A 144,179-nucleotide genomic window follows, 5' to 3' on the forward strand; every position below is an offset into this window, starting at 1 on the left:
TACTCCTATCCATCTCGGAAGCTCCTGCTGTTGAAAAACAAGTTGGACGTGTATTGGACCTGTTCAACCTCCTGTGTGTATATGTGTGTGGGTTGGAACACTCCCGATGGTAACAATGGTGTTGTCTTCAGCAGTAACAGGTGATGTGGTGTCAATGCTTTCAGATCATTTGGCTCTGGTGATTGGTCGGCTGTTGAAGACGGCTTCAACTTCACAAAGCACTGTGTGAAAACGTTCTTTTGTACTATCAACGTTGACTTGAAGAATTTTTGTACAGCCATTCCCATGGTCATCCATGATGGGAACGTGTAGGTGGATTAAACCTCAATTTTATTCCTTTTTGAAACATATCACTGATTTGCACTTGACTCCACTGTTGAATTGCAGTTCTTAGCTCACACTTTGCTCCAAGAAAAGTTTATTCCATTGTCAGACCGAATTTCCTTGACATGTTCTCTCCTGGCAACAAAGTGCCTAAGTGTAAAAAAGTCTCTGTCCAGGGATGATGCAACATCAATATGTATTGCCCTAATGGCAAGGCAGGTAAAAATTACACCTTACCTCTTCACCATAGTCCTATACTCTTAACTTCAAAAGGTCCGAAGCAATCTCCCCTCACACGAGTGAAGGGTGGGTCATCCGGAACAATTCTTTCATGGGGCATGTTTGCCATCTGCTGGCAGGGTATTCATACAGACAACACATTTGGACATCGCCCTTCTCATGGCTGTACTTGCACCAGTTATCTACTTCTCCCTCAGCTTAGACAGCATATAGTTAGGACACCCATGTCCCACTTCCTGATGTATGTGTCTAAACTGCTATAACAGCTAAGTCCCCTCCTATGCCCATATGACCTAAACACTGTGAACCACAGTGACAACAAAATTAACAATATAGCTCCTACATGGGCTACATATTTTTTTATGTGATTTGTTGTCTCATGAGGCCAAGTTTCAACTAGCATCTGGCACAATAGGGTTTGCATCAGTGAACTTTTACCAGTGTATTTTAATACGTTACAATCCAAGGCTTTGTTTTAAAAGTTTCTAAATATCTAAAACATACCAATAAAGCCATTTGTTTCTCAGTTTATGAAGAATTGTGGTAATATTATTGGTAACTGAATGATATAGGTAGGTTTAAGCAATAAGTGGCAAATGTTAGTTAAGGGAAATTTATGCAGGCATAATTTCAGTAGGCTTCAGTGAGCATTATATTTTATGTGTTTAATCTATTACAGACAAATTATTTGTTTTAAAAGACTAAAAGCTGGAGGTCTAAAACCTGCCAAAAAGTATTCCTTGACCCATGAAGAAATAACATTAAAGGAGCATGAGGCTCCTTTTAAGAAATGAGACTCTCTAGCGCCACCCTTCACCACGACGGCCGGCGGGGTACTGCAGCCAACAGTGAAGCCGGTGTGAGTACCAGATTGTATCGGGCTGAAATATTTTCCCCGGAAGTGTGCATTTTTTCCCCGCGATGGTATTTTTTTGCCATGTTAAGCTAGGAAGGTAGTTTTTCACCATGTCTTCACATTCAAAACGTCTTTTTTGGCAATTGCGGATTAATCAGTGAGCGCTTAGTTGACGTTACATTTTTTTAATTATATTTATATAATGTATTATGACTATTTTGCTTAGACATTTACAGATTCAACAATGAGAACATATAGAGACATACACTTCTGTAAAGTCAGAAGCAGCAGATCATAGTGGAGGTAAAAGGGAGAAGAAACATATACAAGGAATTATCAGAATTATCAGTGATCTTACTGACATAGGCTAAAAAAAATATATAATAACTAAAAAAAAGGGCAGGTGGGAAAAAAAAGCACCGACACCGGCACGGGAGAACGGGGAGAACGTGCATGCAGCGTCATGTGACGTCACATCCGCAGGACAGCGCGGGAAATTCGGGCCCGAATTGCAGCACATTTTGCAGCACACAGTCTGTTCAAGGCAACGGAGAGATACACTAGAGGGCTCATTCTTTTGGGTTTGGAACGCTTCATCTGACATTATTACTAGAAAACTTAAAACGTATACAAATTTTTTTCATAAATCCTGCCTCAATCCTGCCTCAAGCTCCTTTAATAGAATAAATAGAAAGAAAAATAGAAAGAAAATGATAGTGATGATAAAGGACAGATTAGAGGCAGCTACTTTAGATAACTCGGTTACAAACAATAAATGTATTTTTGTCTGATGTGTGCTTGAGAAAGCTTTTAAGCTTCAGCCTATACTCAACCTCCCATCTGCTCGTCTGCTGTAGGGTCCCCCAACTGGAGTGGGACAGGATAAAGCTCAATTTTGTCTGAGGAAGTTATGCTGGGTAGTTGCACCAAACAAACATGTCCACAAGAGGGCGCCCACAACACGTGTCTCAACTTGTCTCAACTGCTGCTGTAGTTTCAGCCCCCTTCAGGTAAGTTTGGGCCTCAAAGTAGTTTCATATTAATATATGCCTATGTGATTCCCTGATATTGTACAGAAATAACGATTGTCATAGTTTCTGCTGTCAGGAAAGAATGACAGCTATTTCAATGTCAACTTGGAGTTGCACTACCATCAGATATCCTTTTTTTATTCATGTATTTTTGCAAAACATGGGTTCTTGCCTAAAGTTTTGACTCTATGGACATTGATAAACCAAGTCAGATATTTCACAAAATCCATTGCATTTTACAGTTGGAATAATTGGTAGGAGCACAGATTCTTAGTATGCGAGAATACGAAGCAGTGTTTCTTGTGATTACTTTACTTTACATCAGCTCTACAGCCGGAAATACACCCACTCCACTTGTAGCTGCTCATTGCTGTCCTAAGTCAAATTATCCGCGTGTACGTCACACAGCTAAACAGGGCACAGCAGTGGTAATTGGTCTGTCTGCCCCAGAGTGGCTGAAAGCAGCTGCATCATCTATCCACTCTATTACTCCTAATGTATGTTACTGATTGAACCAGCAATGAGTGCTGGATAAATGTCAGGGGTGGATAAAGTTACCCCCCTGTCGCTTTTCAGACAAGTTTCTTCCTCCCCATCCTCCTCCACCTCACCCAGTCTTTTCCCCTTTCCCCTTCTTCACGTGGGCCTTGCTTCCTGCGTCCAGCCATGGCCATGTGAAGTCCATCTAGCAGTTCATTAATGGCTAAGATTAATGCTGGTGCACACGCTGCTCATAAAAACAGCACTCGCCCTCTCTTCACCTTTCTCCTTACCCTCTCCCTCCGGCTCTTTAACCACCCCCTGCCTCCCATGTCACCTTTTCTGCTCCCTCGGGCCTCTCTGGGCCCTCTCACTTTCCAGGCAGAGCGGCACACACTGGGGTTGTGACTAAGCGTCTCACATGGTGGCTTCTGTGTCACTCTGCTTTTCCCCAGTGTGCCGTTATAACCTCTGGTTTTCTTCTACTCATAGATGCCATACTTGCCTACATTCATGAGGTTATAAAGGTTCTCAAGTGTATTTTTCTTGAACTTTAATAGCACACTGTCATATCACCAATACCTCCAGACATTACAGATATAGGCCTATCGGTAATAACATGATTAATAATAAATTATGTTTTTGGGTGATGTCTCAGTTGAAAGTGTGGAGAAACTTTGGGTGTAGTCAAAGTCCCATTGCTAATGGTGATACAAATTAGTTAGAATATTAATGATTACATATCTAATAGGGCTGGGCGATATGGACCAAAAGTCATATCTCTATATTTTCTAGCTGAATGGCGATACTCGATATATATCGATATTTTTTCTGTGCCATAATTGGGGTTTTCCCCCAAAGCATTATAGCATAGCATCTCTGTTAGCTTCATTTTTTTCTGAGGCAAACCCTTAAAAAAACAGTCAGTTTTAATACAAAGCCTCGTGCCAAATGTCACACAGGTTCCTTTAACAGAGGTCTGCACAATATCAAAATGTATAAAACAAATGAAATAAAAATAAACTGCCTGCATATATAGAATAAAAATGCTTCTTGAATAAAATAAAACAAATATCCCTTTCCTGCATAACAATTAAGTTAAAATATACTTTGTAATTAATACAATGTAGACAGTAAGAGGCAGACTTTTCCACTGAGGTTGACAGTTGTGCAAATAACAAAACATTTGTGCAAATCTCAAATAAAGCATTCAAGTCAATTTGTCACAAAATAAGCTATATCAAAATCATTACATTTTTTTTTTTTTTTTTTTTTAATAATCGATATAAACGATATTGTCTCGTACCATATCACGTTTGAAAATATATCGATATATATTAAAATCTCGATATACGCCCAGCCCTAATATCTAACATTGTGAGAAACCAATAAAATCCCAGTCAAATCAATGTGTGGAGTCAGTGGCAGATGTAGGGTTTTTCATAGGGGTCATCACGGGGCGACATTTCCCACAGGGAAGACAAGTATTTGTCCAACATCTTTATACACAATCCAGAGTGGATCACTGATGCCATTTGGGACAGTTAAGTATACCATACCATACCTTCTGGCCAAGACTTATTCTGGCACTGAGCTTTCCCAAAGGCCAGGAGATCTCCTTCTAGCACTCATTTAGCCAAGTTGCTGCCACCACAGAGAAACTGGAGTCATTGGAGTTCCACCAGTCCTCGTTCCAGCTCCAGTATTACTTGCTTTCAAGGTTTCAGTTGCTACATCAGAAAAAAGGATGGGTGGACGGCTTTGATCGGAATGAAAGTAAGGCAGCTCTAGTTAGCACCACAGCTCAGCATGAGGACAAGCGCTGAGGCCAGCAAAGTTGAGGGCTCTGGTGGTGTTTGTTTCTGCTCTGGCAGTGCTTCAAATGTTGGTTGGATGGTTAGATTCGATCAGAATGAATGTGAGCTAACACGAGTCGGCATCATGGGTTGAGCTAAGGCAAGCTGAAATAGCTAATATTTGGTAACCAAGCTACAGTGGGCATGCTCCGGGAACGCCACCAGGCATTTTGGGTCCACCCATTTGCCCATTTTTCGATTACCAGCAGTTGTTCACAGTCATTTCCTCCCAACATGGTGCCACCCAAGATTTGGTATCGGTCTAGACCAGGGGTCGGCAACTCAAAATGTTGAAAGAGCCATATTGGACCAAAAACACAAAAAACAAATATGCCTGGAGCCGCAAAAAATGAAAAGTCTTGTATAAGCCTTAGATTAAAGGCAACACATGCTGCATGTTTCTATATTAGTTATAACTGGGGGAAGATTTTTTTTTCATTATGCACTTCGAGAAAAAGTCAAAATGTTGAGGAAATAGTCAAAATTTCGTGAAAAAAGTCGAAATGTTGAGAAAAAGGTCGAAATGTTGAGAAAAAAGTTTAAAAGTCGAGAAAAAAGTCAAAATTTCTAGAAAATTGTCAAAATGTAGAGATTAATGTTGAAGTACAATCTCGAGAAAAAAGCCGAAATGTTGAGAAAAAAGTCAAAATTTCGAGAAAAAAGTCAAAATGTCGAGATTAAAAAGGAAAGGAAGAAAAAAAGATTAAAAAAAATGAAAAAAGAAAAAAAAGAGAAAAAAAGGAAAAAAAGAAGAAAAAAAGGGAAAAAAGAAGAAAAAAAATGGAAAAAAAAAAATTCAAACATTTTTGAAAAATCTCCAGGAGCCACCGGGGCGGCGCTAAACAGCCGCATGCGGCACTAGAGCCGCGGGTTGCCGACCCCCGGTCTAGACCCAAATGGAGGAGACTGGAAAGCAGGAGTCACAAACAACAGGATTTAATTAACATGAACTCATACTGCTGTGTCTATGAATAAACTGTCTTGAGAGTGAGATAACTAAGCAAGCACACCTCATGAAACAGAAAAGAACAATCTAAATCTTTAGATGTCTTTTCTGCCCATTTTATCAAGGATATATCCATTCGTAGATCTTTTGACAGCAAAGCATCACAGGATGCCTTTCACATTGACAATGAAAGGAATGGTGGAGGAGAAAACTCACAATTGTGAATTAGAACTTCTTCTTCTGCAAGTACCATTGTTGCTGTAAATATAAATGCAGATTTATTGAAGATGTTTTCACTTGAAAATGTTATTTTTCTCACTTCGAATGTGTCCTAAGAGACTATTTTAAACTGTCCTCAGATGTTGTTGGAAAAGTGTGGGTCTGCCTGCTGAGCTGTGACGTAATCTTATTCACTGCTGCTTCAGCAGCAGGAAGACCGGGCTGCATCCTCCAGTTCCCTGAAGTACACTCTCCCGAGCCCAGTTTGCCAAGCACGAACTACCAAATTTACAAGTCCAAGCGTGGCTTTTTCAGAGATAACTCAGAACTCAGAACTTAAATCTTCATAAAGACTCCACAAGAAAACCAAGAAAATCTGTCAGGGCCTAACCTTGACAGATTTTCAATGGGAACTTTCTCAAAAGGTCTGATGTTACTATGTGTGAATCCAGACCTGGAATGCTATTTACTGTAAATAAGGGCAAAGAATCAATTCATCTTTTGAAACTTCATTGATTAAATTTGCTGTAAAAAATAACGTCAAGTAAATCAAATCAAACACTTAAAAGAAACACCAACAACAAGATTCATTTATTCATTTTTAAGAAATTCCTTTTGAAGTAAGTTTTTTTCATTTCAGATGGCAAATTCCAACAGTGCTCTCATCGTGCCTTCAAACATATTTGTCTACGTGCCCTCCTTGCCTTGTGATTGCAACCGATTTGCTAAAACTCATCTGGTGTCTTCACACTTCACGTTGGCTTATGTCGTCTTGTGAAGTCATTTTTAGAAACAGAGTTTGTCAAATCGTATTTTGAGCTGCCACATTCTGTAATGCTAATTCATATGACTCACTTAATGTTGGCTTCTACCGCAACTTACAGCTGGTGTTAGTTTATACGATGAACAGCAGAAGTCTCAAAAGTCATGCTGATGGTGTATTATGAAGGGAGAAAAAGTACACCAGACAGAATTTTCTAGGCGCTTCGTGACATCAGCTAAACATGAATTAAAACATCGACTTGAATCAACACGCCGACTTCTGTCAGATGCAGAGATTGACATTTCCGTCATCTTTCATTAATCTTTGCCAAAGGTCACAAAATCTGCTCATGAATCCATAATTCAACAGGTTACCACTCAGTCCAGAAGCAGAAAGTTAGTCGGTCTGCCTGTAGGAGAAAGGATTTATATCTTTCCTTTTAAAATACTAAAGTCTAACTTCAAAAAGTCTCTCTTCCTCTGTTTCCCTGTATGTGTGTGGGTTTGTGGGTATATGTGGGTGTGCGTGTGTGAGTTGCTTTCCCCCATCTGCCCCATCCTAGTAGTGGATACAAGGAGTGTCATACATCACACCAGGTGTCTCGAGGTAGTTTTTATTTGAACAATTTACACCAAGATTAGTAATAAACAAGTATCTCTTGGGGAATCCTCCCTATGAGGGCCAAAACGATCTCCAGATTTTAAGCAATGACACGAGACTTGGGAGATGACACCTGTGGTGGTAAATAAGACGCTGGGAAGGGTGGATAGTGATGTAAGAAGGTGAATGATTTATTGCTGTACCACTGGTCGAATTGACATGAGTAGAGGGTTTGAGGGATTTTGTTGGATACAGAGGCGTGGTCCCCAGATCCTTCAAAAGTATATAAAAGGGATGATTTGATGCAAGGTTTTAGGGTTGCCCATTCGAATGGTTAATTCTCCTGTGTTGGTACTTATTGTAATTTGCAATAAAGACCTCCACAGTATTTGAACGGAACACCAGGACGGATCCGACTCTTGACTTATTTTCTTCAGTCCAATTGGAAACGGTAAATACTTATAGAAATTAAATGTATGTATAGGGGGACCAGGATTTTCCACTACATACCTTATGTGCGGGCTCAAAACTGAGCTATTCCACCTCATGTTTGCAGCAGCTGTGATTCAAAACAAACTCTCTGACTGCATAACATGTTTGTTGTCCTTGAAACTAATCATTTCCCCGTTCGCTTCTGGAGTAGCAGTTCCACTCATCTTCATGCAGACATAAGAGCTCTGAACAAAATAAATATAAATATTTCACATTTAATCGGAAAATGCTTTTAATGGGTTTCTGCATGCATGTGTTTGTTACTGTGAGAGCCGGCCTTTGTTTTCCTATTTATGTTTTTGGCTCTGTTTTTTATTTTTTGTTCCGGTATTCCCTTCAAGTGGACAATTTATTTTGACCTTCAACAATCATCTCATTTGTGTCGTGAATGGATTCACTGATTCACTGGCGCAACAGCAATTTGTTTATCTATCCGCTTCTCTCTCTGTCCTTATATATATATATATATATTTATATATATGCTTGCCAGGCAAAACATAAGGTGCCTTATACACAGTGAAGACTTTCATATTTGTTGTAATCCTCGTCCCAGAAACACAAATTTGCGTACTGCCACCATTCTGAGTCTGCAAACTGTCCGTTTAAAGATTCTTTACTGCCCAAGACCACTAGTTTCCATGGCAACAAATGACTGAAGTGTATCTGTGGCCTGTGCGGCGCCTTGAGCTGTCAGAAACAGATACATGAAATGAAACTGTGGAGGGGAAAGCTTGGATTCTCACTTCCAGGTTTGAACACTATGTGACAGCTCTGAAACTTTGGATCACTTTGTACCTGGAAGTTCATCAGTCATGATAAACAAACACCTCCATGCATAAAGTGTGCCCTAACCACCCTTACCTTTGATTACTCTCACAGGAAAAATTATTTTATCTGACAGTGCTTAATATTTGCAACTTTCTTTCGTCCTTTTTTTGATTTTTGCAGCATAATATGTGAAAATGTGACCATTGAGCTTCTAGACATCAAGGCATCAACAGCAATAAAATATTCCACAGTTAAATCAATTTGACTACCATATGTTGAAGTCGTTTCCTCACAGAGCCAGGCAGAGCAGGCAGTGGTGAATGGGAATAAATAGAAACTGAAGGGAAGACTGAATGCTGTATAAATATTTAAAGACTCAAAAGGTCAGATGGGTCTTTAGAATTAATTACTTCACTGAGGGTAAATATGAATGTTAGGACTGACTTCGTGAGCAGAGGCACCACGCTGGAGTCCATGCAGTATTAATGACTGAAAGCAAAAGAGCCTCAGATTTTAAAGTGGAGCACGTTCACTGGGGCAGAGATGCAAGTCTTCGGAGTTACGTTGCTTTCAGGTGGAAGGTCATTCACAGTGATTTCCAACTTGCAAGTGGCATTGCATTTGTTAGAGCATGACGGTGCAGACAAAAAAGAAATGAATAGCTCACCAGAGTGATGACGCCTAACTGCAGGCACCAGTCACGTGTAAAAAGAAAGCACACGCTCTTGCAGTTTTTGAAGTTTTATAGAACCAGAATATATGAACCAGTGAAATATCATCTGATCCTTACCCGAGGGCTGCTGCACGAAACAGAGATAAGAGATCAAATCAGGATATGTCAGTTATACTCAAGTCAACTGCATAAAATCAAGGGCAGATAAGTTACCATGGAGATTGATTCTGCACAGCTAGTCTGGTTGGGCTTATGATAAAGCTCTTATTCTCAGACGTACAGAGCACCAGCAGGGAAACAAATGAATGAAATGAAAAGTAATTCAAGTATTAAACTACATTGAAGGTCGTGTAATAATGGCAGACTTTTTTATGTAAAGGTTAAAGGACGCTAACGGTGCACTGAAGTTGGGTTTCTGAAGCAAAAATGATCAGAGCACAGCATTTCCACATTTTCAGAAGCACTTCAAACAATATATATATATATATATATTTGTCCTTTGAGGTGAATTTAATATATTTTCTATGAATGAAGTTCATCATATCAAATGAAAATTCTTGTATGGGAAAACCTTTGATTTGATTTAATAAAGCTTCTTTATTGCTTTAACAAAAGTAGCTAGTATCCAAATCCCATTTATTCTTCTTGGTTTAAAATATTTTTCAATTAAATGTCAATTTTTCAATGACATTTTTCAATTAAATGACTGTTATCATTTAAAATTAAATTTAATTTACTTTATTGACCAGTAGATTTCATAGCAACAAAGACTATTTTCAGTTAAAATAACCAATATTTTCAACCAAAAGGGAATACAGGATGAATACATAGTTTTCTGATGTTCTTGTTGGATGTTTTGTTGCTGATAAAGAGACAGTCATAAACTATGGAAATGGTGGATCATTTCTGCAGACTACTTCAATATTTAATGCAACACCGATATTTCATTATTAATTTAATAAAAAACAAGCTGAAATACAGAAGCAGTGTGTAACAAACTAAATACATTGCAGCTACTTTCATACAAGTTATGAGGAGAAGCATCAGTCAGGTGGACCTCAACAAATACAAAGGGCTCATCATCAGCGAATGTAACATTTACAAAAGTACAGGTTTTAGCAGTTTGATGATATGGAACATTCAGGTATGCGTGTGAACACAATGTCAAGAAGAAAATACATGAGCAATGATGTGTTGCTGCTCATCAATCTGCTACAAGGGCTTTAAAGGAGCATGAGGCAGGATTGAGGCAGGATTTATGAAAAAAATTAGTATACGTTTTAAGTTTTTTAGTAATAATGTCAGATGAAGCGTTCCAAACCAAAAACAATGATCCCTCTAGTGTATCTCTCCGTTGCCTTGAACAGGCTGTGTGCTGCAAAATGTGCTGCAATTGTACCCGGAATTTCCCGCGCTGTCCTGCGGATGTGACGTCACATGACGCTGCATGCAGGTTCTCCCCGTTCTCCCGTGCCGGCTTCACTGTTGGCTGCAGTACCCCCAACGGCCGTCGTGGTGAAGGGTGGCGCTAGAGAGTCTCATTTCTTAAAAGGAGCCTCATGCTCCTTTAAGGATATTTCCTTAAAATATGAAGTACATTTCAAACTAGATGAATAAATAAAGAAAATAAGAGAGAGACTCTATAAGTCTCAGTTATCTTTAAAAAAAAGTCAGCGATCATGACAATACAATTAGAAAGAGAGCAAACCTGGGGTTTCCTGGGAAGCACTTCTTTAAAAAAAACACGCCAGCTTAGTCTAAATCACTTCACCACGCTAGTCCAGACTGGCATTTGTCAGCAAGAATAATAACAACAAAAAGGGATTCTAAGAAATTTTACACAACCTTTTGAGCTCCCCAGTGAATAACTCTTACCGTGGTAATTCCCCGACTTTAAGCAAGCTGAAGTTTTTACTTCTTACTTTCATCAACAACTCATTTTCATCAACCACTTACTTTCCCACTGAAATTAAAGTTAATTAGCAAGTGCCTGCAGACAGTGCTGCCATGTAGCTAACACAAAACATTCCTATGAAGCACTGGAATGTTGCAGATGTTTATGTTTAGGGTTTAAAAAAAAAAAAAAGGAAGGCTTGTATAATTAGGGGTGAAAATAGCCGTGAACTGCATTCTGGTAAAGTATTCTCAGAGAGAACACCATTCCCATAAGAGAAGAAAGCAGACACTTATTAGAGAAAAAATATATGCAGTAATTAACTAAACCATGCCTGTTTGCTTCTCCTAATGTACAGTTGAGGCTTTTTTCTCTCCAAAATGATTAATCCCAACTGTAAATGGGTTTAGGTACGAACAGCAAACACTTTTGACAGGAATTTAAAAAAAGAGCAAGAAAAAGTATTTCTTGCTCATGAGAAAGTGTATATACAGCAGCATTAATGAAAACCTGACATATATAAGACATGCAGTGTTAATTAGACAAATGTATGAATAAGTAATGAGTGAGAGAGAAATTAGTTACACTCTAGTTTTGCTCTGAAATTCAATAAGCTTGAAAAACTGAAAAATTGCAGTTAAACCACCTTAAAGTATACGATTATCAACCAGCATGGCAAATTTACAATTCAAAGAAATCATTTAATGACAGAAGAAAAACAAAAAAGAGTGAAAATCTACTGAGCTCTGAAGTGCAAAGCAGAGCATGACATAAGACTTAAAAAAAAAAAAAATAATTTTATCTTTCTACTGAAAACACTTTTGATCCATTGTTGAACTTGTGCAAAGTCTTTCAAAACTGGCACTTCAAATGCTTTTTTTTAATATAATTGTAGTGGTGTAGGTGGTGGAATAAGATGGGTGGTTGAACGCTGAATATTGGGAATGGACAGCAGAGCTTTAAGCCTCGGAAAAAAGGAGGGAAAAGTCATTTCTGTAAATAATGGATATTGACAATGGTGGGAAGGAAAATAGTGGCGACGATAACGAGGCAGGCAAACATGGACTGTACATGTGACAGCAGCACAAAGGAAGCAATTTTTCGCCATTTGACAGCGTGTACATCTCTTTCCACAGTACACGGAAGCACACACATGTCCATCCCACACATCACACACTCTTCACTACACTCACACCTTCCACGCTCGCGCCCACGCATATGCACATACTACTTCACACAGTATGATTATGAAAAAGGGAAAAAAAAGCATCTCCTCACCACACACACACACACACACACACACACACACACACACGCACACACACACACACACACACACACACACACACACACACACACACACACACACACACACACAGTTACTCAGCTACCTACCCATGCCCTTGAGGCTCAGCTTGCATCACTCATGCTCTGTGAGCTGCTAAAAAAACAAAAGGTCCCTCCGTCTCTGAACATTACTCAATGCTCGTGCAGAAAGGATGTGTTACATGTCCTGGGCTTCTCTATTCAGGATTTCTGCCAGCAGGAAGGACATGCATGCCTTTTTTTGGCACCTGGATTACATGTAACCCAGACAGTAGACAGCCACCTACTGAGGACACATTGACTATTTTCTTGACAGGAGATAAAACGGTTCTGAAGCTATTTTTTAAAATAGATAAAAACCACATAACGCTTCCAACAAATTGACTCTAAAAGTAAAAGTCAGAACTAAGCACAGGTTTGTAATTTCTTGAGACTGTCCCAAATAGATGTTTGCAATGATATTTAAGGGAAAAGGGCGGTCAGATGTCCACTCTCTTACTGAGAGAGGGGGTGTGTGGATGCAAAATCCCAACAGTATTCTGAATTTCAAGTATGTTTTGATATTCATGAAGGACATTGTTAATATTCATCCAAATAAAGCCGGAGACCCTCCTGTTGTTTCCACCAAGCCCTAATTAAGACCACAAAAGCTTCATCACAATGTGTTTGTGTGTGTGAGCGTGCATGATCGAAACGGGCACGCTTCAAAATGAGATGACACCAGTCACGACCCCTTTTATACATTCATTTTGCGTCACAAAGCGCCTGCACACTCGTCCCACATTTGTCTGGGAGTCCTATGGGGACCTGTGAGCTTGTTTCTTAAGCGCTACCAAGCTGCTCAAGGGTTAGATGCATCGCCTTTGCTCCTCAGGCAGACTATTGTTCATGAGAGGAAAGGATAATTGTGTTTGTTTCAAGAATATCATAGTTTCCAAATTTTTATTAGAAAAAATGGAAAGCACAATGTTTCCAAAAACCCAAAAAACAAAGTAAAAGAAAAGAAAAAAAAAAGAATACATCAACACTCAGACTTTTGTTTCCTTTTTTCTGGTTGTATGATGTGTGAGGAGGAGGAGGAGGAGGAGGAGGAGGAGGAGGAGGAGGAGGAGGAGGAGGAGGAGGAGGAGGAGGAGGAGGAGGAGGAGGAGGATGAAGATGAGTCTCCCTCAAGGGACAGTGATGTCATATGGCTTTGAGTATCGTGTTTCACTGTACATATGGTTCAGGTCAGCAGCATACTGACAACATATAGACAGAGCTGAGAAAAGTAGCAGGGGAATAAAGGCAAAAACTGATCATTATCATCAACAAAAAGATCATTATTACAATCAGGAAAAATATATATTTAAAGGAGCTTGAAAAATATATATTTAAAGGAGCTTGAGGCCGGATTGTGGCATGATTTATGAAAAAAATCCGTATACATTTTAAGTTTTCTAGTAATAATGTCAGATGAAGCGTTCCAAACCCAAAAGAGTGAGCCCTCTAGTGTATCTCTCCTTTGCCTTGAACAGGCTGTGTGCTGCAAAATGTGCTGCAATTCGGTCCCGAATTTCCCGCGCTGGGCTGCGAATGTGACGTCACATGACGTTGCATGAGCGTTCTCCCGTGTCTCCTGTGCCGGCTTCACTGTTGGCTGCAGTACCCCCAACGGCCGTCGTGGTGAAGGGTGGCGCTAGAGAGTCTCATTTCTTAAAAGGAGCCTCATGCTCCTTTAAGGATTATCTTGAACATTAGTATTTTATTAAATCCCATCTATGACTCATTATTGGCTACTTTTGTTCATAGTCCTTGTTCTGTAGCTTTCCACTGACTGCTTGATGAGCTTCCTCAGACGTTTCAAACAGTTTCACAATCACAACATCAAGTCTGATTGCTGCATAGTAGGGTCTTATTTTTGCTTTAAGCTGTCTATTCCGGATATTTATGCCATATTCTTTCATTGATAAAAATGTAGGTCTTGCTTCAAATCTACGTGTCTGGGCCCCCTTATTCATGTCTCTGATTCATCTTCCTCAGCTTCACATACACAGAATATATGTCATCATTTCCCCGTCATTCTTTCCCTTATCGTGTCCTTTTCACACTCTCCTGGCTCTTTCCAGGCTCTTTCCCTCTACTCCTCTGTGTTTTGCTCTTCGCCTTTTGTCTCGTCAGACACAGACGGAAGAGCTATTTTTAAGAAAGTGGTGCTTCCTCATGTGATGAGGCACTGCAGCCCAGAAGAGCTGGTTATACGGGGGCCCGCTTGGTGATGGGCTGTTAATTATCCTCTGCCCTATTCTCTGGGTCGTCGTTCACTTGGGAGTTTCTGCTTTTAATTTGATGTGGCAACATCTGACAAACACAATTTAGAAATAAAGATGGAGATAATCTGAGTGTGTAAGGGGACGTATGTCTGATCAGATTCATTGAGTTTGTCCAAAATTAGCCCTTTTATTGCCCCTCTAGAATTGTGAGGAGAAAAACAAACTTGGAAGAGGTTACCTTCGGGGATTCAGGGAACAGGCTTTTGGCAGAAAACCTTTCAATTTCATGATTTCTAATGTGAAGGGTTTTTTTTCTAACTCAGATAATCATATTTTCTTTTATCTAACAAAGTACTTGTAGTGTGTAGGCCTTACAAAGTAGGCTGCCAATGCCAGGCAGCTTCACCTTTATATCTTCTTTCAAAGCAAAAAGAGCATGAACTCTCACAATTGTCCAACTGTCAAACTACAAACCAAAAGACAAAAGCTTTTAGACTCAAAGTTTCCAAAATCCAAGTGAAAATAGCACAAGACAAAGCCTTAAAAATAATAAGACTCAGAATATAAATGAATAGCCCGTTTGTTAGCAAAAAGACAAAGCTGTCTTTAAAATACATGTCAACTTCATGTTTCAGCTCTGGTAGCACTCATTTCAGATGCCTTCGGTTAGCAATCCAGCAACTGAACTTGGAAAGGCCAAGAAGCAAAAAATTGTTAAGCTGGAGACCCAGCTGCTGCAAGAGGTAGAACTGATGAGCTAGAGACGGTGCAGATGGTGTCCTCAGGTCGGCCATGCCCGGCAGCCTTCAAACGGGAGCAAAGATAACTCAGGCTGCTTTGCTTCGCCTCCAAATCCTTTCAGGCTTAACCCAAAACCAGTTCCAAAGGTCTTCTAGTATAGTTAACAGCATAACAAGCCATATTATCATTACAATGCTAATGACCATGCTCTGTTTGGTCTTTAGTCACAGCTCAGAGGTCAAGGCCATGCCAAGTAGCTGGAGTGATGACAGCTAACCACTGACTATTGCCAACTGTCAATCAAAAGACCATGCCCTTAATTATACATAGATTTGTTGGTTTAGTGGTGAGAAGTGGTATTGCTACAAAAATCTTGAAAATAAACATAATGACTCAGTGGCACTTAAGAGGATGCTCCAAGGGTCGATACACAGTTCCTCCTACACTATTATGCAGTGGTAATAAACAGACGTTAGTTTAAATATTGACATATATAGGGTCACGTAAACAGACGCAGATCGAGTAAGATGGAAACGGCTGATTGGCTGTGACGAACACTGAAGGGAACAGCTAAAAGGAAAAGAAGAAGAATGCAGAGTTGAAATGAAATTCAAGTTTGCTCTCATTGGCCAGCTGATTCTGCCACTTTTATACATTTTATTTAGTGCAAAATGAACGTGTGTGCCACTGAATGCAGAATTTGTGCAAGTAATGGTGTGTAAGTGTCCAAATATAGTCAACCGAAAACCATAGAACTCTAAATTTGGATTTACTGTACGTGAACCTTTAAATGCAAAGGTTTTAGGGCTTTAAATACTAGATTTTTATTGCTGCTCATTAGTACATTTTAGTATGTTATGTTGTAAACATTTGTTAAATGTATATGTACACAAAGTGAGCTGGAAAGTATTAACCAACAGACAAAACACAATAATTTACATGAATTTTGGGAAAAGCGCTAAGGAGTTTAAAATTTCATTTCATTTTATACAGCTGCAGTTTGGAAGTTCCACTAATCCTAACACTCGCCCATAATAAAATAAATACAATTTGTGCAATTTGATGTCATTTACTTCGATGCTGACCCACGATCAGCTCACGTTGTATCTTCAGCAGACCTGCTGTTCTCAGAGTTTTATTTGAATGAACTAGTTATGATTTTAAACTTTCCCTTTTTCACTGCTCTGAGAAAAATATTTTAATATCATGATTCTTTTCAATTATTTCCTGAAAAATTGGAAATTGTGCAACAATTTGAAACAGAAAAGTGCACAACCCTGTCAAGAATGTTACTGTAGTTGTGTCAGCAGCTATGGCCCGAAGAGAGATTTGCATGCTGACTAACAGAAGGTGCTAGCAGCGCACAATATGTCACCGTCTCTTGTTTGGCTGATTGCAATGTGCTACTGCTGTCAACCCTTTAGCAAGCCAACACACACACACACACACACTTACACGTGCAAGCGTGCATATGTTCTCATTCACACGTACAGCTGTATGGAAATAGGACCCGGTTGTGACTGAAAACTAAATCAGAATGCACGATTTTAACATTGACTCATTGGGCCTAAGACCTTTTTTTATCTAACAAGATCAAATCATCACTGACATGTTTAAGAATGTGGCAAAAGTTCCAATACTGCAACTTCTTTCAATTTTTGGTGTAGATGTCACAAGGTAAATAATAGAATAAGCTCAAATGCACTCTTAAAGGGAAAGTTTCATTTTTTACAACCTGGACCTTATTTCTGGCATTTTTTATGGTCGTATACTCACCCAGAAAAGTTTGGTGTCATTTGGAGTCCTTCGGAAGATATTAGGAGTTTTGTGCGAGCCGCTTATCCATATAATGTTAGCGAATGGGGCACAGCGGGACACAGACGATGCAGCGTCTAAATAACACATTATTGCCGCGAAACTCGTTCATTTCTTTTATGAATCACTAAATGTGCTTCTGGGCATATTCCAGGACCTGTTGCCTACATCCGGGGCTGTGTTTGTAACAAATAAATCAGTTTGTAAACAAGACCTCTGAACTCATGACGTCATCTCTGTGCGCGCATCCCGGACAGACAAAACGGTACAAAACGGTACAAAACGGTAAGGACGTCCATCATATTCAAGGTCGTTGTCCACAACCTCAGAATTTGACAAATATTCAGACATGTTTCAAATAACTATCAGTAAACTAACAGTAGCGAACTCCAGCTGTACACAGAGCTGTGTCTGGGATGCGCGCACAGAGATGACGTCGTGAGTTCAGAGGTCTTGTTTACAAACTGATTTATTTGTTACACACACAGCCCCGGATGTAGACAACAGGTCCTGGAAGATGCCCAGAAGTAGATCTAGTGATTCATAAAATAAATGAACGAGTTTCGCGGCAATCATGTGTTATTTAGACGCTGCATCGTCTGTGTCCCGCTGTGCCCCGATTCGCTAACATTATATGGAGAAGCGGCTCGCACAAAACTCCTAATATCTTCCGAAGGACTCCAAATGACACCAAACTTTTCTGGGTGAGTATACGACCATAAAAAATGCCAGAAATAAGGTCCAGGTTGTAAAAAACGAAACTTTCCCTTTAAGTCAAGAAAATTGTCTCTGGGCGCTCTACTACAACATAACAACAAACACAGAAAAATTCCAAAACAAACATTTTTACATACACAAAATATGAGAGAGGAAATGGATGTAACTATCAACAAAATCGAATTGCAGCCATTTATTCAAGAGGACAGATAAATATTAGCATAACCCACAGGACACACTCTAAGTTGATGTTTGAACTGTCCATTGATCGAGCGAGACTAATATGTAAAAGGGAGAACTCCCCTGGGTCTTCTTGCTGACAGGGAAATGATTTAGAGAGCAGGTGGAGCTCTTGGGATTCGTCGGAAGTCAAAGGCATACTTGGATTCTTACTTGTGTTGGACTTAAAACGATTGAAATCGAACTTGTGAGCATTTCCTGTACACGCATATTTACTGTAATGCAGTTCATAAACTATATTTAGTAATATTTGTTCTTGTAGTGTTTTTTTTTTGACAGTTGGGACAGGCTCTAGTCTCTGAGCGGATGGATGGGTGGATGGATGGATAATTGTTATTAAACATCCTTCTACTTCTTCCCACTCCAAGGCGCTGACAAAGGGTTACGGCGCAGCCGTCATCTCACAGCTGTTAATTATCAGAGCTCCTCACTCACAGACTGCAGCCAGGCGGAAGTTGAGAAGAGTTTTATTTGATGTTATTGCATGTTTGTTTGACTGCACCACAGTATATAACTGGACCTGTCTCATGGGAAATGATGTATTTATTAGCTTATCTTCTTTAATTGTGTTAGCTTTTGAAACAGAGCATTTATTTTTCCGTTGTGCAGCTTAATGAGCTGCCTCAAACTATGTGTCCACAAGACCCAATTAAATTAAACATGAGGACCATCATTCTTTTCTCCCCTTGTTTCTGTGTTTGGTGTTGTTTTTCCACCTCCTGAGTGGAAGGATGTGGAGAGGTACATGGTCAGATTCATTCTCTGCTGCCACTTAATTGTAGGTCTGATATTTCAGACTGTTCTTTAAGTCTGTTGGGAAATTAAATGAATTCTTCATCTGTCTGAGGTGAGGATGCACATCACAGGAACCCAGGTTAGGGATTGTGAACAAATTCTTCATCTGGAGGAAAATTAGGTATTTTGGCAAGGGCTTGGCCGGATCTTTTTTTTCCAAATGCGATTACTTGATCAATGATTGAGTTTCTCTTTTCAGTTTAATGCTAAGATCATATAGTGGGCCGATTAACAATGTCTGTTTGCTTTTAAGGAATTTTAGATTTTAAAAAAATATGGCAGACATTCAAATTACATTCAAAGTACTTCAGTACTTTAGTACTTGCAGTAGTCATGATATCCATCTCTTCAAAGTTTCATTATACAGGGTTATTGCTGTGTGCAGGAGGGATGTGTTGCAGCAGATCTGAAGAAACCTCTGAATGAAGACTGTTGCTGAATCACTTTGTTGTGAAAACGATGCTCAGGGTTATCCATGATCCTCATTTTATGAAGTATCCTCCTTTTGCACAATTACCTCCAGAGGCTCGAGAACAGAGCGGGCCATATCATTTTGTTCAGTTTTTTTTAAGTCACTGGCTCGGATGCTGCTCCCTCAACAGATGACTCTAGATGTGACCGAACTCTCCACGACAGATTTACAGAATATATACAATATTTTTCTGCAGACACTGAATGACCTAAATTTCCTCACAAAGTAACATCTGCTCTGTTCTTTCTAATAAATGGCATCAATGTTGCATGTCCAGTCCAGTCTGCTGTCCAGGTGAGGACCAAAGCATTTTATTCTCCTCCACCACCTCCCATGATGGAAAATCTATCTGACCTATTCCAGGTTCTCCACAAAATCCACAATCACCTCCTTGTTCACATTCAAGATGAGGTGATTCAACATGTTAGTCTGAGTAGCAGATGGATTGACAACTATCAAGGGTGTACCACTATACCCCCACTAGCCACCTCACCTTCATGTTGCCCAGTGACAACTAGGATGGGGTCCAGTCCCCTCCGTGTGATAAACAAGCATAGGAAAATACCGTAGAGGTATCTTTATTTTGATGGTCCTCTTGTGGCACTTTTAATGATTTGAATTTAAATCAGTGTTACCCAGTACTGGAGTTGAGGGGGGATGAGGGGGGATGGCATCCCCCCTGAAATAAAAACGGTCCAAATCCTCCCCCCTGTAAAACTGTCATTCCCCCTTTCCATCCCTTATGTCATTTCATCAATGAATGTGGTTTTACTGCTATTTCAACATTTAGAGTCATCACCAGAAAAATAACTTATTTGACAATTTTCACCTGTTTCAAGTAAATTTTCACTTGAAATAAGTAGAAAAATCTGCCAGTGGGACAAGATTTATCTTCTCATTACAAGCAAAAAAAATCTTGTTCCACTGGCAGATTTTTCTACTTATTTTAAGTGAAAATCTACTTGAAACAAGTGAAAATTGTTGTTTTTTCCAGTGATGAGTCTTGTTTTAAGTGTAATGAGATTTTTTTCACTAAAATGAGACATTTTAACTAAGACAAATATTCTTGTTAAGATTTTGAGCTTTTGTTGTGATCCATTTTACTCAGAATCATATTGATAAGTTCAGAAAAGTGTTTTTATTGTTGTGTTTTGATGTATTTGATGTAAGCCCAGTGGATATTTAAAGCTTACAGAAGGCTGCATTTAACTGCTGCTATGTCATTCCTGCAGTATTTCTGCAGGTGTTTTGGTCAGTGCTATTATTTGTAATATATTATATTATTTGTAATCAGCACAAATTATCTGTCCCCATATGATAAAATCCACCATCCCCCCTGATTTATTTTTACAACTCGAGTACTGGTGTTACCAGAAATGATTGGAAATGTATCATAGAAGTATTCATCACAAGAAAAGCATAATAACCACAAGAATAGTCGAATACTTTGCTGAAAATGACCTCCAAAGCAGTTTTGGTTTTACAGTGGGAAGCCAGACTCTTTAAACTTTAGTAATATGACGTGTTTCAGCTTTACACCCACACATTTGTCCACTACAGTAGCGCAGAAGCAGCTGCTGGTTCCTATACTGCAGTGCTGCAACACACAAATACACAGAGTTGTGGCTTCAAGCACAGTTTTCTTAAAATCCGGCACTTCTTTGAAGCTTTCGTCTTGTTGCTCTGACCTCCGTCACCTTTTCTTTTACCCTCAGAGATTTTCAACAAATGTACATTTTCTCCCCCATAGTTGCCACTTTCACCAGATGTTGAAATCGCCTATTAGAAAAGAGCGTGTCTTTAGGTTGCCATAGCAACAGGGTGAGTCATTCTGCTGCAGTCACTTAAGTCACCCTTACACTGACAGTATGTTTCCTCGCTTCCCTTTTTCGATCTCACTGACTGTCCACCTGCCTTGTCGCCCTGCAAACACACACACACACACACACACACACACACACACACACACACACACACACACACACACACACACACACACACACACACACACACACACACACACACACACACACACACACAGTTGGACGTTGTTCCAGCTGTATGTCAAGGCAGAAAGGAAATGGCTCAAATATGCCTATTCGTTTTCCCACAGTTATGAAAGAAATGAAACATAAAGAAAAGACCATTTGTGATCTAGAGAGGGTTTAGTATGTGTGCACGTGTGCTTTGTGCGAGGAACGGAGCAGACTGATGATAAGGGCGAGCAGAATGTTGTTGCTCTCGCTTTGATTACTTATTTATGGCTCAAGCTAATCAGTAAACCCACAGCTGAGAAGCACACTGTGAAGGAGATGGGAGGTGTGAAAGGAAATGAAGGAAGCTAGAGGCCCCCAACACTCATTTTCTTCCAAAAATACTTGTTGGGCGCTGATTAAATGAGCTGACTTTTCATCTGTTTTCCTTTCTTGCCATTGTGAGATGTTGTTCCCTATGTGCCAAAAGCATGACTTTGCAGGGTTGCAGCTGCATTTACACTGCTACCTCTGGCTTAAAAATGAATAACAAAATGCCTCGTTGTCAATGAATCGTTACAGAGCTCAGATGAAGCTGTTGGAGAAACCAAAAACAGCTTTCATGGTCAGGGCTGAGGTGTTGCACGTGGACTGCCTTGCTTCATGCTTTGCACGAGTGGTCACAAGCCTGAACAACTCCCTCACGTAACCATAATTCACATTATTGTATAAAATATTGATTTTCTTGATAAAAACAGAACAAAGCCTGCTTACCTCAAAAGCAGTTTTTTTTTTAAAGAAATATGTATGCACTCCGTTCAAAAATACCATAATTAATATGTTAATATGCAAATAATTATGAAAAAAATGAATTATTTAATGCCTGAACTTCAAATGACAGTGTGTTGCAAATTTCTTTTTCCATTTCAACAAAGCACAGCAGCAAAAGTAAAAGTCTAGAAAAAGATGAGCTAGACGTTATGACTCAACCTTCACTTACTACAGGTATTTTGTACTTCTTATCTGACAACAAAACAAAAAAAAAAGACCTAAATGACAGAAACTACAGGACCAGGGGGCTTTCAAAAGCAAAATGCTTTTTATTTTTCTAACACATATTTTCAGTATCGATTGAAAAAATCAACAGAATAGTGAAAACTTTAGCATCACTGGGATCAAGAGTTACACTTTTTACAACATGGCTCTTTTTTTACAGCCTGGCACTTCAAATAGAAAATACAGCTAATGTAAACACACTATACAAGACAAAAACGACAGGTACATTAATCAGGGACAGAGCTGGAGCTGATTAAGCTGTTCGCCTGGAGAGCACTAATTGTATCAATAACTGAATTATCAATATGCAGTTTCTCACTGAGGAACTGCGTATGCACGAATACGAACCCTGAGATACCCACAGTTATGTTTACTCAGTAGCTTAAAGAAACAATGTTTTACATTTTCAGTCATGAAATGTCTTCAGGGACTTTCCCACCGTTGGGATTTGCACAAGCCCATCTCTGCCTTTAATTGGCTCCCATCCGCAACCTTCCTCTGCTCTTGGTTCAGACAAGTGATCCCTTTGGACTGTTGAAAATGTTCATCCATCATTTTTCGCTGGTTGTTTCAGCTAACTGCCCTGTCATCTTTGTTTAAGCGCTTCACCTTGCCAAATACACTAGGATGAACACTGCTTTCTGGCCCCTTAGTTGAACACACAATTCTGTGATGATGCTGCACCGACGACCCGTCTGTATAATAGCACAAAGAGAAAGGGAACCTGCTGCCGTCAGTACCTAATAGTATTAGGTACTGAAGGCTAATACTGCAAACTGAACTGAGGCAGTACCATTATTGGTGAAAAAATGAGCTGAAACTCATTATTAAGTGCTGAAAAGGAAAGGAAATATGTTATTTTGGATTAAAGTTCTTAACTGCAAGTAGCTGAATCCCTACTGTTTGCACATAACGTCAGAGGAGTCAAGTAACAAAGTACAAATACTTTGTTACCTTACTTAAGTAGAAATTTTGGTTATCTATACTTCACTGGAGTAATTATTTTTCAGACGACTTTTTACTTTTGCTCCTTACATTTTCACGCAATTATCTGTACTTTTTGCTCCTTACATTTAAAAAACAGCCTCGTTACTCTATTTCATTTCGGCCTTTAAAATAAAAACTATCCAGTTAAATTGCTCCATCCGGATAGAGTGAATTTGGTTGTTTCAGATGTTCTTGTCCAGTTTTGTTCTTACATCCGTTCCCTCAGATTCCTGCAACTAAACTTGGATGTACATTCCAATAAAGGTTAGGATAAATGATAACATGCCTCTGAAGTTTGACTTTTTGCACCATTACAATACTTATAGGCAATTAGTCATCATATCTCCTGCTCTCTGAAACACATGTTAATGCTCAATAGTACACATATATGGTTCTTTAATATACTTGCATTATACTAAGATGCATTCATTTTCAATGGCTTTTTTCCTTAATGGCTTTTTTCCCCCTTACATTACTTTTACTTTTATACTTTAAGTAGTTTTGAAACCAGTACTTTTATACTTTTACTTGAGTAAAAAACTCGAGTTGATACTTCAACTTCTACAGGAGTATTTTTAAACTCTAGTATCTATACTTCTACCTGAGTAATGAACGTGAATACTTTTGACACCTCTGCATAACGTACAACAAAATATTGATTAAAGTCCCTTCTTGATCCACCTGTTTGCGCTTGCTTGAGTGTTTCCTATCAGACCTGCAGTTACCTGACCACAAGCAGAAAGCGAAGTTTAAAAAGTCAAGTGCTTCTTAATTTCCTGTCGGCCAGTTCCTTATCCCCTCTCAGTCCCTTGTGCCGTGGATGACCTGGACACGTATTGATATTTCAATGATGAGGATAATTTGAGACATAAGTCTCCAGTCACGTCCCTGAGGTAGTGTTGATATTTTGAATTAGATAGCTCAAGATGTAGTGAGTCACTCTCGTCTTTAATTTACCTCAGCGCTGACCTGCTCCTCACCCCGGCTCGGCTCGAGGATTGACAAGATCAGCATTGTCACGGAGGTGCACCCCTCCAGCGCCTGTCTCTTTATACAAATGTTGACATACTAGTGTATAAATATTCCTTCCGTCGTCCCCTGCTATTTTGCATAGAGATGTAAATGAAAGCCTTAACAGTCTGGTAGTCTGAGTGGGATCTTTCACCAAGCTTTGACACAAATCACTGCAGCTGAATTGAAGAGATTCTGCAGGCTGGTTGATGGATAAAATGGAATCATGATGTCTGCGTGTGTGTGGGAGTATTGTCTTTCAACCCATAATGAAGCAAAGCCACTGTAACAAAAACGCCTAAAAGCTTCAGCCTGAATGTCACAGCACAAATAGGTTGTGGAGAGTTTTGCTGTGCCCCCAGAGAGGTGGTGGGGAGGTGGGAGTGTGTAAACACTGAGGGGCTAAGATGACGCAGCTGAGAAAAAGGAAAAAGGGAGGGATGCATGGTACAGAATCCCAACAAGGAGAGGAGGAAGAGGAACAGGAGGAGAATGGGGAGGAGGTGAAGAAGCGGGAGCGTAGGCAGACAGCGTGGGAAGGAGATGCTGCATAATCAGCTTTCTAGGGCTTTCTCCTGCGCCTCTCTCCTCTTTACGTTTTATTTTTTGACAACTACATACTTATCTCTGCCAGCCTGTCTGTGTCTGCTTTACTCTCTCTCTCCTCTTCCCATCTACAGTACCATTTTTCTTAAAATTCTTTCTTGACTTGAGGTCTTTAATATCATTCTCTGAATAAATTATCTAACAGCATAAGTTTTGGTGTGTTTGATAAGCCTCTTTGTCCCTGTAAAAGTAATAGAAAAGAATCTCTTGCTGCCTGAAACCATCCCTGCTGGTGGCGGCAGGCGTACGCCTCATGTCAAACAGGAGTGACATCTTTCGTTGCAAATCTATTAATTTCCTTAAATTAAATGGGAATGCAAAAAAGAAACAAAAAAACACAACAAATTATCTGTGTATCTTCACCCTGTGTGATCCACAATCACAAATCCTATTTAGCTTTACCGCTTATCAAATGTGCCGTAAAGGTCCTGCTCAGTCAACATTATTTCACACTTATCTGCTTTTGGCATCACATTTATTTAGCTTCACAAAATAGGTGAGAAACAGAGGAGCCGTCAAAATCGTGAGCAGCCCGGCGATGAGTCATCGGCACCTCTCACGCGCTCCAGCAGCTCCTGGTGCTGCTCCTCTAAAAGGCAATGTGGAGCTGGAGGGAGGCGGGGGGGGAATGTGTGGGTGGAGGGGGAGCACACGAGGAGGAGGAGGTGGGGGCAGCGGGGATGGAGTGAGGAGGAGGGAGAGACGGGGTTTTCCGACCAGAAGCATCCCCTGAATACTGAACAACTGCACGACAGTTGAAGCAGAGCAGACGGGGAGGAGGGGGAGAGGTGGGAGAGATTGCGGATGCAGTCGATCACAGCGTGAAAGGTAGATTTTAAATGTGCACATGGGTGGTTGCGTGAAGAAGGGGAACAATAACGCCTACGCCATTAGCATCACTTTTTAAAGTTCTCGATGGCTTGAGTTTGATTATGAATGGTGAACCCGGAATGAATAAGATTGGTTACTATGCAAGGTGATGTAAATGCACCATTCATTAAAAAAACCTGGCAGTTGAGGGGATTTCGTAGACTAGTGGTACAGCTGGTCCACCTAAAAGAGTTCAGCCCAATCAGGAAGGTAGCTGGGTTGCAGATTGCCAGAGCTTGGTGAGCCCAGACTAGGAGCCTCCAGGACAAGGTAGCGGCTCCTGCTGCTCGGCAAAGCTTTGTTCACACCCTTCCAGGCTAACCCAAAGCTAGTCACAAAGGTTAGTACAATTAAAGCCGAGGACACACCAACCCGACGTCGCCCGTTGTCGGCCGACTGCTGTGTCGCCTCGCGTCGCCCGTGTCGGGCTGGCTCGGGTTCAAAAAGAAGCACTTGGACACACCGCAAAGACGACACCCAGCGGCCAACTAGCACGTACGTTCTGCGCATGCGTGAGAGGTAATTCCCCTCCATACCAGCAGGCAGCGGTAGTCTGTATTCACTCAAAAACAAGGGAAAACCAGAAGCTCTGGGAAGCCGTAAACAAAACAAATAGGCTTCATATTCACACCACATTTCCACACCACTCTCGCTACCACAATGCGTAAGAATAAAGAATCGGCACTGGCGTTGTCAGCCCTCGGCCTTCAGCTTGTGGAAGAAGAAAAGAGGAGGCGGAGGCGAAAAATAAGAAGAAAGCGCACCACATGGGTGAAATCATGGATAAAACAGCGACAGGCTCAAGGAGCTTCTCGTGCACTGATTCGCTACCTGAACAGCCAATCACAGAGTGAGCTGTTTGACCGACGATTCAACATGTCGAATCGGCTGAAAAGCTGCCGACGGGCGGCCGACCTGTGGCGACGTGCGGGACACACCGGGGAAACTATACCGACAGACGCACCGACGCTCATCGACGGCCCGATGGCCGACAGTCGGCTTGGTGTGTCAGGGCCTTAAGAGAACAGCAAGCCACATTATCTTTAAAAAAGGGAGGATCTTGCTCCATGAGTTCTTCATTGACAGCTCAGAGTCAAGTTCACCTAGAAGGCTAAGTAGCTAAAGTAACAACTAGTATCTTGATGTGATAGGGAGGGCAAGTTTATTTGTATAGCACATTTCATGTACAAGACAATTGAAAGTGCTTTACATAAAAAAAAAAACATTAGAATAACATTAAAGCATTATAAAGTTAAAGCATTTAAAAGCAGAATAAAAAAAATATCAAAGCAAACAGACACGAGTTACAAAAGTGAATAAAACAGATAAAATTCAATAAATACATAGACTACAATGTAAATGTCACTCAAAAAACATACCTCTATTTGTGTGTACATTTGTGGCTTTATATGAGGTAAAAAGAGATAAAGCCTCAAAATCACCCCAATGGAGACCAGAGTTGTTTTTTGTACCAATCAGTTTGTTAGTTTTTTTGTTCTGTTGTAAAGTTGAACATTTAACAAGGGCATTGATGGACAATAACGCCTGAATTATACTTCTGCACAAAAGCTATGTAGGACGTAGGCTACGCGCACCACTCTCCAAATACTTCAACACAGACAGCAACAAACACGATTGGTAGATTTGTTCTTTTTTGTTTTCTAATGTCATGCTGCTATTATTCTTTGTCTTTTTCAAGTTGAGTAGAAGGCTAGTTTGCTGCAGGACTGATGCTCAAAGATGCACAGTTGTCTTATTGACACTGAAGACTTGACAGAGGGCCCTGCGGTAGACTGGTGAACTGTCCGGGGTGTAACCCCTGCCTCTCGCCTGTAATGAGCTGGGATAGACTCCAGCAGACCCCCCTGACCCTGCAAAGGATAAAGTGGGTGTAGATAATGGATGGATGGGTGGACCAGAGCCAGAGCCAGTGTATGTAAACAACCTGAATGCATTTGCCACACCCACCGTAGCTGGCTGACTGATGAGATGTTGCGCTCAATTTCTGACTTACACATTTGAAAAGGGAGTGCTGCAGGAAAGGGTAAGCATGATGCAAAATAATGAAAGAAACATAGTGGAGAGGCAGCCTGAGACAACAGCTGTCGCTCTCTTTCAGATTCCTCAAATCTTCACAGCCACCCTGCTCTTTCACGAATTCAGTTCGGTTGTTGCAATCTCTCTATCCTGCAGTCTATCAGTAAAAAGAAAATACAAATAAAAATATGAATGCATACAATCAGTTCATTCATACTTGTACTTTGTATGGTCTGTTTTTTTTGTTTTGTTTTTACAGTTTTCTTTATTTCTGATTTAAATTCATGGTAATTCATTGATGAAAAAAAAATGGTTTTAAGATTTTGATCAGGAGTTTATTGGCCCATAGATGAAGGTATAATTATATATATGTATACATATATTTCTTGCCTACATAAACTGCAGTCATCAGCTTGTTCTCCTCCCCTGCAGTCTCCTCCATTTCAGCCAGCAATGCTTCATTTACTTTGACTCTGATATATGGATTTAACTGGTGGGTTGGCTGTATCCCAGATTATGATTGGGCAATTTGTGTCTTATTCTGTGACAAGCCTAACCCAGTACAGGAAGAGGCTTTCTTTTAATCTCTTTCAGCTCATTTCAATCACTTCCAGTCCTTCACAGTTCAGTTGAAGTCGGACCTGACACCTACAAGTTTCTGTTGAGCTTTAGCTCCAGCAATTCATGTATTAGTCATTGAAATATTTAAAATTTAAAATTTTTGTTCCTCACACTTTAAAAGAGAGAATAGAAGATTCTGTTATGTTGCTTGGTCATGTCAGTGTTGGTTTATTGTTGGTAGTATATTGATCCTTACTACCTCAGCAACTAAATGATGTAAAGCTATGAAATTGTTACACTTTGTGAATTCAAATGAAATAGCTCAACAGCTACTAAAATATATTGGACTGTAGTTGGTTTTAGTATTAGGTAAATTCAAAGTCAGACAGATGTCAACATCGGCCCTTTTTCATCATGCCATTATTTTTCTAACAAAAATTAACAGAAGAAGAAAAGAAATCATGTTGCAACACAGAGGAACCCCATTATTTAACAGTCTTCATCAATTTCTCACATTGTTTTGGAGAATTTAGTCCCATTGATCATCACAACATTGCATTGGTTTATTGAGTTTTCAAGCATTCGCTTATGCATAAGTCTCTTAAATCTCAACACAAACGTTATATTTTCCTAAAAAGAGACCTGAGACGACCTATGACAATCAGAGAAGTGTTATTGTGTTTTTACCTAAAAAAGAAAAATGAAGATGTGGCAGTAACTTTTTCCCAGACTATATGTTTGCTGGTTGATTCATGATATTAAAAATCATGTTCAAAATACTTTCTCAAACTGGGATTTTCAGGGTGGAGGTAGTCAGCCTAACAAACTGTTCATGGCCAAAACAACAGCTTTGAACTTTTATGTTATCATTATGTATCAAACCTTATGTTTTTATGCTCAACTGTATATTTGTTTTAATGAACGGAAAAAAAAAACTTTTTTAAAAGGGTTTAATCAAATTCTGGTATTTGGTTTACCTAGAACATTTTGATCAACATCAGTTGTGCAAAAAATGAATGTTAATTGCTCACTGTTAACAATCTAATGTGCTAAATTATTGTGATGACTCGTCTGCTGCGCTATGATTATTAGAAAAACAAGCATCCAACGCCATAATGAATCATAATAAACATCTCTATTTATAAAAAGTACCATCTAAAAGGTTTTATTAGGATGTTGGAACTTCCAACTGAACAATCCAACCGGGAGTGCTGGGTGTGGAGGCTGCGGTTCTCATGCAGCCAGGTTCAAGTCTGGGCCTGTGGCCATTGCTGTGCGTCCTCTACTTGCTTCCCTCATATCCTGTCTACCTACTGTTAATAAAGGTTACTAGAGCCAATACAATCTTTGAAAAAAAAAGGAACTCATAAAATTTCAGTGCCCTGTTCAGATTTCTTGCAGAAGAGGGACACGCCAGGGAAGAAGCAGAGGAGCAGAGCTGAGAAACTAACACTGAAACTAGATGATTGGACAGAGGAGAGGAGTTTTTACAGGTGATGTTTGCTTTTACTCGAGGTTGTGCTATTTCTTTCCCACAAAACACCTTACAACCCTTACAATAGCAGGAAAAATGTTATTGACATTAGAAAAAGCAAACAAAAAAATTATTATAATAAAAAAACCCAGCCTAATTGATCGTTTTTAAACCGTAAACCCTCCAATGTTAGATGTTGGCCAGAGGAATAAATTGGAGTATGTGAAGAGAGAGGCAGATTTGACAAGTTTCCTTCATAGATCATGCTTTTAATTTATCTACAGTACGATTAATTTGGGGAGCTTGATAAGGACAGTTGATGAATGAATATGAGCCCAAGCAATATGGAAAAATAAAATGAGATTTAAACTAGTGAACACCATACCTTGACTAAGAATCATTTTCCTTGAAATAAAACACACTACACCCAGGTCTTCTTTCATTTTATTCACAGATTGTAAAACAAGCCTAAAATAACACTTTTTTTCAAATGATTTGGTCCCTCAAGTCTCAATAGATTTGGATCAACAAAAGCAAAGTTGCTAAGAAAGCTCTTTTTTAAATTTTAAATTTAAAATTTTTTCTTGGAGAAATAAAGCAGCTTACTAACAAGCAAGGAATACATAAATACGTCCACTTTTTAAGAGTTAAATCTCACAAAATCTCATCACTGATATCATTCAAGCATTAAAGTATATTCCATAAAATACCAAAATAAGGTCATACCAATTATTTTGTCTTCTGTCTTCAACAAATGAGCATTAATTATCGCTTTGTACCATACAGCTGAGATAAGATGATGATTTTGTACTACAATGTTAACTCTCATGCAGACTTACACATGGCTATGCATCAATGAACTTGACAGGCTACTGCTTCGTATACAAAAACCATATGCCACAGTGTCCCTACTTTTCAAGCATCTGTCTAAATCTAATGAAAAACATTAGTTTAGTCTAGTTCTCACGACATTGTGCTTTTTATACACAGCAAAGTCTAATATTTGTACAGATGCACTGATTCTTATTCAATCAGTATGGCCATTTTCTTTGTGGCTGTTGCACTGTTGTCTCATAGGGGCTCAGTCTGGAGATGTTTTGCCTTTTGATTTATTGAATATGCAGTCGTCTACCCCTTTCATCTGGACTGTGAGCATGTGTTGAATCATTTTCCTCGTCCAGAAGGCACTGCTGCCAACATAAAATAGAAAGGGTTACTGGTATTCTATTTCCCCTCCTGCTGAATTGCACCCTCATGCATCATTTGCTGGTACAAAATTTTTCGGGACATAATGGTTCAGTGGCCAATGTGAATGAAAGAAGAGAGCAATAAAAACACAAGGCTCTCTGCTCGTTATTTGCATTACACCTCTTTTCATCTCAGTCATGTGTGGAACGCAACTTCCACCTACTTAGCTACCAGGAGAGACTCCTTTCATGCACAGGAGAAAGATCTAATCTGGGCAGAAAAGGAAAGGAGCATCATAATCATCCACCCAAACAAAGAGAGGAGGGTTTTTATTTTGTTGCCCACTTCACATCAGTCTCTTAAATAAACTTGGGTCAGAGATGTAAAGAACAAGGAAAAGGAGGTGAGAGATGCAATAATGACTTTCCTTTCCCACTTATGATTATTATTCAACACCATTTTCTGCAGTGGTCCCCTGCACAAGGGAGACAAAGATCCCTAAGGCGAAGATGAGAGAGAAACCACATTACAATCAACTAAGAGTGCTGAGGATGTAAAATCAGACTGTTAACATATTGTAAAAGCTCCTCTCTTCACCCACGAGACATAATCTGAAGATGTGAATTTATCTGAATGAGCAGCCCCAGTTTTTACAAATAAATGAGGGAACTATGAGAATGTCAGGGTTGGAAGCATGAGAAAATATGACTCTTATGAATTAAATACACAGGAAATGCCCCTCAGTTGCCTTGACCGTCGCTGTAAACCTGTGCACAAAACAGTGTCTGCTTTTCTTGTTAAGATAGGCACATCATGTCCATGATGCTTAAAGTGCTAAGAGCTTATTGAGTTGTACAATATTTATATCTGTGACTAGTTGAGAGTCATCATGCCAGACTACTCAGGTCCGTCTAGTTTGACAGTTGTCTGTGAGTGCAGCATCAGTCCCACTCTACCATGCCACGCTGTCAGTTTTCATTGTCACTTTAGCAAAGCAGATATACAAAAATATATAACTGCCCATTAATCAGACAAATAAGAAGTAAACAAGAAATTTGTCACAAAAGTGAGAAGCTATTTCAGTCCAAAATACAGCTGATCACAACTAGTTACACACTTGAAATCAAAACTATTTCAAATTTTAAAATTCTGGAAAAACTTCCCTGCCATTTGATCAGACTTTTCTTCATTTTATTGGGTCCTAACCAGGAGACTGGGAATCACTCTAGACCACATGTGTCTACTCAAGGCCCGCGGGCAGAATCCGGACCGCCATAATTATTTATGTGGCCCTCTAGAGATTAAAAGTCATAATTGCCTAAACAAAGCAGCCGCTATCCGTCATGCAGCAACCTTAAGTACCGTCACAGCCGGCCCTTTGAGCTCATTCGAGATCTTGATGTGGTCTGAAATGAAAATGAGTTTCACATCCCTTTCTATAGACAGTATGAGCCTTCTCATGTAGTTTCTATAAGTTCTGGTCAAGTTCCTTGAAGTTAACACACACTGAATTGATTTCTTTTTTTTGCCTCATATAGTTTTCACAGATTTATTGGGGCTTTAATTAATTCGTTTGTTCGTAAATTCCCTATAACAATTTATCATCAAATAATGTGCAACTGCAGCACTGCTAGCTCACTTTCGTCTCCAGTTCGGTAGCTTTCCACTTGTTGACTAGCACCTGGTTTCACAGTGGATCATTGAGAACAGAGGCCGTACCGCCCTCACCTTCACTTATTCATACCAGAGACTGGAAGGACAGCAATGGATACAGAAACAGAAAACAGACACAGAATCAGATCATGATAAAGATCATATTAAAACCTTATATGTATATATATATATATATATATAAAAGGTTTTAATAAACCTTTATATATATATATATAAAGGTTTTAATAAACCTTTATGTATATATATATATATATATATATATATATATATATATATATATATATATATATATATATATGTATGTATACATAAAGGTTTATTAAAACCTTTATATATATATATATATATATATATATATATATATATATATATATATATATATATATATATATATATATATATATGTATGTATACATAAAGGTTTATTAAAACCTTTATATATATATATATATATATATATATATATATATATATATATATATATATACACAGTATATATATATATATATATATATATATATATATATATATATATATATATATATATATATATACTATTTCATTATTTCATTTCATTTCTATCCTTTTCAAATTTTGATTTACATATTTGTTCATCAGCAAACTTAAAAATGAAACATAAAACACCTTTGTAATAATAACACTGGCGGATTTCTCATGAATCCGTTTCCAAACGGATAAAGTGGTTTGTACGTCTAACGCAGCACAAAAGGGGGTGTTTTTCAGGTTAAAATCTCAGTTTCAAGTTCACCTGAAGGAATAAGTATAAGTTACTTTTACAAACTGTCATCTAGCTATGGCAGTCTCTCATCTGTACTATCAGCAAATATTCTTTTGCAGCAACTGTGTATAACCTCATGGCACACTTCAACAATAATGAAACTACTCACAGAGCTACAGTGGACATCATTGTCCAGCAGTAGCCGAGGCAACAGGACTCAAGAAAGTCTCAAAAAAGACTCGGGCAAGAGAAAAAAGTGAGTGACCGAGCGGGAGATGGTGAATCTTGGGCAGTGTCTTAGAGGCAACTTCCCCTCCAGGTCTATAAGGGACATATTGAGCTAATACTGTCATTATTTCCTTTGTGCTGTTTTAATTATTGAATGATTTAAAGCAGATCTTTGCAGTGTCTTCATGGGTCTAGAGCTCATCATTCAAGCTATACACATAAAGAATTGAAGACAAATCAAACAGAAATGTCCAGAAATGAGCCTGACAAGGTGGAGGAATGACGCCCTGCTACACTGGGCTGTGGTCTGGAGAGGCATGTGTGGCTGTCATTGTCACACACTCTGTGGCTGTGTCCTTGGTCCTGCGAAGGCTTGTGTAAAGCCTCTCATTCAGATTAGAAGTCAGTTTGTCTGTGAGCTCTGCTGTGATAGTTTGTGGTCCGTAGCCCGAGGAATCAGGTGGCTGGGGGAGCGAGCGCTCGTCCAGGGGGTCGGGAGGATGCACGTACCGTTTACCGTCCTCCTGAGAGTCAGCATGCCCAATCAGCCCTCCATCTTTTCCAGAGATGGAGGGATGAAGTGGTGGAGGAGAGTGAGATGTGTGGACTCCAGAGTCTGTGAAGGCGACGCCCTGCTTCTTGTTCTTTCCTACATTCCGCATTGTCGTTGACTCTACCTTTGGAGTTTCGGGAGTGCTGCCTGTTCCGTCGCTGGTCTCCTCGTCAGGAGCACTGACGATGCGGGGCAGTGTACTGTGGTAGCTTGTGTCGAGGGGGTAATTGACGCTGTCCCCCCTCCGGAGTGGGGTTCGCTGTCTTTCGAAGGAGGATTGGAAGTGTCTGACACCAGGGTCGCTCCACTGTTTGTGGCGCTGCCACTGCTTGCGTAGGTGGATTCGGGAGCGGTGCTTTCTCGGGGACTCCTGCTGGTCAAACTGAGGGTCATGACGGAGAAACTCGTGGAAGAGAGCGTCCGTCTTCTCGTCTATGCTGTAGTCGCGATGGTGCAAAGTTAGTGGCTGTGGCAAAGGTTGCACAGGTTGCACAGCCTCTCGAGGTGTGAGCATCTGGCCGTATGGCAACCAGCTCAATGAACCAGCACCTGTTTCAATGGAAACTACTTTAGTGGCACCCAGTAATGACTCATCTTCAGGTTCCTCCTCAAAGAGATGAGACTCAAAACTTTCCCCGATCGTGCCCGTTCGCCCTGCATTGGTAAAATGGTGCCTTTTCTCGTGAGCTGTTCTTTCCTTTGGGCTGCCAGTAATACTACTGCTCCCAAACAGTCGCAAGTCTTCTGGACCCCGAGACGGAACCTCTATTGACGCATAGCCACTGTCCATCTGTAACAACTTACGAGTCCCTGATTCTCCATCACTACCCCCTGATTCTGTGCTTCCTTCTTTCCTCTTTCTTGACTCCTGTGCCAACTTTTCCTCCATATACACAAAGAACTCTTTGTCATCCTCTCCAGCCTCTGCTTCATCCCCTAAATCCTGAGATGGATAGCTAGGAAGCCCTCCTCTTTCTGTGTCCGTGCGGCCGCCCAGCGAGCACACACTGTCAGCATCACTGCAGACTGAGTTCCTGTCGTTGTTGCTGCTCTGGTCAGAGGCTGCATACTGTTCAAGTGTTGCACGTAGTGTCCAAATGTCTCGGTAAAGTGACTGGGGATCCTGGGGTTGGAGGGCGTCCGGGAGGTTGCCACTCTCCCTCTTTACCACGGAGAGTACTTCTTCTTGGGGATCAGGGGACAGGCCAATCACCCCTGGTCCACCATGGCTGTAGCTGGGCTCTACCATCACCTCTACCTCTACCCTGCAGTGTACACACAGGGAGAGAGTTGAGACAAAAATAAAATAAAAAATAAAACAAGTTTTAAAAAAATGGGAGAAATAAATAAACATGCAACACAACTGTCCATCTCAGAGCATTCACCTACATAACACAGAGTGTTTACAGTGCACTGAATGGTTTTTATGACTTGCGATGGTTGCTGCTGTAAGCTCTTGTAAAGCTGAAGCCATTCGAGCTTGGAAAATTTGCGGAAAATCCATGCATGGAACATGAGTAAATGAGCATGAGTCTAATCAAATTTATTTGCTCATCACAGCTTCCTGGATATTTATATCGTATTACACAAATCAGGGAACAGCGATAAGAAATACTGGGATTTTTATGTGATATTGAAAACACAGAGGATGATTGGTTCTGTTTGCTGTCTACACTAATGTTGTGAAAAATTTGCATTGCTATAGTTTTGAATTCAAAATAACGACGGTGAACTTTTGAAAACATCTTGACATTTTCAGACCATGTCAGCAATGGAATGGTGTCTTATGCCAGATATAAACCCTGAGTCCCTCTTCTCCCCTCCACTCTGGGAAAAATAAATAAAAAAGCACTCTGGGAATCCCCCTGCATCCTGCTTCAAACATGAAATTGGTCTTGAAAGACCTCTTTTTTAGTGGGATGTCTCTATATAAAGCTCAAACTGTGGTGATAGAATGTTTCAGCAGTTACTCAACATGGATCCAGATATACTATGGCTTTGTGCCTGGCCCCAACTCTGCTTTGGCTTTAAAACAATTACTGTTAAATTTTTCAAGAGGGCAGAACGTTAAATTAGCGACTGACATGCATGGACAATGGATTTTTTTCATTTGGCTCTGTTGCATATGAATTTATAGGAGTTTCACTGACAGAGTGCAGAATGGTGTCCTGGGACTATATAAATGAACTGTGCAGATTTATTCATAAAGGCTTTCACTTACATTTTTCATGTATGTCTCAACACAAGGCAGTTGGGCATCTAATTTAATTATTTGAAATGTTAAAAAGCATATATTAGCTGACAACCAATCTTATCTTAAATGTGAGGACAGTTGACTAAAGTTATGCATCACCTTCTATCTTCTGAACAAAAAAAATATGTGTTTGTTGGTTTTGTTCAAATGGAAACATTGTAACATGTCAGTATTGTCCAGGGCTACAGGGGAAAATAATGTTACTAAATGGTGAGGATCCAATGATACACCAGCAAGTTGAAATTCACAACAACATTTAATTCTCTGGAAATATAGCCGTCTACAGTACTTTAAGAGGGCGGCAGGTGGTCGTGGTAGCTAGGTGTTGAATCCAAAAGATTTTCCTTATTATTTTTTTTTTTGCTATATGTCAGACTTTAATGCCTGCTCCTGGTTAACTGCTCTGCTCATGTTTGAAATTACATGGTTGTGGCTGTGTTTACAAATCACCGCAGTTTCAGGATATCACCCTCAGTTACTTGTGGATACTCACCTTGGTACTGTTTCCGATATGCAAACAACTACTAAGTTTGCCAACTTGCCAAATCTGGACAATTTTTAATTTCAATTTTCTTAAGACAATGAAGACTAATAGTAAAACATTGACACACAAAAAACAAAAAATGTGTGGTCTAGTTAAAAATAATCTTCAATGACATTTTGACAGTTCATCGTGACAAATACATGTATTGCTTTTTTATCCCTGCTTGTCTGTCCTGAGGAATCAGCCTCTGAGAGTTCAGCAAGTGAGAGCGTATTGGAACATGAACTAGCTTCCTGTAAATCATTAACATAGCCCATCTACCTGCAGTAAAGAAATGAGTGCAAGGCAGCAAAGCAGTGGACAGGATGAATGGCAAGGGAATTAAAGATACCTGCCGAGGGAAGTGGGTGGCGGGGACGGAGACGAGAGGAGGTGGGTAGTTGGCTGGCTTGAACGGTAGGGAACATCCTGGGTGCGGGCGATATACTGAATGAGGTCAATGTGGTGGGCATCATTGTCGTCCTGCTCCATGCTCTCACTGGCGGCTCTCTGGCGCTGGAACTGCCTCCTCTTTGGAGATCCTGGATCAACCAAACATGAAGAAAGAAGCATGAGTCCTACAAGTTGTGTGACAGCAGGAGTGAAGTTACACTTAATTCAGAGAAAAGCTTCAATCAACTGTTGGGATTTCTGCAGGGGATTTTTTTTTCTTTCTTCTTTTTTTTTCTGCTTCTTTGGCACATCTAGGGGAGAGCGAGGAAGAGTGTGTGTGTATGTCGTGTGGAAGGGAGCGGCAGGGAGGATTCACTCAGGGGCTCAAATTGATTTGGAACGACCAAACTTTGCGTCACTGAGCCATCTGTTTAGAGCCCTTGTGTGTGTAAATCCAGCTCAGTGAAAAGGCAGCTCGCAGTTGGTTGCCGGAGCTCACTGATAAACCATTGTCTGTTTACCAAAAAAGAATATTGACAAAAATATGTGACACACGAAAAACTGGGAAAAATACAAATCTAAAAATACTAATAGTATAATCACATTTTCCTGGAGCAGCTGTCGCAGAACTGGAAAGGACTGTTGAACTCTAGCACTACATTTGCACCGATCTTTTTTCTAAAATAGATATTCAACATAAACACACCTTATCAGTACTCGAGTTGTAAAAAACAATCAGGGGGGATGGTGGATTTTATCATATGGGGACAGATAATTTGTGATGATTACAAATAATATAATATATTACAAATAATAGCAGTGACCAAAACACCTGCAGAAATACTGCAGGAATGACATAGCAGCAGTTAAATGCAGCCTTCTGTAAGCTTTAAATATCCACTGGGCTTACATCAAATACATCAAAACACAACAATAAAAAACACTTTTCTGAACTTATCAATATGACTCTGTCCTTCACAGGATAAGTAAAGTGGATCACTGCAAAAACTCAAAATCTTAACAAGAATATTTGTCTTATTTCTAGTTAAAATGTCTAATTTTAGTAAAAAAAATCTCATTACACTTAAAAAAGACTCATCACTGGAAAAAACTAAAATGTTTTCACCTGTTTCAAGTAGATTTTCACTTGAAATAAGTAGAAAAATCTGCCAGTGGAAAAATATTTATTTGCTTGTAATGAGAAGATAAATCTTGTCCCACTGGCAGATTTTCCTACTTATTTCAAGTGAAAATTTACTTGAAACAGGTGAAAATGGTTAAATAAGTTATTTTTCTGGTGATGACTCTAAATGTTGAAATAGCAGTAAAACCACATTCATTGATGAAATGACATAAGGGATGGAAAGAGGGGATGGCAGTTTTACAGGGGGGATGATTTTGACCGTTTTTATTTCAGGGGGGGATGCCATCCCCCCTCATCCCCCCTCAACTCCAGTACTGCACCTTATAACATAAAGGATCCGTTACCTCTTGTGTCCAGACTGGAGGCTCTCTGGCTGCTGTCCAGCTTCCATTTCTTTATCTTCAAGTAAGGACTGGCCCCCTCCAGGCTAGCATGCCGCCGTAGTTTTGTGAGGAACTGCAGGACGGGCCTCGGGCTCCCCGCGCTGCCGCCAGGAGAGGAGCCGTTACCCACCAAGTCCCCTTTGCCAACACTGACACTGCTGCCTCTGCCTCGGGGCCCCACTGCCATCATCTCAATCTGAGGAGAGAAAGAAAAATGTGGTCAGACAGAAAACCTGCCAAGAGCTGTAGTCTGTGTATAATCCTCTCTGACAGTGAGGTTCTATACAGGCTTCCATGTTTACCAATCAGCCTTCATTCTTTTTGATCAGGCTGCGTGACCCTCTAATTTCCATGGGGATGACTCACTGCTTGACTGGGTGGTAGGTGTAAAAACTGTGCGACTTAAAGGGGACCTATTATGAAAAACACGTTTTTTCTTGCTTTAACATATATAAAGTGGTCTCCCCTCAGCCTGCCAACTCAGAGAAGGAGGAAAGCAACCAAATTCTGCAGTGTCTGTACAGCCGCCCGGATGAGCTGTCCAGTGTGATGTGGCTTCTACGAGCCGTTCAGTTTCTGCTCCTGTCATTACGTAACCAAAATGCAATTTGCATCGGTTGTTCTCCGATGCGTGAAACCACGGCCACAACTAACTCCACCGGCCGGAGCTTCCACCATTTTTTCGTAGCGGTGTATCGCGTCATTCAGGCAGCCAATCAGCACAGAACCTCATTATCATAGCCCCGCCCACTCAGAATCCCGCATAGATAATGAGGTTAGAGAATGAGATAATGAAGACATGGCTCAGAGGCTGAATTTCTAATTTATTTAGCAAAAACAATCAAAAGCTTGTTTTTAAGACATTCAAGGTCTGTTTAAAATAGATATTAGATGCCATAATAGGTCCCCTTTAAGAAAAATGCACCACTCTACACATAATCAATGATTACACCATGTTAACCTATATTCCTAAATCTTTTGCCTGGTTTTTGAAAATAAGAACTCTATGTTTGGGTTATGTATTTACGGTTTTAATTGTGCATGTTTTGAAATACATTATATTACAACTTAGTCAGAAGTGACGTACAGAGATGGAGCTTGGCTCTTTGGTGCCAAGACCCACATTGCTCTCACAGAAGCTGGTGTCCACCACAGAGTTGAGAGCATCTCCAGGGAGGGCTCCGCTGGGATTTACACTCAAGCTTGTCAAGGCTGTTTGTGGAAGAGGACACAGCATTGGCTAAAGGGAAACACACACACACACACACACACACACACACACACACACACACACACACACACACACACACACACACACACACGCACACACATTTACACACATGCACACACATAAAACAAAATATGTTACCTCATGTATCATCATATAGGATTTTTTTTTGTACTCATGTTTAATTAAGCAATGCAGGTTCTCACCTGGAAGATGGAAAGTGCTGACTTAGCAACAGGGCGCGTTGTCATGGTAATGGTATTTTCAGCAGAGTCACACTCATGGATGGTAACTATCTTAAGGGCTGGGGGAGGAATGTGGAGGTTCGTGAGCCGGGCATTCTTCAGGTGATGGAAGTCGCCCTCGGTCAGAGTGTACCTGGGCCGGGTAAACACAAGTTTCAAACGCTTGTAATATGTTTTTAAATTCTGAGGGCTATTATTGTGTAAGGAATAGACAGTCCAGGAGCAACGTGTCTTTACAGCTGCCTGCCACAGCTACAAAGGATTATGGATCTGGCCTTGAAAAGTAATTTCTAATGGCAAATGTGCATATTAGACTTTCAGGCTGAATTTGATTTAGATTTTTAGATTTAGATTTATTTATTTGCACAGTTACACATTACACAAATAAAATTACCAACTTTACAAATTGAAGTGCAGGAAGAGGCGAAACCTCAAAAGAGCTTATCAGGTGCCTCCACCTATAGTTAACATAAAATCTAATATCATACTTATAAAAACAAAATATACAAATGAGCAGTTAGAAATCTATAGACGATAGAAATTAAAGGAAAATTACAAAGATTTTACACAAAAGAAAAATGATCGGATATATGAAAAACGATAGAGTACAATTTAATAATTAAGAAACAAACAAAAAAATAAACGACTAAATAACAAACAAAATGAACAAAAACAAAAAATAATTTCAAGGAGATTACACAAGACGATAAAATGTTTCAACACATCCATTACTTATGCCGGAGCAGTTCCATTTACAAAAAACAAAAATTAAGTGGTGTTTCAGACATCCTTTAAAACCTTGTACAGTAATTCCTTCTTAACGTCAATGTCAAAGTAAACTGGATGCAGTAAGATTTAGATCTAAGAAGGGTTAAAGCATTTTGTGTAAGAGTCGAGTGCAGCATCAAAAGATAAAAGAGACCTATATATATATATAAATAATTTGGGTTTGTGTATGTGATGTCTGTCTGACCTGCGGCCCTTCTCCTGTGTTTTCTTGCCATGATCAAAGAGCGCAGCCTCATTGAAGGAGACACGGCGGCCGGTGGGGCCCGTGGACAGGAAGCGCTCTGTCTCTTGGTCGTGAGAGCTGGACATAGACAGGCACTCTGACTCATCCACCCTGATAGTGATTTCTAGACAGAAGAAATAACACACAGCATCAACAGATAATCATAGATAGATGGAATAATGAAGGAAGAGAGATGACATAAGATAAAAGAAAAAGTATAGGAGCACAAACTTTAATGATATAATATATAAGTAAGTGGTTAATCACCCTACTTCTTCCGTACAAAACTAAAATGACTAACCGATATTCATATATATACATTTATGCTTCCTTGCTTACATAGTCTTTGCATGTGTGCACTTTGACGGAGCTGCGGCCTAATTCCACTGTACATGTACATTGATAATAAAGGCTTTCTATTCTATTCTATTCTATTCTATTCTATTCTATTCTATTCATAATCACCGAAGGATGACTCTCACTGACTTTGTGGATCTTTTAGCATTTTTATCCAGTGCCATCTGCAGTCTAATTTAGTGACTTTTTTTTCTGGTCCTTTAAAAATGACTGGTACCAGATTTAAAAAAGTCTTTGGGGATCACCTTAGCTTGTAGAAGCAACATGAAGTTAATATTAAGTTAAACATCTTAATAATTACTTCATGGATTGTCAGGAAATCCAGTACAGACCTTTCTGGTCTCTTCAGGATGAACTTAAAACATTTTTTGGATGTAGATTTTGGTCCATGCAATGCTAATGTTGATTCTAAAGTGAATCCATCGACAGTAGATCTCTGCCCATCACACATTTATGGTATTATGATTTCAGACATGTGAGGACTTTCCTCATTACTTGACATGCTGTTGTTTTTCTAAGATATTCAGTGTTGCCCACATTATACAAAAAGGTCCTGTGTAACAAAAGAAATGTGGTGTGGGTATCGCAGCATAAAGTAAAAATCTTGCTGTGGCGTCATCTCATGTCTATGGTGCATCGTGGTGGATACGCACGACTGGAGAATCCGAGTGACCGCAAAACGGTACCGTTTGATGAGTTATTGATAGGGATATGACAATAGTACTGCTTGCATTGAAAAATCTTCTCTTTATGTAAATAATTGTGTATTAATTCAGCTTCTAGAGTTCTGGGATCATGTTGCTATGACAACCCAAGTCAAGAACGCTGCTTCAGGTGGGAGGAGACAGGTAGAAACTCTTTTCTTTATGGTGAACCTTCCAGCAAGGAAGGTCCCTTCATGGAGTCAGTTACCATGGTAACAGACTTGAGGTAAAACTAACCTCGCTTTCTGGAAGAGATAAACCCCAACTCTGGGTTACACAGGGTTTCAAGAATAACTGCTTTCTGGAACAGACCCCAACTCACTTATGCCCCTTTTGCACTAGTATCACTTCAGCTCGGTTCTACCCGTTTTGCGCTTTCGCACTAGGGCTGAGACGGGTAGAGCCGCTCCAAGCCGATACCTTTTTCTGTAACCATTTCAGCGAGGTTCTATAGCGGGCTGAGCAGGGACTATTTCTGAGGTCACCACCCTCCACGCCTCTGATTGGTCGGGGGTGGGGCCGCCAAACGTTTGAATCAGGAAGCGGGAGTCAGAGCAAGGCGACTCGCGGCTCGCGGCGATTTTATTATAAAGCGCAAAATGTCTGTTTGGTGATCCAACTCTGAGGTGCAGATGTTCATAAACCTGGTGGCTGTCGAGAAAAAATTTAAAAAGGGATGTAGACGGGCTGTTTTACTCTCAGCCGCTCGCGGCTCCAGCTGATTTCTGATCAGCGCCGACATGAACAAAGCGGTTGCGCAATCGAGTACGTCACAGCAGCTTCACCCCAACCTGCCCTCTTCTCCCCTGGCAGTGCGAAAACACACGGGGACAAACGGGAAGAGCCGCGACGAGCCGTGCGGAGCCGAGCCGGGCTAAGGTGGTACTAATGCAAAAGCGCCATTAGAGCCAGAGCCAACATTGGAGCTTCACTTTCACTGCTCATAACTCATTTGGACGCAGCTAAGGAGCAGAAGGGGTTAGGGCTGGGCGATATATCGAGATTTTAAATTAATATAATAAAGGGATATTTGTTTTATTTTATTCAAGAAGCATTTTTATTCTATATATGTAGCTAACAGAGATGCTATGCTATAATGCTTTGGGGGAAACCCCAATTATGGCACAGAAAAAATATGGATATATATCGAGTATCGCCATTCAGCTAGAAAATATCGAGATATGACTTTTGGTCCATATCGCCCAGCCCTAGAAGGGGTCCAGTTTGATGGCCCATTTTGATGGACCCGGTTTGGGCCCTGCATTTGCAGTGGTGTGGACTCCACTAGTAACGGTCTGTTGTGATGGGAAAAAGGTGGGCCAAAGAACAACACTCTCTGTTACCAGTCAATCTATGTCTCTACCTTAACCCAGGCTCAGGAACTGTGGGTAGTTACTGAAGGAACAAGCGAGACTGTCCTTTACAAACAAGATGAAAAGTTCAGTCATGCGGGGAGGGACTGGTCCTACACATTGAGCTGAGCCTACTGAGGTGGTTTAGGCACCTGGTTAGGATGCTTTCTGGAAGCCTCTATGTTGAGGTGTGTTGGGCTTTTAGCAGGGTGGATGCTACGGGGCCCGCCCGAAGGATGGAGAGACACGGAGTTTTCGTGCAGAACCTTTATTTCGGCTTTTTCACCAACAGCAGATCACCCAGTGCACAAGCACCTCACGCAGCAGCTTCTTCATTCTGAGTGTCTTATGAAGGCTGGCAGAGTGGAGAGGCTGATTGGGCCCACCTGTGCCCTAATCAGCCTGAGTGGCTGCAGCTCCTCCACCCTGCCACACACCCCCAACGCCAACCTCGGAGCGGGAGAGGAACCCTCCGGGCTTCCTGGTCGGGTGGTCGCCCCCGGCGTCGGCCCGCCCGCCGTGGAGGATGCGCTCGGGGCCGGGCCCATGGTGGCCTCGGGCCACCCGGTGCGCGCACGACTGCCTCCTTCACCTCCGCGACGCAGCCCTGCGCGGGCTGCTGGTCCGCCTCCAGGACCGCCTCTTCCCCCACACTCTGCTCTGGCCGCAGGTCCGGCCCCGTCTCCGCGGGACCCGCCGTCGCTGGCGGCTGCGCCTCCGAAGCCGCCTCCCCCGCCAACTCCACCTCCGCCTCCGTCTCCGCCTCCGCCTCCGTCCCGGGAGCCGTCGCCTGGCGGCCTGCAGCCACTGCCTCACGGCCGGTCGGCTGCAGCGCCACCAGCGCTGTCGCGGCGAACCTCAGACGGGGTGCAGGGGTGGGTCGCCCCGCGGCCACCAGGGCTTCTATGGCGGCCAGCTGCCGCTCGCCCTGGTCCCGGAAGGCGGCCGCCATGCCCGCCATGGCCCGGGCGAGCGTGTCCAGGGCCCGCTCCGTGCCTCTCTCGTCCATTCTTCGGGCCCCACGTTGGGCGCCAGATGTAGCAGGGTGGATGCTACGGGGCCCGCCCGAAGGATGGAGAGACACGGAGTTTTCGTGCAGAGCCTTTATTTCGGCTTTTTCACCAACAGCAGATCACCCAGTGCACAAGCACCTCATGCAGCAGCTTCTTCATTCTGAGTGTCTTATGAAGGCTGGCAGAGTGGAGAGGCTGATTGGGCCCACCTGTGCCCTAATCAGCCTGAGTGGCTGCAGCTCCTCCACCCTGCCACAGGCTTGTCCAACAGGGAAGAGACGCCCCAAGGCAGATCCAGGTCATGCTGAAGAAATATCTCTCAGCTGGCCTTAGTATCCCGGAGGAGCTAAAGCAGGTTGGTGGGGAGGAGGAGGTCGGGCTATCTCTGTTTGGTCTCCTGCCCCTATGACCTATGGCAAGCGGAAATTAATGGATGGATGAATGGAAAAGGAGCATTCACTCATCCAAAAATATCAAAATGCACTTCCAGGAATGGCAACTACTTCAGCTATTCTGCTTCCCTCAGTCCAATCCCTCTTTCTCCCAGCTGCTCTGTTTGCAGTGCTCCTTCCTTTCGCCAGTAAGTCGCATCTTTATCTGTTTTTATTGCCCTCCCTTTTTTGTCTATTTTTCTCTTACCGTGGGTGGGCTGAGCTTCCTCCATGTAGGCTGGGGTTTTCTCAGGGTCATCGCTGGCTCTGGGGCACACACAGAAACATTTAGATCAATGCTGTGACATGATTACCCTTGAAGCCTGTCTTTCATCTGATGGACCTAACTGATGCAGGCAGCTGCACAGGTTACCATGGCACGATGCATATCATTAGTGCTAGCATACCCCCCTTTCTGCTTAGGGAGACGGATGAATTTAGAATGTATTTAAATATAATTACAGGTCATCTGTTGAAACTTTAGATATAAAACAACTGTAAAGTGATTTCCTAAACCTAAATGGCCGATCACCTGTGTGTATAATCAGTGAAGCCTTAAATAATTTCCAGAAACTAGATCATTTTCAGGACCAGGGGACCTCTTGAACTGACAAAGCATGGTACTTTATGGACTGTATAGTGGAACAAATTATATAGGAACAAATTACAAAATAATGGTGATATTGTTAATTTGATTACATTTGTTGGATATTTTTCTTAAAACATGTCTGTCTTAACATCTTGAGAGTCGATTCTCTATAGTGCCTCTTAAATATTTTGCAGAGGATTTATTTAATGAGTGAGAAAAAAACCTGAAGGCTCTTCACTTTAATTACTCTGCTCTTGGTTTCTTTGTGCAAGGACTGCAAGTTACATGTGTGCTTGCGTGCAGTTCTGTGTCCATGTGAGTGTGAGATGACGGGAGGGATATCGCCATCCACCCAGATCCATGCTTTTCCTCGTCTTTCATTTCCTCTGTGGCTCCTGGAGTGTGCTGCTGGTTTGTGTGTGTATAGTCTCCGTTCACAGTGCTGGGTCGAGACACAACATTAATCACCGCCGATGGCTGCTATGAAATCTCATTACACTCATCATTTGTACCAGTCTGCCCGATTCTCCTTTTCACGCCTCAGCTTCTTGTTCTCTCTGTTTATCTGCATCTAGCTGGTAAGTGTTCATGCATTCAAGTGTGTGCTGCTGTGGAGAGGGTCAGCCATCTTACTGCTGAATAAACACAGATGACTCACAAATAAATGGATGTGAATGCTGGAAACGTGTCCAACGAAGTGTTCTCATAACAGCTCCATCGGAGGTCCTGACATTCAAACAGTAACCATGTAAAATGCTGATGTGAATTCTGCCTTAACATGCTTAGATGTGATTGTAAAGTTGCTTTAATTCGCTCCATGGCTCACTTTTTGCTTGTTAATGGAATCACACTGAGGCGTTTCACTTCATTTACCACTCTGTTGAGATTCATCTATTACATATGAATACATAATAGGTATAAGTTCCACTTTTTCATTAAGCAACACTTGCAGCGGAGCGCAGCAACAGCAGTCTTTGCCGCCAGAATGTGTGTCATCTTATGCTTGCACATTAAAATCCACACTTGTGCATATAGCTGGAGTGTAATCTGGATGTCTTCTTTAAACTGCAAAGCAGGAGTGCTGAATTGAGTCTGTGGGAGTTTTCAAGCATGTGCTGTTTTTGTGCTGCACTGCATCATGGGGGTTTGAGAGGGGATAGATAACAGACAACAAAGCAAGCATGCAACAATATTAACCATAATGAAAACCCATATATCGCATTCTAGAGCCCCAAAATCAGCAGGACTGACTTTACAGCACTGAGGCACAGGGTCGACAAAAAGTGAGCATCACAGGCTTTATGAGGTTGTCATTTATTACAGTGCTCTTGTTATTAGATTATAACAGCTGCTGCTTTTATTATGTCCTCTCCTCTTATCACTCCTCACTGTTGGTCTTATATCTTTCCAAAGCTTGTGTGACTCTATAGACAAAGGGATTGAGTAAACTGAAGGAGCTACATCCACTGGAGTATTTTTGTATCGCACCTGGCACAGAATTGCCCTCCTCGGCAGCAGCGACGGTAAGCGATGGCAAAGACGGAAAGGAAGATCAGCGTTGCTACCAGGAAGATGGAGAGGATTACTAAGAGGAGCACAGATCCATCTTTCTGCTCCTCAGCCTCGAAGGGGATCTCCTGGAGTAAAACAAGTGGAAAAGAAATCTTAATTTTGTCATAAAAAAATAATACTTAACCATTTTGCTTTTTTATAAAAAGGTGAATTTCTCAGCAAGTAAAGGTTGATCTCCAAAATGCATAATGGTAAAGATTTCAACTTTCTTTAGGGTTGTAAGTAAGATCTATTTTTCCCCACATCAAGTTTATTTTTATACTGTATATAACAATAAAAAAGAAAGGGGGAGCTGAAGCTTAATTTTTACCTCCTGTAATAAAGTTCATAAGGAAGTATTTCTCTAATCAGCTAAGTTTCTTTCATATCATTGATTTTTCTTTTCTTTTCTTTTGTTGTCTTCCTTAAAAAGGTTCCCCTTGAAAGGTTTTTGTTTGCACTGCTTTTTTATAGGTCTGTTCGCATATGATTGATGATATTGTGTAAGGGCTGTGGATCCTCGTGGATCTGACACAGAGCTGATATAACACGAGAGCGGACGTTGTCATACGACCAACCAGTCACAGGCACCTGATGGTGTGGTGCATAAGCTTTAAAATAAAGGTAACAGCACAGCAGAAGGAATGACAGCACTACAACTGCACCTTTTTTAATTGATCACGCTCATTAAAGGGGTGATATATGGAATAATAGGAACTCTGTCACTTTTCACTGCCTGAAATTGGTTGAAGGATTGAGAGGAAAAAATGTATGTCATAGATGTCTTTTCTGATGATGTGACTGACACTTTTAATGCCAGATCGATGCATTGGGATCATGAGTGACTTGTTCGTGGCTGTTTAAGCACCCAAGTATCAGTATCTAGATTATTTCAAGGTATTATTATAATTATTCATTTTCTTTTGAACAGAATGAAGCAACTAGAAGCCCATGAGCCCATGAGTTGTTTCCTTGTAATATATTGTATACAGTACAAGAAGATGAGAGGTATGGCATCAACTTGTCTGCAAGACTATGGCTTAATGGAGTTTTAACGAAAATCTGCAAAAAAAGAGGGATATAGATCCAACTAATTATATATATATATTATATATATATATATATATATATATATATATATATATATATATATATATATATATATATATATATATATATATATACATATATGTATAGGGAATCAGAAGGATTTTGAGAGACTGACCATATTCCACAGATGAGGTACCAGACACATTTTCCACAACATATAGCTTTGCTCAACTGGATTAAACACTTCTGATGTGTTTACTGAATTAATAAAATTATTATTCCATTAAAGTGCAAATTTCAGATATATTTGGAGATGTGAAAGATAAATATTTCCCAGCATCATAGGCCCAAAGCATGATTCACCCACCCCCATGCCTAACACTTGGAGAGGTTTTTTTCTAAAGAAATTCTGAACCTTTTTTTGAACCCCCTCCAAATATACCTTAGATCATTTGGCCAAAAGTGCAATTTGTGCAACAGAAGACATGTTAATTTAACAACTTCAGCACTAAATCTTGTGGAGATTTTTTTTAAATCTGCTGAGAGTTAAATTAATGCTGTACTTGTGCAGGTTTGGCTGCAGAGCAGAACCACCATCCCAGAACCTGCTAAATCCTACTGACTACCTTGCATTCAAACAATCCTATAAGCAGTCCTATCTGTAAGTCTCTTTACAGACCTTGGCCCGGTTTCCCAGATCAGTTAAGTAGCTCTTAACAGCGAAAGACTTCTTTCACAGGCTCCTTTAGAAGGTTTGAAAGAAGTCTTTCGCTGTTAAGAGCTACTTAACTGATCTGGGAAACCGGGCCCTTAGCATTATTTCCACTTTCTCTGGAAACTATATTTAACAACACATTTCCATCTTGTTATAGTTTTCTCCCTTTTTAAAGGCATCCGTTTGTTTAAGTTGTAAGTACAGGGCAGCTACTTGGAGGTGCTCAAAGCTGCTGATTAATTTGACATCATTTAAAGAGCCAGAGTTTTTATTAAGCCTCACAACTGCCTGGTCTTAGCCTGTGAACAAGCCACAGCTCTAACAAGCTGATTCAAGTCTGAGACCTAGAGAAGTTATTTGAGAGTTCAGATCCCAGTTCTCCCTCTATGTTATTAAAAAGTCTAAAACGGTAACAAAACAAAAATGATACATTTGTGTTATTAGATATTTCATCTTGTACACATTTTTGGAGATCAGTTTATTTTCTCCATACTTAAACTCCATCTCAAGTAGTAATTAAACATCTAAACCTCCCTCCATCTCTTTGAAATATGTATTTTTCAAAATTGTTGCCACAAATTATTCTTGTGGCATTAAAATGGTTGGGGTATGACTGTACAGCTCTTTTCTCATTCAGTGGATGGTGAACTATGAATATGCTAATAGCTCATATCACAGTACACTTATTAGCCTTCACTATCTCCATAACACTCTGCAATGGCCAGTTGTAATAATGAGGTGATTCAGATGTACATTTTTTAACCAGAGCGGATGATGGCGTGGTTGGTTTGAATGTCCGTCCCATATCTACATGTTTTTCTGGTTTGTTAGTTTGTTTGCTTACTAAAGCTTCCTCCCACAGTTGTAAAAGTCTTCATAATTACATTTTCATTTTTCATCTGTAAGTGGCCCGGTGATGGATTTGCAGGGCTTTACTCAATGACATTTAAGACCCCCTTTACCCTTAAGGGCGTGATATTCACAAAATTGAACATTATACAAACTTATATCCATGTGGAAGCATGAGAATGATAATAAAGTCCTGTTCTATTGGTTTCAACAATACTAGACACCATACAGTAATGGATGTTATGATATTCTTGCTTGAAAAGGTTATCACCTGTTTATGTGACGTTAATGTTAGCACTGACTGTTGGCTGCTAGCAGTGTCTCCCAGATAATCTGATGGATAGTGTCAGTCTTTTTAAGTAGATTACTTGCTAAATCCAGCTGTTTTGGGGTCAGAGTTGCAAAGCAGTTGTCTGAATAGAGATGGCTGTTGACCTGCTGTGTCTTCTCTGTTCAAGTCATTTCAAATGCACTTTATTTATATAACACATTTCAACCAAAGTCTTTCACAGAACAAAAGATAAAAACATATAGGAAATACATTACAGATAATAAAATGATATTTAATGGGAAAGAAAAAAAGTAATCAAACATGTAATTCAAAGTCCAAACTGGGGGGCAGATGTTATATGAGGTAGAAGGCTGTTCCTAATAATTCATTTCCAGCAACCCAAAGACCTTGATTGCCTCTTCTTTTAACTTCCTAACTGGGTTTTTTTTCCTGTTGCTTTCATTCCCATTAAGAAATTAAATATTGTGAGCTAGACCAAAAAAAAAAGTCTGATTTCCACATAATATGTACAGTATGCCAGGTTTCAGGATGTTAAATCTGGTTCTGAGCACCTCTAAAAGAAACTGAATGATTGACCTTAATGCTCTGGCTGTAACATGAGCATGAAGGAGCCGGGTCAGATAAGGAGGTGCAAACCCATTCATAACTTTAAAATCCATTCATAAAAAAATGTTAAAAATCAAGCTTTAATTGAACAGGAAGCCAGTGGAGAGAATGAAACACTCGTGTGATGTGGTCCCTCATCATCTTGCCAATCAAAAGGCCAGCAGCTGAGTTTTGGACCAAGTGCCAACGTGATAGATGACTGGTCCATTCCCACATACAAGGCACTGCTGTAGCCACGGCAGGATGTTATGAAAGCATGTGTAGCTCTCTCCAAATCAGTAAGAGGGGGGCGTGCCATGACTTTAGAAATTAACCTCAGCTAAAAAAAATTAGACCAAATGAAAGCTGTTTTAAACGCATTATCAAAATATATTCCAAGAGTCTTGACTGAGGAATGAACGTGAAGGACCAAACACAATCCTTTCTGTCTTGATTTCATTAGGTGATAGAAAATTTGAAGACGACTAGGTTTCGCTATCTTTTAGACAATCATGCAGGGGCTGCAGTGAACCCTTAGTTTTTAAATTTAGGGGGAAGTACAAGCATTGTGTTTATTAAAACAATAGACCCAATTTACATTGAGTAAAATGATGGGCCCAAAACAGAACCCTGTAGTACACCAATCATCAGTGCAGCTGCCCCAGTGGAATAACCCCCCAGATGGACAGAAATAAGACTGGAACTACTTAACTGCACTTAATTTAATCCCCATGTTACTTTCCAAATGTGATAGTGACATGTTATAATCAACTGTTTTAAAGGCAGCTGTCAAATCCCAGACAACACCAGAAATCATCTGAACACCTGAATCAACTGCTTGAAGAAGGTCATTAAGGTTTCTCAACAGGGTAGTTTCAGTCCAGGTTCAACATTTTTGATGTACTGTATATTGTGATAACCTAAACATGTCTTTAATGGGTACCTAGTATTGCATCCTTAATAGGATACTGTGATCTACTGACATAAACTAAATCCACTCATGTTGTAGTTTAATGTCTTAGGGGTGGACGTGAAGGCTTACTAAATCTGATCTAGTGCTTTCACAACCATAAACAGAGCAAGTCAGGTAGGGCATCTTCACAATCAGAGTGAATTAACTTGCCCATTTTGTTTCTGCTATCTTTTTCACCTAGCTTGCACTACTTTCCTGTAAATATCTTGATCTAGTTTCTTGTTTCATCTATTCCTCACTACACATTAAAGTTATCTATATATCCCAGTCTTACGAAAAGAAAATAAGCATGTCTGACTTACTGAGACTGTAGGTGGTGTTCTGAAGATCAAAAATGAAAATTGATTAATAGAAATACAGAAAGATGTGTGTGCCTGTGTGAATAGAAACATAATAAAGAGCTTCTGATTGTAGTTTGTCGTAGTATTAAACAAATAAAACCTAACATCATATTTTCCAAATAGAACATAGAAACAAACTTCCGGAACAAGGTTCTATTCACGGACGGCACCAAAGTGGAGTTTGCCATGTTTGGTAGAAACATGGGGGTGATGATTTGGGATTGTTTTCCTGCCACATCACCTGACCAACCTTGCAGTTGCCGAGTAGGTCCATGAACTCCTTTTTTACACTAGAAAATTCTAGATGCAAATGTGAGGCCATCTGTTTGACAACTAAAGCTTGGTCAAAACTGAGTGACTCTACAGGGTAACGATCTGAGGATAGATGTACGAAACATACTGTAGAAACTGCCTGTTTAAATCCAGACTTTAACAGGACTCAAATGCTGTGAGCTGTACTCAAGCTAATGCCCGAAAACCTCAATGAATTGAATCAAAGTTGTGCAGATGTGTGGGCAAAAATTCCTCTTAAAGTTTGAAAATCTGATGAAGTCATACAGGAACCAACTACTGTAAGTTATTGAATTGTGAGGGTACTTAGTATTGCCCATTTCATTTCATTTTTTTTTCGTTTTTTTGTTTGAAAATATTGGTACAATATGTAGTTGCTTATCTGAAAATGTGTTTGCTTAATGCTAAGACTTTAAGAAAAGAGGGGTTCCTAACCCTTGTACATGACGACAGACAGACAGACATCAATAATCAGACAAATTCCAATCCTGTAACTTTTGCACAGACTCATATCCGGCACTTTACAAACCTCATTGTACATTTCTGTCTATACTTTTTACCTATCCTAAGTTCCTAAGTCACTTTTGTACAGACTCACCCGGCACTTTAAAACCTCATTTTGTACATTTCCGGTCTACATTTTATTTTACTGTTTATACTTTTTATTGTTTATACATTTCATTTAATCTCGTACATATTGCTTTTATAATTGTATTGTGTTGCACCAATCACCATAACAAATTCCTCGTGTGAAAACTTGGCAATAAACCCTTTTCTGATTCTGATTCTGATTCTGACAATGAAAACACCGAACGCTGAATCTTTTTGTGCAGGCAGAGGCAGAGGTACACAACACCTCCACTTATCTCCAAAAAAGTAACATCATACATAACTGTATACTTTTCAGATTCCACTGGTTTACAGCTTGACACCTCTGAAACAGTGGGACAGATTTGCAGCTGTTTTACTTTTTCAGCAGCACCATGCCGCTTAAGAGTCTGATTTCTTTATGTTTATTTATTTATTTATTTATTTTTTGCCCACGGGTTGTTTGGCTTCTAAAGTGAATCTATAAATACAGCAGTGCAATTCATCAATAAATGCTTGGGCTATTAATCTGCCTCCATGTACCTTAGCTGGGGGAATGCTCTCACAGGAAGGGCGGGAAGCTGAGTGGATTAACTGCGCACAAAGAGCTCATATAGATGCTGCAGTTTACCATATTCATATTCAATTACTTTCATCAGAACGACTAGTTTTCAGAAGTAAGGAAAAAGACCTCCTGAAGTCTCTCTGTTAAATTAAGTGGAAAAACTCAAGTCGGTCCACATTAACAGATAGGAAGCTATCGGGGGGAAAAAATCTGTGTCACTGAAATTGAACTATTTCTTCTCGCAGCCAGAAGTATTAGGAGTCTCTTTCATGCAGCTCTGTCAAGGCAGTTGTGCTTTTATTCCTGTTCCCTGTGAAAGCTAGGGAGACCCAGTGGGGTCTGGGGTTGAATAGACGGCAGTTTAACAGACTTGTATATTTCTTTGAAGGAGAGCACACTTCAAGTACTAATGAGCGGTACACTCTGACGTCACAGAACGATTTTTCTGCAAGGGGGAAATTAAAGCTGAGATTTGATCAGAGATTTAATTATTTCAGGTCCAGGTCAGGATGTGCTCTATTAGCCATTCAATCTGCCAGAAGATACAGGGGGAAAGTATGGCTCTGGTAGTGAGCAGGACACAACACATGTATACACAGGAAGTTTGAGCACAAGCCAGTAGTGAAAGGAAGACTCACTGTGGAGTTTTCTGGTAGGATGTTCCAGACGGTAGACTCATTGCTCATGGTCCAAGCCAACTAGAAAGTCCCCCTGAGAGATAACACACGCACATACACAAATACACAAAGGAAGTGCCTGTTACTGGAGCTTCTCATCAAATGACAGTCAATCACCAACTGTAGTGCATTTTTCTCTGTGTAAATAACTAATCCCAAAATAGTCAAACAGCCTTGTGTCTAATAGCAATGAACAACAACATTGCCGCACATTTGTGTATCGTGAGTTCAAATACCAACTGCAGCAAAAATGGTCTTCTGAAAGCAGCTCTGAGAAAGTACAAAAGCAGAAACCAAATGTGGATGCACTGTGGTGGCACATGGGGACCAAACACCCTCCAGAAAATGTAAGCATGAGCAATGTGGATGTAATTTCTCACCCAAGAGTCCAGATTGCCTCAAAGACAGAGCTACCCCTCCCCCTTGCAGACGCACACACACAGAACAGAGAGAAACACCAGTTCTTACTGCGTGGTCCCACTACGGCTACAGCTTTGCATTTGCTCTCATAGATCACCTCCATTAATACGGCCACTGCTGCATCAAACACCCACGCATAGGCACACATGGATAGATCTACTCACCCAGCAAGGGAGAAACAACATGCCAGCAGCGTTCAGCACTCGTTGCTTGCCTGCCAGTCAGTCACTGCAGCACTTAACTTCAGCAACACAACCTGTAATCTATTCCCTGACTCCTTGTCGCCTACTTTTTTAACCATCCAAGCATGAAAACTGTAATGAGAAACACATCAGGATGCTCCCAGACAGCTTTCCTTTGCAGTGCTGCTGCACCACATCCTGCTTTCTACCAAACCCAGTGATCTTACCCTGATGGAGGGCAGTGCGCAACGGCAGCAGCAGCAGCAGCAACAGCGGCAGCTCTGGATGTGTGTGTTTCAGGCTCAGGAGTCTCCTCCTCAGCTCACTTGCTGCATCCTCAGCCCTTCAAGCTGAAGCAATCTCTACCCCCTCAGGGTTGGCCCGCTGGCCTGGGATCAACAGGACAGGAGTGCTGCATGGCTAATAACAAACACAACATTATCTATATGACTTAAGTGTATGCATTCAACAAATGCACAAATTATTTTAAATTATTACATTCAAATACTGTGTTTTTTCATCCACTCAGAATGACTTCTTGTGATGATCCTACAATATTAAACTTCATTTAAATAATTCCCTATAAATGCAATTGTGAAACTTTACTGCCAGTTCATGACAGGTACAGTCACAACTGGTGACATAATCTCCCGTTAGATATTGTGAAATATCAGGGAAATATTTTGTGAAGGAAGGGGAAACGTTGTAAGGTTATACTCACTTTTGCTGTGTAGAAAGCATTTGAAATGGCTTTAATGATTAGTTGCCAGAACAGATGGTGAGTCACGGGTGTCCCAGCATTGCTGTATCCCATCATGCTTAAAATTTCCTCGTGCCAGCTTCATTACTGCTATCAACAGCGCATCATTTCGTTTTTAAATGTTGGTCCATCTTTTAACAGTAGTTTCCTGAATGCCATCGGTAATCATCAAAATATGTTTTTACACAAGAAAAATATGAATACATAATTTGATTAAATAACCTAGAAATAATACTGACTTGTTTTGAAAAAAAAAGAGGTAAAATGCAATAATTGCAACAAAAAAAAACGTTTTTTCTTATTAAACTTCACTTTAACCTTTAGGTTAAGCTGTCAGTTAAAGCTCTTTATAGACGAAAAACGCAGCTGTGATCGGCGCAGCGAGGTTAATATGTAATCTTGATTTTTTTCACATGATTTCTATCAGTGCGGTGGCAGACAGGCGGAGGAATAAAGGAGCGCGGCTCGCGCAGCGAGCTGGCTCCACAACCGCGCCGAGCAGGGACGCAGCACTTACCTACTAGATCAGTCTGGTCCATGCAGCGGTGGAGGGGCCAAGCCAACAAGATCTCACTCTTCTACGAGCACTTTAATTTGGGTTTTAAAGCTAAAAGTATTTATGAATGAAACCCCCACCGTGTAAGGCACGCCCACTACCCCCGCCGTAGGCGCGCCACGTGACGCGGAGTCAGTGTGAGGTAAAGGCTGAGTGATGGAAGGGCTTTCTTAAATCATCCCGAGACGCATCACATCTGGAACGGAGTCGGGGAAACCCGACCCTCCCATTCAAATGTACACAATAACACTCTACGTTTTATTACCAGGATGACAGCTGTAACATTTATCTCATGTGTTTTATACAATCAAAGGAGAAAAATAATAATTATTAGCAGATTCACAAGTCTTTTAGTTATATGATCCCCTTTCACTTAAAATTGGTGGGATATTTAAAAGATATAAATGTATATAAATACATAAAAAAACTAGCCCTTTGTCTTTTCTGACATGTCCGGAAATGTGGCTTTGGCGCCATCTCCTGGTGGTGAGCGGTAGTTTAACGCTTGACTACGGACTCAGCTGTCTGCAAAAAATGTATGATAAATAATTTGGTTACCATTTATAGAGTCACAGGAACAATCACTGTGCAATAATAATAATAATAATAATAATAATAATAATAATAATAATAATAATAATAATAATAATAATAATAATAATAATCTACCTTAGACGCTGTCCTTAGGAATCTCATGTATAATTTTATGGCAAGGCTGAATGACTCAAAAAATGAAATTATTATGGCTTTAACCATGCCCAAAAAGAGCAGTACTAGGTTCTTTTCTAGTTTTTGGAGGCATTGGAGAGGGTGTTTGTATATTTTTTAGGTATGTTCTTATTCTGTCCTTTGTTGTTTTGTCTACTGTTGTTGTCTCTTTTATTGTATCTTTTACTGTATTTATATTGTATTTATATATGGACCTATTTGAGTCTGAAATAAAGATTGAAAAAAAAATAAAAAATAAAAAATAACCACAATCATATGCTGTAACAATTCACCTTTCAATAACCATGTCTACCTCATACTGCTGAACCTTTCAATTAAAAAAAATGTGTAAAATGTGTACTGTATATGTTAATAAGAGCTGCCATTACTGTACATAGTCTGAAGATGTATTTAAAACTTACTGTAAAAGTTGGAGCATCTTTTAGTATTTCTGTCTAGGCTGCTCAAAGATGTTAAGCACATCCTTTCACAGTGTATTTGTTTATTGTGATGGTCATCATGTATAGTTACACCCTGTGTTTATGTGTAGTGAGCAGTGGGTCGATAACAGTCAACGCTGATTCTTCAGTACAACTGCTCGCTGAGGAGGCTGTTCCTCTGGACCAGCTGGACGCTGCAGTGAGTATAATGCACATCTCCTTCCATTCACAGCCCAAACTGTAACTCTGCAATTACGTTGCCTACAAACACCAAATCTATGGAGAGAGATGGAAAAACATGGTCAGGTGTTTGGGAAATCGACTCAGAGAGAGAGACAGAACATATAGAAAACAGTGCTACACAAGACAGTTATACCAATGTTTCCACAGAGGTGAGCAATATCTCACGTCACAAACACTAGGCTAGGGCTAACCAGCTGAGCAATGGTGTCATTCTGAGAAACATTCAGTCTGCAGATAAAACTATACATCAGATTTCTAAGCATGGCCTGAAATGAGTTGACTCTCACTTTACAGAACAGCTCACTTGCACTACACCACCTCGGCTGTTTCAATAGTATCCTTATGCAATCATTGTAAGCAACCTGCAACTTATGAATGCTTGCCTTCTTAAATTTACTCCATAAAGGAGCAGTATAGAGCAGGGTACAGTATGCCCTAAAAAGACAGATCTTCACGTGGTCAGAACACCTTCCTTCCTTCTTAGCATGTTTGCCTGAGCATAAAGGACTCGGTCTATTAATATCCTCGTCATCAGTTAATTGGTCTGTGATGAAATGACCGAGGTATTTCGTTTTAGTACAGATATTCACCTTTTGTCCTGTAAGATAAAATTTTGGAAATGTGACGTGTCTGTCTTCTTTAGTACGACGCAGCATAACCATAATCTTCTTGGCATTATACAGTATATCATGGTTAATCCCATACTCAGTACATATATTAAACAACTGTTGCAACCCGGCACTGCTGGGGGAAAAAATTGCCAAATCGTCAGCATAAATGAGATGGTTTAAAATAGTGTTTCCAATTACACATCCTGTTCTACACGCTCCCAGTTGGTGAGAAAGATCATCCATGTAGATGTTAAAAAGGGCTGGAGAAAGTAGTCCCCCCTGGGGGACGCCATTACTAACATAGGTTAAGATATTGATATTGCATTGCAAGTTTTGGCAGCAATGTGATAAAATGTCTAGTAATGTATTTATTTATTTTTTTGCCCCATCCACCAGAACCAGACTTCTTGGTTTATTGATCAGTTAAGATCAGCTGCCACCTGAGAGATTTTAAAAGATGTTGATTTTTGATTTGATTCATTTTATTTTTTGTACAAAAAAAAAATAACAACACTTCATGAGAAGTTTAAGAAAAAACTAAACAACAAAACAAAGAATTTCATCCTTTAAGACTTGCTATCTTGACTTACATGTGCCAAAAAAGGAGTAGGAAGAAGTGTAAACTTATTTAGTCCTACCCCCATTCACTGATCATTTATTCTGTATAAATATTCACACACTGTACTCACACGGCTAAATAACATTATTATTATTATTATTATTATTATTATTATTATTATTATTATTATTATTATTATTATTATTATTATTATTATTATTATTATATACTGTAATTATACTCACACACATACACATGCATGCATACATACATACATACATACATACATACATACATACATACATACATACATACATACATACATACATACATACATACATACATACATACATACATACATACATACATACATACATACATACATACATACACGTAGTTGAATATTTCTATATATTTATACACACATGCCCATATAAAGCATGTTGATTTACACTTCAGTCCAAAAACTTACCCGAGTCAAAACGAGTCAAATTCCCTGTCTTGTTTGACCTGACTTGCCCAAATAAACCTGATTCTGATTCGGAAATCTTCAAATTGACAAAAAGCACAAATGACCTGTCACATGGTAAGACTACATTACCCAGCGTCCTTTGCGCGGCCTCAAAGCCTGATGGGAAGCTGCTGAACGTCCTTGTCCTACAGAGTGCACACCGACTCCCTGTCATTCACGCGTGTTTGACTAAAATACCACTTTTGACATGATGGCAGCCAGGTTTCTCCGCCGTGCCGTGCCCGCGCTGAGGCAGACTCGCTCCTACGCCGAGGCGGCGTCCGGCGGGGCGCAGATGTCCTTCACTTTCGCCTCTCCGACGCAGGTACCCGCTCACGCTAGTGCCGAGGCTTTCCAGGCCCGGGATCGGTTTTGACGTTTTTACTAAAAAAATACTCTCCCTGATACCTCTGTGCAAATCTGAATGAATGCATGGTTGTGTGGTGGTTATTGTACATGCAGTAACATTAATACACTAGTTTCGTTTCGATCATTGAACGTGTGACAACACTAGCCTTGCTAGTTAGCCTAGCTGCCCTAAATGTTAATCACTGTCATATTAAGCGTTTTCCCACTTGAGTTCCTACATTTGTGTCACCTTTTTGCACAATACGTGTTAGTGTGTGAGGTCAGCATGCATGTAAGTGCATGTGATAGTCAGAACTAAGCAGTGAGGTGAACATTGTAATGAACCTGTAACCTTGAAGGTCTTGCAGGCGTTTTTATTACATTCATTTAACTCTGAAGTTCGTTTCTTCTCTTCACCTTCTGCTGCACAGTGGATGCACTTGACCCATTAACATTATGTCATGCCAGCTCGCAAACCAATCAGTTTGAGGACACGGATATTCATTAAAACAATCTGTAGATCCAGGTCTGTTAGTTGAGGGTGTTCAGCCCTGGTCCTGGAGAGCTGCAGTCCTGCAGGTTTCTCATGTCTCCTTGCATCAACACACCTGATTCTGACCAAAGGTCATCATCAGTTTCTCTTCCAGGTCTGGACAAGTCTGTTAATGACACAGTTCTTTGTATCAGGGGGGGCTGAAGCAGAGAAACAATCTAAACCAGTGGTTCCCAACCTTTTTTCCTTGTTTCCCCCCTACTTGTGTCTAAGACCAGCCGGGCCCCCTGACCCGTACCTACTGGCACCAAAAGAGTAAAGTGATTCGTTACAAATCTTTAATTGAAAAAATGAACATTAATTATGTTTTTGTGATACATTTCTCTTTGGTTTACCCTGTATACATATGACTTTGTCTTTCTCACCTTCATTTTGTGTCACCAATGTATAAAATACGCACAGAAAATAATTGCAAGGACATAAAATAATTTCTGAAAAATGTCTCTTTTAATATGAGAGCAAACATTAACATTCTTCCTTTAACAACCTGTCGGAGTAGTAGTATGATTAAATGTTGAATAATGATATAATAATAAGTTATTAAGTTTTTATCCTGCTAAATAACTTTAGAAGTATATTTTGGTCATATTAAAATACTACGTGGGTTTATACAGACTTGGATTACAGTATTCCATTAGGTGTGTTATTATTTTTTATTTATTTAACATGCGCAAATATAATTTTTACAACTGCATATCCTCAAAGCAGACAAAGTTTCGCGCCCCCCCCAGGGGGGGCCCGGACCCCAGGTTGGGAGACACTGCTCTAAAACATGCAGGACTGCGGCTCTCTAGGACCAGGGTCGTCTACCGTTGTGTTAGTTGGACCTGTCCGACTCCTGAAGCTCCTCTTAAAATGTACTCAGGCCTTTTTTTTCATTGGCCAATTTGTAATTTTAGTATACTACTACTTTTCGTCTATATATACAGCCTCGACAAACAGTTGTTAGTATATATGATTTTAAATTTGTAGTTGACATCCCCACAGCTCAGTACAATACAATAGTCAGAATAGTGAAGATTTTATAACCCTATTGTAAGATATGAAATTATCAGGTTTTCAACTAACTGAACCATTAACTCTTTTTCAGCTGTAATGTCATATCAGTTCATCAACACTGATATTTAACTACAAAAATATAGAACATTTTCTGCATTTTAAGAATTTTCTAAATATTAAACTGTATTTGTACATCATTTTTCTGAACATTTTTTGAAAGTGGTTCATATATGTCAGCGTTTTTGAAGGCGATTCAATTCAGGCCTTAAAGGGTCCCAGTTTTTGGAGTTGGGCTTTTGGGAACTTAATTTTCTATTGATTTAAAATAAAGGTCATTGTCATTCAGTCATAGGAGGACTAGTCACCCATCCCAGGCTGCCTCCTGGAGTGGGACTGTGAAAAGTGTTTATTTTCTGTGATTTGACACAGACTCCTCATTAACATGAGATTTATCCTATTGTTTGTCAGAATTTTACTATTTGTGCTTTAACATAACAGTTGACTGCAGTTACTGCCACCAGACTGTAGTGTTTATTTTATAACTAAAGATGTGTTATCACTCAGTGGTTGCATCATATCAGCTCAAATAAAGGTGACTCCATTAAGCTGGTGCTGTTTGGTTTTGGGAATACCCACAGTTCAACACAGCATCAGTGTGTGTGTCCTTACCGAGAGCTTACACATTGCAAGTCAGTCGGCGTTGATGGTGATCGGTGGCTTGCTCTGCCGTGCCATCACTGCATCAATTTCAACTCCTGTCATTCGGCCTCTGTGCTTAGACACGGGACACCGGTGTGTAAGAAGGCACGCGGGATCTACCTGGATTATCTGAAATAAGCTACGCACTGCCCCATCTTCTCCCGACTCTCAGAAGTCTTGCCTGCAGTGTTCTTGGTTGGAACAACCTCAGTCCACTTCAGGACGGGGTCCCCCACCTCAACAGAGTTCTGTGTGGCAGCCGCACAGATACTCAGTAGCTGCTATCACACACACACTGCTATTTCTAATATCACATTTAAAAAAAGTGATTAATCATACATTTGACATTTTAAGTTGCTCAAAGAAGTTAAACATTTTGGCAATTATGTCAAAGCTGAAGTTGGAGGTTTGAATTGGTGTCACCACAGTTAGAAAGAAAGAGGTCTAAGAATTACAGTAATGGACCAGAAATATAAATGAAATGGGTTTTTTTTTTTAATCTGAATGTATCTTATGGTTTTGCAACTGTCTGTCAATTATTTTTTATGTCTGTTACAGTTTTTTGCATAAAATTGTTGCATGTTGTCTCCCTCCACACTTCTCAGGTGTTTTTCAAAGAGGCCAGTGTGAAACAGGTGGATGTGCCCACACTTACCGGTGCGTTTGGTATCCTTCCTGCCCACGTGCCCACCCTGCAGGTGCTCAGACCCGGCATTGTCACAGTCCTCAACGACGACGGCTCCGCTGCCAAATACTTCGGTAAGACTTAAATGAGCTAAATTAAGAAAATAACTTCCCACTCTGCTGAAAAATGATTCAGTATCATGTCGGTAGATTTATACAGCCGTGTTTGTTGTTCATCATCTCCGAGCCCCCCCGGTATGATTTGATGAAGTTTGAAGATGTATTTAAAACTTACTGTAAACGTTGGAGCATCTTTTAGTATTTCTGTCTAGGCCGCTCAAAGATGTTAAGCACATCCTTTCACAGTGTATTTGTTTATTGTGATGGTCATCATGTATAGTTCCACCCTGTGTTTATGTGTAGTGAGCAGTGGGTCGATAACAGTCAACGCTGATTCTTCAGTACAACTGCTCGCTGAGGAGGCTGTTCCTCTGGACCAGCTGGACGCTGCAGTGAGTATAATGCACATCTCCTTCCATTCACAGCCCAAACTGTAACTCTGCAATAACGTTGCCTACAAACACCAAATCTATGGAGAGAGATGGAAAAACATGGTCAGCTGTTTGGGAAATCGACTCAGAGACCTTTTTATCTTAACCGCAGCTTTGCAAATTGATCTGACATTGATATTGATATTGCATTGCAAGTTTTGGCAGCAATGTGATAAACTGTCTAGTAATATATTTATTTTTTATTTTTTTTCCCCCATCCACCAGAAACAGGCTTCTTGGTTTATTGATCAGTTCAGATCAGCTGCCACCTGAGAGATTTTAAAAAGATGTTGATTTACACTTCAGTCCAAAAACTGGGAATGTACTGGGCAGTGATCTTAAGGTGTTTTGTGAAGTTTTGTGAATGAGTTGGGCTGAAAGGTGAGCCGTTCCAATTCTCTAAGGTCACACGGTCTCTGGCAGTTTTCTTTATGAACCTTTCGTATTGGCTGCCTGAACTTTGGTTCAGTGGGCCAGAATCCCCACTACATTATTAAGCTGCTACCATCGAGCAGATGATCTGATTATGGTATTGACTGGATGCTGAGCAGTTCCAACGGAAGCACTGAAAACTCCCACAAAAGATGAGTTTGTCTGCACATTTAAAGATTTAGAAACAGGATAATATCATTATTTCCTAATTGATGCTTCATCATAGTTTGCGTGTGAACTTTTTTAGACCAAATTTGCCACAGGTGACTCCCATCGACTTCTAGATATAATTGCAGCAAACAATATTCCCTCAACTGAAGTTTACTTTAATACACTAAACAGTTGTGGATACTTCACACATTAGCAAAAATGAAATATGCACAACTAAGTTTGATTGGAAAACTGAATGACTGTGCCACGTTTTCCTCAGCTGGTGGGTGTTCCCGAGCAAATTTACTGTCTGGATGACTTTGAATGTTGAGTTTCACTTGCAAAATCATTATTTTTTCCCTGTGTGTGCTGACTAAAGTTTAGAGCTTCAGCGTTTATGTCAAATATTTAAAAAATAGCTTCAGGAGCCGGAAGCTGCCCTTTTAAAGTACACGAAAAGTAAATTTAGTCATAAATTGAATAGGGAATCTTACTATAGGGAAACCAACATCCTGGATTCATGCATATTTGTTTTGCATCTTTTCTGGGATCTTTTTTTCAAACCTGATCTTTTCCTCACATTTTGGCCATTTGAAATTATTTCAGCATTCTTGAAATATCTACTTATGCCATTGAACCGAGATGATTTTCATTATCTCGGTTGATTTTCACGTCCCAGCTGATGATTATCCATCTGATCGGCCCCGCAGCCGAACCTTGACGTAAAGTCCGAGTGTAAATGTCGGCCTTATTAATGCCTGCTCTTATGCAGTCACTGCAGAGTTGTCTGACCCTTGGCAGTGCCACTGACTGTCAAATTAACTTCATAGCAGTAAATGAGTTATTTCTTTCTCCTGGATGTCTTCCACTCTGTTGTAACAATGCACATGGGCCCTCACTGTTAATAAGGAGGGAAAGGTCAGTCACTGTTGAGTTATAGCAGATGTGCCAAATCCCTACTGAGAGACCTTTAACTTCCAGCTATGTTTGGCATTTCTCGTTTCTAATCGCGACTGTGACAAATGGAGCTTTCAGAGCAAAGCGGCAGCAGGGATTTTCTCTGCTCGTCTTTCCACTCACTTTTCACTCGTTCTTACTCAGCCCGGTTATATAAACTTTTTGCGTACTGGTTACCCTCAAAGGTATTTTTGGAAGTTTTGTAGACTGTTTTTTTTTCCCTTCAAAAATATATCTTCCAGATAACAGGACAATCTACTGGTTTAAGATGTATTTTTGTGACTTGGTGACGGATCCCAAGTGTGTGTTCAAGGTTGCATTTCACATCCCAGAGAAGCTATTAAGACTGCGTTGTAAATGCTTCACATTTTAGCATAGAACGAAGTGGCTATTTATATTTCCTGCACCATATTTGTTTTTACAGTTATCATTTTTCTGTCCTATCTTAGGCAGCCAAGGCCAACCTGGAGAAGGCCCAGTCCGAAATGGCCAGGGCATCTGACGAGGCGGCGAGGGCAGAAGTCCAGATCTGCATAGAGGCCAACGAGGCCATCGTCAAGGCCCTCGAGTAGACAGCTGCCACATCCTGTTAGTAATATTTAATAATATTGAAAACTAAATGTTGACAGGGAATTGGTGCCCCTTCAAATGATTAAAACTGGTTATTATTCTTGTCCCTTTTAGACATTCGTTGCTTCGATGGATACAGTTGTCCCTCTGTGATTCCAGCTCGGTCCCGTCAGTGTCCAGGGGACTCATTCTTTCTTTGTACAGTGGATGAAACTAGAAATAAATTTATTTGGAATTTCCAGCTGGTTGAGTTTGTGCTGCTTTCTTTAACTCTTATCCTCTCTTACAGGTGATGGCATTTGATTTTTGCAAACATGAAGCAGATTGACTTCTGGGTTTGTCTGTTTTTTATGAGTAATAATTAGTCATTAGAATTCAAAACATGATTAAAATGCGCTTCATGGCCAAAAAACCTCTCAGTTTTGGATTATCCCACGTTTGCCATAATTAACTTCAATGCAGTCTCTCAAAATGTGTTTTCATCTAGTTGCTTTATTTTTTCCAAGCTTCTTTTTTTATTGATAATCGTAGAGAATAAATGCTGCTTTAAGTCTCCAGAACATCTCAATATTTCGAACATTTTATATCAGAGTAAAGACCTAGACCTACACAAGATTGAGAACCATTCTTTCACATTTTGAGCCAAATGATTCCTGAGAGATGTATTTTTGATGGAAAACCTGATAACTTGGTATATATCCAGTTAGTCACCTGAATTTTATTAAAAAAAAAATCAGAACAACTGAACCAATCCAAGATTATCAAGCTGAGGCATCTTTGTTGCCCTGACGCTGCATCGTTCTGGTACAAGATAAATCTGGAACACGACCTTCTTCTACTGATCCCAGAGTCCAATATCACACCTCGTTTTTTTTTCTTCTAATAATCGTAATCTGATTGATATACTAAAAGTATAACATTTGATTTTATAGTAATTAACTAGTATTTGCTTTTTTCAGATGTTTTTTTTCTCCAACCAATTTTCTTCCTGGGAGACAACGGTTCGCCATTATTCTTCCGTGTTTGCATAGGATGATTTTTAAACCCAATGTTAGTCAACTGAAAAATCCTCTTAGTAGTTACATTGCCTGAAACCAATCATTTAAGCATGAAACTAATCATTTCTTATAGAAAAAGACAATTTTAATGCTGTGAAATGTGTCTCCACATGAGGGCAGCAGACTGCAATATTGTGCACCACTGAAACTTAAGTCAACCTATGTTTATGCTTCTCAGAAAACAGTTTCATGGAAGGAACTGGGAATAAATTTGTCATACAACTACTTCTTAATACCTCTCTGCGTGGAAGATTTGATCCACCTCCTTTTGACATGTGGCATCATGTATCTGCTTGCGCTTGGCACTTCCTAGTGTAGATGCACCTTGTGTGGGTTAGAATTACATGGAATCCTCCTCCACTTGATTTGAATAAGTCATCAAGGCTCATTTCCTGTCAGGGCCCTCAGTCTTTCTTGTGACAAAGGCCGGTAAAGCAACGTAGTGGCCATCCTACTGAAAAGCTTGGCTCATTGCTCTTGTTTCAGAAACACAGGTTTCAGCTGCGGCTTAGTCCGAGACGTCGTGAGACGATCGTCACTCACGGGCTGACCACAAGCTGTCACAGCTCCAGTCACTAACTCTTTGTCTTTATCCTGAGAGTTAGGATTCCCAGTGGCCTTCAGCAAGTGTGAGTGTGCTGGATGTACCTAAAAATGCTCACTGACTGCTGATGTGCAGTCATTTGTTGTGCATGTTTTTGAAATAAGTTTTTTAATGTCATTGGTGCTTCTCTTTAAAAAAAAAAAAAAAAAAAAGAAGTGCAGAATATAACGTTCTGCATTTTTAAAATCCGGTCATTCATTAATAATCATTTAAAAAAAAATGATAATGTCTAAAAAAATCAAGTTGTCAGCAGCTTTTCTCACATCCTGCTCTCTGTTCTCCTTTCTTATCTTTCATCAAAACTGTCGTGTCCCAACAGAATAAACACTCCAAAACAACACTCATGCTCACTCATCACTTTTCCTTCAAGCCTGGAGGTGTGTGACTAGCGCTTCAGACGAACGGGCTGTAACAGTTCTGCCACCACTTCCTTAATCCAGAGTTATGACGGGGGCTGTTGAAACCAGGCTTCGCCTTTTACCTGCTCTTCCATTTTTCACAGCACTCTCATCAAAAAAAGCAGAGCAGAAAGTGAGCGTGCGGTTTCCCTCTGCACACCCTGCTGTCTCGGCATCTGCACACTCATGACAAAAACTTTACTGGATGTCGGTGGAATGTAAGAGTATGTGAATGAGGAAGCAGTTCTTTTCCTGTTTCTAACGTGTCTAGTTTGAAGAGGTCACGGATGCTGTTTTTCTGTTCTGCGAAGAGGAAAGATTTGAGTTTAAGTCCCAATGCCTGCTCCCTCCACGGCCACACATCCTAATGAGGTAAATGCCTCAGAAATGAGTTAAGTGCTGCACACTGATACAGAAGCAGCAAAGCGCTGCACACTGATAAAGGAGGATAAGTATCCTGTGAGAGCCCTCACTGAAGAGCCATTTGGTGTTGTTTCAGGGCTGATGAGGCATGTGATAAGTCACTGTCTATCTCTCCTGGATGGGCATGTACTGTAATTAAAAGATCGTACGGTCTGCACCCAGGAGAGAAAAGCATGATACACACAATGACAATCCATTGTGTCATGAACTGGTACTCCAACACAAAGCAACCCTCAGCTTTCAGAGAGCTTGTTGTTGTACATTTACTGAATCAACCATATGAGGCATAGAAGAGACGAGTCCATGTGAGTCATTGAGTCATTGGGTTTAGGATGATGTAAGCGCTAAAACAAACAGTAGTGAAGCAGAATGGGATTTCAATTCAGCCATATCAGTCTAAGATGTCCCTGAAGAAAACATTTGATTTAGTTTGTTGTTATTAATTATTGTTTCCTTCTAACATTCTGTGGATTAATTTCTATGTTAAGGATTCTGTTGGGCTTTTTCATACATTTACTTATGTTTGGTGTCTTGCTCGATCATTCTTTAATCTTCTGATGTCCATGTCCATGTGTGATCCGGTATCCTTACACGATATATGGTTGTCCCAAGCAGAGGTGTCAAGTAACGAAGTACAAATACTTCGTTACCTTACTTAAGTAGAAATTTTGGTTATCTATACTTCACTGGAGTAATTATTTTTCAGAAAACTTTTTACTTTTACTCCTTACATTTTCACGCAATTATCTGTACTTTTTACTCCTTACATTTTAAAAACAGCCTCGTTACTCTATTTCATTTCAGCCTTTAAAAAAAAACTATCCAGTTAAATTGCTCCATCCGGATAGAGTGAATTTGGTTGTGGTTGTTTCAGATGTTCTTGTCCAGTTTTGTTCTTACATCCGTTCCCTCAGATTCCTGCAACTAAACTTGGATGTACATTCCAATAAAGGTTAGGATAAATGATAACATGCCTCTGAAGTTTGACTTTCTGCACCATTACAATACTTATAGGCAACTAGTCATCATATCTCCTGCTCTCTGAAACACATGTTAATGCTCAATAGTACACATATATGCTTCTTTAATATATTTGCATTATACTAAGATGCATTCATTTTCATGGCTTTTTCCCCCCCTTACATTACTTTTACTTTTATACTTTAAGTAGTTTTGAAACCAGTACTTTTATACTTTTACTTGAGTAAAAAACTTGTTGATACTTCAACTTCTACAGGAGTATTTTTAAACTCTAGTATCTATACTTCTACCTGAGTAATGAATGTGAATACTTTTGACACCTCTGGTCCCAAGAGACGACCGGCTGGAGAGTCCTTGATTAGTTTAGAATATTCTTTGTTAGTATTAGTAACTGGGCATCTCTAGAGCTAAAAGTGAGTAAATAGTGCTCCAAATGAGATCCACTAATGTTTTAAAGTGAATAAAAGTCCTTTATGCTGCTTTAAAAGTTCATCCTCAATACAGCTGCAAGCACAGCTGACTAGCGCCTTCATAAACGGCGACCAAAGTTATAAATTATTACCTCTAATGAGTAGTTGTCTGAAGCCTAACAACTCAATATATAGACGTATAATTTTAACAGCAGACATGTGAGCTGAGGATCTCACATCTGGCTTTGATAAACATTTTTATTCCTCCAATAAAATGACATTCTTCTGTGTAAAGTAAATAAAATGGTAATTCAAGGATTTTACCCTATAAGATTTGGCAGCCGATGCTAAACTTGTGACCAAATGTGTCGGTGCAGTTGTGAAGTGGGCAATTAAATGAGCAGTTCACCCAGTGGAAAGAATGGAGGCATGAGATTTTCTTTATATGCTGGCAGCGGGTCCAGTGTGACACACGCTGGCTCCGGGGCAGCGCAATACTTTCCTGCATGCCTTCAGAGCATTTCCATCCCAGCTCGGCTGGGGCGTGGAGGGGACTTTAACTTCATCAGAAGTGAAATGCAGATGAGACCTTCTGAGTGGACACTTAAAGCGAAACCCTCTTCATGTGTTTTATATCAGTGCTCTTGTGAGCCTCCTGAAATCACTGGACACACTTCACTCGTGTCCCTATTGACATTTCAGTTTTGGTGTTAACGGTAATTCATGCAGCTGGCAGCCGTGAAAACCGTTAATCTATTAGTCGCATTTGTGACAAATAAGACTCTGCGACAGGTGAATAATATGAGAGTAATGCATAACACGGGGTGGTGACGGATGACATGCTAATATGACACGGTGTGACTCACTGGAAAAGCTTCACATACCTTTCCATTAAATAGAAGACACGCGGCCGTGTCTGCTTCCTTCCTTACAGTAGGTCATGTGATGTTCGGACGTAATGATGCATCAAGAATAAACATGCACTCTAATGTGTTTGTCTGACTTGTTTTGAGTCTCTGCTCTGTAGACATCACTGTGTTCTTGGCATCTTGAACAATATTTGAGTTGAAATTTGAACAAACTGCAGCCGATATATATTCTTTTGGCAGGTGGCAAGCTACAGGATATTAAGTGTGTCTGATGTGTGAAGGCAAATAAGAGACCTGAGAAGGAGCTAAGAGGAAATTAAAGGTCTGGAAAAACTGAAACGCTCCTAACGATGGGCCAACTATGACTTTGAGGGTGGCAATTTTCCACACACCATAGTGCACCAAAATTACACATGTGAACCAGCGTGCATAATCATCTGCCTCGGAAATGTAATATCTTGTGGATGTCACATGGTTTGTGCTATGTAAGCACATTCTGCTTCGGCCTCCTTGTGTGTGAAAACTGCAACCTTCCACCTGTAAGACACGGTCAAGCATGGCTAAGTGCGTATCAAGGGGGAGAAATTGAGGTTTTGAGCAGTGAGAGAGAAAGAGAGGCATCCAGGGAGTGGAGCTGATTGAAGTGCTGACCTTTTGGTGGGGCTGTGTAAAGAGGGGGCCTGCAGACTCTCAGTCAGCTGTCAGATACTGCATCCAGCCTGGTAGTGGGAGTAGGGCCCTGACACCAGCCTCCTACCACCGTGCCCTGTTTGTGTCATCCATCTCTCCATACTTACAGCCTCCCATTCCACATTAACACCCACCCACCCAACCTGCCGAGCACGCACACACCGGGCCCGAGCGCCGCCCGCAAACACTCAGCCAGACGCAAACATCCACACAAACACAAACAGATTTCAAACCTGCTCCGGCTAGGTAACATTTCTACAAATAGCAGTGTGGGCATTTGGGAGAAAAATTGCAAAAGCCGCAAACACCCTGCTGTAGAGGTGAGATAATCGGCTTTGTGGTAACAGCAAATGGCCCCCTGAGTGGCAAGGCAGGTAATCGTTGCACTGAGTGGTTCTGTGTGAGAGAGAAAGAGTGCTTTTTTCCGTTCTTACGCGAGTGCCTATGCATATTCGCTCAAAAAATGAGCAGCCGGGCTCAAATGCGGGCAGTTATAAAAGCACTACAGATGAATGGGACGGTTACTGCTGCACAAAAGATACTGTTTAACAATTGAATAAGAACTAAAACTGATAATACAATGTTCAGCCATGAAACGTGAAGCTGCTGCAGCGTCTGAGCAGCACAACCTTCCCGAGACAGAAAGAATGTGTGCCACTTTCCTAAATACTCAGGTAAGGTGCATTTTATGAGAGGTAAAAAAAAAAAAAAAAAGAAGCTCCAAACTGTCTTAAATTGAGCTTGGAGCAATTGCACATTCTCAATCTGTTTCTAGTTTTGTGCTGCTTTGATGATCTTAACTGAATAACTCATTACTGAAGCAAAGCATCCACCCTTTTTTTGTCAACTCAAGGCTCTAATTAGCAGATATGAGTGGTTTCGCACACATTTTTATAGCAGCATGCATAAATGATAACTAAAGGATACAACAGCTGTCAAAAGGGAAAATGCAAATGGGATAAAATCTTCTGTTGAGGAAAGATCAAATAGAAAACGAAGAAAAGGGCGTAGGCTTTTGCATCTGTGCAAGTGTGTTAAGCTTTTCTCGCTCGTGAACGCGGTCACATGTTCACACATTTACTAGGCAACAGGAGATTCTCTGTGTGAAACATGTTCTCGCGCCTGGATGCACTCCTGAGTGGTGCCTGTGATGCTGCAGATGTGTCTGCTTTATCGACAAGAGGGAGGAAAGTGGTTTACAGAAAGGCTGGGGAAATTACCAAGCAGCAAACATTCATGTTTTATTCACAAATCAATCTGACATTTTTGTGGCCAGTATCTGCACCGTGACCACTGTCTTGTTCATGACTGAAGCGAGGAGGAGGTTGACTTTGGTCCGCACATAAATGTAAGACATAATTCTTTAACTGCGGCTCGTGACGGTGAGCTTTGTGGCTGTAGGACATTCCAGATAGAGGTGCTAGAAGGGAGTGCATCAGCAGGGTGGGACCCATCCTGTGTGTACAGTATGTACAGTGCAAATTAAGCAGGCGTCAGGACTCGTGTGGGGACGCAAAAGTAGGTTCTAGAGCAGAGGTATTCAACTATATTCGGCCGGGGGCCACATCTGCAAAAGGACTGTATGGAGAGGGCCGCACAATTTGAAAATTTGGGGGTTTTCAAAAGGTATTTTGCACTCAAAGACGAAGACTTATGTATATATAATACATTTGTATTATACATTTGAATATATCTAGTTTACATATGAATTATGTATTAATTGTCTCCAGATATAGTCATTGTGAATGTTAAATATAATATTCAAATAAAGAAATATTATTTTAAATGCAAGTTCATTTTGAAACCATGCATTGTGCAAACTTAATGCAATTGATATTGACCTACTTTTAATAAAACACGCCATAATGACAAAGCACCACTTTCCACCAAGATTTCCTTATTTGAATATTATATTAAGCATTGGGCACAAGCATTTCAGTAAATAGTAGCCAGTTTGATGTTATAAATAAGCAACTAAAATATTAACCATAAGCTCCTTTATTAATGACACATCTGTGCATTATATCAGCAAAACAAAACAATCACATGAAATTATAGGAGGTTTAGAAGTTCATCTGAAATGCAAAGTCCTCACTTCTTCAAATGAAAAAAATGTCAGGCCAATCCTTGAAGCCTAATGATGTCAACAAGTCCTCTGTACAACGGAGGTTAATAATAATGTGACAAACATTAACACTGTGCAACACTGGCAAAAAATCTTGAATAAAATTAAAAAAAAAAAAAAAAAAAAAAAAATCAACAAACAACCCCTTTTTTGAAATATGACCAGGGGCCACATAAAAGCTCCTAGCGGGCCGCATGTGGCCCGCGGGCCGCCAATTGAATATCCCTGTTCTAGAGGCAGAGATGGTACAGATAGAGAGGAGAGAAGATCTCTAAAAGAGTGTTGCAGGTCCTGCCACACATACATGAACCGGTTCTGTTCAAGGAGACGACATGAGAGCCGCTTGGCCTTTCATGGCCTTGCTGACATTACTCACAGATCTATGTTTAGTCGCAGGGCCAATGACCGGACCCATTCTGGATATACATCTGGATATACATCCACCGAAATCCTCAACAAAAGAGGAACGAGCTGGATGCAATTGCCATGTTGGTGAGAGAGAGAGAGAGTCCCTCTGCATGTGTTGGGAAAGCTCAACTGCAGAGGCAACATTTCTTTTAAAAAGAGAATTAGAGTAAGATGTATGGATACACAACTGAAATGTGTAGCATGTGAATGAGCTGAAAAAGTTTGCTGATTTTGACAATGGAGGGGAGATTTAAGTAGTCCCAGAAAGATTTGGAGACACTGCTTGACATGAACTGCCAAACTCATCATCACATGGTGAGCTACAACTATCGCTGACAGGTGGAATACTTGCCACATGTATCGCAGGTCATGATACACCCTGCAGCCCCCGCAGAGGGCAGAGGGGGCACCTGAGCTGCTGGCCGTCAAACAAAGCTTAGTAGGCCTAGCAGCTGAATGCCAACCATCCTGACGCCTGACTCTTCCCAAACAAGGGACCGTGTCGTGACTCCCCCTTACGCAAGTGACATCTGACGGCTCCGTTGTCCTCCTGCAGGGCAAGGCTATTCTCAAATGAATGTAATTTTCCTGGCCGAGAAAGGACGCACTCTCCTTCCCCCCTTCCTGAGTTTGCGTCGCTCAGTCCCATGTGATCTTTCCATCATTCACAGCCTAGGGTGTGGTTCCTTTTTCACCTGGGCGGCTTCAGATGCATTTTCTAGCAGTCTGTGTTTAGCCCGGGTTAAGCTAATATTCCCCCTTTTTCCAAAACACATACTGAAAGCGTGCAGGCACATGATGACGCGCTCACACATGACAGCAGATGAACACACACAAACATTCATTGTGAAAAAGCAGTCGGTTATTTGTCGCCCTTTTAATTGCATGTTTAGCACAGGTGAGGGCCCTCTTATGTGCATGTCTTTTCATGTCTCATACGTGCCTTTACACAGTCACAGCGTGCCACAAAAAGGAACTGGGACAGCATGTAAATAAAACCACAGGTGCACCTCTGCGGGTGCACCTGTGGTTTTATTCTGAGTAAAAACTTTAATGTCATTGAAACTTTTTTACCCAACCTTGCTGTTTTGAAAGTTTCCAGCACAGAATTTATGCAAATTGTAAGCATGCTATGACGTTTCCTTAAAGCAGAAAAAAATGTCACTTAATCCAAAATTAGCTGACCTCATCACAGCACAGACCACACATAGGGTGCCGAGAATATAATGTAAATACAGGTCATGTACTGCACTAATTCAGTTGATTTACAGAGTGTCGATTAATGATCAAGATAAACATATCCTGTTAGGCCACAGCAAGCAGCCCATACATTTTTTTCTTTATCAAAGGAACAGAAGAAAAAATAAACAAGTAATCAACAAACATGTGAGTTGCTTTCCAAGATGGGCTCTTTCTTCTACAGTCCAGTTATTCCCTGCATGCTATGTCCCATTTGCTCTTGCATCCAAAGTGACTGACGTCTCATTGTGACTTCACAGTCACATGCTCTGAGGCAGCGTAGGAAAATACTGAGCTAGTTTCCACCCAGGACACCCAAAGACAGCAGAAATAACTTGCTTGCCTCCTGATTGGATTCCAGGTCCTGCATATGTAATTAAGTTTAAATAAACATCGCTTTCACAGTCTGTTTTATTGTGTTAAACTGACGGTGCTGACAAGTGATCCCATTTTGATAGTGTACATAGATACATTGCTACATACTTTCTATGTCAAAGGAAGAACTGGCCAATGTAGATTCCTCTGGATCCTCTACCGTTTTCCTTTTTCCACTATCTCTCCCTCGTTGAACCTCCTCAACTGTTCTTTCCACCTTGGTTTATCCAGCGTTTCAATACTGAGACAGCACAGCAATAACATTGACAGAGAGTCAAATATCCTATTATATCATTATGTGCAGAGTCATGCACGCTGCAGAAATCCAATACTCATCTTTGCTCCACTTTGTAAATGACCCATCTGCAGCAAGCATGTTTTTGATGGCTGTGTTGCAACATACAGAGAGCTTACTGAATAACCGTTACTGCATGCGCATGTTTCACATCAGTTCAGCTGAGAACGGACATACTCTTCATGCGGTTAAGAAGGGGGGCACTGAGGTTATTCCATGACTGCAAATAGAAATACTTTTTCAAACGGCTCTGAAAAGGTCAGATGGATGGATTCTAGTGTCGAGTCACTTCTATGTACAGTATCAGCATGACGTGTTAAGACTCAAACACAACATTTTTTCCTGACAGAAAGTTGTGCTGGAGTGTGAGATGAAGAACTCTCCCCAATATCAACCATTTATTTTATGTCGGGGAACAGCAGAAAAGAAAACAATAGTTAAGGACTATAAAGTTATACTGCCGGTAGGTCAATAATGGCCCTGAATCACAGTGAACATTTACAATAAAGGTGTCAGCAGGCTGGACCAAAGTAAGATAATGATAATAAACTTATATAAGCCGATACCTCCACAATGATGTGGGAAAGATAATGTTACAAAGAAAACTATTGCATCTTGTTTTATGGCTGTTGAACGAAGTGTACTTGGTTTCCCATGACACTTCGTCGTACTGGCTTAGTTTATTTTTGTTTTGTGTTCTTCATCTAAGGTTGTGCATACCTAAATCAATATCATGTCAGATGATTATTTTTGTTACTATATCCTGGCACATTAAATCTTAGTAGGAGTATACTTTCTTTTTCTCTTGACTGTAAATGTCTTCTCGCAATGACGAATCAGAGATCAAAGTCTGGATCTTGACAAAAAGAAGACTATGACCACAACACCGATGACATAATATGTATGAAGACAATTTTACTCCATTAATTACAACTTTGATAATAATGTGAAGCACCTTGAGTGACAGATGCTGCAATGCTGCACATCAACTCTCATGCCTGAGACATATTTTACATCATCTGAGATAAGAATGCTAAATTAACCTGATCCCTTAATGGCATTGCTTGAGAAGACATTTGGTTTATGATTACACCGTGTATCAATCAACTGCTGCCTCCACTCCCATTTGTAGTCTCAAATTACCCTTTAAACTAACTCTGAACATGGCACATAACAGCCACCATGAAATATGTCTGATTATGTAAAATTGTCACCCTCATTCTGGGTATTGTGTAGCAACGACGGATGGGAGCTCAATAAACACATCTTTAACAACCAGTCAACACCAGACACGTCATCTGCTGCAGCAAAAATAGACACAACTGGCTAATTAAGTGTTAACTCACATTTAGCTGACTGGTTATATCAAGTAACTTCAAATAGAAAGAATAGACGTGACTAAACATAGACAAGACCGAAGCCTGCTGCAGAGAGTTGCGATGAGTTGTTTAGTTTGAACGTCATTCCTTAGTTCGGGATGATTTTCACAGACAGAAACATGGATGATAAACAACATCCGTTTATATGGGCTGATGAGTTTAGTTCCTGATGGGACACAGCAATAACAAACATGCAATGCTGATATTGATGATCATAATTTCACACCTTTACTAGTCTGATGATTAGATTTTCATCTTTTTATGTATATTGTTAAAGAAAATATTTAGTGCAGATTAAAAAAAAAAAAAAAAGAAGAAATTCCTTGCACTGTTACTTGAGCCTGCATCCAAAAATCTTTGAGTAAATCTAGTATTTTGAAACACTGCAAACAACAGTAGGGAGAGCGTGTGCGGATGAGGGAACAGGTGGAAGTCTATATAACACAGATCTAATGATTGTTTAGCAAGTTTGAAAAGTACTAGTTAGTTGCAGACTGTCAGTCTATTTTGTCACTCGGGCTACATCAAGTGAGAATGTTACTCAGAGGTGTCAAGTAATGAAGTACAAATACTTCGTTACCTTACTTAAGTAGAAATTTTGGTTGTCTATACTTCACTGGAGTAATTATTTTTCAGACGACTTTTTACTTTTACTCCTTACATTTTCATGCAATTATCTGTACTTTTTACTCCTTACATTTTAAAAACAGCCTTGTTACTCTATTTCATTTCGGCCTTTAAAAAAAAACTATCCAGTTAAATTGCTCCATCCGGATAGAGTGAATTTGGTTGTGGTTGTTTCAGATGTTCTTGTCCAGTTTTGTTCTTACATCCGTTCCCTCAGATTCCTGCAACTAAACTTGGATGTACATTCCAATAAAGGTTAGGATAAATGATAACATGCCTCTGAAGTTTGACTTTTTGCACCATTACAATACTTATAGGCAACTAGTCATCATATCTTCTGCTCTCTGAAACACATGTTAATGCTCAATAGTACACATATATGGTTCTTTAATATATTTGCATTATACTAAGATGCATTCATTTTCAATGGCTTTTGTCCTTAATGGCTTTTCCCCCTTACATTACTTTTACTTTTATACTTTAAGTAGTTTTGAAACCAGTACTTTTATACTTTTACTTGAGTAAAAAACTTGAGTTGATACTTCAACTTCTACAGGAGTATTTTTAAACTCTAGTATCTATACTTCTACCTGAGTAATGAATGTGAATACTGAAGACACCTCTGATGTTACTCATGTAAACTCAGCTAGGGGGCTTTGTCAGACTGGCTAAATCAAGACAAGCTAACTCCCAAAATGCTGGAGTTTCCCTTTAAGAAGACATCTTTGGTTCATACTGTCTGCAATGAAATGAAAGTCAACAGTACGGTTTGTGGTGTGACAGTTAGATAATGTACCCATTGTATATTTTGGATGACTCAGTATCACGGCAGGCCACGGGGTGAACAGGATGCAGTGTGGGCAACTGGAGCCAGGAGGCAAACAGCTGGCTCTCCAGGTGGGAGATATCCTCCGTGTGGTACATTCCAGCCAGAAAGTTTTCCTCCTTGATGTCACATGTCAATGCCTGGGGTGCTATAATTGCTTCATTTATCAATGTTTTTATTTTGCTTGTCATTTTACACTGATGCCTAGTATTAGGCATTCAATTGGACACATGCATTTGCAAGATAATCAGTGTTTCTACGGTTCTAGGAGACCATTGAACACATATTTGAGCTAGTGGTTCTTAGGATACAGCTCAGTAAAGAGTAACTCCATCACACAGCGATGATTTGTAAGATATGTTCATGGTTCTGAAAATACAACATTTTATCTTAAACCATTACTTTTTGCTCAAGTAGTCTTGCTGTCTAAACAAATCAAATGGGGGTTAAGATGGTTTCATATTGGCACCAAATAAAAGTCTACAGGATGTAGATCCAGCAGCTTACACCACCACTGTTCCTAATGCCTCTAACTGAAGACTATTTTGGTGGCCACCATTATTGTATATATATATATATATATATATATATATATATATATATATATATATATATATATATATATATATATATATATAATATATATATATATATATTATATATATATATATATATATATATATATACATATATATATATATATATATATATATGTATGTATTTGTATATTTTTTACTTAAGATTTTTCTTTTTTTCGTATCATTTCCCACTTTTTTCTTTACTAAATATGTATTTATATGTCATGATAAAGTGCTTTGAGAGGCTGGTCCTGGCCCACCTCAGGACCTGCTTACCACCCTCACTGGACCCCCTCCAATTCGCCTACCGTCAGAAAAGGAGGACAGAGGATGCCATCTCTACGACGCTTCACTCTGTCCCACTTTGACAATAGCAACACTTATGTGAGAATGCTGTTCATTGACTTTAGTTCAGCATTCAACACCACCATTTCCTCCAAACTGGTCACCAAACTCAGTGAACTGGGCATCAATATCTCTCTCTGTAACTGGATTGTGGACTCCCAAACCAGCAGACATCCGTCTGTTAGGCTAGATAATCACACCTCCTCAACCATCACCCAGAACAATGGCGTACCACAGGGATGTGTGATGAGCCCTCTCCTCTACTCCCCACGACTGCACACCTGCACACGGCTCTAACATCATTGTCAAGTTTGCAGATGACACTACAGTGATTGGTCTCATCAGCAACGATGAGACGGCCTACAGGGAGGAGGTCCAACATCGTGGTGCACTGATAACAACTTGGCTCTCAAGACCAAGAAAACAAAAGAGATCATTTTCTTCTTTCTGAGGAGACTAAAGAAGGTCCATTTGTCTCCTCAGATCCTGGTGAACTTCTACCGCTGCACCATCTGCATCCTCACCAATTGTGTTACAGTTTGGTATGGCAACTGCTCTGCCCACGACCAGAAAGCACTGCAGAGGCTGGTGAAAACCGTCCAACGCATCAGCGGTTCCTCACTCCACTCCATTGGGGCCATCCAGGGCAAGCGATGCTTGTCTAAAGTATTCAGCATCATCAAAGACGTTCTCACCCCAACCACAGACGCTTGTTACAGGTCTCTCCACACCAGAACCAGTTGTAGATACTGTACATATCTGTCTATGTGGTTCATACTAAATATCCATATTTATTCAGTTTTTCTATAACATATCCTGTTACACTGCAGATAGCTGTATTGTTCCTACTACTACTATAATAGTACTGCCATTGCATTGCACATATCTGTACATGTTGTCATACATGGATCATATTACATAACAATATTTATTTTACTCTTATAAGGTAACTGCTAACACACTGCACATATTTACATTTAATGTATACTACTGTAAACCACCTTTTGCAAAGCAACTGTATACTACTGTCTACTCTACACTATATTTTGTGTCCTGTCTCTGTCTTGCACTGCCTGTCTATACTTTGTACAGTATATCACATTACACTTTTCTGCTTTTTATACTTCTGGTTTGACAGAAACTGCATTTTGCTGTCACTGTATTTGTACTCTGCACAATGACAATAAATTTGAATCTAAAAAAAAAAAAGTCTAGAAAAATCTTATATTTTGTCATGTGGAGAAACAACAACTGGCATCAAAGAACCCCTTGTATGTGTCTTTGTACTTGGTGAATAAAGCTAACTCTGATTCTAAGTCTGTGCTGTTAGAAGTGTGAAATAGCTTAATTCTGGCAACAGGTTTTCAAAATACTGCAGATGCCGTCATGTCCATACATACATGTACATGCATAAATATCACATTATAACCTCTGTAAGGTTGATTACAGACTTCTCTTTAATCAACAGTACTGCTACTCTGTTAGCAATTCAGCTGTAACATTACAAAAATATGCTGCCTTGTTTAAACTGAAGCCTTGCTGTTGATCATTAGTTAAATAGATACAAGGGGTCAGAGCAACCTTCCCACTGTGACTCACTTTTGCCATCCACCCATACACAGTAAATATTTAACTACACACAATTAGCAAAATTCTCTCTTCAGTACCTCAATGTACCTCTTCTCCAAAGTGGAAGTGCCATTTCAGTGTTTCCATCAAAATATTTTTGAATTTTTTGTCAAGCACTGAAAAAGTGGTCAGTGCCGGAAGGTCGTGTTCATTTGCATGATATTGTTATCATTTTTCTGAGGGAACCCTGGACAAAGGTTTTTCCCGATTTAGACCATTATAAAACATGTTTTTCAGTCTACAGCCAAACAGTTTGATGTCTGCAAGAGAGAAATTAACACAAAGACCAATTTTTTTTTTTTTTCAATGGAATTATTGCAAAACAGGGAGGGTAGGGGGTTGGCAAAGCCTGGAAAGTTTGGGGGTGAGGGGGTGGGAATGGAAAAGGACAGCAGTGGAGCAGAGAGAGAAAGAGAGAAAGAATAAGACAAGTGAGAGGAGAAGGGGGCGGAGGAGCCAGAGGGAGACAGGAATGGATGACGTCATCACTGGGGATGGAGGGCTATTTTAAGAAGGTGAAGGGGGGAAAGCTGCTGCGCACTTCTGTGAGCCAACGTCATAGAAGAGATCAACTCTGCGTGACCTGTCAGCCCGATCATGTGACCTGAAATGACCTTCCCTATCAGTAATTAGATTACTCCATGTTAGCTGGGGAGCAAATGCCTAATTTAAGGGGCCAGGTACACTAAAAACAGCAAGAGAAAGTAAAAAAAAAAAAAAGGCAAAACAGAATGAGCCAAAAAGAGAAAGTAGGGGCTAAAAGCATTAGACGGAAAACCTAATAGAAAGAGTGTGAGTGCAAGAACTAAGTGTGGAGAAGGAAAATACAACAAGAGACATGCGGAACAGTGGAGCACCAGCCAAGATCGAATTAGCCTGCAGCTTTGGCTACCTCTAAGTCTGGGATGGAGGAGGATTAGTGGGCTGGGATTCTGGAGTGTGTGTGGGAGTGTGTGGAAGTTTTCAACCGTGTGGGTGGAGAGCAGGGTGATTTGGCAAGTTCTGAACTTGCACTAACAAAGGAAATGCCTGCATCTGGTATTCATCTTGTGTGTACTGTACACACAAGCACACACACACACGTTCATGGCCGTTATCTCCTATCTGTTGTCTTTCAGTGTAAAACTGCTGGGGAGTAGTGGTGCACATCCTAACATATTGCTAGTTGGCAGATTTGGTGTCCCCCACCTCCACGCACGTTGACCTTAAGAGCAAGTTTTACAACTGATACTACTTGGTGAATGGATAGAGCCACTGCAAAAAAATCATATCTTTGTTTTACCAAAAGTAACACTGAAGAAGTCAATTTTGTGTTGCCAAAACCACCTACCCAGCCACCCACACTTCCTGCCCTGAGTCTCTCACTCCTCTCTCTTTCACGCCTGCTTTCTCCCGTCTATCTCTCCGCTTTGTTCTACTCCGATCTATTTTCTATTCTCCGAGCTGACACCTAACCTTTGTCGGACCACCAGTCCCGCTAGTGCTAAGCTGTGGGCTGTCGAACAGACAAATAAACAAACACATCGAGCTTACACCCTCCCAGCTCGGTCAAGTTTCACAGCTATAAAGGTTCTTATCGTGGCCGGCTTGTGTCCCGTGGGTGGACTTCATTAGCTTATTTAGCACATTCAGCCCAGTTCCAGGCTGTCCTGTCGTGGGCCTTTTTTTAGTGTGAGCAAACCAGCTTTGTATAAGGCAGCAATTATCGGGTCCACTTTGTGGGGGTGTCATAAGTTACACCATGGGGGCTTCGGGAGAACGGTGTGACACAACTAGTGTCCTGTGAGCAGTGCGGCATCACGACACGAGAGAGACTGTGAATGAGCAAATGTTTCACTGCACGGGCAAAGAGTATGGAACGCAGTGTGAAATATCCTGTTGCAAACGTGAAAGGCTAATCCATAACAGTACGTTGTATTCTCAGGGGAATCATGTGGAGGCTCAAATCACAGTGGCACGCTTATTCACATGAATGCCCATCTACATCATACTGGTTTTGATAGTTAATATTGTTTTAAGGTCTAATTGATAATTATCAATAACCTATGGCAGGGGTATTCAACTAGATTCGGCCGGGGGCCACATCTGCAAAAGGACTGTATGGAGAGGGCCGCACAATTTGAAAATTTGGGGGTTTTCAAAATGTATTTTGCACTCAAAGACGAAGACTTATGTAAATATAATACATTTGTATTATACATTTGAATATATCTAGTTTACATATGAATTATGTATTAATTGTCTCCAGATTTGACAAATTGTGAATGTTAAATATAATATTCAGATAAAGAAATATTAATTTGAATGCAAGTTCACTTTCCACCAAGATTTCCTTATTTGAATATTATATTAAGCATTGAGCACAACCATTTTAGTCCATAGTAGCCAGTTATAAAAATATTATTAAAAAAGGTTTTTTTTTTTTTTTTTTTTTTCAACAAACAGCTGGCCCCTTTTTTGAAATATGACCAGGGGCCACATAAAAGCTCCTTGCGGGCCGCCAATTTAATAGCCCTGTCCTATGGTATACAGAGGAATTATTATTATTATTATATATCACAATTATCTGTCCGTCCGTCCGTCCGTCCGTCCGTCCGTCCGTCCGTCCGTCCGTCCGTCCGTCCGTCCATCCATCCATCCATCCATCCATCTATCTATCTATCTATCTATCTATCTGTGCTTCATATTCAGAGAAAACAGGCACAATTAAAAAGTACCTCAATTTCAAGTTTAATCAATTCAATTAAGTTAAATTTTATTTATATGGCGTCTATTACAACACAAGTTGTCTCTAGGCGCATTCAGGAGACCCAGAACATAACCCCCGAGCAATTCAATCAAGCACAGTTAATAAACCCTACAGTCAAAGAACAAGTATAATCATCCAGAGCAGCATACCAACTTATGAGAAATTGGATTCTGATTACACACTTGTCACACAAACTATGTCTCATCACTTTACCTTCCTCTTGGGAATGTGTTCACTGAGGATGGAGTGACTAATGAAAATAAACTCAACGCAGACACTCCATCATTTTACTCATCAGTGTGCACATAAATACATAAATACCATAGTATGTGATGAGTGTGCAGTTGTGAGACTGAACCCAGTGAGGATGATTGTGAAATATTTGGCTGGTATCCAGTGTGCCTGTGGGTGCTCTTCAATTTATGGCTGTTATTGGGTTCAGCCGTGACTCAGCCACTAGCACCTGAAAAGCATGCACTTCGTAGTACGTACATAGTGTCATTTGATTTTTGTTTATGAACTGTGTGTCCTCAGTTTGGGATGAAGTCTGCAAAGAAGTTTCAGAGAAAAGTTACTTGTCAAAAGTGAGGGGACTGTCGTGACGCGCTGTTCCTGAAATGGGATTTTGGTTGTAATGTCCCCAGCTCGGATGTCCACCAGTTACTGTAAGCTGTGACTGTGACTAAATCATACTCTGAAGTGCCACGTTCTTTTTCTTGCCTACTGTTATCGCATGCTTTGTCCAACATCTCTCTTTCTCTCTCTCTCTCTCTCTCCTTCTTTCTCTGACACTCGCTCCGGCACGTTGTCTGGCTCAGTGTGTAAAGCTGCCAAGTTTGAGATGTGTCATCAATCATCTGTGCTGTGAGCCAGGAGGAAAAGCAAGCTGCACTTCAATCAGGGCCCCCTCTGCAGGTGTGGGATCAGAGGCCCCATCCACACTTAACCCTTCCCACTCAGATCCTCCCCCCTCATATGACCTACTTTTTTAACTATAGTACATATCTTGTCTTCTTTCATGCTCTGTTCAAAGATGTGACACCTTTCTTACGCCACTTTTGCTACTGTGACGTCCATGCAACTTTGCGTTATGTAATGAAAACCCCGGGCAATGTCTGTTGCAAAATGTACAAAGCAACACCACAAAATAGTTTCCCAACTTTTATTGAAGCTGAATGTCTGACTAATTCTTTGGGCGTACCCTTATTATACAATGACCAGTGAGTGTGTCTATAGCTTACATTTTTCTCACATTTATGTGTTTTCTGCTTTCTGTGAAATAAGTAAAGAGGAGTGTTCTCTCTGTCTATGTGCTGAACTGGTCCATTAACTTCACAGGCCTGAGCAGGTGCCATCCAGCGATCTGAAGCACTCACACACCCCAGCATCCAGGATGGACGTCTACATGTTGAAAACTGTTTTACCTGAAGTTGAAATACCATCTAACATACTCTCAGAATTTATCACAAATGTTGTTTTGTGATTTCAGGTCCAACTGATGGTTTATAGGTAAATTGTGCCACAAAGACATGTTTCATTTATACTCACTGTGGTAACTCAGGCAATTTCTAAGATTAAGCAAATTTCTTGACATCCTGTACTACTCATTATACAAGTTGCGTTATTATGAGTCAATACGTACAGATCATACATGCAATAGTGCCAGAGGCTCTGTGTCCCTCCATATCACATTGTCTTGGTTGGACAAATTGTCAAGCGTTATTATAAAATAAAATGAAAAATAAGCAAGAAAACTGTTCATTTGTTAAAACTGCCCAGCCAGCAGCATCAAATCCCATACCTTTATTAAAATGAGAGTCTGTTGTCGTGAAATATTTTAAAGAGTTAATGTAAGAATGCTGTAAAACACAAATGTAGACTGCAAAAAAAAAACAAAAAACAACAACCAGTGAGCAAACTATGCTTCTGTGTTATACATCACATTTAACAGATTAAATACCTCATAGCAAGATTCCACCCTCATCTTGTCACTTCCTCACCCCCTCCACTCATTTCTCAGGTCAAATGGACAGGTACTTGGGGAGTAGAATCAAGACTGGACAAACTGTGAAACAAGCGTTGGGTGGTTTTGTAATTCTAAGGACAAAACGCTGTGTTAATGATATCATCAGGACTGAGTGACTCCTTTAAAGGCAACTGTATTTTTTCTTTGTTTTTTTTTTGGCCGTGCACTATTTCTTATATCCTCCCTCCCATATCGACTGTATAACCCAGCATATTTCATTCTGTATAACATATCATCTCACTGTTGCTTTTTCAAATATAGTAAACACCATGTCAGTTAGCATAAGAAGAAAAAAAATATAGAGTAATAAAAGTTGCCCTTATTTATTTAAAAACCAAAACTAAATAAGGGAAACTGTCTGTTCAAATTATTGCAAACATAATATCCAGAAAAGAATAGGCATTTCCTTCATTTCTTTGAGTTTACAACATAATTGTATAGGATCTGTATCATGGATGTTACTACTAAAACACAAGGCTCATATCTATCTATGACTAACCATTACATCTTGCATTGACTGAACACAATAGACATTTGTTTTTCATAAAATGATCAGAGACTGATACTCATAGTAAGACCTGTTTTCTTTCTCCACATAATCCCTATCAGTATGCCAGATATGACAGCGTCTTTACTGCATGTGCCAGATTCCTGTGGCAGTGTTGTGAGTTAGTGAGGTGTGTCTTACCGACTCACAGCCTTTCAGGGTGAATCAGGAGGAAATGGTGGCAGGAGAACAGGAGCAGCTGGCTGAATCTGCTGGGCATGGTTCATTTTTCTCCTGAGGCTCAGGGCGGCCCACGGGTGACTTTGATGGATAGGAATGCTGCTCACCCACACACGCCCACACATGTCCCACACACTCAGTCTCTCACTCAACAACACGCACATGTACCATCGCACAAACAAGTGCATGCACACTCGCACACAAGCCGCTCTGTCCGAGCAGATCAGATGTTCAATGTGAAATGTTTACGACTTGCCCACACAGCCTTCCTCTCCTGTCAATGAACTTTTTCCCAGAAGTATGCGTGATGTATTATCATGAAGATGCCTTTATGTGGGGGTTGCTCCTGCATCCTTCATCACAGATGTACCCGTGTGCATCCTGGTGCAACATGCAACTTATTGTGGGACACATTTGGCTCTTAAGCTGCACGATGACAAATTTGTTTTATTAACATTAACATGGTTTTGTTTCCCCCCTCTATCCAATCGCATTGTGATTTGTGACATTAGCGTAGACAGAATGAGGGAACATACTTGCACTGGCTAATATGGATTAAAACAAATGGCATACCAAAAGGATAAGTGTCTCCAAATACCCAAGCAAACACACCCCTTAGTTTGCTGAGGACAAAGAAACCGCCAATGTACAAGATTGGAGTTAAATGAGGTGAAAGCTGTACGTTTGTCACATTACACGCCGAATCCACAGGGGGTCTGCAGCCTCGGCAAAACGGGTAAATATTTTACGTGACTTTAGCTGTGTTGACAAATCGACCTGCTGACGAGCACATGCCTGAAAGTACAGCTTGACTCTGAAGCGACCAGAGTGACAAACACCAGTGCCAATTAGCTCCTTCTCCACACTGAAGGTTTGGACACGGATCCCGTGATGTGTTGTTGCCAGCAGGAAAAGCATCGAAAACAGCCCACGAAGCGTAGCATTTGACTCAAAGGGTCAAGTTACAACTGAGAATTTAATGAACTGCGAATCATTTCCTTCCACTGAGTCAGCATCTTCCAGAGAAGGAGAAAGATAAGACACATAAAGAGAGAGATGGAGCCAATTGGGCTACAACAGTCAGACACCTTTGTCTGTTCACGGACCCTCTAAGAGATAACCTTCTTTTGTTGTTGTTTGTCTCTCTCAGGCTCATGATCACACACACACACACACACACACACACACACACACACACACACACACACACACACACACACACACACACACACACACACACACACACACACACACACACACACATGAGTGATTCAGTTCTCAGGCAGTGATACTATGCAGGCGGGACCCAGCGTCCCCTGCACTGTGGGAAGGATTGTCCCTCTGTTATCAGACAAACAGTCTGTGCTGGCTCCTGGGCCTGAGGGAGGATGCAAGGACAGTTCTTGACTGATCCAATGATTTTTGCATTTTTTGAAAGCAGAACTAGGTCATTTTTTTCTATCACACATTACATAAAACCGCTGTCATTATAGATATCAGCTTACATTGTGATCATTATTAAAGAGGGGTAAAAGGAAGCGTTCACTAATAAATATATTACCAAAGCATTTCCTAATTCACAATTCACTGTTGTACAGTACAAACTCTCAAGTACTCTGAGATACACGACCCAAGTAAAAGCTGCAGAAAGAGACTTCTTAAAGATGACTTATATCTCAACTTCAAATCATGCCACATGTGATGTGCCTAGGAGATTGGCAAGCTATACACATATACACATACACAGATAGGTAGAGAAATAAGGATGTAAGAAAGATTAGAGTAACACAACCACCTCCTCCCCCCCTAGCCAGCTCACTACAACTTCAGATTAAAATCTTGAAATTTACATGTAATGTATTTATGAAAATGTTTTAAATGTTCATGCATTATTTGGCAGTACTCTGCTGGTGCTTGACATCAATGGCGTTAAAATGTATCAACTGATTTCATATTGTGAAAGAAAGTAATAATGTTTCATTTAAAAACCGAAATTAGAGGAACCAATCATTATACCTTTAAAACTGAACCACATTTCACTGACAATCCAAACTAACTTTAAATTTAATGTTAAATTGTGATATTTGTGCTCTGACAAAGAGCTTAGCCTACGAGAGTAGATATTCAATTCAATTCAATTCAATTTTATTTATATGGCGTCTATTACAACAGAAGTTGTCTCTAGGCACTTACCGGATACCCAGAACATGACCCCTGAGCAATTATTACATAAACATAACATAAACAATGGCAGGTAGAAAAAACCTTAAGAAAAACCCCCCTTTAGGAGGGAAGAAACCTTGAGCAGGACCAGGCTCATAAGGGGGGGATCCTCCTGCCGGAGGCCAGACTGGGCAGAGCAGGAGGAGAGAGAACAGACAGAGAGAATGAAGAACAGAGAAAGGAGAGACACAGACACAATGGCTAGCTAGATACACGTAGATACATAATAGATACACGTAGTCGTAGATACATAATAATAATAATAATAATAATAATAATAATAATAATAATAATAATAATAATAATAATAATAATAATAATAATAATGATTATTATTATAATAATAATAATAATAATAATAATAATAATAATAATAATAATAATAATAATAATAATAATAATAATAATAATAATAATAATAATAATAATAATAATAATACAACGAAAATGAATCAACTAATGCTCATGAATTGTTAATTGAAGTGTTGATATCCTTCAAAACACAACAACTGAGAATCCTGCCAGTAAAGTTTTGTTGTTTATCTGCAAACAGGTCCAGTATCCAGGCAGCCTGTTTACCTGTTCTGTTGCCAGGTGACACTTTTTATGTCGTCAGAGATAGGCAACGCCCCTAACACCAAGCATTCACTTCATTGAGATTTATTTAAGGTGGCGCGCCGTTGTCCGTCGGTATTTATTTAGAAGGTTAACTTTTAAAGCTTCTCCTGTCCCAAAAATAGGCCAGCGGTTGACACGTTTGAATATCTTTATCTGTTACTGCTTTATGAAGACGCTTTCTTTCTGATTAACACTTGGTATGAGAAACGGCAGCTAGACCACCTTAAATCACATGTTGACTCAACAAGAAGCCTGCTCTCCACCCATATCCGAGAAGAGACGGATAAAGAGGAGTCTCACCTTCCCGGCTGCGCTGTTATCACCGAGAAAAACGCCGGTGTACCAAGAACACGCGGACGCATTGGGACATAGTTGCTGCTATTGGTCAGGATTCTCCCGGCCCGAGTGCGTAAAGCCGCACACTGGACAGAAAGTTAACTGAGAAGATTGCTGTGGATATTCAAGTTTTTGGATTGATTCCTTTTTTTTTTTAAAGACTTCTATCACTTTCCGGGCTTACTTTACATGCCAAACCTGGGGGAACATATTGGAAGCTTAAAGATTTTCGCCACAATAATTGGTAAGTTCACTTTTGTCATATTTATGCCAATTAAGACGTGTTAGCAAATTATGAAATCGGAAGAAACTGACCATTTTTTACCATCTTGCAATATCGGTTGTCAATTCTGGGGACTGCATGTTGCCAGTTTTTTTTTATTTTTTATAAGAACTATTTAGGGCAATAGTGACAGCCACACTTGATAACTAATAAAAACGTAATAGTTGAACCTAAAAATATGGAAAGTGGAGTAAATATAGAAAAATGAATGCATATGCGACGGGTCAAAAATCAAAATATTAGTGTATGAAGAATCACTTGCCAACTTGATTGTGAAAGTGCTCTCCTCGGCCGTTAGGTGGCGACCAAGCACCTTTTTTTTTTTCTTTAAGTACCAAATGAGGTTTGCAGAGACAAAGCTGTGAGACCCCCCCTGCCTAGGGTTCTCTTTGTAGGTTACTCTGTTTACTTTGTTTATCCCTGACGTTTATGTACTTTTGGTCAAGCTCAACTTGGAAAATTGAGAGTTGCGCTGCATCAGTGCGTGCTGCAACTCCGCGCACTGTATGAACGGATCCAGTCATATTTCCTCACATTCCGGAGTCTCTTTTAGCTGGAACGCTGCTGCGAGTTCCCTGGTATCTTTCTTCCTGAAAGGAATTGCCCAGGATATGCAATGTGTGATTTGCATATAGCAACCCCAATCACCTCAGTGCTGTCTGTATTCTGCTGAAGTCGGGAAGTAGAGGATGGATAGTGGCAGTATTAACGTCATTCATGGCATGTCTGATAAAGATTTAGGGCCCACTGGGTAGATTGATCTGCTTAAAAGGAAAAAAAAAAAAAAAAAAAAAAAAGCATTTAAAATGGCTCCATCCTCACTGCCCCCTGAAAGAAATCCAGTCAAGTCCGCACTGTCGGTATAGTTGTTGGATGCATAATAAAACCTATTAATGTTCTAGGCTCGAGAGTTTCATTGATGTGTAATTGTTATTTTAAGGGCAGGTGGGGTTTGAAGTCTGTTGCACAGTCCCAGCACTCGTGGACCTTCGAATATTCACAATTTCCGGGATATGTTCAGGCACAGATCTCAATGAGAGGGAAGATCTTAAGACATTTGATGAAATTAACGCAAAAGAGGAAGTATGCTAAATCAGCTGTAATCATAAGCAAACCAAATAAAAGAATGTAAATTCTCCTTAAAAACCCCTCTAATTATCTTAAACCATGGTTTCTGCCACCACAGTTTGAGGCTAGAGGTATTGTGCTCCGGGCAGATAATTTGTCCTATGCTGTAATTTATTATGAATGGCCTAAACTCGTCTGTCCTGCACGTTGGTGTGGATCCCGCGTTTCCTATTGGCCGGAGCTCCGCAGCGTCCCGGAGGAGCCGGGCCGTGATTGGCGGAGCCGCCTCGGCTCTGTGGGCGTACGTTCTCGCTGGTGGAAGTGGGAGACTTTTGTGAAGCAGCTCATTGTCGATATTTGCGTGGAGCCGCCGTGAGATGTAGGAGCGCCGCGGGGAGCCTCTCACTACTGTTCCCGGCGAGGCTTTGCATCTCCGGACAAAGTGGGGGTCTGTTCTGTTCCTCTCCCAGCCCGTGAAACCTTCCTGAGGATTTTCATCTCGGCTTTTAAACCAGACCCTGCAGCGCGCGTTGAGCTTTTAAAGGTGACTACTCAGTTTAAAGAGCGAGCTCTTATTCTTCTTGACCCTTTTTTTTTTAAATTCTTTGCTGACTTTCGTTTCTGTCTGACATTTGTTCAACTATGTAGCATTTCTGAAGACTTTGTTTGTCCTGCTGGAAGACCCAACAAAGAGCCAAACAAAAGAGCAGAGCAAATCCTCTTAAATTGATCATTTTTATTTTATTTTTTATTTTTTTTATTTCCCTGGAGGGATGTTCTCGTGATACCGGCCGGATAAGGCGGACTTGGGTGTATTTTGACTTTCAGGGGGGGATACTGCCTTTGATTTGAAAGGCAAGAACAAGGGGCAGTAGTCTCTGCGACGTCCAACCCTCCTCTCCTTCAAAACCCGCTTCATTCCCGACTCTCCTCGTCTCCTCCACCCCTTCTCTCCCTCTGACCCCAGGCTATCGGATGGACCAGCATCCCAGCGCCCGGAGCTGCACCAGTCGCGGGGCTTCGTCCTGCGAGACCGTCCCGACCGAGCCCTCCATGAATCTGTACATCCACTCCACCACCGGCACACGCTTCGAGCTCTCGCTGCCCCTGGAGGAGACCGTGGAGGGACTGAAGAGGAGGCTGTCGCAGAGACTCAAAGTGCCCAAAGAGAGGCTCGCCCTGCTCCACAAAGAGACGTGAGTGAAACAGGAGAAATGTGTTGGATGCTTTTTTGAGGCGTTCACTTGTCGTTGTTACGTTTAATGCTGCGTTCCATTTACCTCGGAAGTCGGAACTCGGAACTGGGAATGACGTCACAGCCGAGTTATCAGCGTTCCAGTTACAACGTCGGAAAACAAGTTTGTAGTTGGCATATCCAATCCAATCCACTTTATTTGTATAGCACATTTTAAAAACAACAAGGTTAACAAAGTGCTGCACAATGAGTAAAATAAAACATGATAAAATAGTAAAAAACTAAAAACAGAGTAAAATAGATAAGAGCACATAAAAGCACGAAATAAAAACACACCAGACAGACAACAACCAGTGATTCATAAACATAAAAGACAGGACAGAGACCACACAACTCTCACGCTGGATTAAAAGCCAAAGAATAAAAATACGTTTTAAGACGAGATTTAAAAATTTCTACTGTGGGGGCCATTTTAATGTGGGGAGGTAGCTCGTTCCAAAGTTTAGGGGCTATAACTGAAAAGGCTCAGTCGCCCCTGGTTTTTTGCCTTGTTTTCGGAACAACGAGACGCGACTGAGTAGAAGACCTCAAAGACCTAGAAGGAGTATAAACATGTATGAGGTCTGAGATATATATACCACATGAAAAATGTAAATTACACTATAGCAGCATATATATGCCGAACAATACTTGTATACGACTGATTTAGTGTGACCAAAACTAGAATGAAGTGCTACGAATTTTTACAGAGCTCTCTTCTACTGTTTACAACCGGGGCAGCCATCTTGGAATGTGAACTCGGGGGTGGTGAAGACTCTCCCACTTTCCCAGTGGGAAATCCCACTTCGAGGGGCGTTCCAGTTGAAAATTCGGACTGGGAACTGGGAAATCCCCACTTCCGAGGACAAATGGAACGCGACATAGCCTGAGTTATGGTTCCGCGTTAAATCGACGCAGAGCCTACGGCGTAAGGCCCGCGGCGTTGCGCGTCGCCGCGTACGTTACGCGGCGTACCCTACGCCGTAGGCTCTGCGTTGGTGTAACGCGGAACCATAAATCAGCCTTAATGATAATGTCTCGGTGTGCCTGTGAGAGCCGCGCGTCACATTTTTTAGCCGGATTCCACAGTTAAGAATGGACACAAGCCGGGTTAAGTTATTAGATCGGATAGAGTATGTCTTGTTGATACTTTGAAACTATTGACCACTAGTATGCACCATATTGCAATTACTCACAGAATGTGCAGGTCACTGGAGGAGTTGATATGCACACATGGGGTTTGATGCAATCCCTCCTTTTGTAAATGCAGAGCCTGACTGAATTGGTGTGCAGTGTCAACTCTCACAAGAGTCTTATGGACCTTGGCTGCCACTGGTGGATGCATCTCATAGTTGCAAGTGCGTCCTTTAATGGTTTCGCCGTCACTTGGTGTGGAGTACTGCCTGATTAGTTTAGAGCATTCAGGAAATCATCTCATTAAAGCATATGGAGACGGAGGTGCAAGGGGCGAGGAAGTAGTGAAACCCTTTTATTATTTAAAGTTAACCAAAACCGTAAGGTCGTAAATGAATCAGACCCAAGTTGAATGAGTTAACAAAAGTGCAGGTGGTGTTATGCAAAGAAAGAAGAGGAGGGTGGGTAGCTTTGGTAAATGCAAACAGTCTGCATTGTTTCCCCCCTCCTCGCCCTCATTGTAATCACCCTATAAATCATCATCTCTTAAAACCTGAATACCCCTTTTTAATCCCCTCCTGCACCTAAAACTGTAGACCTGCTGCAAGTCGGGGCTGAGAGCCTTTGTTCAGCTGCATGGGGTGAGATTTGGGTCATGCCTGTAGAGCAGGTTGCCCTTATACATCCTTCACTGACATAAAGCCAGCAATAAGATAAGACTGATGTGAACATTTGTGGTCGGTCATGGTCTGGAAGAAGAGATGTTGGGCCATGGGGGCTGCTGCTGTTCTAACAGGAAATTTATTTTACATCTTTAGTTTTCCTTGGACTTGCAAATACTTGCAAATAGCAGATAGATCATGCTCCATTTCAACTGAGAATGATTAACACATACAAATATTAGCACCCTGTCACACCTTTCATCCTTTTTGCAGCTGTTTATATCATGTTTCAGAATGGAGTTCTTGCTCTTCATTTGTACAATCAGAATAAAGATAGAGATTTACCTCCACTCGGGAAAATGGCAGTGTTGCCAAAAATATACTGTGAGCACTTGTCAAGCTCCACTTTACTTGAAATTGAAATATGACAGCCCAATCAATACAGCTCTTTCATAAAGCTTTTCACCCACGGCTCTTTTCCAAACTAGTTCTGAAGTCGCGCACCCCTCCTCCCGATCCCCCTGGCTGAAGGGTGTTTGTGTGTTTTGAAGAGAGAAGATATTGTCAGCACAGTCTAATTATCTTGTTCTGTCTAACCCTGCAGGCGGCTAAGTTCAGGCAAACTCCAAGATCTAGGCATCTCTGATGGGAGCAAGTTAACGCTTGTACCAACAGTTGAAGCAGGATTAATGGTAAGGTTCACCGTGCTGTTTTTTTGTTTTAGACTGAGGTCCCCTTACACATAGGAAAGGGGGTTATATATAAAGTATAAAGCACATTTTGCAGCAAAAAACAGTACTATACATGTGTATAACCCTAATAGTGAGTTTAAACACCTTTTTTTTTTTTTTTTTTCCCGCTTTGCAGTCTCAAGCATCAAGACCAGAACAGTCCGTAATGCAAGCCTTGGAGAGTTTAACAGAAACTCAGGTAAGGATTTCATTTGTCTGTATTTACCCTGAAACAATATGGATGTTGCAATATTAGTTTCTTGCAGTCTAACATGAGCGTCAGGCCTTTTGTGCATTGTGTGGGGGTGGAGGGAGGAGGGGGGAGGGGGTAGCTCTCGTGAAGTGCAGTGGTCAGATATGACCGAGGCGTAAATGAGACGGACAGGCTGCACCAGCCTCTTCTCTTGTCTAATCTCAGCCTCTTACACAAGCCAAGCTAGACATCCAGCGTGAGCGACGAGGATATAATAGGCAGCAACACCCTTCTGTATCCTAGTAACATCTGTGATGTTGTGTGTGTGTGTGTGTGTGTGTGTGTGTGTGTGTGTTTGTGTGTGCATGCACGCCCAGCACTGCAAGAAGCAACGAGTAAATAAAACTACACAAGACAGGCTTATTTGTGAGCTTCTGAGAGGCCCAACACGTACTTCAGCCTTTCTGTTTATACCTTTTATCTACAATCTCTCCTCTCTCTCTCTCTCTGCACCCCTCCTTTATGGCACACACTAACAGACGCACACAAATGGGCCGGCAAGTTTCCAGGAAGTGTGCTTGTGGCTGCATGGAGATTGAGTGTACTGTATTCTCACTCACTCATAAACAGAGTGCCAGATCATCAGATGACGGCCCTCTCGCTCGGTATTAGCATAGGTTTCCTGGAAGCCGTGCATGCATGCATAGCTCAAGTGGGGCTCACACCCCTGCGCTTACAGTGAAACAGCTTGATAGGCCCCGCTTAAGTACAGTAGGTGTTTGAGTCAGTGCGGCATGACTCACCACAGTGATCAATAGTGAGAGCGAGGCATGAAGTCTCGGTGCCGGCGACGGACAGAAGCTAAGGAAGAAGGGGAGGCGATAAGGCCGGCTGCACAAAAGCCGACGCCGGCGTGACGTATGAAACAATCTGCAGCTGACTGACTCAGATCAACTTCCTTTTGTAATATTGGGTAACACTGACATGTGCGTAACTGCACGGATACGGTGGAACTGACTGATGTCAAAACAGTACAATATGTTGAAACCAAGCGCTGATGCCAGGGGTTAATAAGTGTGTCAGCCCTGCACATGTCACGTCCTGACGAATTCGTCCAATTCTTTACATTCTTTGCCCGATTTTTATCAGAGGATGTGGTACTAGTTCAAAGATGTCAAAACTGCCTCCCTGCTGATAATTTTATGGTGGAAATCCTGGCCTTGTCGTGTGTGTGTGAACTCAGCATGGGCCTCGTAGCACCGACAGCAGATGACTGCATGCGTGTAGGTGTGTGGACATGCGCTCGTCTGTTACTGTATATGTGTGTGTGTGTGTGTGTCACAGTGTTGGTTGACTGGAAGCCAGCGTTGCCCATCATGTGGTACGCCTTTGCTGGCCAGCCAAGAGTGACTGTCATTTTCACCAGAGGCAGATGATAATTCAAGCACCGACCCAGAAGAGTGCATTTCTCGCTCTTCCCTTCCTTCTCATTTCTTTGGCCACGCAGCCCTGTTTCTCTTCGATTTATTATGAGTCATAATCTTGTGGTTTTTCTTCAAAAATGCTTATCGCACATTACTGCGTAGATTACTTTTACATTCATAATTTTATTTATGCTAATCACCATCCTACATTGGGTGATAAACTGAATAAAGGGCACAGTAAAAAAGAAATTATAACAGCGGAAGAGGTACGAATAAAGGCATAAAGCTGCTTTAGTGTGTTTATATCTCAAGAAATTGATTTGCATTTTATAATTCATGAAGCAAAATGGAGTGATATAGATTGCACAGAGATTATGGATCTGAGTAAGATTACAAAACGGGAACACAAAAGCTTTCCCTCATTTCCTCCCTCTCCGCTAACTTGGGGGGGGGGGGGGGGGGGGGGGGGGGGGGAGACTATCAAAAATCAATCAATGCACTTAGCTCTTGAAAGTGTCTAAGGCTGTAACTGATATGTCCATACACCCAAAAATAACCTCAGGGAAATTTGGGGTGGTTCTTGGTAGTGGTAGTCCCAGATGAAGGAGGTTTGAACTCCCACCTCAAAGGCCCTCACCTCTTTAAATAACCTTGGTGACGTGAGATGCCGTTTCAAGACTGGGTTTTTCTAGGAAGTGCATGTTGTTGAAAACACTGGGCCGAGTGGATCACCTTTTATCGTCTCCTTCGAGATTCTGTGGAAGTTCCAAGCAAGCTTCTCAAAAAGCCAACATCCTATGGGGAAAACATGACAGCTTTCGGAGCTTTTCGGAGACGTTTGTGTCATCAGTTAGAGGCCTTGTGGAAAATGAGACCCGGCAATTATCAGGATTTTTTTTTTTTTCCTTCCCCTTTTGTACAGTGTCCACTTTTCCTTCCATCTAGTGCTCCTGTCTGTGCCTAACAGCTCTCGTAGGGAACTGTAATTTAGATGTGCTGTGGTTTGCAGGTTGGGCTGTAGCTGTCTCTGTGTGACCATGATGGCTGGTTTCTTTAGCTGCCTTAATTCCTCGCCTGGCATCACACAGCTTAGATGTCATGCTAAGAGTCTCGTATTAAGCCCCCGCCTCCTGACAGACCATCAAAATGCAGTTGCCTGCTGTACTTTCTTCTCATTCTTCCTGCTGCATAGATGTGGCGGTCATTATATCAACACTCGCATACCAAAATGGAAATGATATAGTGGGGGATGATTTCTCATTTTGAGAAGAGAAACTGTTGGGATGAATTAATGTATGTTTTGTATAACGAAGGTAGTATTTAGAGCACACCCAGGCACTGACATCAGCTTTTTAGCCATTGACGTTAGTATTTTATGGAAAGAGGACTATATGTCCCTCTCAGCACACAAGGACTTTGCTCATTGATGCACATTGATGCTTGAATAAAAGCCAAGCGGGCAGGCAAGCATCACCCTTACCATCCCCCTCCCACTGCAACACCCCCCCCCCAATACAGTCACCCCTTTGTTTCTGTCTTAAAGCATGAGCACCAAACCTGCTCAGCTTACAAAGCCTCTAACACACAGTGATTGAAGTTTTGCTTCTCCCTTTTATTTTCCATTCATCCCTCAGCTTTAGCCATCCTAAATAAAGCCCAGCTAAAGTGGTCAAACTTGATTTGATAATCAATAAGCTTCCCACCAGGAAAGTGGCTCAGCTGGCTGCACATTGACAGTTTTTTTTCCATCTTGAACATTAACACGCAGCCAATGTGCCACGGAGGCACCGCTTTACTCCTTCAGGTTATTCATACAGACCAGAGTGTACTGATAAACAGGCGGCATCATGGGTAAGAGCGGTGCACTGTCACCTTCTTAACGCACACATGCCAATCTGACTCTGAGAGCCTTTTATTGCCTGGTTGACGGCGTATCAGTTGTGCATCAACTTTGACACTTCACCAATTAGTCTTTATAGGTGCACGCAAGACACCGAGGTGTAACCTTAAATGGGCACCGTGAAATGCGTCGGGAGGAGACTTTGTGTTGCCAGTCCACACATTCCAGTGCAATATGCTGCTTCATATCTCTTCGCCCTCTATCTTACAAAGGCTCGTCTTTCTCCTCACCTTTCCTCTACTTTGCTTCCCTCGGGTTAGCTACAGTTGGCCTGACAGGTTCATGAGTGAAGAAAGTAAAGACCTTTGCACATGTCATTCATTCACATGTTCAATCCAGTTTGTATGTCAAACCTTGAAGGTTACAGATTGAAGGAGGAAGATTGCATATGATTTGGCAACACTCAGATGAAGAAGACAGATGCAGAAAAGGAACATGAGTGGTGTACCGGTACCTGCGCATGTCTCTTTCTCTGACTATGACTCTGTATCAGTCTATATGTTATTCTGCCAAATCCTGGAGACTTTGCACCATCTTATCTAGATTCTAATTAATCAGTAGCATTGACACTACTTGAAATCATTAGAGTACTTGCATTGCAAATTTGAGATGGCAAGCAATTAAAAAAAACAAAACAATTGACTGAGTGAGCCTAATGGTCAGTGTGAGAAGATCTCCCCTTTCTTTTTATTGGATGCACTTCCTTCTGTCTTTGTTTCTGCGTCTAAAATAAAAAGCATTTTATATGCACAGAGCTTAAGAGAGGGAGTCTTTGCTCTTTGAGAATGGTAATTTTCCTTTTTTGTTTCCTCAATGAAAGCTACAGAAATGAATTTGCTGCTGAATGTCTAAATCAAATTGTGTACACAAGAAAAGACAATGCCGATCTAAAGGCCCTTTCAGTCCGAATTCATGTAAATCCCAGCCTTGAAAATTGCATTAATAAGATGATCACGCAGTGTTTTTTTTCCACCTGTGCTAATCCCCTTTGTGATGCTTAACCATACAGTTGGAGAGGGATGCTGGAATAGGTTTAGGGAATCAAGGTGCATCATGGGGCAATCCATTTTTGTGCAGCATATTTCATTGTCCTGTTGTGCATATACTGTACATCTGGTCGCAAGGTTTTATGTAGGTGTTAGCACGTGCCGACATCCATTTCTAATGTCTGTATCTGTGTGTGTTCCCTCGCGGAGCGGCCAGGAGAGTCTTATTTTTCCCTATTTGAGTCGTGACCGTCATTGTTTTCAATTCCCTGGCGACACGGTGCTTTTGTGCTTCGAGTAGCAGGCATCGTGACTACCGGGGCTACTGTGTGGGAGGAAAGAGGCCAGGTATATTATGTCCAATCACCACCAACATGTGCAGGGGAAATCAGTTCGGGGGGGTCTGCCAGTGTACAAACAGAGGCTGTGGTCAGGAGACCCCGGTTGTTGAGACTTTTACTCATCTGCTTTTGGCAACGTTGAGAGTGAGAGGAGTGACGTTTTGCAGAAACCCGATCATCTTGAACTTTGCCACGGTGATCTCCAGTGATGAAACACTGGTCTTCCCTCGCTGCCCTCATCCTGGTATTCCGTCCATGTGACGGGCCCTTTTGATGAGCCCCTTTGGCTGCCACAAGGATTTGAAGCTCTGCGAAAATCATTGATTAAAAAAAAAAAAATCTTTTTATTAACTTCTCATAGGGCTGCACGATTAATCGTTAAAAAATCGCGATCTCGATTCATGCTTGAACGCAATCTCATTTCCAAATGACGACGATTTAAATTTTTTTTTTTTTTTTTTTTTTTGGATGTTTATTGTTTTTATGTTCAATGTCAGCTGTAACAAAGTTGATGCCAGTCTTTTATCAGGCACCATCATATTTTTTGTAACGTTTACCTTTTGTATCGGCAGCTTCTTAATAGCAGCAAAAGGCAATGGGGGGTTCATCCCAGCCAGAGGAATAATTTGTTGCCTCAGAACTACAGGATCTGTTACAAGTCCCCTTTCTGAAAGGGTGTTCAACTCAGGGAGGAACAAATATTGTTCAAAATTGTTATTATTGTTTAAATTATTCAAAGGTTTGTGTAAAGAAGACAAGAGATGTTTATTGTTATTATATTTTTGTTCAGCTGTTGCAAAGTTAAAGTAATAAGTGCAATACATTTTATATTGGAAAAAAATCGTGAGAGAATCGTGATCTCAATTCTAAACAAAAAAATCGTGATTCTCATTTTGTCCAGAATCGTGCAGCCCTAACTTCTCATTTGAAAGGCTGTTATTCCCATCTTTATCTTGCAAGACTATCAATAGTGTCCCGGTGCGATCAAAACACCTAGGTCAACAGGCAGATTAATAAATAGCCTTTTGAACCATACCTCGCCTAGTGTGTGTGGACAGGTGAACAGCTGCACTGGAATCAGAATATGGCTGGAGGACACGACTTCCCTCTCTCTTAGCTTCCATCTCTCCTCCCCCTGTCCCGCCTTCCAATCCCCTATCCTCTTTTCTTTTGCACAAAGCTGCTCAGTTGTTCATGAATGTCAGCTCAGTGCTGCCAGCACGCTCTCTCTCTCCCCCTTCACCGCCCCAAACCTCCCCTCGCTTTCTCAGCCTCTCTCTTCCTCCCTTACTCCTTATCTTCCCTGCCTCACTTTGCTTAGTGTGCAAAGGAAGAACGACTGCAAATGAGTTCCTTGAACCACAGGGACCCCCAATAAATAAAACTGTCAGCCAGAGATGTCAGGGGAAAAAAACAGGGGGGGGAAGAAGCCAGAGGCACACTCTCGCTGAATATTTCATCACCCACCAACACCACCATCACTCTGACACCCTACCCCCATTGCCCGCATCCCCATCCCCCCCTCACCATCCTTGTTCTCTCTCTGTCTCACATGCCATCCTCCCCCTCTTCTCCCCTCTCCTCCATCTTGTCTCCACTACCCCTTATCATATCCTCTCCCATTTTTGCATAGCAACCAAAAGCCTTCTGCTAAACAAAATACCTCCTCCTGAACATCAAAACACAAAGTGGTTGATGGTAGTGACTCTGAGGTCTTTACGCCACCTATTGATCTCCTTTTGTTTGTTTGGTTTTTTTGGTACCAGGTCACTGATTTCAGCTAATATGTTGCAGAATTAACTTGTCCGTGTAGTTTCTGTTGAGCACAATCAACCGTTTAATTGCACTAAAAGTGCTATATAAACAAAGTTAGATTCTTATGAAGGTCTATACCGGCTTTTTTCAATCATCTCTTTGCATGCCACTGCAGGAGAAGGGGACAGTGACGGGTCGGTTTCTCCTTCTGTCTGAGCACATCAAGAGTGGGGTCCTCTGCTCTCCCCCTCTTGTGGGCTCTCATATCAATCCAACACAGACCACCGCAAGTTAAGTGCCTCTGCAAAGAGCAAGGAGGGATAAAAAAATAAAAAATAGAGGCTGGTCAGAGACTTAAAAGACAAGACACGAAGCTCTCTCTTTTGTTTGCTTGTGATGTTCCAGAAAGGCTCTATCTGCTGTTTGTCCTGACGTCAATGGCAGTCGGCTACACAAGCTGCCTTGGCTGTGCTCCTGCGAGCAGACAGGCATGTTTGGACTGGAGCTGAGCTGCTAGCCGAGACCTCTGGGAATCATTCACTAGCCAGCTCTCTCCAGCACCAGAGAGCCCCTCCCCGCCCTGCACATATGCACATACACTCAAACGCATTTCCTCCCCTTGTTCCTCTCCTAGTCTCTGTCCGTCTGGAAGAGGCTTGTTGTTACACGATCGCTCCCAGTCTAGCCTCTGGCAGGGTGTAACCGTATCATCCTCCACCTCCTCCTCCCTTCCCTCAGGAAACGGGCACTGTTTCAGGTGTTCCACTTCACGGCTCCCAACTATGCAAGCTGTTTGCTCTAATTTTCTTAAATTTCTAGCGGGCTGTCATGGAAATGGCACGCCGGGAGAAGAGGAATTCCACACCTGAAGGGTTTAATTCGGCTCTCTGTGTTTATCCTGCAGGGGGAAGTGAAAGATGGCCACAAAGATATGAGAGTGCCCGATCAAATAATTGTGGAGATATTCCCTGTCATTTTCCCTGCTAATGAGACGTAATATGTTTATGTGGGTTTGCGGCCTTGTAATTTCTTTTCCTTCGGTCGAGGTGGGTGGGCGGCATGTGTGTGTGTGTGTGTGTGTGGATCTACAGAGACCCCTTATGAGTCACACGCATGGTTACACAAAGTTAGCGCTCTTGTGCATGTGAGACTTAACATAGCTTGTGTGAACAACTTCTAAATTCGCTTTATGACTCAACGAGTGAAGATCTGAGACCCGGAGTGACAAAAAATCGAATGGAGGAGGGAAAAGAAGAGGGAAGCAAAGATGTGAGGAAGAGTGCTTTCTTCTCTTGCAGGCTAATTTGAAGCCTGCCATGAGGTGTTGAAGCTCAGTAGGAGTACATGAATTTCATCTTGGTGGTTTTGAATAATCCACACTAGTCATTATAAGGGTAATCAAGCCTCCTCTTTGTTTATCCTGCTGTCACTCTCTGTCATCTTTTCTTTTTTTAATTTTCCCTCTCACTTTTCCTTCTATGTGCTGGCGCAGACATAGAAAAGGAAAAATGGAGTGATTTAAGCAAAGGCCCCTTTCAGACTTGAATTAAAGTGACATCTCAGATGTCCCGTCTATACATTTTCACACACACAACACACACACACACACACACACACTCACTCACACGCCCACTCACACACTTTGTGCTGGTCCCCTCCTCCCATTATATGACTGAACACAAATTAAGCCCATATTTCTGTTTTTCCAGTCATCGTTTCTCCACATTTGTAAAACTGCATTTGTGCAGTAAAGTAAAATCTGGTTCCAAATGGTTTACGCGTTTTTTCTGGACTATAAGCCGCACCTGCATATAAGCCGCATCCGCTCTATTTAAAAAAAAAAATGATATGCGAGCCGCAGATATTTATGTTGTTAGATTAGATATTTACTACATGAACAGAAGGATTTTGAACCTGTAAATGATGTACATATTTGTACCTAAATAGATCCTTTTAACACGGCAGCAACGTTGCTGATTAAACCGGGACAGAACCAAGAGAAAATAACCGGTATTTATTTATCTATTTATCTGTTAGAAATCTGCTTCCTATCTGCTAAAGAAGAAGTAGTGTATTCTTCTTTGCATTTATTTTGTCTTAGTTTTGATTCTAATTCCGGTTAAAAGTGCCCCGAGTGGTGGAAGAAAAATCCACAGAATAGCTGCACCTTTGTATAAGCTGGCACGGTTAGAAACCTATGAAAAAAGTAGGGGCTTATACTCCAGAAAATACGGTAAATTGAGACGGATGCTAATGCCTCATGGGAAACGGAGTCCATCTCGCCCTCTGGACGCATGTGGATACAGAACGGAGATCTGATCAGATCCCTTAACCCCCTGCCTTTGACATATAGGCCAAGCGTTACTGAGTCATGAGGGCCCCCCAACCCCCTCGTGTACTTTCCTAAACTATGTGTTTAGGGGCCTCCCTCGGGGTCTCTGACTTGCTCTCATATGCATATTGGTTGGCTGTCAATACAATACAATGCATTTCACCTACAAATGCTGCCCCCCCCCCCCCCCCCCCCCCCCCGAAAAAAAAAAAAAGAAAACCAGCATAGATAAATACAATTGTCTCCCACATGAGAGGTTCACACACCTCCTCCCTATCTTTTGAACAATGTCACAGCGCCCTGCCCTGCTCTCATTTTCACTTCACACCCCACCTTAAGCCTGCTGAGTTTATTGCTTTATCATGAGAAAGTCATCATGGTGGGTGTGCACTGTATCAACAAGCTGTTGGTGGCTGAGGCTGAGTTTCTGTTTACCTTGTAGCCTCCTGTGTGCTGATAATTTTTTTTTTTCTCTCTCCTCCTTCTGCTTTGGTGTTTGATTACTTACATTTTGAACGCCAGCCCTGAGCTCATACGAGCCTCCTCATCCTTTCACCTGCCACTCCTGTCCCTTCCACACTCTTTTCAACACCGTGTCAATACCATTGTACAAAGGTCACCGTGGCAACAGAAAAGGCAGCGGTCGATAGAGAAATAAATAAGCAGTCGAAAAGAGAGAAAAGCGATGGCAGGCGGAGCTTGGTGATTCTCAGGGTCAACAGTAGAACAACATCTTAAGACACTCCAAAGCTTCAGAGTCTGGGGGTAGAGAGCCCTCTGCTCTTTTTTTCAGACTTTAAATGTGTTGCCATTTCTTTCTTTTTTTTTTCCATCTTCCAGTTTTTCTGCACTGTGCTGCCCCAATGTGTGTTTTTCGATGCTCTTCCTATCTATCCTTTTAGTTTTTTTCTTCCCCCTCCCTCTCTGGGGACCAAAAGCAAGCAGGGTGTATGGGCTGTTGAAATCTTTTAGGATGGTGAGCATCACTTCCTAATCGCCAGTGGCATTTGTTTCTGATCGCTTTGGCTCTGGGAGAACTTGAGATGTCTTCACTGCTGATGTGTTCAACAACCGACCAAGCTCTGACCTTCAAATAACTAAGCGTGAAAGAAAAATAAATAAATAAATAAAAAAATACAGACATGTATAGATTTAAGTAGCAAATGCACACCAGCAAAGCACTGGGCTCGCAAGAGAAGGACGAAAGAATGTTTGACATTTTACGGGAATCCTCCAGCCAAGTCGTGACAGCTCGGCTATAGTGTGTGTGTGTGTGTGTCTGTGTGTGCGTGTCTGTGTGTCCATCCGGGCCACGGGTGGGTCAGTGAAGCCTCTACACTTGGCCCTTGTTAGCCGCTGCCAGAGCTCCAAAAATGGGCAGCTCTTCCAGATCCGCTGCAGATCCACAGACAATTCACTATTCTGTGTTTGAGAGGCGGGCGGGGTGTATTTCCTGAACGTGGGACTGATTTTTCAGGCTAACGGCCAGACAGAAGGTGGCCTTTGTCCACGAGCTGAATGACACTGCTGACTAAGAGCGGACATAGGGTGGTCAGAGGCAAAGCAAGAGTAGGCTCCGTTTGTGTGTGTGTGTGTGTGTGTGTGTTTTCCAAAGGTCTCCTTATCTCCAGGAGTAAATAGATCCCTGTTTCAGAGCGGTGAATGATTGCATGATGGGCTAATGTGCGTGTCAGTGTCTCTGAGAGGGAGCTCAAAGCACCGTTGTCTATCTTAACTGCTATCTTAGGCGCAGATTGTTTCATTTACTGAGGAGTCAGTGTGCTTGAGGAGGTTTTGGGTTCTTGGGTTTCATCACATGATTTTTGTGGCAGATGGTTAAATGTAGCAAAGTGGAGTCAAAATGGATCTTATCTAGAGCTGCTTGTTGGTAGGGCTGTTCGATTTTGCCCAAAAATAAAATCTCGATTTTTTTTTTTTTTTCTCTCAAAATCCGATTTTCGATTACGATTATTTTGTGAATTGACAAAAGGCAAAGAATTATTTCAAATATGCTGTTTTTTTATTGAACATTTGCCCCATTGGGCTTTAAGTGCAAAATTTGCTCTTATTAAACCAAAAATTAATGAATAAAATGCAAAAACTCTGTAAAATAAGTTGAAAAAAAGTTTTAAAAATATAAATAAAATATAAAGGTTTATCTCTGAAAAAAAATCAGCAAATCAGCACTTGCAAACACACAGTAAGTTATATTTCCAATTAAATAAACAAGACATTTTCTAATTAAACTAAACTGGGTCTTTGCATGCTAAATAATAATGCAACCCATGAAGGAGGTAGAGGTGTGTAATGTCAGTCATTACATTTTGCTATTCACATTTGCAAGTTTTTTGCAAGGAACACGAGCCAGGTCTACCGGCATCTGGCTTGAGGGATGCCGGTGGCATGTTACAACGCCCCCCTCCTACACTAAAGAGCCTCTCCGATGGGGCACTTGTCGCAGGTATTGAGACGTATTTCCATCAATCATTAATATGGTATCAATCATTAATATGTGTGCAGACAAGGTAAAAAAAAAAAAAAAAAAAGTGAAAAATCGATTTTAGCAGTTTCACGTTTTAAACATCGTTCTAATTACATAATCGCGATTACGATTTAAAATCGATTAATCGAACAGCCCTACTTGTTGGTCGAAGCTGAACTTGTGAATTTTACGAAAAGAAAATGAATTAATCAAGAGTTTTTCTGTTTTTTTTTTTTTCTTCTGTGCATGCAGGTCAGTGACTTCCTGTCCGGGCCGGTCCCCCCTCACTCTGGCGCTACGTGTGGGCGATCACATGATGTTCGTCCAGCTCCAGTTGGCGGCACAGCAGTCTCCGTGGTCCCCAGCTTCCAACACCGGCCCCTGGTCACCCGGGGCAGCACGGAGCCCACCGTGGGGACAGCCCACAGGACAGCCCCGTGTGGCACCCCCTCACCGCACTCACCCACCACCCCCACCACCCACACGCTCACCTCCAGCCCCCACCTGTCCCCGCCGCAGCCCGTCCCCACCTCCCCCTCCCTCCCCAGCTCCTCTTCTTTCCCCACTTCCCTCCGCGCACCAGCAACCGCTTCCCTCCCGTGTACCACCAGTCGCCCCTCTCTCCACTCACTGTAGCCCCCCTACTCCCCCCACCCCACTCCCCCCGCCCCGCCCCACGTCCCGGGGGTCTCTTCCGCTCTCCGGCCCATCACCACCACCACCACCACCACCACTACCACCAGCCCTCCTCAGCCCAGCCCAGCCCCGACGTTGGCCAGGTCAACCCTGTAGCCCCGGTCCTCTGCCCTGAGGTACGAGTCCAAGCACAATCACTCACTATTGTCCTTGTGTTCTCTTTTCTGGTTTAGCATTAAACTTTCCCACCATTTATTTGACTGTGGATCAGGGATGGGCGGTATGGACTAAAAAATGTATCACGATAATTTCTGGCATTTATCCCGATAATGATAAAAATGACTATAAAACAAAATACCAATTCAACTCCACCTTTTTAACTATAAATCTATCACACTCTCAGATCCGCCATGTTTGTTACACAAACACATCATCAACAGGAATCTTTCTTTCTTTCTTTCTTTCTTTCTTTCTTTCTTTCTTTCTTTCTTTTCTTCTTTCTTTTCTTTCTTTCTTTCTTTCTTTCTTTCTTTCTTTCTTTCTTTCTTTCTTTCTTTCTTTCTTTCTTTTCTTTCTTTCTTTTCTTTTCTTTCTTTCTTTCTGGCTCAGTTCCTTCCTTCCTTCCTTCCTTCCTTCCTTTCTGGCTCAGTTCCTTCCTTCCTTCCTTCCTTCCTTCCTTCCTTCCCTTCCTTCCTTTTTCTTTCTGGCTCAGTTCCTTCCTTCCTTCCTTCCTTCCTTCCTTTTTCTTTCTGGCTCAGTTCCTTCCTTCCTTCCTTCCTTCCTTCCTTCCTTCCTTCCTTCCTTCCTTTCCTTCTTCCTTCCTTCCTTCCTTCCTTCCTTCCTTCCTTCCTTCCTTTTCTTTCTGCTCAGTTCCTTCCTTCCTTCCTTCCTTCCTTCCTTCCTTCCTTCCTTCCTTCCTTTCTTTCTGGCTCAGTTCCTTCTTCCTTCCTTCCTTCCCTTCCTTCCTTCCTTTTCTTTCTGGCTCAGTTCCTTCCTTCCTTCCTTCCTTCCTTCCTTCCTTCCTTCCTTCCTTCTCTTTCTGGCTCAGTTCCTTCCTTCCTTCCTTCCTTCCTTCCTTTTCTTTCTGGCTCAGTTCCTTCCTTCCTTCTCTTCCTTCCTTCCTGCCTTCCTTCCTTCCTTCCTTCCTTCCTTCCTCTCCTTCCTTCCTTCCTTCCTTCTCTTTCTGGCTCAGTTCCTTCCTTCCTTCCTTCCTTCCTTCCTTTCTTTCTGGCTCAGTTCCTTCCTTCCTTTTCTTTCTGGCTCAGTTCCCTTCCTTCCTTCCTTCCTTCCTTCCTTCCTTCCTTCCTTCCTTCCTTCCTTCCTTCCGCGTCGATTTAACACAGAACCATAAATCAGCTTTACACAAAAACGTCATCAACAGGAATTTATTGTTTTTAGTGCGAGATGACAAATTCTTATCGTGGGGATTTGTTTTGACTGTATATCGTGAACGGTAAAATATCGCCCATTCCTACTGTGGATGATTCGTGAGACGGCAGCATGTTGTTTCCCTCAGTCAATGCGTTGTGTAGACTCTCTCTAGCTCACTGTGGGAACTGAAAAGGAGCTGAACGTCAGATGACTGTTTGGCAGAGAGAGTTAACAGTAGATTGAAAAGCCTCGTAACGGTGAGAGAAGCAAAACGACTGTTCCTCATCAGGCCAACACTTTCACGAGACGCATGAAAACAAATCCCCTCAAGCGCAGAAATCTCTGCCTGAGCTTTGATTTCTGTCTCCGATGTCAGCAGAGATATCTGAGCTCAGGTGATGCCACAAAAGGGACAGGATTTGATCAATCACAGTTTGAAGTAACTTGATAGTATTACTGCAAATTGTAGTTACAACACTTATACCTGTATCTGTTTGTATATGATGGATGGGTTATCATCTTTGCTCTTTATGTTCATTTAAAGAAGTGTAACTTTGTAACCAAATAATATATTTTTTCTCTTCTCCAGGGCTAACTGCAGCACCAACAGCCCCAGCAGCCAGCAAGTGGCACGAGTTCCTCGCCACGCTCACGTAAACCTGGTGCCATCATGAGAGCTTTGTCAACCACGCTCCCGGAGTCTTCTCAGGGACCTTTTCAGGTGAGAGCACATAGAAATACCATTAAGATATATTGCAACTCATCAAAATCCACAATCACCATGAGATCCAGATGAAATCTTCTTTTAATAAGAATTTGCATGTTTCACTCTTAACAGACTGTTTAAAAATCAGGGTTTTATCACAACTTAAGCGTGAATAAAGGGTGATCTGATCTTATCCTCCTCCTGTTTTCAGGCACTTTGCACCCTAACTGTCAGGACAGCAACGGGCGTCCGAGACGGGATATTGGTACCATACTGCAAATCCTCAACGACCTCTTAAGCGCCACACGCCACTACCAGGGCATGCCCCCTTCCCTCACTCAGCTCCGCTACCCAGGGCCCAGTGCGGCTCAACCAACTCCCCATCCCCCTCGCCGCCTCCTTCGCCCCAGTCGCTGGCATAACAGGCCTCTCTGCCAAAGCTACCTCTGTGCCTGCTGCCAGCCCGAGCAGCCCTCATCCAACTCTTCATCCACTGGTACAGTGCCAGAGCCAGATTCGCATGTGCAAACCCCCCGGTGAGTGAGCCTAACCCCCCTCATACACTTTTTCAAGCAAGCATGCCATGAACCCAAACAGCAACACCCCCACGAACATTAAGTCCTTGTGCTTCCCTCGACGCCCCTCATTGCCCGTACGAAGCAGATGTCCCTGCAGTTGTTGCAGATCAGGAAGAAGAATGCGCATATATTAGAGTGCAGTTGCGGGTTAAACGACAATAGAGCTCGTCATTTCAATAAGCTCTGCTTTTGCGTTTGCAAACTGCGGAGAAATTCATCTTTGTCTTTCTGTTTTCTCTTCTCATAAGTGCATGGGTAGCTCAGTTCTGTTGGGATAATTTTACATCACTCCCTTCAAGTGCTTATTTTATCTGTTTTTAAAATACCTGACAAAGCAGGAACAGAAAGTCAGATTAAAGAACAAAAGCAGTCATACGTATGTGTCCCTCGGGGTTTGAGGCAGATGAGGAGAGGAAGAGCAAGGAGGAGGGGGCTTCGGTACATGTAATTTAAGCTTCTCCAGGCCCGTTCAGTCCCGGGCTATGTTTAGATTAAGCGTTTGACTTTTAACCTGCATCCTCAGAAGAGCTGCAGATGGACACATCTCGACACATCCGTGCTGCAGGACAGAGCAGGGGAAGGTGCCGGAGGTCAGATGATACGGCTCGGGCACGCGGGCTTTGATATTTGAAAACCCCATTTTCCCTCACAGCGACACAGGATGTTGGGTGTCAGACAGATGTTGAGAACTGATAGCATTCAGTGGGTTTTGTGAGGTTAGACTGTGCCGAGGAGAAAACTGCATTGTCCCCTGCTGCTTCCTTATCTCCTGCTGAGGAAATCAGACCAGACTTGGGTGAATTGCGGTGAGGTTTGTGTAAATTTACCACCCAGTTGTTTAATGCTCTTCCCCGGGACGGTCCTGGAAAACAGTGATTTAATGTTGAATGTTTTCTATTGTTTGAGAAAGCAGGAGCGTGCACTTCCATTGTCAAGTCTCACTTTGTCCCCTGTGCACGACCCTCTTGTTGCAGGAACTATGAAGCCTTTCAGTTGTAACAACTGAGCGTACACTCATTGCTCATTGGAATGTCCAGTATTCTCCTTCATTGCCCTGAATGCCCTTACAAGTGTTCAGTGAACAGTTGGAATAACACAAGCTTATTTTCCCAACTCAGGGAAGCCCATTCCTTCGGCGCCCCCACCTACATGCTCACTCCGCCCTTCCCCTCCTCTCCCGCTCTCGCTATCTCTCCGTCTGCATTGAACAACCCCAGCCACTGTTTCCCCCATTTGCTGTCCAAAAACAGTCTCGTCTGTTAAATCCATCTCTGTCTTTCCCCCCTAATCACCCCCTTCTCTTTCCCATGTCTGTGTTGTGCATCAATACATTGTCTGTGTTCATTTGGCCTTTAAATAGATTTATTCCAAAATGCAGCTCTGAAAAGAATTTGCTTTGTGGACTCGAGGGCAGTGAGAGGAGGAGGACGCGGAAGACGGGGGTTGTTAAAACCACAACACTAAGCCTCCATTCATCATATGAGTGTTTATATCCCGTCCGTCAGTCTACCAACTGTTCATGTCTAAATCAAGGGCAGAGGGGGAAAGAATAGCCCATTTAATGCTTTTTCTTTTCATATTTAACTGCCTTCATCCAGGTTCCTGCTCAAAAGATAGTTACGTGTACCTTTCCAGTTTAAACACAGTAAATCAGTAAAGCGTGGAGTAGGAATGGGCGATATTTTCCCGTTCACGATATGTTCACGAAAAATTCCTCACGATAAGAATTTGTCATGTCGTGGTAAATTCCCGTTGATGATGTTTTTGTGTAAAGCTGATTGAAGGAAGGAAGGAAGGAAGGAAGGAAGGAAGGAAGGAAGGAAGGAAGGAAGGAAGGAAGGAAGGAAGGAAGGAAGGAAGGAAGGAAGGAAGGAAGGAAGGAAGGAAGGAAGGAAGGGAGGAAGGGAGGAAGGGAGGAAACAAGGAAGGGAGAAAACAAGGAAGGGAGAAAACAAGGAAACAAGGAAGGAAACAAGGAAGGGAGAAAACAAGGAAGGGAGAAAACAAGGAAACAAGGAAGGAAACAAGCAAGGAAGGGAGAAAACAAGGAAACAAGGAAGGAAACAAGCAAGGAAGGGAGAAAACAAGGAAGGGAGAAAACAAGGAAACAAGGAAGGAAACAAGGAAGGGAGAAAACAAGGAAACAAGCAAGGAAACAAGGAAGGAAGGGAGAAAACAAGGAAGGAAACAAGGAAGGAAGGGAGAAAACAAGGAAGGAAGGGAGGAGAGAGCAGGGGGAAAGAAGGAAGGAAAGGGGAGAAGGAAAGAAGGAAGGAAAGGGGAGAAGGAAGGGAGAAAACAAGGAAAGGAGGAAGGAGAGAGCAGGAGGAAGGAAGGAAAGGGGAGAAGGAAGGGAGAAAACAAGGAAAGGAGGAAGGAGAGAGCAGGAGGAAAGAAGGAAGGAAAGGGGAGAAGGAAGGGAGAAAACAAGGAAAGGAGGAAGGAAGGGAGAAAAGAGGAAGGGAAGAAGGAAGGAAAGAGCAGGAGGAAAGGAGGAAGGAAGGGAAAAAAGAAGGAAGGAAGGAAAGAAAAAGAAAGAAAGAAAGAAAGAAAGAAAGATAAATTCCCGTTGATGACAAACATGGCGGATCTGAGAGCGAGATAGATTTATAGTTACAAAGATGGAGTTGAATTGGTATTTTTTTTTTATCGTCATTTTTATCGTTTTCGGGATAAATGCCAGAAATAATCGTGATAAATTTTTTAGTCCATACCGCCCATCTCTAGCGTGGAGGTGAGCATACTCTCGTACATTACACGCCTATTTGTGTCCCCGCTCCACGTGGTGCCTAAAGACGCTCGCCACCAAGTTAGCCTCAAGCAATCTCATCAGCCACCACCTGACCGGAGACTTACCGGACTTTAATACTGGAGCTTAACTCTGCTTCACAGAAACGGGCCTTCATTCAGCCGCGGAGGGAGAGGGAGAGGGAGAGGGAGAGGGAGAGGGAGAGGGAGAGGGAGAGGGAGAGGGGAAAAAATGTTAACTTCTGATCTGCCTGAGTAAATGTGCACAGTCAAACTCAGGTTGAGGCAGCTGCTTGAAAATGTCACATAGCTTGGCTGTCTCCTGAGAGTCTTTACCCTTTCCACTGCAAGTTCATGTGTGGGGTGGAGAAGCTAAGAGTAAATAAAAAGCTGGAACATACACACACACACACACACACACACTTACTTAACCACAAATGCACAGTGAAAGGCTTGTACGGGTAGCTTAGTTTCCTGGTTTTGCTGAGTTGTGGGGATTTGCCTCGTGTTGTGTTTTAACAAGGGAGCTGCAGGATGGCCTGGCAGACTGATTGTTAGCTAAATTCCTTTACTGAGATGGATTGAGCTCCCCACCATCCCCCCCTCCAACCCTGTAACCCCCTGCTTGGACGAGCCCATTATGTGGAGGCTGGGGACAGGGGCTGCCTGCAGGGCACCACGCTGAACCATTGTGGCGGCAGAGGAGGGGAGGCCTATGGGATTATATGGCTGCCTTTTAGCCTCACCCTCACCGCAGCCGTCTTAGTTCAACACAGACGCGCAGAGACGATAATACAGGGTCAAAGTTAGCTTTGACCCCCCCCCTCCCGAACTCCCGCGTGCCTGTCAAGGCACGCCGTCTCCTGGTGGACGTAACTCCTCTCTCGTCACACATCAATATTAGATACACGTGCAAACACTAATTCAAACAGTTCCCCAGCACTGCTGCACAGCTACAGAAATACTCAAGAAAACCAGCTAGGCACAGCGGGTATCCTTTCATTGTCAAAAGAGGAGAGCAAGAGGAGGACAGAGGATGCAAATTAAGTCTAAGTCATTGAAGAGCTCGTGTCCCCCGCAGGGCTGTCGGCGCCCATTCACTGGCTGTCAGGATGCTCATATTAAGCTCTAATCTGATTGGTTGATTCTATATGTGTCGGAGTAATCGGTTGAATTTTCACTGGCTAGCGTGTTTATTTCCAGATTCAGGGGGGGGGGGGGTCTCTATGTCTCATGGCTAAACATTAGTTATTCCCCTGAGATGTTCCCCTATTCCTGTCTGGCCTGTGTGATGTACAGCGTTGGATCAGATTGGATGTGTTGGGGCCACTGAGCCCATATTCAGTATATATATATATATATATATATATATACACACATATATATATATATATATGTGTATATATATATATATATATATATATATATATATGTATATATGTATATATGTATATATATATATATATATATATATATATATATATATATATATATATATATGTATATGTGTGTACATACTTTTTTTATGGCTATTGCATTCAATTTACATTATTTGACAAGTTTTAGGGCTGGGCGATTTTGGACAAAAATAAAATCCCGATCTTTTTTATTTTTTTTATTTTTTATTTTTTTTCTCTTAAAATCCGATTTTCGATTTTTTTGTTAAAACTACAAAAGACAATGGAATAAATTGTTTCAAATATTTTATCTTTATTTTTAAAGAAAAATAGCAAAAAAATGTCCCTATTGGGAATGAAGTGCAATTGAAAGATACTGTAAATCCTCCTTGAGTTTAGTAAAGTGACAACATTTACAATTTTCTCGACCAAACAAAAATGACTAGACGAGCTCTGTCTGTAATGCAGACATCTCTCTTCTTCTTTTCCAGCTATATGAAAAAGAGAGAGGAAAATCGATTTTCCGATTTTCCCTTTTTTTAACATTGTCTTGATTAATAAATCCGATTTAGATTTAAAATCGATGAATCGCACAGCCCTAACAAGTTTATTTGAAAATGTGGGCATTTTAGTAATAAAATAGAGAAAAACCATGTAAAACCAAATTGTCTTCTTCATGTAATGATAGGACAACAGATTTGGGGTTTTATTGTGTGTTAGTTCCCTACAGTGGTTTCCTGTATTAATTTTACATGTATAATAAGATGGAGGTAGTCGGTAATACAAAAGGCAACCAGTGGTAGACTTTGTTGCAGTGTGCTTCTCTCTCTTCTTCCCCTTCTCACCCTCCTCGGTCTCTCTGCGTCCGTCCACCCCTCCCTCTCCCCCCCGGTTCCCTGGATGCTGAGCAAACACAATGTTCTCCCTGCAAGATCACAAGACTTATCAAGACAAACAAACAAAGGCAGCAATAAGACAACTGCAAATGAAGGCCAATCTTTATACAATCAATAGAAGGAGAAGCTCCTTTAATCTCCCTCTGCGTCCTGCACACTGCAGCCCTCCTCCCTTTTTTGTTTTTCTCCCTTCATCCTCTGCCTCTCCTCCACCCATCCAACCTCCCTCCCTCCCTCCTTCCCTCCCTATCTTAGTCCTTGCTGCGTTGCTGGGCTGGGCTCAAAGGCGAGGGGAACTGACTGACGCATCGATTATTCATAGATCACCCCTTCTCTCGCTGCCTGTGTTGTTGGGTTTTTTTTTTCCCTCTGCTGCTCTCTGCCATGCTCAGAGTATTTACAAGGTCTGGTTCAAAGTCTTTATATGGGGAGGTGTGGGGAAGGAGAAATGCACTGCTAGTGAGTTTCAGTGTGACTGGCAGGCATGGGAGTGGTAAAAAGATAGATACGGAAGAGGAAACTGGCTTTTCCTTCCTTTTTTTCACTGTCCTTGACCTGTCTTGTGTTTGATGTGTTCCCATGTGCGTTTCTAAGCACAGGACGGTTTGTTTCTCCCTCGTTTGTCTCTCTGTGTCACGATCTGCTTTGAGAATGCGTTCTCTCTCTCTCTCTGTTTCTCTTCCTCTCATTCATTCTTTGTGTCTTTTCATCACCTCTCTTCGGGCCTTCCAAGGTTATTGTGCTGACAGCAAACCCTAGTCTTTTTCTACTCCGGCTCCGAGCCAGCTTGTGCGTATACGTGTGCATGTGCGGTGTGTGTATAGTCTGTCCTTTTTAACCGGCCCTAATAATAGCCCTACTGTCATAAACATAGTCTGGAGATCCCTGCGGCCAGCTGTGTCCGGCCGAGGCGCCCAGGGCTCCGGTAGTGACGCTGATGAATGGCTATACACACACGCACACACACACGCACACTAGTGCGCATACACAGCACAAGTTTGGTGTAGCTCCAAAGCACATTCCCAGGGCTCTTGCCAAGCCAAAGGCCAGGACCTCCTGCAGCACTGCCAAACTGCTCTCCGCTTTGTATTTGTGTGTGCTTGTGCGTGTACAGTATGTGTACGTTCGTTCTTTTAGATTAATGAGTTGAGAGTAGATGGACCACTTCGGAAACTAAGATCGTGACTGAGGGGCCCCCCCCTTGTGAATTGAATACATACTGAAGGCGAATGGCATGAGATAAGCAGGTTTTATTTGGAGGCACGTCTCATCGTTGTGCGTAGTCCTATATTGACACTGTTTATCTTTTGGATAGTCAGAGAATGTAAAAAAAGGAACCATAGGGTTGACTTTTCAAAGCCAAAACCAAATAAAAAACCCTTTTGTGATAGCATATGTGGCTGTGACACGGCACGGTGGAACAATGGTGTAGACGTGAGAGAACCCCCAACGCTTGATCTGTGGAGATGACGCAGCAACCGCTCACATCGCTGCAGAACGTGTGCGTCTGTCTCTCGCTGACTTTAATGTGAAGACCGGCTGTTGTCCGTTGAGCCCGTGCTATTGTTTACATTGTTTCTTCAAAAAAAAGAAAAGGATCAAAGCTGCCGGACCGTTGTTTATTTGAGTACGCACTTCCAGACAGTGGTGAATATTTAAAGCTGGAGAGACGATGTTGCACTCCTCCATTCGATAAGCAAATTAGTGTAAGAGGTAAATTAAGCCCACACAAAGTCCGGATTTCATTCCGATGAGGGGGGGGGGGGTCGTCACAATTGATTCTGCAAACTGACACCTATGCCTGCTCCTTCACCCTCCACCCTATTCTTCCTACTCTCCATCCCCCTTGCCCCTGGGGGAGGAATTCCTTAACCCACACTGCTGCCCCCTATCCCCCTCACTCTTTCTCTCCCCCCTTCTTCATGTTGCTCTACCTAACTGTCTCTGGGGAGATGTGGAGCAAGAGCAGGGACTGCTAGAGAAAGGAGAGGAGAGGAGAGGAGAGGGGCCCTGTGCGATGGGTGAATGGGCTCGGGTGGGAGGTTTTGGGGGAGAGGGGGGTGTTAGTAAGCAGAGATTTGGAATCTAAAGTCATAATAAAAATGGAGAGGAAAAAAAAAGAGTCTCCCCCTCTCTTTCCCTCTAACCCCCTTCTCGTTCTCCACTTGCAATTTCCATTCGCTTGCATTTTCTATTGAAAGCCAATAGCGTCGTCCCGGTCCCGAGATGGATGGCTGCACTAGAGCTAAGGTTTAATCAATAGGTCTTTTTAATTTGCCATCGATCCACGTTAAAAGCTACTGCGGCTGTTGGTGCTGTTGCCGCGTGTGTGAGCGAGTGCTTGTCTGTAACTGTGTGTGTCTATGCGTGCATGCATGTGTACAGTGTGTGTGTGTGTGTGCGCGCGAACGCATGCTGCAGTTGAATGTGGATTTGAGTGATTCTCTTTCGTGTGTGTTCTGCTGTGCAGCAGAGGCAGAGACGGTGCCACGCTTCGGTTTATTGACATTCTAGCCCGTTATTTAATTATTTAATTCCCAGACAGATACTAATGGAGGTAGCTAATAGATTGCGGTTGCTCAGCCTTCCTTCCAAGCCCTCCGAATATACGTATAAATGGAATTAGGCTGGGCTCGGGCAGTGTCGGAGAGCATTCACAGTGCAATGCACGGCCTCTCCCTCGAGGCCGGACTCTCGTATAGGCACATCAACAGCTAGAAACGCACTTAGGGGCAACATCCAGTCGCCAAGACGGGCGTAATTGTGTTTGGGGATATCACGAGGAGCCATCAGACTTTGTCAGCCCTGTCATGTGTCGCTATCTGTTTGACCCTGCCGTTGGTTCTCAAGGAGAGTTTAGTGTAAGAAGGTTTTTTCACTCGATGATAAGGGGATGAAATGGCAATGAGCACATAACAGCAGCTCAGTGGACGAGATTAACCTCCCAATTCCAGTCAATTCTGTGTTACTGTATTACGAAATGTCTCTTGGTATTATAATGACATGCACACAACACGTTTTTATCAGTGCTATTTGTTTTAATGAATGGGAGAAGGAGACGTGCGTATCTGACCACCGCTGCTTTCTTATCTTCTGTCCAGGTGACCGCATTCGCCAGACCGAGAACCGTGCAACTCGCTGTAAGGTGGAGCGTCTGCAGCTGTTGATGCAGCAGAAGCGTCTGCGCCGGAAGGCCAGGAGGGACCAGCGAGCCCCGTACCAGTGGCTGCCCAACCGCAAGGCCGGCCGCAGCAACAGCAACAGCAGCATGTCCAGCGAGGGCTCTCTGGACCTGGACTTTGACGATTCGGTGTGGAAGCCCGACGTAAAGGCCGATCTGAAGTCGGAGTATGTCATGGCCTGAACCGTGGCCCCTTGTCCCCGCGTCAAGCTTCAAAGATTTAGAAAGCCTCTTCTGGGATTTACTGAGATGTGTAAGGAGAGACTGGATCGGTTGGGAGGCGAGACATTACTGCAGAGAGGACATCAGAATTGTCCTCGTGACTGTTATCTGTCTCGTGGAAGAAAAGACTCCCTGTAGACGTTAATCCTATTCTCTCCTTCACAGCTGACATTGTTTAACGCAGCAACAATAGCAAAAGACGCTGGTGTGATGCTTGGATTTGGACAGGCAACAACTGGACTTCAGTGTACAAGACTTCTTCTTTTCTTTTTGTCTTGGGGGTATGACAACAAAGAGCATACCTCTAGTCGAGCATAGCAGAATTAAATGGGTGGTGGGTTGTTTTTTTTTTTCTTTTTCGTTTTTTTTTTTTTTTTTTCTTTCTTTTTTTAAGTGCACTCTGGGCAGAAATGAAGAGATCCACACTGGACGTATTAACAGGACAGGAGCGCCACATACTGTGGGATATTTCAATGGGCATTCTTACGATCTCAAAACTCACCAACCAGAGTTCAACTTTCACCTGTTACGGGGTGGTTAAACTTCTCTCTTTTTTTTCCACTTTTAAACATATTATTAATTTTATAAACAAAATAATATGTAGCATTGTTCACAAAGCATTCAGGTTTTCATATAACAGTTCAAAGTAGTTGTTTATTTTGCACATTTTATTGATTTGTAACAGCTGGTCAAAATGTGCGAGGAGGAGGAGGCGGGGCCTGAAATAGAATTAAAAATACGTATGGAAGTATTGATATCAACCTCTGTGACATAAGGTATCAATAGGAATGATTAACGAATAAGCAAAATTAATTATGATGAACAGAAAGTGCTTTAGAGGATTTTAAAATCTTAAAAACGTATATATATATGGAAAAAAAAATCTATTTTTGTTTCTCTGCCTACCTGCTGTTTTGTGAAAACAGCAGCCCTCTGTGGCTTCAGTCAAGTCGTTGACTACCAACAAATACGTGCATCCATTCAATCATCCGTGTGCTCACTCGTGAATTCTTTCGTCTAGCCACAATTACACGTGCAGGTTTCCGTCATCCAGCCTGCCTGAAGTGCTGCAGACCCATATGGACTTCTTTTGACGAATTTGGAATTTGTGTACATAATTGTGACAATTGGCAAACATTTATGATGTTGTGTGTATGTTTGACTCTATTGTAAATGGATTTAGAGTATCCCATGTTTTTTGTCCATTTTCCCCCCCTGCTAAAAAAAAAAAGAAGAAAAAATCCCAACAGCTTCTGAAAATCATTAAAACTAGCTGCAGTGAATGCATCAGTCACTCCTTAATACCACACCAGGATGAAATTTAAAGCCCCAGCTTTTGCCCAATTTATGTATCCCTTAACACAAGTCCCGTGATAGGGACTTTTTTTTTTTTTTTTTTTTTTCTTCCTTATTGGTGAAGAGGGAGGAAGAGCTTTGAGGTCTTTTTCCAGCATCATTATCTAGTGCCTCCACCAGTACATCCATTGACATATCAGGTTAGGCCTTTCACAATTTTGCTGCTACACATGAAAACTAAAAGAAAAAAAAGAAAAAAACTAAAAAGTGGGATGAAAAAGTGACTTTTTTTGCATGCAGAAGTATGAAATTACACCAATCTATTTTCTATTGATGGATGGAGAAAAAAATAAGAAACTGGTGCTTTGGGAATGAAGCTTAAAACCATGCATGAATTTGTGAAGAAAATAAACAATGCTGCTTTTGTTGGTTAGGATTTTTTTTAATTTTTTTTTTTTTTTATACTTTTCAATGTTAACAATGGTGTCCTGCTAAAGTATTACCAGGCAAAAACCAAAACAGATGAAGTTAAGTGTGGACTGCTGTTGCTCAGCACTGAACATTCCTGTTGTGTGACAATGAAGATGATGGTGACGACGAGGATGAGCAAAGAGACTTTCTTTCTCAGCTCCCTGAGCGCTGGCCACAAAGGATCCAGGCAGCCGACAAACTGTTTAGCCAACCACCCTCCTCCTCCTCCTCCTCCTCCCAGCCTGAAAGCCGACAGACTCTGGCGTGGACGCTATCCGCGCAGGGAACCAGCAGACCAGCAGATTTACAGAACTGTCTGTCAAACCTGCCAGAGAGCAGCATCTGCTCTGTCTCTTTTACCCACCTGACCGACCACGCTACCACAATGCGATTGCACTCCCAGAGATTGCAGTGAGAGATTACCTTTTTGGTGAACCTCATCTTGTTTTTTTCTTTTTTTTTTTTTTTTTTTAAGTGGCCTTACCTTTCACTAAAATGAGACACTTGGGGACAATGGGGACGGGAATGTTATCTTTTTGTTATTTTTGTTTGTTTTGTTTTGTTTTTTTTAAAGAGAGGGAAGGTAACATTTTCTGTGTGTATCAATGTCGGACTTGTTTTGTCACTGAGGACACTGGGCATCTGTCGTTTAGTGCTTTTAGCTGGTGGAGTCTATTATGTCAAGGCTTCTGTGCCTTAAAATGTTGCCCTTGCAGTGTCATTGTCAGACTTGAGCTCGTTTCCGTTGGCTGATACATGCAGCTGTAGTGTTCACAACATTAAGAGTCATCGATTTTAATGCGTAAAGCTTGTTTGGGTAATTCAGATTTTGTTCAAAAAGTGAGTGTCGTCTTTGTCCCATTTCATCATTTTGTTGCCATGCTTGTTGGTCTGTTTTTGAACCTCACGTCCCTCTCTAAATCTTTAAGTCACCCAGCCAACAAGCTGCAAAAAGCTACAAAACTTGTAATTGAGGATGTTTACGCCACAGTACTTTGATGGAAACAAACGGTCTTGATTGAGATTTTGATTTATTTATATATATATATATATATATATATATATATAATTATATTTAAAATCTCCTTTGAGGACTTCATGCACTTCCTATTTCCTTGGATACAACAATATTAAAGATTGAGCCCGTGCCCCTCCCAAATTTTATTTAATTTTTGTTTTTTGTATATGTATGGACTATACTCTGTGTGTGCCTCACTTCTGTGTGAAACTCAAAAAGAAAAAAAAATGGCAAAAGCATTACAGAGAGGATTAAAACGCGTATGTTGTTGGAATTCAGATCACATCATTTAAGTTGCCTGTTCTTTCTTGTAGCCAACTATTGAAAATAACAGGATTCAAGAATACAATTTACAATGTTCTAGCTCTAGACCGGTGTAGCACATGTGTGACTGTATTAATTTATGAAACCAAAATGGTAACTGTGAATTATGTATTTCTTTGTGCATTTAAAGAAAAAATAGAAAAAAAAAGGCGAGGAAGAAAATTGTCGACACACGGCGGCAACAACTGATGCTCGTGTCTGAAAACAGACGTTTTTTTGTTTTGTTTTTTTGTTGTTTTTTTTTTTTTTTGGTGACATATAATGGAAACAAAACAGGTTTCCAAAAAAAAAGAAAAATATTAAAAAAAATATATATGAATATATATTTTTTTCTTAAGCAATACATTTCAGTGTGACTTGTGATAGAACATTTTTCTTTTTTTAGGTAATAAATAAAAAAAAACAAAATGAGAACATCAATTTGTCTCTTGTGTATTCTTACCGTAAACATGTGATAACATGCTGTTTATACGTGAGGTGAACAACATCATTTGATACAAGGGAAATGTTGGGGGAACAAAGTGGAGAGTTGTGAATTAAAAGCGTTCTCATAATGCAAAAAATTGCACATGAACTTGTGCATGAACAACAATGAAATCTACATGCAGTTTTGAGCATTCTTTAAAAAACATTTTAGAAAAAAAAATGTGGGGAAATCCAATCTGAGAAGATCGAATAATGAAATAGATTTGTAGACTACAGAAGGACAAGGCATCATACTTCACAGGAAACCTCCTTAATGACGCCAGTAGCGGCAGCAAACACAGTTTGAGGAAGCTCTTTGCCTTCGGGGAAGCAGAAACCGGAGTTTGAATCAGAGGTTTAAGAAAAAAGCTAGTTAAGGGAAGGAACATTAAAGATCAAATGACAGGATATACTCTACATGCTGTGAGAAGCAGTGTCACTGCAGGATGGAGGCTGCTAGTGTTTGAGTTGCAATTGCAGTCATTTAAGTGAAAAAAGATTTTGAGTGGCCACATTATGTAAATTTCCAGCAATTGTTAAGCCACATTTCTCAGATCAGACGTATTTTCAAACAGTGACATAGACAGAGAGCTATGATACCAATATGAACCGGTAAAACATGCTAGAACACTGGTTTTGGACTGTGAAACATACACAGATAAGCTGCACATGCGTGTCATCCCTGGTGTAAGTCAGGATGATTTGCCAATATATGTAGTTATTTGAGATAATATGAGCTTTTGTCATAAAGTCATCACCATGTATTGGTTTCCTAACCTCAGTTCCAGATGGCATGGATGTCCTCCCACTGTACTCCCCATTCCTGTATTTAATGGTGGAGTTCTTCTCAGCATGGAGGCGGAAGCATCATGTCTAACGTCCGCACATTCAGCTGGCACTAGATACCTGTGGACTCAGGTTGTTTAAGCCGTTCCAAACCATATTTTCCTCACTGCCTGGTGTATAACTGTTTAAAGAGTTTGACCTTCAGGGTTTCCCCTATCTTTGTATGGCCAACTATGTTTGTATTTGAGTCATATATTGGTATAGAACTGTATTTTCCGTGCTTCGCTTTATATTCCACTTCATAACTTCAACGCATCATAATTAATTAATGTAATATTTGGTACCCCCTAGAATAGCTCTGCTCCTAGAATAACTCTAAAAACCCATCATTACTTCAGACTGACAAAGACTGACAGTTACTTCTGGGAAATGAGAACATTCTGCCACAGGAGGAGTTCAGTTAGCTCGGTCAAGTGTCTTCTGATTGGCTAAACTCTCGTAGGACCTGCCTGGAGACCATGACCTCATAAGATGATTCCCCCCTGTCTCCTGTGAGATACAGCCAGAGATCTTGCAAAGTTCTTGTAACTTAAGGCTCGCAAGATGTCAATTCCCATTTCTTGCGCAGTCTGTGCATCTTCTTTTTGTGTTTAATGTGATATTCATCAATGTAATGTTGTAGATAAATTAGGAAGGCATATCGTATGGGGGACCAAAACTGACATAAGTAAAACTAAAAGCATTTTGTTTTTCCTTTTCCTTATGTTTCCTTGTTTTTACATCCCCTCGTCTCCTTTTTTTACATTACCTGATGCATTTCTGCCTCATTATGCAAATGAGGAGGGCTGCCCTTCTCAAGCTCCTCTATTGACAAATTCAAGACTAGGGAAAAAAAAAATTAAGTAAATGCAAGGAAAGGGGAAAAGAAAAAAATATTTTTAATGATGTTAGTTTTGGTCCTCCATAATATTGCCCCTTTTATTTGTGTTAAAACATACACACCAATGATTAGGTAAAAAGGATATTTCTTCATATAAAAGGATGGATTTTGTTTCTGTAATTTAACATAAACATTTCCAGTACTCCAGGATTTAAATATTCTAGTTAGAGGTCTCGTCGGTTGATTTTGGGGAGGAACAGCTTTTTTTAAGTCCTCCATTTGGCCAGCATAGTTTGATAAAACAGAAGAGAGCATCCATAACAGCTCATTCATCAATTTGCTCATAAATGATACGACCCTCGGGAGTTATTTCAACCTCTGCAGTGCGTGCGCCTGCTTATATGCCTACCTCTCTGAATGGTTCATTCCAATTACTCAATTTGTTCTTCGACCAATTTAAAGAGCAACAAGTATGCATTTTTGGATGCCTTGGATGTCCCACATACCAAGTTGGCTGTGAATCCCACCTCCACCCCGGCTTCCACCTGTGGGCTCCGATTCAAAGGGAGGGTTGGTCCTACACCTCTGTATTTATGTGTAAGCCTGATAAACTATGCTTGAATGGAGCCTTAACGCCAAAGCCAAATATGTGTTACAATTAAAGTGTTTTCAAAGTGTTTGAATTGGACGGAAACTGGAAGGATCAATAGAAGAAGATGAAAATGTAGCTTTTAATTTGTTCATCACCATGGTTTGAAAATACTTTTTGTCCCTTAAAACATGAAATCATTTTTGTTACCATTTCCTGAAGTAATATTACAAATCCTTTTGTCACGTTTAAATAAAAATAATGTAATAAAAATAAAAATAACATCATATAAATGTCTTCAGCCTTAGCTGAAGTCAGTGTGTGCTGACCCTCTGTACTGAAACATGTTCAGATATGTAATCCATTACTCATCTATTAATATTTAATCTGTAGCAATACTTTTAAAAAGGGAAGTCCCTTCCCGCCCACCAACCATTTCGAAATGATTAAGACCAGTGTTGTTTATAACGAACAGAACTTGACACGAATCTCGGTTGGAAGCTTGGTAAGCGTAATTCCAAAAAACACAAATGAAATGCATGAAATGCGAATCAAAGCAATTTGACGTGAGAACCAAATATGTGTTTGCAGCAAAATGCCAGTTTTTTTAAGGCGCACATGTCAGAATAAACGTTTTATTTTTAGTCTCTGACAAGACTCACAAATGCCATTTCACTGTGTTGATATGGTCCCTAGAGACAAATTGAGGTTATTTTAACCTGCATGCATACAAAAGTGTATTAATAGGACTATTAGTGCAGGCATCCTCGCTGGGTCACTCCCATCTTGTCATACTCAACTGTTCAACATTGCATAACCCATTTAACTTACAATTGCTCTGTTTTTAGCCTCTTTTTGTATCACTACAAACCACAAAGTCCATATTAGAAGCAACCGTAAAAGCATGCAACCCTTTGCAAAAGCGTGGCTCATTTGTCTGTTTTTCTCATTGGTAAGACTTTTTAATAGCATCAAGCTGTTGCTGGTTCTTGCACCTTAGATGGAGGTGATATGCAAAATCTAAAATGAAGAGGGTTGAAAATAGAAAGAACCAAAGTTTATTATGGTGGTGTGTTACTTTGGGGAGTGGGTTACCCCTCCGTTTGTCAGTTAGGTGAGACAAAAACACAACAAACCACATGTGAGAATGTTGACACACATTCATATTGAGCAGTGCAGGTGCAGAGTCCTCGTACCGATCCTGCTCTTTTACTGTTTCTGCATTTACTGGTTTACATTTTTACTGGATGTAACATGCGCAAGAGGTGCAGTAGCGCACTGATAAATTCTCATGGCTTCCAGTCATACTGCTACTACCAAGAGCCTTTTCTGAGAAGTCACTGCCTATTTCTGACTTCATCTGACTGTCAGGCCTCAACCTCCACACCTTTCTGCAAGCTTGCTGTCTGTCGATGTAACTGCCTTTCGAGACAGAGAGCTCAGCTGCCACCGCAACTGAAACCATGTGGTTCTTGGGAAAGAGAGGAGTTCCGCAGAGTTGGGGTTTCACACGTCGCTGTGTGATCTAAGATAAGATATCCTCAGCTGTATCCTCCTCTCACTTAAAACACATAGCCAGACACGTACGTACACGCTAGCATAACGGAAAATATTCCAGGATGTTGTTGCTGCAAACATTTTGTGCATAAATATATTCATCTGATTTTTGCGTGCACATGCACCTATGTGCAAAGGACGCATTTAAACAGTACATACTATGCGTGCTGTGTGTGTGTGTTGTCCCATTGCCTTTAGTATATTCTAAAGGTTTGTGCATCCAAAGGAGCTGTGAAGTTACAAAGCTCTTTCTGAAGGGATTAAAAAAAAAACAATAAAAAAACCATTTGCAAGACTTTATCTTCCATAGAGGCTACTTAAAAATATCACAGACAAAGGCTACACCCTCACTGGGAATATGTACACAAGTGCAAACAGGCTGAAAACGCCAATGGAAATAACCCTACTTAAAGCTATAAAGGCTTCCACCTACGCACCTTGGCAATTGCAGCACATGCAAACCATGGCTAAATACTTGCTGGTACCAAGGACAGCAAAGTTATTAAATGTTTCTCCTCCATCTCCATTTTCAAATGTCATTATTAGGGCACGTCTGTATGTTATATTCCGGTGATGGCCATATATGATAGGGTTAGCAAATCAGGGAAAGATACGTAAGACCTAATAGAGAAAAGCATAATGATACAAATCGACACGGCTGTGTAAATGTTTCCAAAAGCTTTCAGTCCTGCTCTTCCACATTAGACTGCAAAAGCTGGATTTGCAGACATGGGGTCTGCAGAAATCAAAATGTTTTGGTTTTAAGCTTAATTCAACCTGAGTGGTGTGGATGTCAGGTGGATCATTTTGAAATTGAAATACATTAGTCTGGACATAAGAAAAAAAAAGAAAAAAGGAAAAGAAAAAACAAATAAACATACAAAAATACTCCCTGGCACTGTTTTTAACATGCTTAAATTCTTAAAGAGACAGGCATCAAGTTGAATGTCTTTGGTTGACGGGGACAAGAGATGCTGCATTAATGCACAGTAGAAGAAAAAAAAGATGCATTTTGTTCAAATCAAATTAAATCAAACTTTATTTGTATAGCACTTTTCATACAAATAAAAAATGTGCAAAGCGCTTGTTCACTGCTTAAGTACCACCACCACCATAAACCAGTAAATGAGTGCAAATTGGGGTGCTTTCCAGTGCATTTCTTCACGCATACACATCTAAGTCACAGTACCACAATTTACACAGTGCACATTACTACATACAATACATACACCATGTAATGCGCTAAAGGAACTGGCATTTTACAGTAGCTCAAAGATATTCGCCATACCTTCTTATTAATAACTCCTGAACTGACATTTTATTCTTCTTTGGGTTGCATATACAAGTTATATATATATATATATATGCAAACCACATAAGAATAAACTGTATATGTATGTATTAATACTACCACCATAAAGAATATTTTTGCCTCCCTTTCTCTCATACAATGATCGTAAATCCTAGTTAGTTGCACACAAATTACCTCCTGCTGGAAAAAAAACCCTACAGGATGAGATATGGGTTCATGTAACTCTCCATCCTTGCTGTCCCTAGATACCCTCTCCTTTCCTCTCTTTCTAGATTGTGTTTTCATGCATTGTTTAAGTGCATGCTTTTATCATTTTACATAAGAAAAACAGCGCTCTGATGAAAGCCCCATCTGCACACGAGTGTAATGGAGCGAACACACGGAAGATGCATTTTCTTCAGGTCAGGGCATAGACATCAGAGCTCGTCCTTATGTCTCCTCCCCGGTAAGACCTCAGGCTGTTCGTTGGGTCAGCAGGGACCTTGTTGTCTTTTGTCTATTTTTGTTTGTTCCCTACGCAGTTGAAAGAGAAGAATAGCTTTCTTTTTGAAACATTACCTGATTAATATTTATGCAGCTGTAAGGCTGTGAAGAGAACCTTTGATATCTTTTTTCAGACGCACAAACGCGCACACGCTCGCTATCCCTCAACGAAACCCCTCAACGCGCCTTCATTGCTATCATTCTGCTGCTGCAGAACAATACACACAGGCAAAAGTTGCACTCAAAAGTGTACAGCTGTCTATCCTCATCAGCGCGGTGTTGACCTCTGAGTTAGACCTTGTGACCCAAGGGGAAATAGCGGAGAGGTCACGGATAAAATAAACCACAGAGACTGGGTAAACAGGATGTGTACACCCACCCAGGCATATGGCATTCACTAATCAAACAACACAGTTCCGGCAGGAAAAGAAGTGGAGACCATTTCTGTAGGAAACCATAAATGCAGTAGTATTAGCACAAGTGCGATGCTCAGTAACATGAAGGATCAAGCTGCTTAGCAACAAAAACAGCTCCTGTACTTGGGAGAGGATTTTCTCCCATCAAGTGTACTGTAGTTTATTTTAAGCCTAAGAGAATACTCAGAAGACCAATTTAAAAATGTCAAGGTATAACTTATAGAGAGCGGAGTATCGTGCAGCTAATCAAAGACAGCCATGATGCTTACTTATTTATAAAGGTGTTAACAGTTCTGTCAGTAGCTTATTAGTCACGTTCATCCTCATACAGCCTCCACTGTTGTTGATGACTAATATGCAAACAAAGTTTCAATATTCTTTTTATTTTAGGTGCATCCAGTTTTGATCATTATTTGACAGTGATATGGCTCACACCTGCGGGGGCTCTTACTGATCAGTTGTGTCACCAGCTGCAGAGAAACATTCATTAGTAACCAACCCGTTCAATTTAAATAAATGATTGGATGAATCAGAGATATGTGGGCGACGGTTCACACGACAAGTCAACACTGACCTTTAAATTTGCTTTTTAGTATAGTGAGCTAACAAATTTGCACAAAACATAAGTACTGTGCATGATTCTGATTTTTCAGCTCTGTATTATTGTTATGAACAAGAACAAGCTTGGGATAAAACAACGGAATTAATGTTTGATAACATGAGTTTTCATCCCTGACACATCCTTTTTTTTTTTTTGTTGAATGTGAAAAAGAAAAATGGCTCTTCCATGCAGAGGACTCTCTACCTTCAACGCTGCCGTTACAGATTTAGCACTTGGGTCGTTTCTGGCAGCTGTCATATGTCAAATGCTCTTTTAGTCGGTGTCCTCCACCTCTCTTTTTACTCGGAGAAGAAGATCAGGTACCTTTCAACAGTTGCTCTGCTGACCTTTAGCAGCTGGGGGGGTGAAATTGGTTGAGCTCTTAGTTTTCGTGCCTTCATTTTATTTTTTGTTGCGTCTCTAACTGCATATATGATACAAAGCCCAGAATTACAAAGCTGATTCATTATCAGTTTGCAATAGGAACTGACCTCTGCTGTATGATATAATAGCACACTGTCCTACCTTTACATCCTTTGTTCAACACAGGACAGAAGATTATCGCACAGTAATTCCACACTCAGAAAACCCTATTAATCATATCCAAATGATTATACAGTGTAGACTTTCACGCCAGACAACAGTAACCCAGAGCTCAGCATGTATACAGTGTAGTATTTATAAAGTACAAACTGGGTCTCTGCGACCTGGCCCAGTTTGGGGTCTCTAGAGTGTCACCTTTTGTAGATACTTGTCTCCTAATTAGCCCTGTGTCTGAGTTAATTGTGGAAGCTGTACCGTTGTTCCTGCTGACTACCTGACTTCTTGCACAAACGATGTGACTTCTCACATTAAGCGCCCCATCAGAAAGGGCAGGCCAGTGGCTTGGACGCCCTCCAACAGGTATTCACTGCAGCTGGAGCAGCCGTGCAGGGCTGTTCTTTGTGTGTGTGTGTGTGTGTGTGTGTGTGTGTGTGTGTGTGTGTGTGTGTGTGTGTGTGTGTGTGTGTGTGTGTGCCTCTTCCAGTTTGCCATTCCTGCTCACCTCCCAATCCCTTTCACCCCTCATGCTAAGCCACCCATCCACCTATCCACCCTTGTCCCCCATTAGTGAATGTGGAGCTGCAAGTTAAGGCCTGGTTTTACAGTGTGCTGAAACAGCTGAGGTCATGGATACGGGCAGAGTGCATGCAGCCTTGTGTGCTGAATGTCAATGAGTTGGCCTTTCTCCAGCCAGGAAACAAGCAGTAGTTGCGCCTGATCTTGCTTGAACCTTCCTCAGACACCAGAGATAGGCAACGTTCTTGCAAAACAAGCCAAAATTGAGTGATATATGAGCGAGTACCGTAGTAAGATTCTCACATTGACCCACTCAGCGGACACATTTGGCCTTATCTGGCTGGCTCCTGCCACTTACGGCTCATTTACAACAGTGCTAAGTATTATGTGGGCCAGACATGTCTCAAGTTCATGAATCGTGCCAAATTTGGGTTTTGGTACGTGTAGACCAGGTTTCCTAAGCTTGTGTTGACATGTGATATGGCAAGGGTTGCGAGGGCCAAGCGTTTCTGTTTTGTTTTGTTTTCTTTTGTTCCTTCTAAACTTTTTTTCCTTTTGCTTTTTAGAGAATGCAGCAAGGAAACACCAGTCTTATGCGTGGGCTTGGCATATATTCCACTGGAAAAAAAAAAAAGGTGAATTTCTAACCTCCCCCAGAAAGAAATATGCCAACTGAAAAAAAAAAATGGTAGAGAGAAAAGTTCCAATTATGGTTGTTTGAAAGAGGTTGCTCTTGAAATGTTCAGTACAGGTTACAAAAACCCCTTCAAAAGTAAGATGAAGATCAAATGAGCTAACACGCTTCAAGTGTTTGTCTCACTGTCTCTTGAAATGTCATGTAAAGTATAACACACACTCACATTCCATTCAGCAACAAATGGGAATAATTGTGTGCAAATGGGTGCAGTTTTGAATGACTGATAAGGAGCACACACTGGGCTGTTGGTGTGTGTCGTTTGTCTCCAGCTTCCATGTGTGTGAGGATACAGTTAATTGTGTTTATTTAACGTCGGGGGAAGCCCTGCGCTGATTGTTCACAAAACCCCATATATGGTAATGTAAACACTGCACTTCGTAATTCCTCTGAAACGTGCAACGCAAAACTGAATGAACACAGGAAGACTCAGTTGGTAGGAAGTGGTAGCCGCTACCATGGTAACAAACTGAAACCTGAAACAGTGAGGGAGACTTGCCTTTCTGACTGTCTGGACGTCATTTCTAGTACACTACGTCTGAAAGGCAGCAGCTGCAGTGCACATGCAGAGCAGGCACAGACACAGGGAACTTTTGGAGGCTTAAAGAAAACGATGAAAGGGCAAATAAATATTTTGTGCAGCTTCACCGTTTAAAGAGAATCATGTAGTGGAAAATCCCCATATGTCAAGTACTTTCACATTCGACGATTTGAAAGAAGCGTTAAAAACATTAACTGTAAGAAAAGCACTCAACAAGAAAAGAAAATATGTTAGCAGCACACACCACTTTCACAGACTGTTTGTGTGAAACAAGCACAGCTTTTTTTCCTGGCTAAACCCCCCCCCCCAAAACAATCTTTCACATAACACAATTTTAAACCTCCTGTCTCCTAAGTGGTAGAGGTTGTGAACATTTTCCAGATTGATAAATCTTGAAGGCTTTTTGGACATGAAGGCTTTTATGGGCAAAAACAATAGAAGTTGGATTAAATATGGAAAATTGGCTGTATTAAGGCTCTCATGTTTATATGTCTACTACTACTACTTAGATCTTGCAAAAGTGGGCCTTGTTGGTCAAAAACCAGTTTAGGTGGATTTCACACCTCAGGTTCTTTTCTCTGATCCAAATAACTTCCCAAGCTTTTTTACTTGTTGCGTTTTCCCCCTGGGTTTGGTTTCTTTCCACATGGACAAAAATCCTTGCTTACCCAAATCTTGTTAATACACAATCATGCAACAACATCCTAACAGGATGGTCAAATACGTTCATCACTATTGTGAAATATATTGATATGCAGCTTGTTATAGGATAAGCTATTCACCATTGGTCGTCCTGTTTGTTTTTTTATTTAAATACTGGTGGAATGTATCACTTCTACACATACTTCAGTGTAAAAACCAAGCAGGTGCTAAAGTTGGGGAGGAATGTTCTGATGCATTGGAACCGACACAGAACAGGATGTTGTTGCATCAATATAAACTGTAAACAATGTGATTTAGCTCAGTGTAGATTACAGAAACACAACTGGGAGCGCTGCACTACACTTTGCTTGCTGATTCAGATCAGGTTCAACCCTTTTTGGGATCTTGGTCCTGCTGTTTCGTCAGGATCCTAATACAATCATGCCACTCCAGAAGCACTTATAGCCAGTGGTTTTGGTCCATGCCCAGTGGACTTTCAAGGTCCACAGGGGGGCGTTTAAGTAGCGGAGAGTTTCAGTACCGGCAACTCAACTGTATTTGTCAGATTACCTGCAGGCAGAGCCGCCTGGGAGATTTGCGAGGCCCTGTGCGAAATGGTTGGGGGGGCCCCTGCGAAATGTTTTGGGTTTTTCGGGTCGGATTGGGTGTCTATATGCGCAATTTTAACTCTCCGATTAGCAAAATACTGGATACCTTCCGCTGCCTCATCATCATTTGGCTTGCCTCGACGTGGGGCCCCACTGCTGCTTGAGACCCGGTCGGATCGGTGATTTTTGTAACAAATTTATCGAAGAAGCTTTTCAGAGAGGCATTAAACTCTTCAATTTTCTTTAGTTTTTTTTCTTTTTTCATCCCCTGATGGAAATTTCCTGATTCTGTCTCGTTCTCTCGACATTGTGTGACAGTTTGTTCCACACTCCACCCGTCTGGATCAGAGCAGCTCGTGTCTGCGCTTGGTCTGACGCAGTTGTATTGAACAACAGACACGTGCATCATTGCACATATATTTATTGATATGCACAGACTAGTACACATTTAGGTCTGTAATGGAACGTGACTGTTGATATTTATAAGGGAAAAAACGAAAAAAAAAAACGAAAAAAAAACGGCCCATAGCGCGAGGCCCCTTGGGGCGCGAGGCCCCGTGCGGTCGCACGATTCGCACACCCCTTGCGGCGGCACTGCCTGCAGGTTTTGAGATCCTGTCAGAATCTGTTGTAGTCTGCTTGTTTAAAGATGCAAATCTCAACATGTCTTGTCCTTTTTGGAATGAGGATGAGTGGGGTCAATTAAGAGGCGTTTTTCTAAACTGAACCCTTTCTCGCATGATTTGCATCGACTGGGTGTTTCTTTGAACTTGGTGGAACTTGTCTGTTACTGCAGCACTGGAGTTAATTTTAAGTGCTCTAAAGCCCATATATGTAAAAGCATTCTTAATGTCAGAATATTCAGAAGATGTTTAAAAGGGGTGCAATATTTCCCACACAGCTCTAATTCAGTTGAGTTTGTCACAGCAATTTGGGCATCACTTATAGTTTACTGTAATCACTGATTAAAAAGCACAGCATGAGTAAAAATAGATTAGTATACATTAAATAAACGTGTTCGACCTAATAGCTCTTGACTACTTGTGATTTAGCCAAAAGCATAATCATACTGTTTTCACTGTCTGCAGTGATTTTTCAGTCGTCTGAAACTGCAGAGTTGCCGGCCTGCTGTTCAGCTGACCAGATGGCAGTTTGGTAAAGGAATCAGCTGAGTCAGCACCTTAGTATCACATGTATATTACTGCTGCCATCTCACATGAATCAGAGCAGGGCACATTGTGCAACATCCCACTTTTCAGAGGTAGGCATTCGCTATATGCAGCATGCTGTTTAGTTGTTTGAGCCACATTATACTGGGACAATCTTTGTCTCTAGTTTTAGAAAAGAAAAAAAAACAGCTTGAAACCATTTATTTGGGTATCTGAAGTTATTGCCAACTAAAATATGATGTAATTCAACTCTGCCTCTGTCCCTGTTTGGGTGACATAGACCTGTCTGAAAAGATGGCGTTCGGAGAACGGTTCCGTGCTGTGACATCACAGATCCCAATCAGAGAATAATAATGATGCTTTCTACGACACTTTAACGCTATAAACGTGTGACTTCTGCAGATATGGGTGTCATTACCCATATCTGTGGGTGGACTCAGGAGTTTTGAATCCCAGACTGTGAGGAGTTGATACCTAGTTCTGGCACTTGTCAGAGTTCTTTGTCAAAGAAAGTTTGACATGTTCAGAAATTGGAAGGAGGAACTTATCTGATCAAAATTCAACTGAAGTGTTTATCGTACAGAATAACATAAACTCATGGGTCCACACTGCCTAGTCCTCAAGTATTAACACTGACTAGACCTCAGGTTGGAAATAAAAAGATGAACCTGCATGTTCAGCACGTAAACATTTACACTATAGGGGGGGAGGGCGTGGTTTAGACTTTGCTGCTCCCGTTGTTGGCTGGTCCTGGAGGCTCGTCCCTTCGTCCAATCCAGTGCGTTGGAGAATAGAAGAAACAACAACCTCCCTCCTTCTATCGTGGTCTCTCAGATGTCCTTCATTCCAAACACGTGGTCCACCAAGCACAACTAGAGAAACACTTATTGGTTACATTTGTGATACAAAATGATGATGGCAGGTACACTAATAAGTGCAGAAACTTGAGGAGTAATATTCAGACATGAAAATAATATTTGACGTGAAATATAAAATCTACTGAGCAATAACACAGTAACAAACCAAAGACAATGGATGGCATGAAAAGTTAAAAGGCATGAAAAGTAAAAATGTTTTACCCTAACACACTGCTTCTTACATCAGGAAGATTTGGGAAATACAAACTATTTTCATTAGTTATTGATTTATTCATAACATTATGCTATGGACAAAACTCAGTACGTTTACATGCACTAACAGAAAGTTGAATTGTTGCTTAATCCGACCGATATCGAATTTTTAAAAGCCATGTACACCTTAGTCGGGATGTAGTGGAACCAAACTGAAGCTCTTGAGATCGAGCTATTAGTGCCAGATAATACGGTCCTAATTCTAGTAATTCCGGCATGTATAACCCACTCTTAGCTGAGCTAGCGACTGCCCCGGGACTCCCCCTTCCGGCAGTGACGACACCGCGAAAGCCAGAATATCAACACGGTAGGAGAAGAAGAAGACGAACAACAAAGAAGTAACCGAAGAACGCCAAAGCAAAAGTGCATGTGGTGCCACCTAGCATTGCAGAGTCCAACGCACCTCACTCAATAATCGATTGTCTTCTCACCCATGTATAACTGGATTTCTCAGAAACTCCAGTTAAATCCATAGCTTAGATGTGCATTTAACCCCACCGACTGACTTCCAGCATTCAAGTTTCTGCTTTAGCTGTTAGCATGTTAGCTGTTCTGTCAGTGTGTTCATCCTGGGGATCAAGAGGTCTGCAGACTTTCCTGAAACATCTGATAGATCCGGGTTCACGGACAACTCAGCTTTTTTACAGGTTTCTTGTTCATTTGTTGTAAATATGCTTTTGCATCAGAGCGTTTATCCTGCAAATCTGTGAATGCGCCATCTCACCTGAATTTCCGGTTTCATCAGGGTCCATGGGTGCACGGCCTGTTAATATGTTGCATGAGAAAGTTCAGTCAGAATCCCTGTTTTACCGGATTCTCGTCATTTCTTGTGACTGTCCTTTGTCCGTCCATTCTGTTCTGACATAGATGGATAACAATACCTCAGATGTATAATAATTATTAAACACATTAGAATGTCAAAGATCTAAACAAAATGAGTGGGGTATTTTTCCTATTTATTGTCTTTTTAATGCAAGAGTCCATCTTTATGTTGATCTCTTTGGTTAAACAAGCTTCTTATAACAATCATTATACATTCTTAAAGGCTTACTTTGGCCATAAACAAGAAGCCTTTAGTTAGTTTCTCAGTAGAGACAAAGGGTTACTGTTTCACTGGCAGAAGATAGCAGTGGCATTACAATTTTAAAAAAATGCCCGAGGCCCACATGCCATGCTCTCTGATATTTAGGTCATGGTTCAAAGAGAGTATGTCATAGCCCTTAATGCCCTCCAGGATGAAAATAAAAGTAACTTATTCCTTCAAGTAACTATGTAAAAAACTAACATATACCTTAAAAATAGCCTTTTTTCATGAAGTATATATTTTGGCCTAATTACTCTGGACACATTTATCCTGGGCAGTCATACAAGACCTAAAAGACTTCCACTGAAAGACATTTTAAGCAACAAAAATACCTAAAATTGCCATCTAACTAGAATGGCTAGCCATCGTCCAAGCAAGAGTTGACCCCCCAATGCTCACAAAGTAACCCCCTGGGTTTCCAGCTCAAAGCTCATCTTTCCACCATCTTCCTCGCCCCATCATCTAATTAAAGACTCGCATACGAATGTTTTCAGCTTTGTCTCCACAACTGAGCACGTCCTTTGTCCTCTGTAATTAGCTGTTGCTTCTTAATGCATCTGCTGCAAAAGGTTTGAAGAAAAGGTGGGGATCTGATTTCGCATGAACCTCAAGGCTAAATCCACAGACGACAAACCTCTTGTAAATGGGGGGTGGGGGGGAGGGGCTTGCAATAGAGTGTCTGTGCATGTTGCTGGGGGGTGGTTATAGACAATGAGACACGTGCAATGGGATAGAGAGGCTTAAGAGGAGGCGTGCTGAAATGCAAATAGGGGTAAACCCCAAGCCCACCACCACCCACGCTGACCCTGCCTGGCTTGTATGATGGGGGACTCGTTTCCAGTTAACACGCACATACACACAATGACAGAAACATTCATGCATGTAGTGACAAACATCTGCCCCCTCTTTTATTTTGGAGCAGTAATAATCAACACCCCCCAACCCCCTTTAAAAGCCCTCTGAAAAGAGAGGGACAGGTGCTTGAACCTCGTGGATTTTAGCTGCATAGAAATTGTCATTTGTCCCGTATGCAATCCACAAATACACACAGACACACAGGAGCATGGGAATACAGAACTGCTACTCCAGATCCGTCTGCAGTTCCTATTTATGATGATGAATCTCTCTCAAGAGCTGTTCGGGGAAACATCTGTGTCTGCAGCCGTTTGTACGATGATGCAGCCTAACTCTCTTTTATTTTCTATTCTAATTGTTTTATGTTGGAGAACATGTACTGTGTTCGTGAGATCACTGATGTCCCTCAGTTGGCTTTGGGACATTTTTTTATTTCCCAAAACCAGAACCAACTTTAACGTTGATGGACAAAACATAACAGTTAGGAAAATGTTTTGTCCGGTTTGGTAGAGTTCAACATTTGAACACTGAATACATTTTTTGTTAACCCTGAGTGAACCATCTCAGTTATGATAAATCACTTCCTAGCCCTCTTACATTTACAAACAGCAAACAGTTATTGAAATGGTCAAAACATCTCACCTAAACCTAAAAATCTGGTCCTTGCCAACAATGTGTCTGCTATGAATAATGTTCAACGTAGAAACTCCTTTAATAACTTGTCTGTGACAGCACTTGCATGTAACTACTTTGCCTTTGTAATCTTTTGCACGTGTGGAGTGGCTGGATTCACCAGCTGAAACTTGTTGTGACTGGTGAAGGAAATGCATTACTGATAATTACACTTTTGTACAGTTTGGTTGTGATATTTGGACCAAATCAGGACAAAGACATTCAGTTAATACCAAAGTGTTTTGTTGTATTACGCTTTCTAACACAGCGCATAAGAAGGATACGAAGGTGCTCATTATTGCTGGGTTTGAAAGTTTGTACTTAATTAGTAGTTATAAGGTTTTAAAGAGATATAAAAAAAACATGTTTTTGGCTGATACATACAATATTTACACTGAAAGTGTTCCATTATAAAGTATGGTTCACTCTTCCATCTTGGGTATAAATGAGTGCAAAATGTTAGACTTAGAATCCGAATTATGATTAAAGATACTGTTATTTGTGGTTGTCCAGCAACAACAGACCCTCAAGAAACATCCCCCGCACAAAAACAGATACCACTAAGTGTGATCCAATATTCCATGGTAGGATCAGTGGATCATCTGGGACCCTCCTGCTATGCTATGCTCTCTCCCCCTTCTTCCAAAACAATAGGGGGGGTTGCAACAGGGGGGCGATGATCAATAGGGATTCTGTGAATATGCCTGTGTGTGTGTGTGTGTGTGTGTGTGTGTGTGTGTGTGTGTGTGTGTGTGTGTGTGTGTGTTTGTGATTTTCTGCGCTGGTCAGTTTCTGGTTCCCAGTCCGCATTTGCGTGCTTCCATCTGTGGGTGCATTTAAGTGATGCAGGGAGGGGGAGGTGGCGCCTTTTAGTTTTGTGCTATAGTTGTGACTGATAGAGTGGCGGGCCCCGGCATGCAGGGGCCCGGGGGACGGGCTCTGTATTGGCAGACTCTACAGAGAGGGTTTCTGTTCCCCCATTGATCCAACATGTCAATTAGACAGATTCAAATAAATGTGCCCTCAGCCCCAGCGAAGCGGCCGTACGCAGAGGCTCCCATGTAAATGACACCAACGCATCAGCCCCCGTGTCACCGGAGCCGGGGTGATGCCAAAAGGCCTTGTGGGTTAGAATTGACGGGGAGCTTTTCCGCTGAACAGATTGTTTTTCACTTTGACCCTGACGTTTGCTTTTGAGAAGTCACACGATGTGTACAATGCCACAGACACCATGTAGTACTGACATGTACTTTCACTTGGTCTTTGGTTTTTCTCTAAAAACATCTGCTATTTACAAAAGTGAAAGTAGGGCAGGTTATTTTTTTCTTTAGAGAGTATATAAAAAAAATCAAGAATAAAGAAAGGCTGTTTGCTGCCATGAAAATACATTTTGAGAATGTTTTAAAAAAGGCCAAGAGCTTGTTTCTAGCGACATGTTACAGTTTTACCATGTAGGCCTGTTAACTTAAGATAATTGAAAATGGAGCTTTCTAAGAAGTGGTAACGTTTTGTTTGTTTGTATTTATGAATGTAAACTGTGATCATACCTAAACCACAGTATTTACTGCCTAAACCTAACTAAACAGTCTAAACTTTAGGTTAATCATTCTAATCTGGAAAACAAATAGACAAACAGATAAAAAATGATCACTCACCCTTTTTTATTAAACTTAAAGGAGCTTGAGGCAGGATTTATGAAAAAAAAATGTATACGTTTGAATTTTTCTAGTAATAATGTCAGATGAAGCGTTCCAAACCAAAAAGAGTGAGCGCTCTAGTATATCTGTGTGTTGCCTTGAACAGGCTGTGTGCTGCAAAATGTGCTGCAAGGCTGGGGCCGCTTTTCCCGCGCTGGGCTGCGGATGTGACGTCACATGACGCTGCATGTGCGTTCTCCCCGTTCTCCCGTGCCGGCTTTGCTGTTGGCTGCAGTACCCCCAACGGCCGTCGTGGCGAGGGGTGGCGCTAGAGAGTCTGATTTCTTAAAAGGAGCCTCATGCTCCTTTAAAGGGGACCTATTATGAAAAACACTTTTTTTCTTGCTTTAACATCTATAAAGTGGTCTCCCCTCAGCCTGCCAACTCAGAGGAGGAAAGCAACCAAATTCTGCAGTGTCTGTACAGCTGCCCGGATGACGAGCCGTTTAGATTCTGCTCGCTTTCGTTACGTAACGACGGGAGCGATTTCCATAGGTCGGCCTCCACTGCATGAAACCACGCCCACAACTAACTCCGCCGGCCCTAACTTCCGCCATTATTTCGAAGCGGTGTATCGTGTGGCTGTTTCAACAACGAGGGACAGTAAAAATAAGGTTTTGCATCGACACTTACCCTCATAAAAGGATCAGTACCAACAGTACGGACCCGGCAACTGCACACGAGTCAGCGGTAAGTGACGTTAATTTTTTATGTTATTTATATTTGTCTACGGGTAACACCGGAGCTCCGGTGAGAAGCTCCGGTGGCTCCAGTGTTCCCTTACGGAGTGTTAGGTAACACCGGAGGTCTATTAGTAATACATTTTTTTCTGTCGATGGTTTCAGATCTTCCAAGCAATGCACCTGAAGCTGTTCAACGACACCTTCAGAAGACGCACGGCCCTTCCTTGAGCCAGCAATAGTGCATAAATGTTATTTGTATACAACTTGGTGTATATAAACAGTGTATGGTGTATATAAGTGGTGTATATAATGTATACAAATGTAATTTTTTTGTTAACAATAAACTTGCCATTTGTGAACATTCAGTGTTGTGATTTCTTTACAGTTAACATGATTCATTTGTCTTGTAACATAAGAAATGAAATGATGAGGAATCGGAGTAAATAACTGTGGTGTACCTGTTTAGAATTAAATTAAAGCTTCTTGTGTGAATTAGTGTGAAGACGAGGTGACCCGTTCCCTCTTCAGGGAACTAAAGGCTGATTTATGGTTCAGCGTTACACCAACGCAGAGCGTACGGGGTAGGGTACGTGTCGATTTAACGCAGAATCGTAATTCAGGCTTTAAGATCCCAGGGAGTTGTTTACACTGTGTCATAAATGCATGCGAGCGTCCGACTATCGCGTCGAGCTGCGTGACATCGGACGCTCTCTGTCCACGGTGAAACCGTTAAACTCGCGGCCAGTTAGGACAGTCCAATAGAAAAAAAATAAAGCAATGGAATTGATTTTGTCGCGTACGCTCGCTCGCATGGGACACGCTTTAATAGTGTCCCATGCTGCTCTTCTGCCAGAGCGAGGCTTTGTTCCCTCCCCTGCTACACGTCATTCAGGCAGCCAATCAGCACAGTGCCTCATTATCATAGCCTCCCCTCCCCTCAGAATCCCTCATAGAGAAGGAGGTTAGAAGCGGTAGAAATAAAGGCCCCGTTTACACGGAGCAAAAACGGAGGCGTTTTCATGCGTTTTGGCCGTTCGTTTACACGAAAACGGAGCTCAAAGTCACCAAAAACGATAATTTCTGAAAACTCCGGCCAAAGTGGAGATTTTCAAAAACTCTGTTTTCACGTTTGCGTCTAAACAGAGGAAAACGGAGATTTAGGCTTCAGAACGTCACATTATGCAACAGACACGTCACCAGCGTCATGAGTGCGACCTGCGTTTACAATTAGTTTGGCCACCGTCAATATTTTCTTGTATTTTACCTGTTTTATATTCTAAAGTCACACTTCAAAGTAACTCCACTTCTCTGTCACTCCAAACGAAAGACTCTCATTCCGTCTTGGAAGTAAAGCCTGAATTATGGTCCCGCGTTAAATCGACGCAGAGCGTATGGCGTAGGGCAGGGGTTCTTAACCTTTCTGACCTTGGGGCCCAATTTTTTCAGTACAGAGTGGCCCGGGGCCCATTAAATATAAACACTGTATAGCAGGGGTATTCAACTAAAACTTTAAGAGGTCCATTTAGAGAAAATTTACTCAAGCGAAGGTCCAGAACATCATAATATATATATATATATATATATATATATATATATATATATATATATATATATATATATATATATATATATATATATGTGTGTGTGTGTGTGTGTGTGTGTGTGTGTGTGTGTGTATTCAAGTAGCCTCATAGTTGTATCAACATCTGCATCTGACTGTTATATTAAAAAAAGTACATATTTGCCAATTAACATGTTTAACTTGAATTAAACATATTTTTTTCTCTTAAAAATAAAGTAGATTTTATTTTATTTTTCAAATGCTATCTTATTTTATTTCTCTACCAGCAGTTTGAATTTCCCCTTTTCTTTGTTAATTGTCTCAACACATTTTTATACTAAATGAATATAAACACATCTTAGCAAGAACAGTTTTGCAGTTTTTCTTTCTTCCCCTCTTATAATCTTATGCCCCCACTTTCTGTTGTTCAGTGAGAGAACTGAGCTCTAACTTCTCCTGTCAGGACTTTAAATCTGGGCTGGATGGTGTCCGGTTCTCATGCACATGTGAAGGTGCTCATTGATGAGCCTGAAATGATATTTAGTTTTAATTATGTTCACTGTGGAGAAAGCTGCTTCACAGCTGTATCTGGACTCAAAAATGGTTGTTTTAAGATGGTCAGTTTATTTTTCTGTGACTTCAGTTCAGACTTGAGTGGATATGTTTGATGAAAAACTTTGTGTTTTGTTTCAGTGGCGTTTCACTTTCGCACTTTGAACACCATGGTCTCTGAACGTATGAGACACTGGTTTTGTCCCAGTGGGAAGACTGAACCAGGATGAATCTGTCCATTCATGGTTGCATATTTAAAAATACAGTGAGGACAAAACTTAGTTTGATTTTACTTTAAGTTATTTACATTAATCAGTTGTCAGGACTCTCAGTGTGTCGGGTTTCATCCGAGCCTGATCAGCTGCGACGGGCACAGCCCGCACCGCAGCTCTCTGGTCGCGCTGCAGCAGTTACTTTCCGATGCTTTTTCGAAAGCCCGAACAGTCCAGTCCAGCAGACACGACAGCCCACGTATCTACATCTACCATCCTTCAGCAGTAACGACGGAGCCCACCGCCCGAGCGGCAGCCTCAGCCGACCTCCCCGGCCGCGGGGACGCGCCGGGATAAATGATCACGCCGCGCTCGCTCTGGGCGCAGACCCAAGTAATCGATCCCTGATCCTGGCGGATCTAAACCTACTCTGTGCAAAATGAAGGATTTTCTCTGTAAATACACACCATTTCTCTTACTATTACACGTACAGCTAGCTGAGTGTCTTCTTCTCCTCATTTGGTTGGGAGTTGCTATGCAGTCCCGCGGCCCCCGCGGCCCACACGTACAAAACTGATTTTTTTTTGACTGGGTACGCGGCGATGCGCGCCGTAGGGTGTGCGTCGCCGCGTACCCTACGCCGTAGGCTCTGCGTTTGTGTAACGCGGAACCATAAATCAGCCTTAACTGGAAGTTACACGTCACGTGTTGTTTGTTGATGTTTTTTCCAGGATTCTGATTGGCTGGCATGACGTTAACAGCGTTTTTATGCGGATTCGTGTAAATGAAGAGATTCTGAAAACGATCTCGTGTAAACGATGGAATTTTTCAAAACGTAGAGGGGTAAATATCCATTTTTGTAAATACCCGGCTATGTGTAAACGAGGCCAAAGACAGGGCCCAGAGGCTGAATTTCTAATTTATGTAGAAAAAACAATCAAAAGCTTGTTTTTAAGACATTCAAGGCTTGTTTAAAATATACATTAAATGCCATAATAGGTTACCTTTAAATCACCAAAAAAAGGAAGTGAATGTACCACTGAGTTTTTGACATCCGCATCTGATCTGCCTGCATCACGACAATTTAAATGTCAATGTACATAACTCAGAGAAGACAAAGAAACCAATCTATTTTGTTTAAGCTCACTTTTCAGTCAGTGCAGTTAGTTTTTACTGGCGTGCATAGACGTCATCACATGCAACCAAATCACAAACTATTCACAAGCCTGTGAAACTGGTCAAAAACTAGCGGTAGCTAGCTTGGCGAGTCTGACACTAGAACCACGAGTCGCTGCTTCCTCTATCGATGTGCAAAAGACTACGAGTGGCAGAGGAAGGTTTAAAACAAATCACCAACTTCTGCGACACTTCGACACAGGACACTTCTCTCGGCTTCTTTTGACACCACGAAAGCAGCTCCAGTGGAACTATATTATTCAACAATGCCATTAGAGGAAGGCGTGGCTCATAAAAATACATGGGAATGAATTTGAAATTAAATGTATTTGCCTTTGGTGTTGACTATAGTTACAATTAACTGCAGAGTCTTATTAATAAGACGTAATTTATCATGATTAAAAACTTTATTGGGATGACAAAGCTACTCAAACCACACAGGTTACCTGATGGATTGTAAATGAAGGCTCTTTGGTCAGTTCCCCTCATATCTCCTGAAGCTGGCAGACATTGGTTCTGTTACCAGCAGCAAAGGAAAGTATCTTAACAGTCACATGACATGATCACAGGTATGTTTTGGGTGTTTAATTTGAACACCAGCTCAAAAATACTACCATAACATCACACAGTCAGCTCAGAGTAGATATCCTGCCTCCCCATTTTTATCTCTGCCTTTCATCTCCTTTACTATATCAAGATCATGCTGGATCTGCTGGATCCCTCTGGGAAGGGAAGCATGACCGGGCTGACACCAGACTAAACCCTTCACAGCTTTGGTTTCTAAGCATACTGCCAAACCTATATCTGAACTTTTTCCTTTGAAGTGACTGTTTTGTTTCAGGGCTGTGTGAGACAGAAACTCTGTTAGTTTAGATTTCCAGATTTTAATTGTGTCACTTTAGTATCTGGTTCTAGATTTCATATGCCGTATGTCTGATTCACAGCCATGCAGCATGAAAGAGAATGGACATATCAGACTTTAAAACAGAGTGTGTTGGACAGACTGTATGTTGAATAGAGTATAGTCTCTGTGTGGATTTGTGATGCAAGGGTTCCTGATAAAGTGGGACCGGATAAGATGTCAGTAGCAGGGTGGAGAGAGTCTAATTAGGTTAGCCTTGCAACGTTGCAGCGTATTATTGTACGAAGCTCTGTCAAAATATCACCTCTTCAGTTTGGTTATGCATAGTTTTAGTATCGTTTAGCATACACACAGATTACAGCTCACGTTAGACGGCAGAAATGAATGTTGCGTATCCATACACTCATCTCATTCCTACCAAATAGCAGCTATGCATGCACTGTTTCTCAAGAAACAAGGCTACATGCATGCAGACATACGCAGACTCAAATGAAGTACAAGAAAGGACCATAAAATTGAGTGTGTCCAAGCAAGCCCACCATTATAGAGATAGATTGGGGCTGAAGACTCTTGAAGATAATGACCAAGGAGAAGTGAGTGACCCCCTAAGTGGAGGTAATAAACCGATTCTATACCTTTGTGTCTTCCCCCTCCCTGCATCAGCTCTCCTTCTCCATATTCATAGTTCTCCATCACCCCAGCTCTTCTCCCCTCCTTCCCCTTAAGCAGACACCCCTACCAGAGGACGCCCCCACCCTCCTGTCTGCCCCTGTGCTGATCAGTAGGATTTACTGTGCACTCGTCCACAGGTCTCAGCCGGTCAGACAAGCCCTCTGGGTCGATCCAGGTCGAATTCAATTTGTAAGATATTATGTATTGATCCCTGTGCTCTGTCCTGTCCCCCTCCCAACCCTCCGTGAAGCCATGGCAGTGAAGCTTATTGACCCACATGCATGATTCCTCGGATCATCATCATCACCACAGAAGTGTGGCCGTCTGAGCCAGTATTAGGGTCGGTGGCCTTAAGCTTTTACTGGCGACCCTCTGTTACATCTGCTGCCCGAGATCCTCCACACAACACCTAACACAGAATCTGCCGGGATATATTTTCTCAAAGCTCACGTGGGCTCTTTTGTGCCATAGTGTGAACA

The 144,179-nt window shown here is 41.3% G+C and overlaps 3 protein-coding genes across 3 annotated transcripts; 2 read left to right on the forward strand and 1 right to left on the reverse strand.

Annotated features, from left to right (window-relative positions):
• Positions 1-33,515: 33,515 nt before the first annotated feature.
• cbarpb (CACN subunit beta associated regulatory protein b) lies at positions 33,516-56,519 on the reverse strand. Its single transcript, XM_061737032.1, has 11 exons — positions 56,446-56,519; positions 55,392-55,584; positions 54,524-54,596; positions 47,574-47,722; positions 45,705-45,763; positions 41,601-41,763; positions 40,589-40,760; positions 40,242-40,394; positions 39,116-39,350; positions 37,587-37,776; positions 33,516-35,722 (listed from the first exon to the last, which is right to left on the reverse strand). Exons 3-11 carry the CDS (start codon positions 54,569-54,571, stop codon positions 34,195-34,197), a joined length of 2,697 nt encoding a protein of 898 aa, XP_061593016.1. The 5' UTR covers positions 54,572-54,596; positions 55,392-55,584; positions 56,446-56,519; the 3' UTR covers positions 33,516-34,194.
• A 3,139-nt stretch (positions 56,520-59,658) lies between these two features.
• atp5f1d (ATP synthase F1 subunit delta) lies at positions 59,659-65,676 on the forward strand. Its single transcript, XM_061737033.1, has 5 exons — positions 59,659-59,877; positions 62,757-62,910; positions 63,199-63,287; positions 65,315-65,453; positions 65,550-65,676. The coding sequence occupies exons 1-4, from the start codon at positions 59,761-59,763 to the stop codon at positions 65,435-65,437; spliced, it is 483 nt and encodes a 160-aa protein (XP_061593017.1). The 5' UTR covers positions 59,659-59,760; the 3' UTR covers positions 65,438-65,453; positions 65,550-65,676.
• A 23,690-nt stretch (positions 65,677-89,366) lies between these two features.
• Positions 89,367-119,194, forward strand: midn (midnolin). Its single transcript, XM_061737731.1, is given in 15 exon segments — positions 89,367-89,617; positions 91,692-91,920; positions 94,359-94,446; positions 94,622-94,684; positions 106,151-106,168; positions 106,170-106,256; positions 106,259-106,312; positions 106,314-106,490; positions 106,492-106,722; positions 108,516-108,573; positions 108,576-108,626; positions 108,823-108,962; positions 108,965-109,013; positions 109,016-109,147; positions 117,332-119,194. Coding segments are annotated over 15 exon segments (1,695 nt in total). The 5' UTR covers positions 89,367-89,562; the 3' UTR covers positions 117,595-119,194.
• The last annotated feature ends 24,985 nt before the right edge of the window (positions 119,195-144,179 follow it).

Source organism: Cololabis saira, chromosome 13, assembly GCF_033807715.1.
Source record: "Cololabis saira isolate AMF1-May2022 chromosome 13, fColSai1.1, whole genome shotgun sequence".
Lineage (NCBI taxonomy): Eukaryota > Metazoa > Chordata > Actinopteri > Beloniformes > Belonidae > Cololabis > Cololabis saira.

Coding starts and splice junctions, on each gene's coding strand:
- cbarpb (XM_061737032.1), bottom strand. CDS start 54,571: ATGAGCAATGAGTCTACCGTCTGGAACATCCTACCAGAAAACTCCACA. Junction 47,723..54,523: donor TCCTACCAGAAAACTCCACA/GTGAGTCTTCCT, acceptor GTTTTACTCCAG/GAGATCCCCTTCGAGGCTGA. Junction 35,723..37,586: donor CCACCCACTTCCCTCGGCAG/GTATCTTTAATT, acceptor TGTACACTGCAG/GGTAGAGGTAGAGGTGATGG.
- atp5f1d (XM_061737033.1), top strand. CDS start 59,761: ATGATGGCAGCCAGGTTTCTCCGCCGTGCCGTGCCCGCGCTGAGGCAG. Junction 62,911..63,198: donor CTCCGCTGCCAAATACTTCG/GTAAGACTTAAA, acceptor GTTTATGTGTAG/TGAGCAGTGGGTCGATAACA. Junction 63,288..65,314: donor TGGACCAGCTGGACGCTGCA/GTGAGTATAATG, acceptor GTCCTATCTTAG/GCAGCCAAGGCCAACCTGGA.